This window comes from Muntiacus reevesi, chromosome 4 (assembly GCF_963930625.1).
Source record: "Muntiacus reevesi chromosome 4, mMunRee1.1, whole genome shotgun sequence".
NCBI lineage: Eukaryota > Metazoa > Chordata > Mammalia > Artiodactyla > Cervidae > Muntiacus > Muntiacus reevesi.
Genome location: NC_089252.1, coordinates 137,434,151 through 137,578,329, shown reverse-complemented (window position 1 = coordinate 137,578,329; position 144,179 = coordinate 137,434,151). Strand labels below are relative to the sequence as shown.

Below are 144,179 nucleotides of genomic sequence, written 5' to 3'. Positions count from 1 at the left end.
TATACACAATAAATTTATGCACATACACTTTCTTGGAACAGAGTGAAACAATTTGGAGGAAACTAAGACTAAATGTGAGAAGATCAGTTTAGTTAGGATTTTAATACAAACTAGAGAAAACATGGTATCTTGAAGTATAAGGTCACTGATAATGGTGTTAAAAGGGAAGTGGGCAAATGTGATAGAATCAGGAGGTAAAACTGTCATGATCTGATAGTTAACTGAACAGATGGGAATGAGAACAAGGAGGGGATAAGGTTTCTGGTGTATGTAATTGAATAGATGGCAGAACATTTTCTAAGGAGTACATATTTAGAAGAGAAGATTGAGAGTTTGCTTTTAGACGTGGTTAGTTTGTAATTTCAACTTACATGTCATGTAAGTTGCTGAATGAGGACTATAAGAGGCCTGAATAGATATATAAACATATAGGTGAAAATTTTCTAAATTTTATTTATACTGCCAATAATTTTGGAAGAATTCTGCATTTAGATATCCTCCTTTGAGGTAAGACCGAGTCAGGCACAGAGGATGTATTAGGAGAATACACATATAAGCATTGATAAATGAAGTTATGAGGAATAGAATGAGCTTTCTACCAGTAATTCTTTCATTGTTAATATTTTTAATTATACACACAAGATTACTAGAATGACTAAAATTTGTGAAAAACCTGCTGCTCGCCTTCTTGATGTATACATTGCTATTATTTTAAAAAAAAACCAAGAAGAATAACTAGAAGAGGAACTCAAGTCATTTTTAAAATTATGGGATCACAGTAAATGTTCAGGGGCTTACCTGGTGGTTCAGTGGTAAAGAATCCACCTACCAATGCAGGAGACGAGGATTTGATCCCTGGGTTGGAAAGATCTCCCAGAGAAGGAAATGGCAATTCACTTCAGTATTCCTGCTTGGAAAATCTCGTGGACAGAGAAGCCTGGCGGGCTACAGTTCACAGGGTCTCCAAAGAGTCAGACATGGCTGAGTGACTAAACAACGATAAATGCTCAATCCCTCACTTCGGCCCTAACTAAAACACAGAACAAAGCAAACCAATGTTATTATGACCTCTCCATGTAAATATCATGAATTATCTCATCGGCAAAAAGAGAAAGGAAAAAGGCAGTATCCAATGACAGTGAGCAACGTATTTGCAAACAATAATGTCAAAAAAAAAAAAGGTGACTTTTGGTAGCAATGATTTTATAACAGAATTGTTTATTTGATTTCCCTTAAAAAAAAAAAAAAAAAGCCTAGACAGAACAACTGACACGGTGGATGACATCTTTGAAAAAACTGGTGTCAAAGAATATAATGCATTCCCCCAAACTGTTTAATGTAAATGTGTGTGTGTGTAGACATTGATATATAGGTAGACAGACAGACAGAAGACAGATGAATATATGTAGATACTTAAAATGTTCTAAGAATCATATGTTGCCAAGGAGAAGTATAAAGTTTATTGATTAAAGTTAGAATTGTACATAATATATAAGGAATGAATTTTTTAATAAACTTAACCACAATATGTAGGTAAAGAATGTAAACTTTCAAACTAATACAGAGAAAAATAGAATGACAAAAGAGTATTTATTAAGGCCAAAAGAAGGCAAGGACAAAAGTTGGGAAAAAAAAAGGGGGGGCAAGTAGACAGCATCTAATAAAATAGTATATTTGAAGCCATGTATATTGGTAATGACATGGTACACTGGTTAGGAACTTGTGCTTTGGAGGGAAAAGATTGAGTTTCAAATTCTGCCTGTGCTGTTTAGTAACTCTTTGATCTTTGGAAAATGTCTTAACATTTCTAAGCATTGGATGCTCATCTGCAAAATAAGGAACAATATCAACTATCTTCCACTCTTGCTCTGAGGATAAGAGAGAGAACAGATGTGTAGTTCTTGTCACTTGACACATAAAAAGTACCCAATAACTGATAGGTAAAAAGTTTATTACTGGCAAGGACTCCAGTACATAAAATTGCACACATTTTCTTCAAACCAGACCATTTTATAAACAAAGAACTGAGAAAAATGATTGAACTGATTCAAGTTATAAGTTCTAAGTTTCAGTGCATTGGGAGGGTGAAAAATCAAATCGAGTTGAGAGTTAAGAAATGGAGCCAGTGAACCATGAGGGTGAAGTATGACAGTGAAAGAGATGAAATCAGGAGAGGACACAAATTGGAAGAAAAAAAAAAGACTGAAGTACAAGTTTGAGGGGAATTACAGAATATAAGATCTGGTAGAAAACCTAGTGCTCTGAGCTTGGGAGACTACATCTTAGAATAACCCAAGCCCCAGGGCTAAGAAATGAGGTTCTGGGTGTGGCTATGGGAAAGAACTGCTAAAATAAAGAGGAAATGTATGTCACAGAGGTCAAAGAGGCCAAGAAACTATGAATTTATAGGAATCTCAGAGGCAAGGGCTTCTAGTCTATTTTAGCATCCTGGAATCACAGAAGAGTCAAAGCAAAATGACAAAAATTCCAAGCAACATAAGTAGTTTGAATAATTTTGTTCGGTGTCATGGACCTACCAAATCGCAGGCATGGGATTTAAACCCAGGCAGTCTTGATTAATAACTCTTGTTTTTACTTATTTATTTTATTAGAGTATAATTGCTTTACAATGTTGCGTGAGTTTCTGCTATACAACGAAGTGAATCAGCTCTATGTACATATGCATCGCCTCCCTCTTAGATCTCCCATGCCTTTCCCCATCCCACCCCTCTAGGTCATCACAGAGCATCGAGTGACATAGCAGGTTCCCACTAGCTGCCTCGTGGCTCAGTGGTGACGAATCTGCCTGCCAAGCAGGAGACTCGGGTTTGATGGCTGGGTCAGGAAGCTCCCCTGGAGAAGCAAATGACAATCCACTCCAGTATTCTTGCCTGGGAGAACCCATGAACAGAGGGGCATGGAACACTATACAGTTTATGGGGTTGCAAAAGAGTAGCCACTAAACAATGACAAGTGTATATACGTCAATCAGAATTTCCCAATTTGTCCCACCTTCCCCTTCCGGCTCTGTGTCCAAATGTCCATTCTCTACATCTGTGTCTTTACTCGTGCCCTGAAATAGGTTCATCTGTACCACTTTTCTAGAGCTCTTGATTTTGATCATTATGTTATCTTACCTCTCATGATGAAACATACAATTATGGTTGGAAAAAATTAACAAAGTTACTCTAAGATATTATACATATATATATATATATATATACACTTACAGTAATTGATTATTAAAATACCAGTTTAAAAGTTTGTGTTCTATGGAATGATGTTTTGCATAATATCTGAAGTGTTGCATATATTGAAGGCAACTCAAAACAACAAAATGTCATGTTCACTAAAAAACTGTAGGAGATTTTTGTTCTTTATATATCTGAGACAGAACTCAGGAATACTTTGCTCAGTGTATTTCTGTACAGGAAAAGAAGGAAAATGATATAGTGTGAGCATATTGTATAATTCAAAAGTGTTAAGTAAATACGACATATGATTTGTAAAATCACAGGTCTATTATCTTCAATTTTGAATTTATTGTTCTACCTTTGGGAAAATATCACTTTGTTTGTGATATTCAGCTGAGTAAACAGAATTCAAGCATAAAAAAGAGGCTCATTGTCAGTTCTTAAAGATTTCTTAAGAAAACTTAAGATTGTCCTGGAAAAAAGATCAGAAGAGTACAATGACTTGCAGAAATGCCTTTTGCAAAACTCATAGGAAAAGCTATCTATAGTGTATGTAATGATGCCAGGACTTGTTTCCAACAGGGCAAGAGCCCTACCATATATTCCATTTGCTGGCCTTCAATCTGCCATGAATGTGCCGTAACAAAGCTGTTGGTTAGTGGGAATATAGACTAACAACACTATCCAAGTTGAGAAGTAAAAACATTGCCTTCAGAGGTATGGAAAGATAGGTGGAGCAAACATATTTTCTGTACAAGATTAGCAAATTTAGATAAAAGGCATAGTCTTCATATAGTTTGGAGGAAAGAGACAGAAAGTGATTTGGGTGACTCGGTAGTCACTGATGTTAAAATCAAGGATGGTGAGATACAGTGGTAAGAGCATTAAGAATGTAGAGTCAGATACAAATGAATTTGAATCCTAGATCTGCTAAAGGAACCTGAGCAAGTTACTCAAACTCTTTGATCATCAGCTCTTTAATTCAAGTGTTTGGATGCTCAGTCATGTCCGGCTCTTTCAGACCCCATGGACTGTAACCTGCCAGGCTCCTTCAGGCTCCTCTGTCTATGGGATTCTTCTGGCAAGAATACTGGAGTGGGGTGCCATTTCCTCCTCCAAGGGATCTTCCAGACCCAGGGATGGAACCCGAATCTCTTACATCTGCATTGGAAGGTGGATTCTTTACCACTGGTGCCATCTGGGAAGCCTTTAATTAAAGTAGGCAGAGAATAAAAGGTACCTTACGGGATAGTCCTCCGAGGATAAGAAATCCTTTATTTAAGATGTCTACACTACAGGTCCTCAACAATATTTTTTAATTGAAGTATAACTGGTTTACAATATTACACTAGCTTCAGATGTACAGTACAATGATTCAGTCAAAAAACAGTGATATCCTGACCCCCCGTATATATATGTGTATGTACATATATATACATACACATATGAAGTGAAGTGAAGTCACTCAGTCATGTCTGATTCTTTGTGACCCCGTGGACTGTAGCCCACCAGGCTCCTCCATCCATGGGATTCTCCAGGCACGAATACTGGAGTGGGTTGCCATTTCCTTCTCCGGGGGATCTTCCTGACCCAGGGATGGAACCCAGGTCTCCAGCATTGCAGGCAGGCGCTTTAACCTCTGAGCCACCAGGGAAGCCCGCATACATATATACATATATGTTTTTATTCAGATTCTCTTCCTTTATAGTTTATTACAAAATATTGAGTATAGTTCCCTGTGCTATGCAATATGTCCTTGTTGGTTATTCAATGAAAATTATTATCATTAGTATTACTGATATTTTAATATTATTTGAAGTTCTTGAGCAAAAATATGCTAAGAAGTTTTAGACTAATATATCAGGAAGAAAATGTGATAAAGCAAATATACCAAATTGAGGCTCCAAAATACTAATTATAATATTGCAGCTATCAAAATCTTAGATGCAAAGTTCTTTATTGTAATGAAGAAATAATGTTAATTATTACCTTCTCTTTCTTGGCAGGATGAAAGATTAAACTTTCCCATCTCCTTGAAAGAAAGAAGAGAAGCCATGTGATAAGTCTGGCCACTGGGCAATGAGTGGAAGTGACAGGTATCACTTCCAGGTCAAAGGATTTCATACTGAGGTGCAACCCTCCTTCCGATCCCGTTATTGTGAGGGGAAGAAATGTATGCATGCTCCAGGTTCCCATGTTAGTAGATGATCTCTACCATTCGGTCAGCTCTCTCTGTAGCTGTCTGGTGGATTCTGTGGGACTGATATGCTCTGCTAACTGCTACAGAACAGACAGCATTGAGGAAAAGTATCTTTGGGGGAGGGTATTAAGACATTGAAACTTGTGATATTTGTTTTTATAGCATTACAGCCTATCCTTAATAATTCATTCATATTCTGTATATCTTTTCAGTGATGTAAACTGTTACATTTTGAAAACAGTGCTATATAATCAATATAATATTTTCAGTTTAAATTTTATTTCTAACTAAGTGATACATAACCTTGGTAAAATAAATAGCTAAGAAAAGTTTTCAATAAATAAAACCCAATGATTTCCTGACTCACCCTTTCAACCCCGTCCAATTCTCTAGAAATGACATTTTAAATATTTAGTGGCTTAATTTTTTGTAGTTTTATTTACACTGCTGGTAACATGCTTTTATCTCTCTTGATTTAGGGTGTTTAAGCATTCTCTATTGACTCTGATATAGAAGACCATTTAGCATGCTCATACCTGCTTACTCCCTTATTTCTGTATTTTGATAGCTATCTTATTATCTGCATTTCTCAATCTGGGTAATAAATGTGAATAAAACCCTATAGTTCTGTTTCTAGCTTCAACAACTCCAGAAAATTATTTCAACTTTATGTGAAAAGAAAATCCTTCCCTCTGTCTACTATCATAAAAACAGTTTAGAGTATAGTGATTTACAAGTATCTTTTTTTCCAAGGTCAGGATAAGAGATGCTTCTCCTTTTCCATATCTGTCTTCAGCAAGTATTGAAACATAATTTTGTCCTCTCTAACACACCAATTGACACACATACAATTTCTTTCCACTATCATCCAAAGAGATATTGAAATCTGCCACCCAGTTTGACCTCCTCCTCAATTCTCTTTGCTGTGATAGATTTAGTCCGTATGAAAGTTCTGTGCAATGATTTCAGTGGGATTCTGGGAAAACTTGAAACAAATATGCTTAGACAGCATCTTCTTGGTCCATTGCTATGCTACTAAAGATTTAACCTCATGTGGCTGTTTGAAATCTTCTACCTGGAGTGCGTTCAGGAGTCTTGCGTGCGCATGTGTGTTACGTCACTTCAGGCGTGTCTGACTCCTTGAGACACAATGGACTGTAGCCCACCAGGCTCCTCTGTCCATGGAATTCTCCAGGGAAGAATACTGGAGTGGGTTGCCATGCTGTCCTCCAGGCAATCTTCCTGATTCAGAGCTCGGACCTGCGTCTCCTACACTGCAGGTGAATTCCTTGCCACTGAGCCACTGTTGAGGCTCCATATGAGTCTTGGGATGAAATAAATGAAGCAGGAATGAGAAGTTTTAGGGAAAGTGGCAGGATATGGGGGTAGTTATAGGTAAAGGTGTATGAAGTTGGGTGTCATAAAGGAGCCACAGGAAAAAGGGAAAGGAATTATGCCTGGTACCTGGGTCACATGACCACGGTGACTGAATCTGAATGATCTTTGACCTTTAGTTTATGGAACTTGAAACAACTTGATTATCATTCTTTTTAAATTTGTAGTTAAATGTACTTTTCTTTCAAAACATTAAAATCTTTATATTTCTCTAATTGGGAGTTACATTCGTTTCTTAGGACTGCCAAAGTGAAATACCACATCCTAGGCAGCTTAGATAACAAAAATTTCTTTTTTCACAGTTGTGAAGGCTGAAGTTCAAAAGCACGGTGTTGGCAGGTTTGGTTTCTTCCAAAGCCTCTGTCCTTGGCTTGCAGGTAGCCACTTTGTCCCTGTGTCTGCACCATGTCCTTCCTCTGTGCACTCGGAACCCTAGGTCACTCAGGGTGTTTGAATCCACTCATCATTAAAGTATACCATTCAGATTAGACAAGAATCTACCCTAAAAAACGGGTTTCCCATGTGGCCTTAGTGGTAAAGAATTCACCTTCCAATGCAGGAGACACAGGAGATGCAGGTTCAATCCGTGGGTTGGGAAGAACCCCTATAGTAGGAAATGGAAACTCACTCCAGTATTTTTGCCTGGAGAATTCCACGGACACAGGATCCTGGGGGGCTACAGTTCATGGGGTCACAAGGAGTCGGACATGACGCAGCAACTGAGCAATTTAAAACATTTTTATTTTTAAAATACCCTAAAAGCTCACCTTTTAAAAGACATTATCTCCAAATACAATCCTAGTGAGGTACTAGGGATTATGGCTTTAACATACAAATTTTGGGGGACACAATTCAGTCTATAAAGCAGTCATCAGAAAATGTAATGTTTTCTTAGGTGTTTAAGTGTTTTATTGAATGACTAATAAAGGTACATAAAAATAGATTATGTGAGTGTTTTCCACACATTTTATCCTACTAACCGTTACCATTCATTAATATATACAGGTATATCTGCTAGGTGCTTCTAGTACTTAAAGGAAAATCTGACAGAATTAGCCTCTATTGCTATAAAAATCTTTGCACACAAGAGAGCCCAGAAAAAGGAAAATACATTGATCACTACTAAATTCAACCTTCAGTTATCAGTCCTGCAAAATATATCAAATTTTAAATACAGAATGCATAATTTCTGATAGAAATACAACTAATTAGTGAAGTGGTCTCTGAAACTAATAATAGTTCATTGCCTAATAATATGAAAATTGATACTACTAGAATCTAAGCAAATAGACTTTACAAAGAGTGAATGTTAATATAAATTATTAACAATATTAAATGGCCAAGATGGGTCAATAATTCCTAAGTTATCTAACAGAATCTTTTGGTCCTAAGTAATAATTCCAAATATTCCAATATTTCTCCAAATATTTGGTGAAAGATCTCAACAGAATAAAATGAGAATTGCTAAATCAAAGCTTCTGTGTTTATATAACAGAAAACAGCTGTGGTTGAGGGCAATGAATTAATATTCTGTTCTCTCTCTGAATTGGAGTTATGAATTTGAACACGTTCATAAGAAAATAAGCTCACGCCCATTTGAAATGATCTTTACAGATGCCATATTAATATATACTGATCCACTTTGCAATTAAATACCACGTAATTAGTTCAGAGATTTCATGCCAAAAGTATGCTGTAATTCTTCTAAATTTAAATTGTGCACAGTTGTAAATGAGAATCAATATTCCAAAATGATAGTTCATTTAACATTTTCACACACACATAGATTCATACAGAACAGAATGAAACCAGTGCAAATCTGGAAATAATTATATCATCTCTTTATTGGCAAATCCAAAGGAAAAGTTCACAAAAAAAAACTAGTCTTACATTTAATTTCTCATATTTCATGAACACAAGAAGAAATGGCTGATGGCAAAAAAAATGATTTCTATATATTTTTGTTGCAATCAAAAGATAGCTTATTCTATGAACATATTGCAAAAATGTCCAAATGTCCTTTCTTTATCTACTTTACTAAATGATAACTATTTTAATTCCAGATGGTACATATTGCACAATATCATTCATCAAAAGTTGTGTGATTCCAAGCACATAAAACTCTTATGCAAAAAGTAACTGTTCTAAAGTTCCTTTGTTGTTTCTCTTTCTTTATCCTCTTGCTTCTTTTACAAGAGACAACAGTATCTTTGAAAAGCAGCAAAGATTGAGACACCACAAATTATTCTTTTCCAAGTAAAGAGTTAGTTTTTACAAATGATTCTTTTTAAAAGCATTTCTTGAGCTACCTACTTTTGTCTAGAGAAGTCTGAAGGGCTATGCAGTATAGTAGCTAAAAAAAAAAAAAAGAAAAAGATAACACCCTTTACATAGCAAAGAAACTAATCAGTCCAATCTGAATGGAAGATAATGTGTCAAAAATATCATGCTATGTTTTTCTTTAGATTTTATTTTAATTAGAAAGTAGAATTAAAAGTCCTACCAGAGTCCTGCTTCCTGATAGAATTTGTTTCTTATAATCAGTTAGCCTGTTGTTTAAGAGAATATAATCTAGTCCCTGACGTTTCAGCTCAGATGAAGAAGAAAGATACACATAAAAAAACCCCAAATGGCTGCTGTTTTGAACCACCAAAAGTAAATTGCTAAATATATATTGATAATGTTATGAATACACAGTATCAAATACAAACTGAGTTAATAAAGAGAAGTTGCAACTTGCACAAACAAATTAACAACATTTATAGTAACTCAAAAAGCAAAGATACTATTTCTCAATCTGGAAAGCAAAAGAAAGAGATGGAAAGACCAACTAAAGCAAAAGAAGTTCAGCCCACTTCTATTGTGGCTGACTCCAACCACAGGGAACATGCTGTCACATCCTGCAATTGATGCAAGTAAATAGCAGATTATATTTGTCAGATTATACTGTCACACCACTGACTTCTTGTATTATTTCATGCAACTACAACATATCTAGACTTTAATTTTCTTATTTGTTAGTGAGATTAATAATAGGTGCTACAACAAAATGGTTGGTCATTTATGTCAACACTGGCTGCCGATTCCCATTTGCTGTTTACCACTTCTCTACAGAGACTGGAAAGGCTGAACATTTAGTTTCTAATTCTCCCTTTGTCTTCACTTCAATTATCCTCAAAGCAGATTCTGAGACAAAGATCTGGATGTGAAAGAAAATAATTTAGAGGGACGTGTAATAGAAAAGCCAATAAAGGGTGCATGAATAAGCAATCACCATGGAGACAATGAGTGATCAGACACGCTGGGGACTCTGAGAAACTGTGGAGGAGTCCTCCCAGAATTATCCAGTGAAGGGTGAGAAAGCTGGGGATTCTTGTATAACTACTCAAATTTTTACCAATTCAACTTTCCATCTCTTTAAAATAGACAATTCAACATGACTGCACCATGAGTAACTGGACATGTAGGCACAGTTTTAAAAAGTCGTCTTAAAATTATGTGCTTGTGCACTGCAAATTTGTCTTGTAGGAGAAAGAGTACAGAATTTGATCAGAAGACCTGGATTTTATCTCCTTCTGACTTTGCCACTAGCTGATAATAAAATGGAGTGGCCTCTCTGTCTGGGCCTTAGAATCTTGTTGAGAAATAATAAGCTTGGATTGCTGATGAAACTAATTATTTTTCCAGTTTAAGTATCAAGAATAAAATGCACTTTATGATTTTTACAATAACTTTACTCTTTTCTTTATCAGGCCCTAAAAATTTCCATTGCCACACTTACCGTTTTTTCACTAAATAGAAAGTAGAATGCATTTGCACATTCAGAAAGCCCTCTGTAATGTGAATAAACTAATGTGTCTAAAACAAAATCTCTTTGCAGGAGGAGCCAAATTATCTGTTAAAGTGACTGGACATAGCTCACACAAATTTTTATAATAGTCCATGTAGTACAAGCAATTTTACTTGAAGAGTTGAAAAAAAATTAGTTTGTAATTCTGAATTTTAAAGAGAAAGATACCATGTGTAAGTAATAAAGCTAGAATCCCAAACAAACTAAATCCTCAAAAAACCCTTATGATTAAAATTTTTTCCTAAACTGCCATACTATTGATGCCAGATGTTCATCATGAAAACAGAAGACAGAGAACTTATACAGGGAGAAAGTTCTATTTTAAACAGTAGGACATTAACTTGTGGAAGTAGTGAGTCAGGGCAAGTCTGATTATCCAATAAGACTCTGTAAAATATTAAAATATATTTCCCTGAACCATAGTCTGTATACTCAAAATCTTTTTTATAGGACAAAATACCTAATTTTTTGAATAAATGTCTTAGACTTGTAAAGATTACTGGCTATGTGATAAATGCACAAAATGTTATAACTTGAGAGATTTGGGAGACACTTTCTTCTTTTTTTTAATTTTTTTTTTTTTGTATTTTATTTTTCTACAATGGGTTTAGTCTCATTTATGGTCACTAGCTATGTCTTCAAATCCTGCCTTTCTCTTATCATCCAAACCCACATTTCACAGCTTTTGTAACATCTTTACCTGATGGCTACTTTAGCACCACAAACTTAATATGCCCAGACTTCTTTTCCCTAAAAGTTCTTTCCTCGTCCTTGTGCTGATTTCCCTTTCCTTAAACAATGCATCTTTTCATCCAAGCATTGTTTCATTTATTTATTATCTCTTCATTCAACAAACAAGAGGTATATTGGTAGGAGCTAAGGCAAACACAAAGAACAATAAAACCCACTGCCTGCTGCTCAAGGGTCCAGCAGGGCAATATTACACAAAATGATTATAATCAAATGAAGTAATGCAAGAGTTGCTTTAATGGAGCCCTGAACACTTCTTTACTCAGCGATTGTTAAGAAGTTGCCTCAGAGAGAGTCACTTGACTTGAATCTTGAATGTTGAGTTATATTTTCTGAGGTACAAAGACAGGCAGTGGCACAGCATAATCCAAGCCAAAAAAAAAAAAAAAGGGAAATGAAAAAAAAACAAAGTGTAGCGTGTCTAAAATTTAGATTCATATTTCAGAGTACAGTTTCATTTATCTCTCATCCTTTGTACTGTTATCATCTAATGTAATAACATATATATACATAAAACATCTGCATATTTCATGGTTCCCATAAAAGCATTTATTCATTTATTCAGCTCTACTGGATACAAATACTCTTAGGTTTCAATTATTGACAGTGTCAATATTTTATTTTTTTAACTTTTTTTCCCAAGAATAAACTTTATGGTAGACATTCTTTCAGTATTTTAAAGATGTCACTTCACTGTCATCTACCCTCCATAATCCCCCATAATTTCTTCTCATTGTCTACTAATTTTTTATTGTATAGGGAATATTGTGAATGACACATTGTAGAAACAAGAAATACTCTGTTATCTTGTTCTAAAAATTATTTATTATTATTCTAGTAGGCAATTAAATTGATTTGCTCCAAAGTCAAGGTTTTGGCTCCCCTGAAGGGGAGTCAATGAAACCACTCATTTATCTGTCTTCTGGTTGTTCTTTTCAGTAAGAAATCTGAACTCTCCTCAGAACATGCAGCGTTCAGTGGTTAGCAAAGAATTTGGATCAAGTTTATATACAGATTTGGTATTCTCTCTTCTGTTAATCACTCCTTTATTGGATCTTTGTCCTTACTCTCCTCAACCCAGTCAAAGTTTGGCTAGTACACTAACTTGAGAGGGCCCTCAAGAGAAAAGTTAGTGGAGTTTCCTTCTTTCATGGGTCAACTCTTTCTAGTTTTTATCTACTTTGTTCACTATTTCTTCAAATATTAATATCTTACTCAGCTTTTATACTTTTACCTGAATTAGGGTTAGTCATATGGGGATACGAATTTACAGGGAGGTTTTCAATAATAGTTTAATTTTAAACATAGCTATTAGACACATCTGGAGAAGGAAATGGCAACCCACTCCAGTTTTCTTGCCTGGAGAATCCTAGGGATGGGGGAGCCTGGTGGGCTGCCGTCTATGGGGTCGCACAGAGTCGGACACGACTGAAGTGACTCAGCAGCTTAGCATTAGACATCAGATTTTTTTTTCTTTTTTTTGCCTTCTCTCTTTTGGTCGCCTTTAACAATTTGTCTTTTCTAAGTAACCCTTCATTTCATATAGTTTTGTGAAATTTACTGGCAGAGATCCTGAGTCTTTTAGTTATACTGTTGAGTGATATTCCATAGAGTCTGGTGCCTACTTTGCCTCTGGATTTTGAGCTGTTGATTATATAATATTACCTAATAACAACATAAATTTAATTCACATTTTTTTTATCTGAGAGCATCTTGACTGAAGAGTAAGAATATAGTAAACACTGATATGAAATTGCCAAGATCCAGAAACTTTATTTTAAAACTTAACTTTATTTATACATTGCCATCATATAAAATCTTACAGATGAAAATTAACTTTTCCGCATTTCAATTTCCAATGTTTTCATAACTGTTATCAATCTATGGTAGGTAAAAAAGGAGTGTGAAAGTTTCTACTATTTCATTAAAAAGTTTAAACTTATTCAGCCCTTTGTGAATATAAGTAAAACAGAATTTTTTAAGTTATCACCAAATAATGGGGGGCTTACTGTAAGGATACAAGTTAATATAAGGAAATATGATGCTCAGGTATGCAACTTGACTTGAGGTATAATGGAAATCATTATATCACAAAGGCTGGAACTGGATTCTAAGCAGCTCTAGGTAATTCAGCAGTGACTAGCCTTTAAGGAATTTTTAAAAACATCTGCTCTTCATTCTTTTCCCCCTACCAATCATTTTCTTTTAGCTTTTGCTTCCTCAAAACTTTGATTTATTTTGTTATGATTCCTTTTCTATGCCTTACAGGTGACTTCTATCTCTGTTTCTTTTAAACTACAGATTTCTTGGCCTTTGCATATATTTTCTCCCTATTAGTTGGGATACTTTCAGTTGCAATTAATAAAAATGCAAAGCAGAGAAGGCAAGGGTGGGATGTTCTGAGAGAATAGCATTGAAACAAGTATACTATCAAGGGTGAAACAGATCACCAGCCCAGGTTGGATGCATGAGACAAGTGCTCAGGGCTGGTACACTGGGAAGACCCAGAGGGATGGGATGGAGAGGGAGGTGGGAGGGGGGATCGGGATGGGGAATACATGTAAATCCATGATTGATTCATGTCAATGTATGGCAAAAATCACTACAATATTGTAAAGTAATTAGCCTCCAACTAATAAAAATAAATGAAAAAAAATAAATTAATTAATTTAAAAAGTGAGATAACACACAAAAAAATAAAATAAAAATGCAAAGCAAATTGCCATAATGTAAAATGATTTATTACATATAAGGAAAGCCTTACCACTGCATTCAGGAATGACTGATGCAGAGATTAAAATAACATTTCTCTCTCTCAATCTTTCTCTCTCAAGATAGGTAGATAGGTAGGTAGGTTGATAGATAGAGATAAGACAAGATTGCTCCATGGGATGGCCACATTGACATTAGCCGTCCTAGAGTAAGTTACATCATATCTTCTTAGTGACCTGGATGAAAAACAGTGTATATCCCAACAGCTTTAACATAATACCTACTAGGCATACTCTGATAGACTCTAATTAATATAACATATTCAGTGCCCATCTCTAAATCAATATTTATTTCATACCCATGGCAGTAGAAGCAAGGAGAATGTCAGCTCCTCCTGGACCATACCCAGTAAGTTTCTAACAGTAAAATTATTATAGCCCTAGAAGAAATGTGGAAAGAATTACTGGACATAAGCACAAAGAAGGCTAGCACACTCCATAGTTCCTAGTTCAGATTTCTGACAACAATTGCGCTGCCATTCAGGGCATTTTTCCATGCCCGACTCTCATAGTCTGGTATGGGTACACTTCTTGGAGGCAGCATTCAGTCACTGCCTATTCAAAGGTGCTCTTCAGTAATATCACACTGCACAAAACCAGATGTACAGAGCAAAGCTGCGATAAAAGCTCAGAGTGGAATTGTTTTTCCCTTAAAAATGTTTGTGGGCTTGGAAGATATCACAATAGTCATTTAGCTCTTATTTTAGACGAAGAAAGTCAGTTGGTTACATTACTTTTAAAAACATCAAATTTCATTATTATTCTCTTTTAATTTACATCTAAAAAGTCCAACAAAGAAGTCTATAAATCTATGCTTTAACTCTTACTGAATGAAAATATTATCATTTTGACATTATTGACATTTTTGTAAATATATTGTCATGTGCCATATTTGATTAAGTTTAACATTTAGGTAGACTAGAGAGGCAAGAAAAGAGTTATAATAATCAGCAAATTGTCTCTTATAAAGGAAGTATTTGAACCTTGGATTGACTGTGATTCATTTTATAAAGTTAAACCAGTTCCAAGGGTTATAAATCTTTATTGAAGCCAAAGATAATGTCTATGCAGAAATGAACATTTAGACATGGAAAGTGGTAAAACAAATTTCATCCAGAATGATGTCTATAGTATTATTTATACTAAATCTTACCATGTGCTTAAATTCAAAATGTTCTTATAACTTAATATTTTACTGTTCAAAGCAAACTGTGTCTAGAAAAAATGCACAGAAAAATTAAATAAGGAGAAAAAGCACCATATAAAAGTGTCTGGTTTTAATATAAAATAGGATATCAGCTGGGTTGAAGTATGTTTCATATCTTTAAATATTTTCAGTAAAATAATTGAGGTATATGCAATTTGAATACCAAATGAATAAAAAGTAATATTTCATTCAGAAAACAAAACACAAAAGAAAATCAATGTTCCTTTCATTTTTATGTCTAGGAAAGGGCTTAACTTTGAAATGCAAATTTCAAATTTAGAATTCAATAATTCTAAAGCTTTCTCAGTGAAATTAACAGGAAATTCTCTTTCCTCAACAAAAAATTCCTCACAGGAAGAGATATGATTGTACTTATCTACTCACTTATCATAAACACTTGTATAAACAGAATTTTTCCACAACATTGAAAAAAATCCACCCCACTTCCCCATCCAACTCCACATGTCTGAAATATTCCACAATCCTTACCGTCTTTGAGAAATAGCACAGAAGAGTCTGTCACTACAAACTTTCCTCACAGTATTTAATTTTGCTGTATTCAGTACAAGTCTTTTATAGCAACAACGCTAGTGCCAAATTCATCATGTGGTTTCTTGGGTATAATATTTGCAAAGTACTCAACTAGGCTTCCACAAATGAGAATATAAAGAGATTCCAAGATAGACCATGTTCCTCCAAGTCCACAGGTAGGCCAGTGACCACTGCGGAATTGGAGTTCTCCCATGTAATATTTGTGGTAAATTGGTTTTCAGTTAATCCTTGATCTGCTATTACATGTCATTTTTATGACACTCTTCCTCTAATTGTCCAATTTAAGACATATGAGATCTTGCAACCAGAGTCATGAATGTCTATACATATAAATATGTGTTGTTGTTTATTTGCTCAGTCATGTCTGACTCTTTGTGACCCCATGGACTGTGGCCCACCAAGCTCCTCTGTCCATGGGATTTCCCAGGCAAGACTACTAGAGTGGGTTGCTATTTCCTTCTCCAGGGAATCTTCCCAACCCAGGGATCAAATCCATGTCTCCTGCAAGTCTCCTGCATTGCAGATGGATTCTTTACTACTGAGTCACTATTTATATTGATTCATTTTCATACTTGGGAATATATACATATTTTAAAATTTGAAATACATTTAAATTCAAAATTTTGTAAATCTAAAGAAAATTAATAAAAATAAAACACTGCATGTCTATATAATTGTGTAGTGTTTAAAGCTTACCTTATACCAACTTCCTTTAGCTATTTTTAGAGTCGAATTTCATGAAAATTTTGTCCTCATACTCTCTCTTTCCCCTTTCTCGTTACTTCTAGATTCTCTAATTCGTCTCCGAACCCAACTAGTATCATTAAAGCAGTTTTTTTTTTTTTTAATCAGTGTCACCCGGGCCACCCTTGTTGCTAAATTCAGTCATTAACCTAATCCTTGTGGTATGGTTAGTTACCCACCTAATATCCATTCTTTAGATGAACAGACTCCAACTAACCTGTTGGTCTCAGGTGGAGCACAGCCATGGCAGTTACAGCAGTCTATTGTCTTAGGCAACCTCAGATCCATAAGAATAAACAACTGATGCTTTAAGTTGCCAAATTCTTAGGTAATTTTCTTTTTTTATTTTTTAATTAAAAACCAATGCTTTTCAAAGAAACGTATTACAAAAATGACTTTACTAAAGAAGTGAATTTGTTCTAAATGAAAAAAATATTCCCTCCATGAAAGATCAAATACACATTTTCTAGAGAAATTATATTGCATTAATGATTTAACAGTGCACAAACAAGGACTACAGATTTTCTTTCAATTAGTACTGAAACCTTAGTATAAAAACTAGTGGTAAGTGGGTGGGGGAACATTTTATATGCTGAACTCCAATATTTCAAGTCTGTGTCCTGTCCTGTGGGCATAATTTATAAAAATCCTAACTGTGCAGTGATTTAGGTTTTGGTAACTTCAGTGATGTGTTGAAGGCAATGAGTCTTGATTTGAAGAATCTGTTGCATCCAAAGGCCAGAATAGGACTCAGCTCTGATGATTATATACATAAAATAATGGGCAATTCCTTAATGCATCCAAATCTTAGTTTTCAATTCTGAAGTGACATCTGTATCTTTGAACTCTCCTGCAATATGAGTTAAATCAGAAACAGGTGACTGCAAAGGCCAGAAGTGTTTGAAGAGTTGTATCTATGGGCAATAATTCATCTCTTTTAAAACAATTATTTACTTATCTATTTATTTATCTATTTTGGGTTTCCAAGGTAGCACAGTGGTAAAGAATGGGCCTGCCAATGCTGAAGACACAAGAGATGTGGGTTTGATCCCTGAGTCAGGAAGATCCACTGGAGAAGGAAATGGCAACCCACTCCAGTATTCTTGCCTGGATAATCCCATGGACAGAGGAGCCTGGTGGGCTGCATTCCATGGGGTCGCAAAGAGCCTGGTACAACTGAGTACACACACATTTATCTATTTATTTATTTTTATGATGCAAACAGATTTGTTTGTAGGTTACAGATACAAAGGCATGTAGTCTTCAGGCAAATGGAGAAGATGAAGTCTTTTGAGTAGTTAACTGACTCTGGAACCTACTGCAATGGGAAGACTTACTGTGCTGCCTTTAGAAATTAAGTCTTTTCCCCTAAGACCATAGTGAGCTTTTCCTGAAGGATGGACCAATATCATATTCCAGGCTGCTGAGAAAGTTTTTATGCTCTAGGGTGGTGTATGTGAGAAGTTTATTAGCTTTTACCGATCCAAAAATATTGAGGTTAGCAACTGGCAGGCAGCTCACAATGACGTGAAGTGCCTCTCACCTCTCTTTGGGCTGACCTGAAATGTAAGCTGTGTGATTACATCCTTTTCCATCTTCTTTTCCTCAAAACAGAGCCAATTCCAAGGAAACTCCCCAGGTGCTCCAGGTACCCTGTTGCCATTTTTTTTTGCAAACAAGAAAATGTTGTTTTTGAATTTCAAGACCCTACCACCTACTTAAGAATAAGCAGTGTTTGCGGTTTTTTCATGGAGTTCTGCAACCACAAAGATCCTCTCTCTATTACCCTGTTGGTCTTCACTTTTTGGACTATCCTCTCTCTTAATTAGCAATTCAAGATTGCTCGTTGTATACATCTAGATTATATTCATTTATTTTAATTTAGTTTCTAATGGACTTCCTGTTTCTACCTCTTATCCTCCTTGTTGCCTCTGGATGATTGCTAAGAAAAAGAGGGGAATGTTGATTTTACTTGTGTGCGTGCTAAGTTGCTTTGGTCATGTTTGACTCTTTGCAACCCTACGGACAGTAGCCTGCCAGGCTCCTCTGTCCATGGGATTCTGCAGGCAAGAATACTGGAGTGGCTTGCCACGCCCTTCTCCAGAGGATCTTCCTGACCCAGGGATCGAACCCATGCCTCCTACATCTGTGTGGCAGGCAGGTTCTTTACCACTAGTGCCACCTGATTATACTTGGCCATATTCAAATAAAAATTCCACCTTCCTGGGAACTTTCCTCATTTGACATGTTTTATTTTCTTTATAACACATATCACTATTGACTGTCTAGATTGTTTCTGCATTTGTAGTGCATAGAACAGCTCCTGACGTTATAATTCACAAATATTTATTGAAGCAATAGGAGTCCAGGATATATACATATTTTATTAAAAGTCGTATTTTCACCCACATAAAACTAATTTTTTCCCAAAGCATGATATACTTCCAAGTGGTTTATAGACACATATATTGGCAGTTTACATAGGCAGCTTTAAAATTTATTTTTAATGTGATACACACACACAACATTAACAAAAACACAACTTCACAGAAATCATGATATAGTATGAGGCTAAACTTTTAAAGAAATCAAGTTGCATTTGATGTGAAAAAACATTAAGTTTTTCTAATTAAAACAATGGGTTTATAGGGATATGATAAAACTCATTTAAGGGTCTGGGAATATGGAAGCTTGGAAAATACTGTATTGATTCATACACTTAAGCATGACATTACTGGGCCGCACTAGTCCCGGATTAGGAATCAGGTGATGCTTTCTTAATCCTTCCAGCTGCAATGACTTCAATCTCCTACCTCCCCAGATGGTGTTTTTCCATGGCTTCTGTCTCTAAAGATCCCTGATGAGCCCCTGTCCTGCTATCTTTTGTCTACTGGCCAAGCCAGGAGAATGGGAATTCACATGGGCTCTTAACACAGCTCCATCTTCTTGACTTTAAAAGAACAACAGCAGGTTTTGTGTTTGCTTGTTTTCCCTTTTATCAAAATATTTTTTAAACTGGAGGATAATTGCTTTACAGTGTTGTGTTTTCTGGTGTACAACAATGTAAATCAGCTGTAAGCATACGTACATTCCCCTTCCTCCTGAGTCTCCATCTCACTCCCCATCCCACCCCTCTAGGTCATCACAGAGCACTGAGTCGAGTTCTCTGTGCTATATGGCTGCTTCCCACTAGCTACCAACTTTTTAATTGGGTTTATTTTATTTTATTTTTTTAGGAAGTGGCTGGCTTGAGAAAGCTGGGCAGACATGACTTGGATTTTTAGTTTGCTTCTAATTTGTTTCATGCTTTTCCCTTCCAGCACAGATTCTTTCTTCTAATTAAACCTGTTCTCAGATATGTCTGCTGAGAAAGTGCACGTGAGGCTTCTCTCATACTTTCTTCTATACTTCCCTGCAAAGGATACATTATTTATCTGAATACCTTTTATCCTCTAGTAAGATTGCCGGGAGAAATATCAACAACCTCAGATATGCAGATGATACCACCCTTATGGCAGAAAATAAAGAGCCTCTTGATGAAAGTGAAAGAGGAGAGTGAAAAAGTTGGCTTAAAGCTCAACATTTAGAAAACTAAGATCATGGCATTCGGTCCCATCACTTCATGGCAAATAGATGGGGAAACTGGAAACAGTCGCTGACTTGATATTTTTGGGCTCCAAAATCACTGCAGATGGTGATTGCAGCCATGAAATTAAAAGATGCTTACTCCTTGGAAGGAAAGTTATGACCAACCTAGACAGCATATTAAAAAACAGAGACATTACTTTGTCAACAAAGGTCCATCTAGTCAAGGCTACGGTTTTTCCAGTAGTCATGTATGGATATGAGAGTTGGACTATAAAGAAAGCTGAGCACTGAAGAACTGATGCTTTTGAACTGTGGTGTTGGAGAAGACTCTTGAGAGTCCCTTGGACTGCAAGGAGATCAAACCAGTCAATCTCAAGGGAAATCAACCCTGAATATTCACTGGAGAGATGATGCTGAAGCTGAAGCTTCAGTATTTTGGTCACCTAATGTGAACAGCCGACTCATCAGAAAAGTGCCTGACGCTGGGAAAGATTGAGGGCAGAAGAGGGCATCAGAGATTGAGATGGCTGGAGGGCATCACCGAGGCAATGGACATGAACTTGGGTAAACTCTGGGAGATGGCAAGGGATAGGGAGGATTGGCATGCTGCAGTTCACAGGGTGGCAAAGAGTCAGACACAGCTGGGCTACTGAACAGCAATAACATTTGTCATTGGGCTTCCCAAGTGGCATTGGAGGTAAAGAACCCACCTGCCAATGCAAGAGAAATAAGAGATATGGGTTTGATCCCTGGGTTAGGAAAGATCCCCTGGAGGAAGGCATGGCAACCAACTCCATTATTCTTGCCTGAAGAATCTCATGGACAGAAGAGCCTGACAGGCTACAGTCCATAAGATTGCAAACAGTGAGAAAAGACTGACGTGATTTAGCACGTACATATGTATTTGTCATCATCTCAAGATAATGGAGTGAGATTACCCAAAAGGTTTACCAAAGACCTGTGCTTGAAGTTGTCAGTACAAAGATCGGTTAAGAAGGACATTGTGTATGTTTCTATGTGCGCTCAGTTGCATCCAACTCTTTGTGATCCCATGGACTGTAACCAGACAGGTTTTTCTGTCCATGGAATTTTCCAGGCAAGAATACTGGAGAGGGTTGCCATTTCCTTCCCCAGGGGATCTTCCAATCCAGGGATTGAATGTGGGTCTCTGATTTCTCCTGCACTGGCAGGCAGATTCTTTAGCACTGTGCCACCCGGGAAGCCTGATTAAGGTTAAACTTGCACTTAATTTCTTACTTCTTGATGTTCCTTGTATGTCGAGTGCCCTTAGAAAATCTACAAGGAAGGAAAATAGTGGTAAAGGAGAGTGCCAGCATTCCTCAGCTATCTAACTAAATAATTCAGGGAGCAGCATTAATTATAATAAAACTCACTGAAAGTTAGAGAATAATAACAATAACTATCAATGTATACAAAAATTACTATTATCAGATGCTTCCTGTGCATTGGAAATGGTTCTAAATACTTTTACAGGCGATATATTATTTTAATATACCACCTTCATGTTAATCCTATGAGGGTATTGTTTTTCCTGTTTTACAGAAGGATAATCTGAGGTAAATATAGACTAAATGAGTTTGTCAAGGTTACATAGCAAACACTGACCTCAGGAGCCATCTGACTCCAGAGTCAAAGTTCTTCACCTTGTTTTAGGAATAAAATGCTCTAAAATCTTTAAATAAATAGCAGAAATAACACGGTGTGATAGCTAATTTTACATGTCAACTTGACTAGGCTAATGGACCCATCATTTGGTCAAACCCTAGTCTAGATGTTGCTGTGAAAGTATTTTATATTCATAGATGTGATGAAGATCTACAGTTAGTTGACTTTAAGTTAGAGATCGCCCTTGATGATATGGATGGGGCTTACCCAGTTTAAGGACTATAGAGAAAAAAACTAAGGTTTTGAAGGGAAGAAGAAATTCATCCTCAAGACAGTAATATACAAAACCTGCCTCAGTATTCAACTCGTGTTCTACCCTATGCATTCAGATTCAAGGCTACCTCAACTATTGCCTGAATTCCCAGCTTGCTGGCCTGCCCTTAGAATTTTGGGCTTGCCAACCCCCACAATTGTTTCAGCTAATACCTTAAAATGAACCTCTATAGAATACACACACACACACACACACAAATATATATATAAAAGAATTATATATATAATATAAACATATATATTATGTTATATAAAAATAAATTTATATATAAATATAATATATAAAAATATATGTATATATATATATAAATTATTTTGGTTCTGTTTCTCTGGACAATCCTGACTGATGTAAGGGGCATTCATTCACACTTACTCTAATACATATCATGTGCATCACTGACACTTAAGGAAAGATGTTGGTTAAAAACCCGCTTTCTTAAATTAGACTGCTGTAACAGAACTCATAAATGGCACCATCTATGGTACATGCTGACTCATGCTGGCCATTAAAAATCAAAGGAATTTTTTCATGCATACTTTCAGAAATCTTATGCGCTGCTTTGAAACTATACATGCCTTTAAGATTTCAGGGAACTTCAAGGATATCACCTTAGATTTCAAAGGATGAATAAACCTGTCCTGGCCCATTCCCACTGCCCCCAGGCTTCAAAACACTTGCTCCCAAATTCTTTTTGATTGTTGTAGATTTAGTTGCCTTCAATGAAACCTCATTGAATACCCAATGAGAGTTATGTACATAATGTACATTTTAGATCCTAGAACACCTTTAATTCCTTGTCATTTGAGAGCTTTTTGAGGTTCTATGAGGGGTCTTCGCAATGACTTTTTGGGTTTAAAAAGATCCACTCTTACTTTTTCTTGTTCAAGTTCTGAACTAATTAGAGTTGACCATAAAATACAAGACACTCAGTTAATTTAAATTTCAGGTAAATAATAAATAATTTCTTCAGTATAAATACGTCTCAAATATTGCACGAGACATAATTACACCTATAAAATATTTCACTCCCTTGAAATTCAAATTTCACTGTGTTTGCTGCATTTTTATATCTTAGATCTGACAACACTTATGAGTAGTTGAGATATATAATTACAAAATACCTAAACAGGAGAGTAAAACACAATATTTTCTATTGATATTATAACTGGAAATATTGGCAAAATAATTAATAATTGCTTTCACTTTAATTTTTATAAGAAAATTTATAAGACATATAACTGACTGGCATATCTGAACTGACAAAAAAAAGGCATCTTGAATGAAAGAAGGGTTCTTATGAAATGCTGAAGAGAAGGAAAGTTAGGAAAACCCAACAACATTTACTCACTGAATAGCTAGGATGGTGTGTCACTTAACCAAGGATCAGTAAATGGCATCAGCTCAAAGACTGACACAAGACATACTGAGTAATCACCAGTACCCAGTACTGTTTACAGAATAGACACTTTGATGATACAAGGACACAGTGATTCAGGTGGTCTTAATTTGGACCAAGGTATTTCTGTCTAATTTGTATTAGCATTGTGGTAGTGGTTTAGTTGCTAAGTTGTATCTGACCCTTGCGACCCAATGGACTGTAACCTTCCAGGCTCCTCTGCCCACGGAATTCTCCAGGCATGAATATGGGAGTGGGGTGCCATTTCCTTCTCCAAGGGATCTTCCCAACCCAGGGATCAAACCAGGATCACCTTCATTGCAGGCAGGTTCTTTACTCACTAAGCTACAAGGGAAGTTCTATGCTAACCTGACTCAGTAAAACTGAATGGCCTGAAGGGTAACACAATACAAATTTTGAAGTTATATTTTATTTACTCAGCAAACATTGATTCAAGCCCTCCTCTGTTCCAGAGACAAGAGCTGGACAGTGGGTATCCAAAGGAGGGAAAATAAAGCACAATGTTTGCTCCCATGGAATTTCAGTTCTGTGGAGGTTAAATTTGATAATACATGTGCAAAATATCTGATATGAAATATGGTAAAATAAAGCAGGATGCTATGGAAAATAAGAAGAAGAAGAAAAAAAAAAAAAAAGAAGAAGAAGATTTTAGTTTGGATGGGTCAGAAAGGCTTCTCCCAGACATAAATTGGTGGTAGGAGGAAAACGCAAATGAGACAAAGGGAACAAAGAGGTGAAGTGCCTGAAATGAGAATGAACTTGGTGTTTTGGAGGCACAGAAGACTCCTGTGGCTGAATTTTTGATGAGTGAGGAACATGGCTGCATAATATCAAGTTGGAAAGGCACTAAGTCATATCAGAAAACATATTTCAGCTATGTTAGTGTTTTTCTATTTAATCCTAAGCATAATAGTCATTGCTTCATTGTAAATATCAACCAAATTATCAGAGGGTTATTTTAGTAATTACAGTGTAAAACGATGCACTGTAGACAATCTAAAGAAACTCAAACCAATGCATTAAGTAGAAATATAAATTTTATAGTCCTTCAAATGGAAAATTTCCTTATTTGTCATAAACAGACTGTTTATATTTCCTCTTGTAAAGAGAAGCATTTCTGATTCTTTGAGATGTTTACTTGGTGTTTTAAGTCATAAAAAAAAAAGATGAAATAAAATTTAAGTTTCGTGCCATTCTATGTAATATACTATATAAAAGTGAAAGTGAAAGTCACTCAGTCTTCCGACTTTCTGCAACCCCATGGACTACAGAGTCCACAGAATTCTCCAGGCCAGAATACTGAAGTGGGTAGCCTTTCCCTTCTCCAGGGGATCTTCCCAACACAGGGATCAAACCCAGGTCTCCGGCATTGAGGGCTGATTCTTTACCAGCTGAGCCACAAGGGAAGCCCAAGAATACTGGAGTGGGTAGCCTATCCATTTTCCAGTGGATGTTCCCAACCCAGGAATCGAACCAGGGTCTCCTGCATTGCAGGTGGATTCTTTACCAACTGAGCTATCAGGGAAGCCCTAATATACTATACAGTTGCTTTTAAAATTTTTTATCAATTATTGATAAACCTTCTGAAAACCCATTCTAGCTCTTTCTTTGGTATATTTTCCTTTTTTTATTATCTAACTTTATTTTGTTTAATGACTTTGGCAACTAAATAATAAAATATAAAGCCTAAAAATGATTATAACTGGGGAACCTACGGAACAAGGTGGGGGGAGGGGGTGGAAATCTTAGTAGCGACTAACAAAAGCTCATTGAGTGCTATCTGAAGTGGCAAACACCAGAGTCAAATTAATGTCTGAAACACAGAAAGAGTGAAAGTTGGATGATATTTTGGAATTAGAATCAACCTTGGAGCAAAAGCCTATTCACTTACACCAACTGTGAAGGCCAAGAAGAAAAACATATCATCTTGTAAACAAGTACATGAATTAACTTATTCAATCCAGAACAAGTGATTTAACCAAGTTAGACAACATAAAGTAACTTCAGCCAAGAAAGACTAGATATTAATTGTAACAGAGCCAAAAACATCAGAGTTAGAAAACTTAGGAGTAAAGTGTTAAGACTGTTGGCGTTTATATGCCTGTGTAGACCTTAAAAGTTAGACGTCAGAAAATAATCTCTAGGAAGAACATCATAAATGGACTGTGTGATACAGTTTCCTGTTCTGATAAAAGCCTCTTTTGATTTCAAATGTTTTCCTTCAGCAAATATTTGCTAAAGGAGACAAAATTTCTGGAATTGGTATATAATGTACACAGTGTGTGGGTTTTCCCTCAAGATTAATGTAGGAACCTATCTGTAATTAAAGTAGTAACTATGGAAGAGGTAGTACCCATAATCATATTAACCTCATTTTAAAATGCAGTTGATCTTTGAGTGAGTGATAGTCGCTCAGTTGTGTCTGACTCTGCGACCCCATGGACCCACCAGGCTCCTCTGTCCGTCCATGGAATTCTCCAGGCAAGAATGCTGGAGTGGGTTGCCATTTCCTTCTCCAAGTTGATCTTTAATCCAGTATAATACTGAATATTTAGTCTAAGTTCTTTCTACATCAGGCGATTTCTGTAAAGTCATATACCCCCAAAACAGTGCCTGATAAGTAACAGGCACATAGAAAATAAGGCAAATTAGGGAGTAAAATAATATATTAATCTTTTTATTGGTGTGAAATGAAGAGATTGGATATATAATTTTTTAGAACAGTTTTGGATTTACAAAAACATTGAACAGATGGTGCAGAGATTTTCGTGTAACACCCTCCCATCCCCCGTGCACATTTCCTATTTTATTAATATCTTGTATTAGCATGGTACATTTGTTATGATAAATGAAGCAATATTAATACATTACTATTAACTATAGCCCATCATTTATATTAAAGTCTACCACTAGTGATGCATGGTACTATAGATTTTGGTTAATGCATAATGTCATGTAGGGCTTTCCTGTTGGCTCAGATAGTAAAGAATCTGCCTGCAATGCAGGAGACCCAGGTTTAATCCCTGGGTCAGGAAGGTCGCCTGGAGAAGGGAATGGCAACTCCAGTATTCCTGCCTGGAAAATTCTGTGGACAGAGGAGTCTGGTGGACTACAGTCCACGGGGTCGCAAAAAGTCAGACATGATTGAGTGACTTAACACAAACACATAATGTCATATATTTACCATCACAATATCATACAGATGAGTTTACTTGCCCTAATAATTCCCCCAGCCTCACCTCTTAACCCCTACTCACTCCCTCTATACCCCTGGCAACCACAGATCTTTTTACTGTCTCCGCCGTTTTCCCTTTTGCAGACTGTCATATGGTTGGAATCATACAATACGTAGACCAAGAGTCCCCAATCTCTGGGATCAAATGCCTGACAATCTGAGGTAGAGCTGATGTAAAAACAGAAATAACATGCACAATAAAAGTAATGCACTTGAATCATCTCAAAACCATCCCCTCAGCTGGTCCATGAAAAAATCATCTTCCATGAAACCAGTCCCTGATGCCAAAAATAGTTGGGGACCACTGATGTAGACTTTTAAGATTGTCTTCTTTCATTTAACAACATGTATTCAAATTTTTACAAGTTATTTTATCATTTGATAGCTCATTTAAATAATTATTTTAATAATGCTCCACTGTATGGATATAGCACTGTATATTCATTCACCTTTGAAGGATATCTCGATTCCTCCCAGTTTTGGGTGATTATAGATAAAACTGCTATAAACAGGGCATTCCCAACTCCTTCCTTCCATCCTTTACAATATTGTTGCCATTTATTTTATTTGTCCATATGTATTAATCATCTAAAATATTATTGCTATGATTATTTAAACAAACTATTATCTATTAAGTTAAGAATAAGATAAAGTATTTTATTTCATCTTTATTTATCCCTTCCCTTATGCTCTTCAATTCTTTATTTAGGTCCAAGTTGCTGACCTATATCATTCTTCTCTTTAGACTTCTTTTAATATTTCTTGCAAGGCAGATCTACTGGCAACAGATTTCCTCAGTATGTGTTTGTCTAAGAGTATTTCTCTTTCACTTGTGAAAGATAGGTTGCATGTGTGTGTGCTAAGTTGCTTCAGTCATGTCTGACTTGTTGTGACACTGTGGACTGTAGCCCACCAGGCTCCTCTGTCTGTGGGATTCTCCAAGCAAGAATACTGGAGTGGGTTGCTATGCCCTCCTCCAGGGAGTCTTCCCAACTCAGGGATCAAACTCATGTCTCTTATGTCTCCTGCACTGGCAGGCAGGTTAACACTAGCATCACCTGGGAAACCTGAAAGATGGTTAAACAAATACATAACTCAAGAATTTAGGGGTTTATTTATTTTTTTTGTGCCTCAACACTTTGAATATTTCATTCCATTCTCTTCTTGCTTGCATCCAATGTAATTCTTATTCTTACTCCTCTAAAGATGGTTTCCTCTACTGTTTAATAATTTTTCTAGATTTCCTCTTTGTCTTTGGTTTTCTGGTATTTAACTATAATATGCTTAGGTATAGATTTTTTTTGGTATTTATATTCTGATTGTTTTCTGGTATTTAACTATAATATGCTTAGGTATAGATTTTTTTTGGTATTTATATTCTGATTGTTCTCTAAAGTTTTCTGAATCTGTGGTTTGGTGTCTGTAAATAATTTTAGAAAATTCTATTATTAGTATTTCAAATATTTCTGCTGCTCCTTCCTGTCATTTTTGTCCTTCTCGTGTTTTTTAGTATACATATTTTACACCTTTTAAAACTCTCCCACAGGCCTTGGTTATTCTGTTTTTTTGATTTTTTTTTTTTACTCTTTGCATTTCACTTTTGGCAGTTTCTATTGGCATATCTTGAGAGTCGCTGATTCTTTCCTTTGCCATGTTTAGTCTACTTATGAGACCATCAAAAGAATTCTTAGTGTCTATTATAGTATCCATGACCTCTATACTTTCCTTTTGGGAATTCCCTGGTAGTTCAGTGCTTTAACTCCTGAGGCCCTGAGTTTGATCCCTAAGTCATGCAATGTGGTGGGAAAAAAAAAGATTGTTTTAGACTCTTTCTTGGGAGTTTCTGAACCTCCATTTATATTACCCATCTGCTCTTGAAAGTTGTGTATGTTTTCCAATGGAGTCTTTAAAATACTAAACATAACAGTTTTAAGTTCTCTGATAATATCAAAATTCATGTCATATCTGAGTTGTGTTGTTTTGTCTCTTTGTCTTAAAACTTGTTTTATTTTGTCTCTTCAGATTGTTCCTTTTTATCTTTTAGAATACCTTGTAATTTTTTGCTGAAAGCTGGACTTGTATTGAGTAATAGTCATTGAGGTAATTAAGCTTTTAGTGTGACATTTTATGTTAATCTGGGTAGGAGGTGGTTGTGTATAGTGTTTGCCATAACTGTAATTGCCAGAAGCTTAGATTTTCTCTAATTTCCTTGTCAGACTTTTTTCTTTCTGTTGCTTTTGGGTTTCCCTAGGGACTCCTTCTTAAATAGAATCTGTGATTCTCATTTACAATCTGTGACTCCTTATGATCTGTTTTAATATTAAGCCCTGCTGAGGTAGATGTAAGATGTTGGGAAGGGTAAGAATTCTATATTCTTATAATAAATCTCAGATTTTTAATAGACCTTAGTCCCTGAAATGTGGTTTTCAAAACATTCCTTAGCCCCTATCTTCTCATTGTTTATGACAGACAAATCTAGCAGGGTCTGGAGTTGTCCGATTGTTCTTTGCTCAAGTAAGACAGGGTAGAGAAGCTCCCCATGGAGGACACTGTTAAGCTTTCTTTGGGCATACTTTTAAATATTTACTAAAATCTGTAGAAGAGTGGCAGAGTTAAGAAAATATACAGAAAATATTGAGATAATAAAAAACTGATTAGAGCAAAAACTGATGGTGATGGAACAAAGCAAAATTAATCTCAGTATAACATAATTATTATTCCAGAAAATGATTACAAGGAATTAAACAGAAACAAAAATTCAAAAGTACATTAGAAGAGATTTGTCCCGAAATTAAGAATACTAATTAACCTGCAAGTAAAAAATGAACCTTCTTCTTTTGTAAAGATTGACAAAACTGTAAAGGTCAAGTCATCTTTTGTGATGTTACCAAGATTCAAAGTCTAGAAAACATATTGAGTGTCCAAAGAGGAAAAGTAAGTAACCTAAACAGTGGAAAATAACTAGGTTGGCTTCAGACTTTCCACTGCAACTTTTAGTGCCAGAAGACAATGAAGCAATGTCTCAATAGTCTAAGAAAAATGTGACCTAAGAATATTCTACTAATTTGTCCTTAAAGTAAAATGTTCACAGATATTAAAAAAAAAAAAAAAAGCAAGTACTCAGGGAACATAGCACATGAGAAAGAAGTGAATATACTTTAAAAAGAGTTCTATCAAAATTGTACATTCAAAACTGAAGCAGATGTGAACAAAAAAGAATGAGTCATTCATATTAAATACGATTGTGCATATATCTAAAATCAAACACAAGACATATAATTGTATAATGTGACAAATAAATGGTCTGGACCCATATTCTTATATTATAGTTTCAATTCTGACAAATTTTAGGTCTATAACCTTGGGCAAATTAATAATTACAAACTATTTCATGAGGTCATTTTGAAGAATTGAAGATTAAATGTGCTATAATCTGCAAATAACAGTGCAGGAGACATTAGACTATGTTGGCTAAAGTAAGCAAACATGTATTCAGACAATAAGAAAAATTGCCAATCTCTGATAAGTAAAATATAACAAAATTGGAAAGTGAAAAGAAGTGCAAGTATAAATGAGTACATAAAAATTAGAAATATTTTTTTAAAAATTTAACTCAATAATTTCATAATTTTTAATATTTAAATGAATAATTTTGAATTTTAGGGATAAAATGTCTACTAAACTTTTACCAATTCCTTATATAAATAATATATCATATTATTATATCTTATAATATTATCTATACTTATCTTTTTCATCCTTTTTTATCGCTAAATATGCAGAGATAATAACATTTTGTGTGGTAAGCATGTGGATGATTATTGGGTCTTTTTCTCAAAATTTATAGTCCTTGAATTTTCATAATGATGAGTATGTATAATTTCTACCAAAATAATAAGCTTTTTAAAAAATGCAACATAAAAAAGACAAGTAAAATGTAATAATTCAGAGTCTAAATTATGATAAAATAATCATTAACAGTATCTAAAATTGCTATTTTAAATTTGACTGATTTGGCATTACTAAGTAATGCCAACATGACATGGAAAATAGAATATATACATATGCTATTCATGAAGCAGAGATTTAATGATACTACCATAACATTTTGGTTTTCAATTATTTATATATATTTTACATCCAATTCATTAGAAGACAGATAAGAATCAGAAACTGAGCAAAAGAAACAGCCAAAATAGTTTTTAGAAAGTCCATGCACAAAAGTTCAAAGACTTTGTGATGCATGACAAATTCACTCTTCTATCAGTAGTTTTTGATGAGAACTACCATTCACTCCCTTTTAAGTCTGTTACAAGCTCAAGGAGAAAGCATTTGGCCAAAGGTCTAAGTCAACAAATATTTACTGAATGCCTAATATGTGTAACAGGCAGAAGTACAGCAATAAACAAAATTGATAAGCGATGTTTTGTAGAGATAACATTCTGGTGGAGAAAATAAATAAACTAATAATTTATACATTTATGTCATATAGTTATGAGTGTTATGAAGAAGTTCATTCACTTTTAGATGGAGTTCTCAGGGAAGGAGTAACCGAGGAGGTAACATTAAGCAGAGCCTCAAATGAGGTAAGGATTCAACCAAATAGACACTATATTCTCCCAAGCCCATTGTTATCTTTTTGCTTGTTTGTTTTTTGAGTGGTGAGCCTATGATTTGATCAGAATCAACAGTACAGAAGAAAATATTTTCTTGGGTTATGAACACAAAGAATTCTCATCTTCTTTGATTTTAACATAAAATGATATAGGATATGGAGCAGATGTAGCTACCACCTCTATGTGGAAGATCACTAATTATGATATCAACAAAAAGAAAGCTCTCTGGAAAAAGAGAAACTTGTAAGTTGGGTCAAGTTACAAGTAACTTTTCAGTTGATTGGATTAATGAACTACCTGTTTCCTAAGTCAGTCTGATTTTTATACTTCTATCCAGGAATCCTAAGTGGTATGGACGCTCTCTTAGATTCTCATCAAAAGCCTGTACTATATATCTTTGTATGTGACACAAGAAAGTCATAATAAACAAATGTAAAACCTTGTCCCCTGAGGCCAATGGGCAACAGCTTGGAAAGTGTCACTGGACAGATTAGCAGTTGCTAGAACAGAAAATGTAGTTGAAAAAAAACAAAAAAAAAAACCCAGAAGAGAATGAATTTGGTATGTTAACCAAGAACCAGTTACTATAAGTGGAAGTAATCCAACTAGCCCAAGCAAATCATTATAATTTTATTAAGTGATTATAGATTACTTTGAATTACTATGCATTTGATTCATACAATCATTAATTGACTGGTTCACATAAGAAACACTGGGCACAAATTCTGGGCCAAGAACTATTTTCGACATTAAGGATACAACTGTGAATAAGACTAGTAAAGTTCATGCATCGTGAAGCTAGTATTCAGTTAAGAGCGATGTATATAAGAAAAGAAAAAATATAATAGCAGGTTGTAACGGGTGCCATGAAGATCAACCCTTGGAGGAAACAATGATTGGGGGTGACTTGAGAACAGAGAGGTCATGCATACGGCTGCAGGAGAGAGACTGAGGGAGCGGTGCTTGATCTCGGCATGGAGAAGTAGGTAGGCTCCAGCTGATGGGGACCTTTCTGGGACATGGGTCAGGAGTTTAGATTTTGTTCAAAGGGAAATATAAAGCAACTGAACACTTCCAGTGAAAAGGATGTGGAGTTTTATGTATTTATATTTTAAATGACTCTTGCTGGTGTTTGGAGAATAAATGATAGAAGCACAAAACAGGAAGCAAGGAGACACAGTAGGATGTTTTTTCTGGTAGTTCAGGTGAGAGAAGATAGTGGAATGAAATACATTTTAAATAGAACTGATCTCTTTGATGGATTGGATGGGACACAGTAAAGAATTGGAATCTACAATAATTGTAAAGCTTTGAGTGGAGCCAACTAGAGAGATGTGATTATCATTTAATAAAGTGTAGAGTAAAGGAACAGAGTTTAGGGTGGGTCCTAAGGCCATTATTTTGGGTATATTATGATTAAACACCCAAGTGAAGAAGTCAAGTTCTAAGTAGTCAATGGCATAAAAGAAAAGAATTGGCAGCCCAGACAGCTATGCAGATTGGAGAGGCAGCAGTGGGAGATTTAAACATAGGCAGTGGTTCAAAGTTGTGGTTCAAAACTTGGGCTTTGCTGCCAGATGGCTTCAGCTTTGATTCCGGCTCTGCCTCTTACTAGCTGAAGTCATTTAATCTTCCTGGACCTTAGTTACTTCTCCAGTAAGTGAGGATAATAAACAATGCCAGGCCCATAGTGAGCATTCAAAATGGTAGTTATTCTTATAATTTTGATTTTGCTCTTAATTTTAGAGTGGAAACAGATGAGGTCACCCAAAAACTAAAAGCTCAGGTACTCCAACATTTATAGGCCGGTTAGAGAAAGAGAAAGCTGAGAAAGGAATTGAGGAGGCATGGCCAATGAGATAAGGAAACTAAGGTGGGCTTCTAGGACAGCAATTAGCACAAAGCCAGAGAATTATCCATACAGAACCCCAAACTGTAGAATGAAGAGTGGATGAGAAAAGAGCAAGAGTAAACAGTAAATGCATGCCATTAGTTTGAGAGCTTTTTTTCTGTAAAGGGGACAAAGGAATGGAATAGCAGTAGAATGAAAATGTGGAATCTAAGAGCCATTACTTTTAATGATGAGACATACCATCTGAAGTCATAATTGTAGAGTTTGTAGGATGACTCAAGTCTGTAGATATATATTTTTGGACCGTGGAGTGTTTTAAAATAATTTGACTTTGAATTTTACTTTAGAAGTGGCATATGCTCTGATAGTTACTGCCGGTCCCATGGTATTTTGTACCGTCACTCAGTATAGAATATCTGCTTGACTATGCACAGGCTGTGTGTGTTTCTACAAACAATAATAGAGAGGGGAGCTAGTGGAGCAAGAGGCAATAATTAAAGAAGCATAGACCTTGAGAAGAGAAACAGGGAATTAGATCTTCTTTGGGGAATTTACTTCTTCCACTGTCACAGGAGGCAAAACAACGATACCCATAAGTGCAGGTGGGTTTTCTAATTAGTTAATTGAACATTTCTCTGATGACTTTCACCATCACTCTGCTGATGTTCGTGAGGAGAAACAGAATATAGGATGTGTTTCAGGACAAAGGAAATATAATGTCGTCATCTTAGAGTACTGGGAAGGGAATCAACATCAGAAAAAAGGTAGATCTGCTGGCTAGTGATGAAGCTTATTTTTAAGAATTTAAAGTGACACCAATTGCTGTAGGTGATTTTCATTAGTAATACACAGCTGCTCAGATGCAAGAGAGAAGAGGGTTGGGAGTTGTGTTTAACCAAAATTTAAGTTTTCATAAATGAGTATGATGAAAGAAAAAGAAGAAAGAGAGCAGAAAGTGCTTGAAAGGGAGTGATTATGATAATGGCCCATCGTATCTAAAAGCTAAGGAGGAATTTGAAGATAGGTAATTGAATAAATAGTGAAAAAGAGACTGAGTCTGTGGAATGAAGTTCTGAGGCAAAGGGAAAAATAACAATACCCCGGTAATAGGATTATGTAATGCCTGGTGGTGACAAACTGGGGTTATGACAGTAGTAGTGGGTAACTTCCCGTGAGAAGATAAGGCAGCTCCAAGGCCTCCGTGGTTCATGGATTATGCCCATAGAAGCACGTCGTTGGATATGATGACAGAGTTTCAGTAGAGAGTATGAGGGAGCCAGGAGTCAGTCATAGACAAGGACAGGCTTGGCCACGAGGTCCAGTAGTTGATGACAGGAAGAGGTTGCAGATAATTAAACCAAATGTCATGACTTTCAGAATGGATGAAGTTGTTTTTTTAAGAGTAAAGAGAAGAAGAAAAAAAAGAGTAAAGAGAAGAAATCATTTGCAAAAGAAAATATAGAGCAGGGCGCATCTCTCCATCTTTGAGTCCTGTGAGTAAAGAAGAAGCACAGCTTTTACTTTATGGACTACAGTGGAAAATGGTTCTCAGGAGACAGCCAGATTTTTAAGATTAAGAAAAACACAGGGGAATTTTTCAAAAGAAACTGAGGACAAAGGAGAATTTTTGGATCGGAGATGAGTGTGGTGATGCTAGAAGACTTACAAGAGCTGTGAGTGTCTGATGATGACTAGGTATTTGAGGCAAGAAGGGGATTCTTCAGAGCTAATCATGCAAGCAATGGTTTTATTCCTTATAATCAGTGGAGTGGGACATCTATACCCTCCTGCTGAGTCTTCCTGATGTGGTCTTTGGGAGCTGATAACAAGGGCAGAGAGTAGTGGGCAGCCCTCAGAGTGACTGCTCACCACTGCTACAGAACAGAGAAGGGAATCATTAGCACAAGACCATTCTGTTTGAAAAATTAATTCTGTCTCAGCAAGAAGAACAGTATTTAATTAACTGTGTAGAGAGCTATAGCCAAAAGGATTTGTATTGATAAAATGTTTTGGGACTTAAAAGGGATAAAGCCATAGGCCTCAGTTACTAGATAATACAAGTAGTCATAATAACTGATATCCTGAGCATATCTGATAACCAAGTTCAGGCCCTATTAAGAAAATTATCATGAAACTAGAAGATATTTACCAGAGATATGAAAGGCTGGAACTGGTAATTAATCCTCCCTCATTGTTCAGTGGAGATTAGATCCTCAGAAGGCTGTTACAAAGTTGAGCTCCCACAGTTCAAAACAGTTTTGAAATATTGGAGAGGGTCCAGATAAGAATAAGAGAAAGTACTTTAAGAATTGTCCCTTAAAAAAAAATGTTGGAGTATAGTTGATTTACAAAGTTGTATTAGTTTCAGGTATACAGAAAAATGGCTCAGTTATACATATACATATATTCACCCTTTTTTAGATTATTTTTCCATATAGGCTATCGCAGAGTGTAGATTTCCCCGTGCCTTAACAGTAGATTCTATTAGTTATCTATTTTATTTATAGTAGTGTGTATATGGCAATCCCAATCTCCCAATTTATCCCTCCCCCCATTACCCCCAATAACCATAAGCTTGTTTTCTACATCCATGACTCTACTTCTGTTTTATAAATAAGTTCACATGTACCCTTTTTTAAGATTCCATATATAAGCGATATCATATGATACTTGTCTTTCTGTGTCTGACTTCACTCAGTATGACAATTTCCATTTTTATAAGGAAAGAGAACTTGGAAGAAGACTCACAAATGATCATTTTTGCTTTCAATTCTATATTAAGACTAGTAATTGTCAATATAGTATTAAATCTATATCTAACACAAATAATTTGGCTATGAAATCATCATGAAAAAATTGCATTCGTGGACAGTGTTCTGGGGCCTATGAAAGACATCACTGAAACATCAATAACTTAAAACAGCAGTTCCCAACCTTTTCGGCATCAAGGAGTGGTTTTTGTGGAAGACACTTTTTCTGTGGGAAGAGTAGGGGACAGTTCAGGCAGTGATGCTAGTGATGGGGAGCAGGTGAAGCTTTGCTGGCTTGCCTGCTGCTCACCTCCTGCTGTGTGAGTTTCTAACAGGTGTGGCCCTGGGGTTGGGGATGCCTGGTTTAAAGGACAGAAATGCCTCTTTCCGGAAATGCTCTGAAAGTAGCCTCTAGATGACGTGGTGAGCACGTCTGGGTGACCTGGCGTGCACGGCTGTCAGGAGGAAATCACTGCCTCCAAGATGGCCTCACTACTGTTCCAGAGGTCTTTGTAGATTTCATACTTTACATTTTATCACTGCTTCCATTAGCAACAAAGCTGATCCTGAGAAAAATAATTCACACTGAGAACAAATTATTTGTAACCAGGTACAGATGATGGGGATGATGACTGAGAGTGCCCTGAAGAGATGGGCAAAGCAGTTTGAAGGACGAAATACCGGCATGAACCAGAAAGGGGAATGAGTGTTCTGAAGACAATCTCCTCCGTCGGTTTGTCCAGGACCGAACCTGCTCTCAAAATCCAGGGAAGCTGTTCACCTCTGGTCATGAAGGAAAGATTCCTGGTGTACAGGTGAGAGCCAGATGCCTAGATTTACAGAAGACATACCAGAATACCAGAGGCACGTTTTAGTTTTCTCTAGAACTTTTGCAGTGTGAGAGAAAGTGAAGAAGAGAAATTTAATACAAATATATTTTCTCTATATACCTGTAGTAAAACCCAGCTGCACAAAACACATCAGCTACCAAAAGCCTAAAATAAATCTTGTATTCTGGGGCAAAAAAGTTTTTAATGTAATTTGATTTTTTGAGCTCAGATAGATAAAAGAGAAGAAAAGGAGCCTTCTTTTCAAAACACTCAGATCATCTTTATGCTTTATTTCTGGGCATAATTTTTTTTAAAAGATAATCATGCAAGAGGTTGTTGTTTGCTCTCAAAGCATTCCAAGCAATCAAAATAATTTGTTTTCTTTTGTTTCTTTTCCTTACCCAACATTATATAGGTAAGGTTTTTGAAACCTTTACTAAATTTCAGTTAATGTCAATGAAAATTGAAAAAAAAGCAATTCAAGATATGCAAGGTTTGGTAAAATTCTTTCTTCTTAGAACATTTCTGAAATATCCATTTATAGTATCACTGTGTACATTAATGTCTTCCCTTAACTGGTGAATGTGTTGTAGAAGAGATATGTTAAAACAAACTTTTTCTATTTAAAATTTTTAAGGTGACACATTTGCAATCAGAATTCCTTTAACATAATTTCAGGAGCTTTATGTACTATGTGATTTGGCTTCTGCTGCTTAATTTGAGTGATTATAAAATAATTTGGGTTTTTTAAAGACTAAGAAGCATTTCCCAAGGTGAGCTTTTGCAAACAGAAAACTGAGTGTTATAAATTCCACCTCCCACAGACCAGAATTCACAACCATTGGTCAGGGGCAAATACCACTGGGACGGTATCCTCAGTCCCTGCGTGCCATTTCAACAAGTCGGAGCCAAAGGTAAGTTTTTACACTTGCCTTCTTCTTGGGTTATAGACTTTTTTTCCTACTATAACAACCTTTGAAAAAAATAATTCACCTTGCTTTAATATTTTGGTGAACTTCAATGGATTGAGTTTAGTTTGCTCCTTTTATATTTATATTATTCTTGGAAAATCCAAAATTCTGAATTAGCTTAGGAATTCATAGCATACAGTGAAACAGTTTATCTTAATAGCCATGACAGATGCCAATAAAATTATAGTTGTTTCCAATATATTCCTTAAATCAGGTGCGCGATACAGAACACGTTCTTTGCTAGTATTAACAGGCACTATTGGTTGTTATTGATTGAAATATCATGCAAAAGAAGAAAATTACAAAAATTAGGTGTTTAAAATGTACTGGTGATCATATTAGAATTGTGCAATTAGAATGCCTTTTTAAGCAATATATTTTAAAGCTTTATATAGGTATATGCTATTAAAATATCATTAGATGGCATAAAGTAGATAATAAGTTCAAAGTTTCAACAAGCCACTACATTAAATACTAGTGTAAGTATTTGAAGGAAGAGATATGCTTTTTATCTACACATGGATATGTGTTCTTCATATTTCTAAGGTTCACAGACTGCCTTATTGGTGATAGCTTTAGGGGATACATCAAATGCAAGTAACTTCTAATATGCAGATCTTTATAATTGAATATAGAGTATGAAGTGAGAAAAAATAAGCAAGTGCATAATTTTTTTGAACAATGAAACTTGCCAGAAATGTACAAAGAAAATATATACTTCTTAGATTAGTGGTGTCCATTGTTACTGATTCCCACCTGAATATGGAGATTGGTTGTTGAGAGATTTGCAAATCACACTGTTTTATTAAGCAGGACTTTGTTGGTGATTGCATAATACAGTTTCAAATCTGAGACTGTGCAAAACCTTCTGCAAAGGCAAGTAGAATAGAAGCTTAGTTTATCCTGTGTGAATAAAATTTATTTGAAAACAGCATAGGAGGGGATAAAAAGGAGCTCCTTGTACTACTTCTTATTCTCAGAGGAATTTCATATGCTTCTGCCTAAACCTGCTTCATAAAGACTTTCTTTCAAGTAACTGAAGGTCAGTTGGTCTGCTAGTGCATTCAAGTTTAAAGGTAATATTTACCATGAATTCCTTTTTATATGTCTGCGTAGGTACAAACACCACATGTACTGTTCACAAATAAATCAAAGAAGTGTATCTGAAATATGAAACCTTTAAAATTAGACATGCTTGATAAAAAGCTTTCCAAATACTTTGTTCCTCAATAAATGATCATGAAGTAACACTTTTGATAGGCTTAATTTAAACATTTAAAATTATACTGAGATTTTTTTCTAAACTACAATGTATTCAAAGGAGTATACACAGAATTAAAATAATTAAAATTATAAGATATTGACTGATTTCCCCCAAAGCGTGATGTTATCATGGAAAATAAGGATTATATTAATTAAAGAATTGCAAAAGATTGTGTGTGTGCAAATGCTCCTCTAAGGAAATCTTGCTAAATGGTGACTTTTAAACATGTATTCCCATTGATTCTGAATCTAAACTTTAAATAGCCATTAAGAATTGAAATAAAACACCAAGGACTAAAGGAAAAATGTTTTCTTATCTCCTCCATTTAGTTAAGAACAAATTTCAAAAATATTGCATGAAATATTAATTTTATGTATGTACATATTAAATTATGTATGTATTAATGACACCCAGAGGCAACCAAGAAGTAAAAGGGAATAAAAAAAGCCTTCATTATTTTGTCTGGAAAAAGACTTGGGCTTAAATGTACAAGAAACAGTCTTAGTTGTATTACTAGCCAACTCTGTCTTGGTTTCCTCTTAAAATGGTATGAGAGTTATAGTAATCATCATCATCATCATCAGCTCTGCATCCCAGAGCTGATGAAATAACTTCATGCTTAGTAAGTGGGGAAACTTAGATAATGTGAAGGCTTTTGTGAATAAAGTGAAAGTCGCTCAGTCGTGTACAACTGTTTGTGATCCCATGGACCGTATAGTCCATGCATTCTCCAGGCCAGGATACTGGAGTGGGTAACTGTTCCCTTCTCCAGGAGATCTTCCCAATCCAGGGATTGAACCTAAGTCTCCCGCATTGCAGGTGGATTCTTTACCATCTAAGCCACCTAAGTTTATCACAGTCTTTCTGTATCTCTTTTTTTCCACATTTCTTTATAAAATAAAATCAATTTATTGTAATTACAATATCTACTGCAAAAATGTGGGTAGGTTTGTGATTTAATTAGAAGACCTGGCATCAGTAGTCCTCAGAATCCACACAGTTACACATGTTATGTGATAAATTATCCATTGAAAGAAAACTACCAGCTTGAGTTTCTCAGTATTGATGGTGATCTATCATTCCTATTTAGTGCAAGCTATTCATAAGTTATTAGCAATTAAATATTCATGTGTTTCAATGTTTTATGATTAGGAGAGTTTGAGAAATGAAAGCATTAGCAAGACTCATTGTGGGACTTGTCATCTTGGGCGCTGCTGTGACCGCCCCAACTCTAGAATCCATTAACTACAACTCAGAAAACTACGATGCCACCTTAGAAGACCTGGATCATCTGTACAGCTACGAGAACATTCCAGTGGGGCGAGCTGAGGTAACCGATTCCTCCAACTCCTGAGACTTTTAAAAGCATTATATGAGGGATTATTGGGGTTTTTTCCCTTCAAATAGATTTTTGTTTACTTAGAAGTAGAGATGGTTCTGGCTTCCCAGGTGACTCAGTGGGAAAGAACTGCCTGCCAATGCAGGAGATGCAGGAGACACGGGTTTGGTCCCCAGTTCTGGAACATCCCCTGGAGGAGGAAATGGCAACCCACTCCAGTATTCTTGCCTGGAAAATCCCACAGACAGAGGAGCCTGGTGGGCTGCAGTTCATGGGGTCACAAAGAGTTGGACAGGACTGAGCAACTGAGAACATACCCTGAAATGTTCCAAATTAATAATTTCGTATTAACATTTTCTCCAGAACATGTTCAATGTGATGGAGGTTAACACTGGAAGACTCTTTTCTTTTTTATACTTCATTTTCTTTATATCTCCTCATAAAGTTGAAAAATAAGAGTTTCTATCAAGTTAGAACAGAGAAAGAGGCAATCAGTGAGAAAAAGGTGAATTCAAATAGTACACCTATAATGATAAAGAAGTTTGGGAAGTCTGAAGTGAAGAAAAAAGATGTGAGAGATTAAAATGTAATAGAATAAAACTAAAAGAATGCAAAAAAGGGACAATGGGTTGAAACTTTACTGTTTTCCAAGTGGAAATATGCTTCCCTAAATGACTGATTACTCTCAGCAGTAATGTAGGCATTGGCAAGGTTACAGACCATTACCTAAATCTAATATGACATGTTCCTAATTAAATGGTAGGCTTTTTATATAACTAAAGGATACAGACTAATTTTTTCTGAATCAGAAAACAAGCAGACCTTGAAATGTTGGAGTATAACGAACATACAACATTGACAAAAACTAATTAAGTGCAAATAAGCCAAAAGGGAAATTACATCACCTCTACAGAATCAGAACATATTTGGGGCAGTCATTCAAGTGCAAATCTCCTTAGAATAACTTTTGATAACTAGGGACATGAAATATTTAAACAAAACCATGTATTTAAATTGTATGAGACTTAGATACATCCTTTTTAAGATAGCAAATGTTCTCATCTTTCTATTGCTTTATTAAATACAGTTAGATTTTCACTGTACAATATTTTTATATCTTCTCCCCCACCCTATTCTTTTACTGTCTTTCTCTCATTTGCCCTCTGTCTATCTTTTTTTTAAGTGAAATTTCAGTCTTGACAGCAGGAGATTTTTCTTCTGAACATTTGGTTATGACTGTTTTTAAATCTTTATTAATATTCACTGTTGATTCATTTCACTGTGTGCTTTCTATTATATGAAGGGGGCTTTCTGTAGAGAATTTATAGTTGTTAATATCTGTCTTGCAATAAATGTGATGTCTATATCTCTATTGCATCAATGGAGAGCATTACAAGAAAGTTTTCAGCACTTAACTCATCTGCCCTGCTCCTTTTTACATCTTGCATAAATTTTTTGAAAATCCACAGTGTATATTTGCAGTTATCTACTAAAATAAAGATTTTAAACTTATTTGTCATTCTTCCAAAAAATATTTCATAGGATTGGTGAGTACCATAAGTGAATTCTCTATTTTAAGTGGAGCTGAGGAATTTGGCTTCAAGGGACTATTTATTCACTTCAGAAGAACAGAGGCACAATAGAGAAAACACCTTTTGAGACTAAGCATCCCTTGTGGTTCAAATGATAAAAAAATCTGCCTGCAATGCAGGAGACCTGGGTTCGATCTCTGGGTTGAGAAGATCCCCTGGAGAAGGAAATGGTCACCCACTTCAGTATTCTTGCTTGGAGAAGTCCATGGACAGAGAAACCTGGTGGGCTACAGTCCATGAGGTGGCAGGAGTAACACTTTCACATTTTTTAATACCCTGGGCAAACTGTGAAGGAAGTGAACTTCATCTGAAGACTGCTTTTAAATTATTCCTCGCTGTCAAAAGATTTTTTTGTTGTTGTTGCCCAAGAGGCCCTATACATTCTCATGAAAGTCTAAAGTTCTTCCTGCCATCAAGAAAATTAAGCTAATCAATATATCCATATAGAGATGATTTAGTAGACAACCTTTCCTCATGTTTGCTTATTCTAGAATAAGAACCTCTCCATAAGGTACTGAATGGGTGACATTATATCCTTACATACTCTAGCTCTTATTTCAGGCAAACATTTCTAATTTTCATAATGGCCTACCCAAGCTCAGAAACCTAAACACCAGAGGGTTCCAGAGAGTCATGGACAACACCGCGTAGTTGCTTAAAATACACAAATCATCACTGATAAAATAATCCTTTACAGCGAAGTCATCATCAGAAAACTGGCTTTAGGTAGGTGATAGACATAGGTATAGATAGAAATATAGATATAAATGTGCTATCAGTTCAGTTCAGTTGCTCAGTCGTATCTGACTCTTTGCAACCCCATGGACTGTAGCATGCCAGGCTTCCCTGTCCATCATCAACTCCCAGAGCTTACTCAAACTCACGTCCACCGCCTTGGTGGTGCCATCCAATCATCTCATCCTTTGTCGTCCCCTTCTCCTCCCACCTTCAATCTTTCCCAGCATCAGGGTCTTTTCCAATGAGTCAGTTCTTCGCATTGGGTAGCCAAAGTATTGGAGTTTCAGCTTCAGCATCAGTCCGTCCAATGAATATTCAGGACTGATTTCTTTTAGGATGGACTGGTTGCAGTCCATCTCCTTGCAGTCCAAGAGACTCTCAAGAGTCTTCTCCAACACCACAGTTCAAAAGCATCAGTTCTTAAGTGCTCAGCTTTCTTTATAGTCCAACTCTCCCATCCATACATAACTACTGGAAAAACCATAGCTCTCATTAGACAGATCTTTGTTGGCAACATAATGTCTCTGCTTTTCAATATGCTGTCTAGGTTGGTCATACCTTTTCTTCCAAAGAGCAAGCATCTTTTAATTTCATGGCTGCAGTCACCATCTGCAGTGATTTTAGAGCCCCCCAAAATAAAGTCTGTCACTGCTTCTATTGTTTCCCCACCTATTTGCCATGAAGCAATGGGACTGGATGCCATGATCTTAGTTTTCTTAATGTTGAGTTTTCAGCCAACTTTTTCACTCTCCTCTTACACTTTCATCAAGAGGCTCTTTAGTTCTTCTTTGCTTTCTGCCATAAGGTTGGCAATCTTGATTCAAGCTTGTGCTTCTTCCAGCCTGGCATTTCGCATGATGTACTCTGCATATTAGTTAAATAAGCAGGGTGACAATATATAGCCTTGATGTACTCCTTTCCCTATTTGGAACCAGTCTGTTCTTCCATGTTCAGTTCTAACTGTTGCTTTTTGACCTGCATACAGATTTCTCAAGAGGCAGGTCAGGTGGTTTGGTATTCCCATCTCTTTCAGAATTTTCAGACACCACACAGTCAAAGGCTTTGGCGTAGTCAATAAAGGAGAAGTAGATGTTTTTCTGGAACTCTCTTGCTTTTTCAATGATCCAGCAGATGTTGACAATTTGATCTCTGGTTCCTCTGCCTTTTCTAAATCCAACTTGAACACATGGAACTTCATGGTTCATGTACTGTTGAAGCCTGGCTTGGAGAATTTTGAGCATTACTTTGCTAGCATGTGAGATGAGTGCAATTGTGTGATAGTTTGAGCATTCTTTGGCATTGCCTTTCTTTTGGATTGGAATGAAAACTGACCTTTTCCAGTCCCGTGGTCACTGCTGAGTTTTCCAAATTTGCTGGCATATTGAGTGCAGCACTTTCACAGCATCATCTTTCAGGATTTGAAATAGCTCAACTGGAATTCCACTAGCTTTGTTCATAGATATACTTCCTAAGGCCCACTTGACTTCACATTCCAGGATGTCTGGCTCTAGGTGAGTGATCATACCATAGTGGTTATCTGGGTCATGAAGATCTTTTTTGCATACTTCTTCTGTGTATTCTTTCCACCTCTTCTTTATATCTTCTGCTTCTGTTATGAAAGTATAACACACTTGAAAACATAAATGATATATAATTTTAAAAAGATATTTATGCTTAAAAAAAAAAGATATTTATGAAATAGGTCCAGTAGCAAAAATCAATCAACCAATCTACTCATCTACCACCTAAGGAAAAAATAAAAAAACAACCAAATCAATATGATAAAGTAAGGTGACAAGAGGAACAAAATTCAGAAGAACTTTAGCTCAGATATTCACAAATTATTACTATAAATTTCCTTATAAACAATTACCATATAATTCCCTATGGGAAAATATGAAATACAGCCAACAGTTGCAGTCATGTGAATGGATTCTAGAATCTGATTAACATGGCATGAATTTCCTGGATGCAGTCTTGGAAGTTTAGATTCTGGAAGGTCAAATAAACTTATATATCTTATCTTTATAAATTAAAGGCAGTGTTTCCACATGTTCTTAATCTTATGGGATACTTTTTGAGTGAACACTGATAACACGCCCATACAGGGTCTCGTTGATAAAAAAGTTCAGAGTAAATGATGCACATTGAGAATAAGGGGATCAGATTCTTCAGTTGTTGTTTTTTTTTTTTTTTTTTGTACTTGATGCCAAGAGTGTGGTTCTGCATAATTTAGCCTAGAATTTGTTTCATCTGTACAAAAGACAACTTGATATTCTAAAATTGTAAAATGACAGGATAACTGCTTTTAAATGCCAATTTTCTTTCTTATAAAATCTAAGACTTGTCAACTTATGCCAATATAGTTGACCCTTTGGTCTAAACTTGATATGATTAATACTTAAGGCCTTTGACATATGTGCTAGGCAAAATTCTAAGATGTGCCCTAAGTGGCCCATTCCTGGAGGCATCCATGCTCTTTACAATTCTTAACATCATGAATATATTGGGATAGCACTCCTGTAATAGGTTATGTCCTATGGCATACTTGAAATTTAAAAAGGGAGATTATCTTAGTCAACCTGACCTAAACTCAGGAGCCCTTTAACATCAGTGTCTTGAGGTTAGGGATAAAATTGGAGTCATGAGAGAAATTCAATGCAAGGGAAATGATCTGTTTCTGGCTTTAAAGTTAGATGGGTATAGGGAGCAGGAATGCAGGAAGTCTCTAAATGCTGAGGAGAAGTTGATAGCCAGCTAGTATACGGGGGTAGAGGAAACCCACTTCTAAATAAACAAGAAACTTCAAGATCCACATGAGGTTACAGCCCTGGTCATCACCTCTATTTCGGCCTTGTGAGACCTTAAGCAGAGAACCAGGTCAGGCCATTCTTGAACTTCTGATCCACAGAAACTATGAACTTAAAAATGAGTATAGTTTCAAACTGCTGTGTATGTGTGCTAAGTTGCTTCAGCTGTGCCCGACTCTTTGCAACCCCATGGACTATAGCCCGCCAGGCTCCTCTGTCCACGGGGATTCTCCAGGCAAGAACACTGGAGTGGGTTGCCATCTCCTCCTCCAGGGGATCTTCCTGACCCAGATAGCAATTTTCAATGCAGCAACAGAAAACTAATATAATATGCAGTGATTTAAACTGCTTTTCTGAAAGCCACATTTGAATTACTGTAAGGCTGCAAGGCTTGCATTTATGAATCCAGTGATTTATTTAGTCAGTGAGCCAAACCACCCTTGGTTCCCAGGGTTAGAATCTCAATAGAGCTTTATTAATTTCTACTGGTAGTAGTATATTCATTACCTCCTCAGTGGTTGGAAAGTATTTCTTCCAATGGTTTTAAAAATTATATGCAGTTAATATTTCAGACTGATGACTTACGTGATTTCTGAAGATTTAGAAAATGTGGGATCCACTGGACATACGTTATAAAAAGATTTTAGACCCAGCAATTCCATCATCTGGGCTTTCCTGGTGGCTCAGCAGTAAGAATCTGCCTGCCAATGCAGGAGATGCAAGTTCTATCCCTGGGTTGGGAAGATCCCCTGGAGAAGGAAAGGGCAACCCACTCCAGTATTTTTGCCTGTGATGCCCCATGGACAGAGAAGCCTGGTAGGTTACAGTTCATGGGGTCACAAATGAGTCAGACATGACTTAGTAAATAAACAACAACAACAAATTCCATCACAATGTTTTAAATTATCCTGTGGATAAATCTGCTGATATAAAGTTGCTGCAGTTTTTACCTCTAGCTTTCATTTTACTGTAATGATATGAGTAGGAACTGGTTATAAGCCATTAAACTGAAATGTAGATGTTTTCCTTCTTGATGGATAATAGCTTAATTACGAGCACTTATTACATGTCAGTACTGTTCTAGGAATATCACATGTATTATCTCATTTATTTCTCCCAACCAAAGAATGAAGTCCATTATTATTCCCATCGAATAGATAAGAATGTTGAGACAAAGAGCAGTTAAGTAGCTTGACTAAGATTACAGTTATTCATAATATATAATCATAGTGATGTTCTCTTACTAGAATATAATTTCTAACAAACTAATAAAGATTATATTGTCCTCCCTTCATTTTCTACCATTTTCTAATCGTCCTTTTAACTTGCACCAGTTTTGGTTGAACTTAATGCCGGGTACATTCTATACTGCACTCTTAGAAAGAAAAACATTCTTCTATGGGTGAATATGGTGAACTAGAAGTGAACTTTATAGACAACTGAAAGTTACCTAATTTTTTAAGAAAAAATGGTTTAAGACTACTTAATAATTGTGAATAGGTATATGTATCTAAGTTATAAGGAATAACCTGAGTGTGTAGGGTCCAAGGAAACATTTCACTAATTTTCTTAAAAGGTTCATGAAAAATCTAAATAGTTCAAAATTCTGTTTTCTTTGAATGGCTTAAGTTGAGATTGTGCTTTTGACTGAGCAGGTATTTGGTATTCCCATTTTCATGATGTAGTTTTTGCATTATTGATTGTCTGTTTCTCTTAGGTCTAAAAAATCATTGGTCTTGCCCATGAGTAAATGATTTTGCTTAGAAACATACTCAGTGACTGTATTCATATTTATTGAGGTTCTGCTGAAAGGTATGAACTTCCATTCCTCCAGGAAATTTTCTTGGCTCCATCCAGGTAATTTGACTTCTCCACACCTCTATCACATTATTTAGTCTTGCATAATTACGTCTATTTAATTGAGCCTGCACTGTTCCCATATCGTCAATAAATACCAGAGATGTTATACCATGTGGTCCCATGAAGCACTTGACCGTATTTGTCATAGGAGGGTGTCAGGGACATTTAGGACAATATCACACGATGCTCTTTCATGAGGACATGAAGGAAAATTTTCTCTCAGGCCTCAGTGTCAGAACAGGCTGCAATTTTTAAGAAATTTGTTTATGTTCTAGGCCATCCATCTTGTAACTGTGTTTGTCATTTTTTTTTCAGAAAACTAGATCTTAATATTTGCCTCATTCTTCCCTGGCTTTGTATTATTCTCCACACCTCTATCTTCCCGTCATCCTAATCTCCTCATGGAGGTTATTTTCTGAAATATTACCATGTGTGCTTTAAAAATTGCCTTATATATGTACTGGAATGAGAGCATGCATTCATAAGGAAATAGCATTAATAACTAGCCAAAAACATCATTAATAATTGGTTAAGAGTAAGTTTCTTGAATGAGGAATGCTTTTCTTGCTGTTACTCTCCACTGATCTTAAAATTAAGGCCTTTTTTTTTAAAATTTCACAGAAAGAACAGGTGGTTAGATTGTTTTAAATTATCCTTAAAACAAAAACTTCCATTGAAATAAATATATTCAGCTTCAAAAATAGCATTTATCAATAAACTTTGCCAAGGAAATGAAAATTAAATTTAGTGAAGCTATAGGAATGGGAGAGAACTCAGTGAAGGCAGTTGTATCAATTAAGAGTGGAGCAGTGATTTTTCTCCTGTCATAACAGGATGTTATGCAAAAAAAATTTTAGAACATATGTTGATGGCCTGTAACACCTGAAACTGCTGAAGTAGAATCAAACTAATATGGGACTGCTTACAGAATCAATGTCTACTTTAGATAATGACATATAAAAAGGATCTTAAAATTAGGTTATACAAGTATAATGAATTGGTGTAAAACTTCATTAATACTAGAGGGTAGTTTGTCTCAAAACTCATCTCTATATATTCTGAACAAAAAACAATTAAATTAGAAATATTTCTACTATTTATTTCTTTTGGTGAAAGAGGCATGCAATACTTTATATCGTATCTGGAATTATGTCTCACTTTGGCCAATTTATACAATATGTTTTAAAGTTTCAAACATATGGTTGGCATATAAAATACCTCTTATTGGAAGAAGTAACTTGTTAAAGTGTCACTTGGCCTGAAGTAAATATTCTTTTCAGGCTATGGCAAAAATTAAAAGCTAATCTTTCTCTTTACCCTCCCTTTTCATCAAAGATGCTCTGAGGATGAGAGGAAAGAATTTTGCTGATGATCCTTTAATATGGTTGTCTGATTGAGTTTCCATATGCTTCTTTCCAAAGCAGCATTAAACCATTTGATTTTTATTTTAAGCTATTTGAAAACCTTAAAAAAGTGAAGCAACAAAAATGTACAATCATGCAGGCTCATCAGGAGAAAAAGATCACTGATATTATTTGCCAGTGATTTGTTTGTGTTTGTATCTGTACTATACATTACTTATGAGACCACAAATATAAGTTAATTATCAAAACTGGCCCTTGAAATAAGACTTATTTTCAGAGCAACAGAGGATCAGAGTTCTTATTCAACTAGTAAGTTTCAGAGTAAAATTTAAACCAGATTCTTCTGATGCCAAAGTAGAGAGACCCAGGAACTAAAACCTCCATTATTTTTCAATTCCTTCTTGTTTACCTTTGCTTCTTTTAGCTGTGTCCCATATTGAGGCTTACTTTCTCTGAAATTAAGTTATTTGAGTATTAGGAACCAGAAAAAAGTTTTCTAGTGATTGCAATTAATACACTATCTAAGTATCTCTCTTAGCTGTCAAAGTATTTAAGGAAGAGACAGAAAAGATGATCCTTCTGAACTGGAAGCAGCTTTGTCCAAAACATGGCGATTGAGTAAACTTTGCCAAACACATTTCTTCCTCGTACATTTTCAAGAGAAAGTAGAAAATAAGATACAGTTTTCATTGCCAGTGTTCATGGTCACATTCTTTTAGATAATTAGTGTAAATCACTTAAATCAATTTGAGCACCAGACTTATGCTTAGCGCAGAATTTCATCGCACTCAGCATACCTACATGCCAGCATGTGGAACCCACAGAATACTCTTAGTAACTCAGACTGAATGAATGGCCCAGGGCCTATTTGAAAACAAAATTTTGATATAATGATGACAACAAAGAACACTTTCAAGACTGAGTATTGACTGGTGGGGTAACTTGGGAGAAAGATAAATTTAAAATTCTGTTTTGTTTTACAAAAATCTTACTTGGTGCTGAATAAAAATCCAAATAGTATTCAGGATTTTGAAGACTTTAACAAAACAGGGAGATGGGCCTATAATTTAAATATTATGTGCTGGAGGAATGGCGTTCACTGGTTAGGCATAGACTGGCAGAGTGGAGACTCTAAGCAAATAAACAAGTAGGATATTTGCTTCTCAATCTGGGTTTGCCTGGACACTTAAATCATTCCACGCACACTACAAAGAATGGGGATAGAAACCACCAGCTTTGGGGGTTGCTCATGTGTACACCTGATTCATCCTTGAGAGGCAGTTTTTCACAGAGTTGAGTGACATGGGCTATGGAGTCAGACTCCTCACGTGTGAGTCTCAAGTCTGTCACACCAACTGTGTGGCCTTGGACTGTCATAAAAACCCACTGAGTTTCAGCTTCCTAGTCCTAAGATACCTTGGGAGAAGACTCTTGAGAGTCCCTTGGACTACAAGGAGATCAAGCCAGTCAGTCCTAAAGGAAATCAATCCTTAATATTCACTGGAAGGACTGATGCTGAAGCTGAAGCGTCAATATTTTGGCCACCTGATGTGAAGAGCTGACTCACTGGAAAAAACCCTGATGGGAAAGATTATCTTCAGAACATGTGATTTAGTTCAAAATTGTTTTTAAGGGAATTTTTGAAAGAGTTAACTTTTGAAGGTAGCAGCTTTAAAAATGCAAAGAGCCAACTCACTGGAAAAGACCCTGATGCTGTCAAAGATTGAGGGCATGAGAAGAAGTGGGTGACAGAGGATGAGATGATTGGAGAGCAACATCGACTCAATGAACATGAGCTTGAGCAAACTGTGGGGGATTGTGAAGGACAGCGAAGCCTGGCATACTGCAGTCCGTGAGGTCACAAAGACTTGGACATGACTTAAGTGACTGAATAACAATGATTTAACTTAGAACCTGGAATATAGTCAACATTCAATGAATGTTATCTTTATCATGGAATCAGTTATTAGTCAACAGCCACAGAGGGTTATGCACTGGTGATCAGAGAAGGCTTCATGGAAGGGAGAGGATCTGTGCTATAATGAAGACTAACTCTACTGGCATTGGTTCCCTTTGGATCCACTTACCAATCTTTTGCTGAAAGTGAGGATTAGAAGCAGGTAAATCAGACCAACTCCCTCCCTGTCCCTCAGTAGCTCTCAGGCTAGCCATCTTATAAACACACAGCTTCAACACAATAAAGGAAGTGAAAAAATTAGTATAAACAAGATCTGTAGTTTGGAGACATAAGGTGTCTATGAGTTCAGCCACAAAATATACAAATGTGCTGAGAAATTATGTCTCCAAATCTGTCATGAGTCACAGACCTGATAGAAAATCTTAGATATAAATTATTTTACTCATGTGTTTATCTACTATTGTTTTTGAATAGTATGTAAGTCTAGTTACATGCATAAATGCTATAATGAATACAGAAATAGATATATAAATATAATTATAGATAGAATCAGATTAACATAAGCTATATACAATAGGTTTCCCTGGTGGCTCATATGTTAAAGAATACACCTGCAATGTGGAAGACCTGGGTTTGATCCCTGGGTTGGGAATATTCTCTGGAAGAGGGCATGGCAACCCAATCCAGTATTCTTGCCTGGAGAATCCCCATGGAGAGAGGAGCCTGGCAGGCTACAGTTCATGGGGTCATAAAGAGTCGGACACAACTGAGTGACTAAGGACAGCACGAGCTATATACAATAATATTATCTCATAAAATAGTTTACAAAATATATATATATAAAGTATATTGTATTACATTCCCCACAGCACATCTTATATTATATATTATTAATTATGTGTTATATTATGATATAAAATATAAATTAAGACAGTGAGACAAAGAAAAGAGTTGTTAACATTATATGAAGCCAGGGGTTGAGTACATATTTGAAAATGCATACTATTCTATATATGACACCTAGAGATACATATAATATAGAAATTTTCTGGGCAATACTGTTAGGTTTTAAGGAACCTTATATATGTTCCTGCTATGGCCTACCTAAATTTAGGATCAACTGAGAGACAGAAATGAGACTAAGACCAATAGAGTTCAAAATATCCCCTTTGTTACTGATAAAGGCTAAGTTGCAATATATGACTTAGGTGTGAAGCAACTGTGGGGTTTTTAGTATAAAACTTCAGATATAGGCCAGGTCATCAGTCACAGGCAAGGCTAGCCAACCACAGGCCTCAGAATACAGTAAACCTTATTGCCTGCAAGAAGGGGCAAAACCGAACTCATGCTCCTGGCAAACAGGCAACTTCTTCTAAAAAAGAAGACAGCCACTCATGCTGAGCTCCTTTTCCTACCCACTAATCACCCTGGTCATTCTTCTCCCCTTAGGAGGAGTGGATGGACCTACTCCCCAACACAATGGCCTCACAAGTCATTAGGCTTGGGCCCTGAGTTCAATATCGACCTCCACATCAAGACAGGAAGTCAGCCCACTTCTTAGGACAGTGGCTCCTACATTCCTGAGTCCTGCCCTTGAGGACTGCATGAGACCAACCAGCACTCTTAGATATCCTCTGTAGATTTTGATCACACAAAACCCTCAAGTAGGTCCAAGAACATCAGTGAGTTTATCTCATCAAAGATTGAAATTTCACTCTCAGTTCTATGTTCTAACCTCAATTATATCAAGGCCCAATATTTAATATCAGAGCTTCTGCAATGAAGTGAAATGCTGAATAATTACACCAATAAGACAGAAACATAGAGGATACAGATTTGCATATAGCTCCCCTACCTCGATAAAGTTTTTGAGGAAAAGTTAAAAAGTACACATTAATGTCCCTTGCATATTAAAGCATGTTGTTTAGTCACTAAGATATATCTGACTGTTTTGCAACCCCAAGGACTGTGGCCTGCCAGGATCCTCTATCCGTGGAATTTTCCAGGCAAGAATACTGAAGTGGGTTGCCATTTCTTTCTGGATCTTCCTGACCCAGAGATGGAACTTGCATCTCCCGCATTGGAGGCAGATTCTTTACTACTGAGCCACCTGGGAAGTCCATATTCAAGTATGAGTGAAAGTCACTCAGTCATGTCTGACTCTTTGCAACCCATGGACTATACAGTCCATGGAATTCTCCAGGCCAGAATACTGGAGTGGGTAGCCTTTTCCTTCTCCAGGTGATCTTTCCAACACAAGGATCAAACCCAGGTCTCCCGCATTGCAGGCAGACTCTTTACCAGGTAAGCCACAAGGGAAGCCCATAATAAAGTAGAAACTTGTTTAAATCCAAAGAGATTATAGTACAAAGTCAGAATTACTTGCCTCATGATTTAAAAGATCAAAGAATATGGACTCCAAAACTCCCCTTTTTCACAACCTGAGTGGACTCTACCAGGTACAGATGTACTTCTTCAAAGGCACATAAATTGCTATTTGTTCATTACCAGGTCTCCCATAACCCTGATATTTAAAGAGAATGAAGTACTGATTGCACATACAATATTAGCACAATATTGACCCCAACCTCCATCAAATTTTAAGAAACATGTTAATCCTGAGACCCTAAACAGCTATTCTAGGCAAAAGTGTATTCCTCATGCCTGTACATACTATTGGCAGAGACCAAGAAGAGAGTTGATGGTATCTGAGAATTCAGAAGATGGAAGAACTTTTGGTTTAACCTCATCCAGATATTGGTCAACTTATGTTCATTGTCCCTAGTCTGCAGAATTTGAGGTCAAGTACAATTTGGAGAAATCTCCAACTTCCACTAGAAGTTAAATTATGGCACTGTTTTACCTTTCTTAGAGCAGCTGTTCTCCAAGTGTAATTCTTGAGCTGGCAGCACCAACATTACCTGAAAGCTGGTCAGGTATGCAAACTTTCAGGTTCCACTCCAGATCTAACAAATCAGAAAGCTATCCTCCAGGTCATTCTGATGTACCTATGAGCTACACTGAACTAGAAAACATCCCCAAACATCATGTCTCCTCTCTCAGAGTATCACTGGAGATATTACTGTTTCCTGGCCCAGTTTTAAACATCCAGTTTTTTAGCACTGGTGATTGATGGCTTCCCTGGTGGCTCAGTTGGTAAAGAATCTGCCTGCACTGCAGAAGACTGCCTGCAATATAGGAGACCTGGGTTTGATCCCTGAACCAGGAAGTTCCCCCTGGAGAAGGAAATGGCAACCCACTCTAGTATTCTTGCCTGGGAAATCCCGCGGACACAGGAGTCTGGTAGGTTACAGTCTATAACACTGCAAAGAGTTGGACATGACTGAGCAACTAAACCACCACCCCCACCAATCATCAGATCCATCTGAAGCTTATCTTTCTGCACATTCAAAGCTTCTGAACTCCATTTTCCTGCTAAATCCTGGTTTTCTGGTTCCTGGTGTTGCATTGATTATGTTTTCTTTCAAGTGATAGATGGTTGTAACAAAGGATTTTCAGCCAGGGGTTTCTCCAGTCTGGAAGCTCTGTGTCCCAGGGGCTTTTACCCTTGCTTCAGGCTGTGAAATTCAAGAAATCCACCTCCCAGAGAGTTTCCACTTCTTCCCCACAGTTGTTTTTGTTTTGTTTCAAGCTGGAGAATCAGCCTCAGCAGATTCCTAAACTGAAACTGCCAGTTGATGTTTCTGATGACTGTGGCCCTTGGAAGGCCCATAAAAAACAATCCCTCAGCTGTGGGCTTCCGTAAAGCGTCTGCCTGCAATGCGGGAGACCTGGGTTCGATCCCTGGGTTGGGAAGATCCCCTGGAGAAGGCAATGGCAACCCACTCCAGTATTCTTGCCTGGAAAATTCCATGGATGGAGGAGCCTGGTAGGCTACAGTCCATGGGATCGCAAAAAGTCAGATACGACTGAGCAACTTCACTCACTCACTCGACATTTCAGAGTTCCAGGACTTAATTGGCACTTGTGTCTCCTACGTTCTAGTCTGTGGAATTAACGTTGACCTTGGCAATATATTTGAGTCACCTCTAGAGTTTCAAAGTGAAAGTCGCTCAGTCGTGTTCGACTCTTTGCGACCCCATGGACTGCGGCCCACCTGGCTGCTCTGTTCATGGAATTCCCCAGGCAAGAATACTGAAGTGGGTTGCCATTCCCTTCTCCATGGGATCTTCCCAACCTAAGGAGGCAGATTCTTTACCATCTGAGCCATCAAAGAACATTTTAATGCTTGGACCACACTCTAGATTATTAAAATCCGAATATCTAGGGGTAGGACTCAGATTGGGTGTGACGTCCCTCAGCTATTCTTTTAGTATTCGTCAGTTACTATTGTTTTTAAACCAGCTTAATATGTTTTTTAGTTTGGTCCTTTTACTTCTTTAGTACTGCGTGCCTTCTAGTAACGAGAGCCTTCTTTCTTCTCTCTGCTCCAGACTTGTTTTTCTGACAAAAGTGAAAGTGTTAGTTGCTCAGTCATATCTGATTCTTTGCAACCTTATGGACCATAACCCACCAGGTTCCTCTGTGGAATTTTTCAAGCAAGAATACTGGAGTGGGTTGCCATTCCCTTCTCCAGGGGATCTTCCTGACCCAGTGTTTGAACCCGGGTCTCCTGCATTGTAGGTGAATTCCTTACCATCTGAGCCACTGTTTTCTGACAAAGTTCTCCAGATATTGTTTTGTGGCATCTTCTACAGAGACATTAAAAAAATCAGTAAATGATAAATCTGAAAAAAGTAACATTGTTCAAAAGAATTTTGGAAATCTTCACATTTCTGAGTTGGATAATCCCATACTAGACATGTTCTTCCACTACATTCTAACCCAGGATTGGACCTGACCTCCTATTGTCCTGCACAGCCTTTTAAAAAAATGCCTGTGTGTTTGCATACCATAACAGTGCAAGCCTCCCTGTTCCTAGCAAACTCAAGACCAAGTTTACCATAACTTTCTCTAGGAATGTTAGAATGAGAAATTTGTGGAATTAGGGAAGACCCAGTGAAAATAGGGCATTAAAAAAAAAAAAGGCTAGGCAGGACAATAGGAGGTCAAGCAATGTTGTCATTTATCAGGCTGTACATTTATTGGCTTATGATGTCAATGTACTCGAAATAAGATGCAGAGAGGTGGGCCCCAAAAGATAATCAGTGACATCATGTCAATATCTTTGCTAACTTTCAGTATGGGCTTTAAAAAGGAAAAGTATATGTGTAAATATATAAAACACTCCATTTCTTAAAGCATATAAGGAGAAGAACAAATGAAATGTATCTAGAAGGTATTGAGGATGAATCAAATCTTTTTTCAATGTGTTCTCTCTGGAATTATGATATTGAAACTCTGATCAAAGACATAAATATGAAAGAAATCAAATTCAGAACATTTAAAAGTCCTTTACCATAACTATATTGAATCTATAACATATATATAGAAAGGAGATTAAAACAGATCCATACATTTTGATACTGAGATTAATAAGGAAGATCATAGAGCCAAATATTACCAGAGTCAATTAACTGCTACTCAGCAGCCTTCTGTTGACAGGATGACTTCTATCAGGCTAATGACTGCAAAAACTTATGAAAGTCAACAAATTCAAGGATTTCAAACCCTTGAAAAACAGCCTTCTGTTACTTTACATTATTATAGAGTTGATATACACAGGGTCCTCTGTTCTGCTTCTGTTTCTACAAAGTTGTAACTGTAATTAAGCCTCCAAGTGAAGCTACAGAGACTACAGAGAACATACTGGTGGCAATAACAGGGTTCAGGGTAGCATACTAGGTTAGAATCGTCTTTTGAATTTGTTTAAAGTCATTTTGCCTCTGAGAGATTAAGTCAGATTTCTAAATTTGCAAAATTTTGCAAGGCTTTACCACCAATCCTGTACAATAGAAAAAAGTATAATATAATAACTATTTTGAAGACAATTGAATCTTAGCTGCTTCTCCCTAGAACATCCTCTGAAATGCAAGTTTTCCTGTTTAAAATGTCTATAATTACCCCTGATAATACATAAATCATCATCATGGATGAATAGCAGTTGTATTTAGAGGCTCTCTGCATATTAAAAAGCACAGCTTGTTATCCTCTGTGCCTCAAGAAAGTCTGTGTTAGAAGGAACAATTTGCTTTGTGTTAGAATGGGAAAGATTGAAACTTAAAAAAATACTAAATTACTCCATCATAAAATAAAGAGCCAGTGTTTGAAAGGTTCCAAATATCTTGGTTTTCAGTCCAACTTCTTTGTTTTCAATTACTGTGATTGACTCTCTCCCCCTACTCCCATCCTCATGAGATTACTGATTTCAGCCGGCACTAAATTGTCCTTCTGGCAACCCTACTTGGGGAACAAGGGCAGTAAGGGGAAAGGGAACATGAACTGACTTTGCTATTAGATAATGTTTCTACAGCCTTTGCCAAAGTCCCCTACCAATATCATTTGGAGACATTCAATTAGAACTAGATGATACATTTTGTGAGAACTAAGATATTAGAAACCTATTAAGTTTCTGGAGCCTAAGGGGGTGATGGTGAATAGAGTCCTGAATAAACTGGGATAAAACTGAAGTAAAAAAAAAAGTCTTTCTGGCAAGTAAAAATGAAATATTGCCATTTTCTGACAACAAGAAAAGGAAATGAGAAAACAAACATGCGAACAAAGAAAAAAACACTGAGGTCCCAGAAGAGACACCAGCTAGAGAGGATATGATTAAATGCTACCTTCAAATCATCAGCTTTTGTTTCTTTTGCATTACAACTTTCACTTAAACATGGCATTGAACACAAATCTATGAAGAATAACTGTACATTAGGATAGATTTTTTTTTTTTTAAAAAAGCATTTACAGGTTTTTGTCAATACATACATAATATCTTAGCAAGTTAACATCAAATATGACTGTATGCTATATTGGTTAAAAAAAGCCATTGACTAGTCTTGATTTTGACTTTCAGGCATCTATTCATTATATAGATTTATTAATTTCAAGTTAAGCTAATAAAAAACTGAGATTTAAAAATAGATAAATTGAAATAATGGTGAACTGAGTAAAATTTGGTGATATATTTCAGTAAGTACTACATAAGTGACCTAGATCAAAGAACAGTAGTCTGTCAAAGAGAAATAAGAGAGGATAGAGAGACAAAAAATATGTGCATATTTATATTTTTCTAATGTCAATGAAATGTGCTAGGCAAATAAATTCCAAAAATATTAAAAATTATTTCATTAATTTAATTAGGAAAGGGATAAGAAAACAAAAATTGAAAAGGTCTATTTTAGGGCAAGTTACATTAGCAGCTGTAACAAATAATTCAAAATCTCAATGGCTTAATGCAATAAGGAATTTATATCTTGCTGACATGGCTACCTAATGCAGGTCAAGGGGTTTACTGCCTTCCAAGTAGTTATTCTGGGATTCAAACATCTTTCATGTTAGAACGTCATCATCTTCACCTTTGGACTTCAAAGTCACAGTGGATCTTGTGTTGACAGATTAAGGGAAGAGACAGAACCTGGAGAAAGAATGCTTGCTCTTCCCTGATTTGAACCAGACATTGCACACGACCTTCTCCCCCTATCAGTTGGCCAGAACTAGCCACATGACCCAATCTAAAGTCTAAGAAAGTGGAAAATTGATTTCAGCTGAATGCCCAAGAGGAAAATGAATATATGAAACTATCTTAGCTTAACCAGACTAGAGCTTCATTCTACATAAAAGCTTATTTACAAAATTGAGAGAAAATTATAATCAATGCTGCTTGAATTTTACATTCTACCTACATCAGTGTTATGTGATATTTTTTATACTTGTCAATTTCAGGAGAAAGACTGATTGGCTGCCAAGTTCTCTCATAGGGCAGCATGGCCTTGGGAGGGTGTTCAGCCTTCAGCCTTCATGTGTAGCAACAGACTAATGTAATCAGTCATGGTCAGATATGATGGTAGGTTGATAAATGACACTAAGAAAAAAATCACAAGAGGCTTAAAATACGTACAAGAAGGTCTATTTATGAATTTATAATGTGAGGTCATTTCCACCGATGACAATGCTCACTTCTTCTATCCAGAGCTCCTCTTTCTCAGAATGAAGATTTGTAAGAAGTTAGATTATTCAGCATAAATATTTTTGGCTGAGTACAGAATCAGTAAGTATCAAGGAAGTTGTGTAGTTTTATGACAATCATAATCAGATTTAAATCCTGGGCTTACTACATAGGAGCTGTGTGACCTCAGACAGCTCTCTCAGCCCTCCCTCCTTCCATTCTCAGTTTACAAATCTGTTAATGTGCACAATCATTGCACCTTCCACAGAGGGCTGTTTTGAGAATTACACGCAAATCAATGGAAAGAGTATAACAGTTGTTCATATACAATGAGTACTCAATCCATGCCCAGTATTTTCAGCTAGCCCATAGTGAGATGCAATGAATCTTCTCTTCTCCATTTTAGGGATGATATCTTTAGGTTCAATGAATTTAATGTTTCCCTCTTCCAAACAATGATGTCTACAACAACAAGCTATCATATATTTCCCCAAGCTCGATTTTTCTAGACTACCCTCTTCTTCAGTTTACTTGCAGGATACCTGGGTTTGATCCCTGGGTCGGGAAGATCCCCTGGAGAAGGAAATGGCTACCCACTCCAGTATTCTTGCGTGGAAAATTCCATGGATGGAGGAGCCTGGTAGGCTACAGTCCATGGGGTTGCAACGAGTCAGACATGACTAAGCGGCTTCATTTTCCTTTCTTTGACTATATCATCATCACTAATGAGTCAAGAATCATGAGTCAAGAAACTGCTCCCAAGGGTTTGAGACAAACAGTCTCTTCTCATTGATCAGATCTGCATCATAAGAACAATCTAAAGTAATTTCAGTTTCTTGGGCTGGGAATCTCATTGTGACTCTATCCTAGACTCTATTTTATATACTAAAATCTGCATTTTTTTCCAATAGGGTCAATTATATTTTCATTCTTGGATCAATGTTTAGAAAATATTAATGACAGGGAAAATGGACAGTTGACCAAAGCTTAAGTGTAATGCTTGGCACAAGCATTCAGTCTAGTTGATTAGATAATGATAAACACTGCCAAACCTTCCATCATTTATAAATGCATTCACTCTTTTAGTGATCCTTTCACTCATTCATAAAGATAGGAATCAAACCCAAGTAGCAATTTCCATCTCATATGTATTACATTTTCTTTCCATTCTTTCCATCTCACAGGTATAACATTTTCATTGAGTTTTTCACTGGAAACAGTGCAGATTAAGCGCAGAGATGAAAAATATTAAAATATCAAAAAACAAAATATACTAGTTTTTATTAATTCAAATAATGCTTCAGAGCAGTAAAATGGTTTCTGACTACTCTGAACAGGTGTGAGTAGCATGCTCAACAACAGGTCTCTACTGAAAGAATCAGTGACAAATAAGGCAATTAGAAGAGATGTGGCTGCTGTTTCCGAACATACTAATTATTCAAATTTTTACTCTGAAATTAAGACAAATAAATTTAGGTTTAATGGTAGTAATTCAGTTGCATAGATCACTTAGATATGCTTTTTGCTAGGGGGCAAATTGATTTGATTAAAATGATTTTTTTTAATTTTGGGTATTTTTTCATTTAATATTAAGCTTCTTATTATTGGAGTATAGCTGATTACAGTGTTGTCTTAGTTTCAGGGGTATAGCAGAGGGAGTCGGTTATATTATAGCCACTCTTTTTAGATCATTTCCCCATATAGCTCATTACAGAGTACTAAGCAGAGTTCCCTGTGCTATACAATAGATCCTTATTAGTTGTATATTTTCATATATAGTAGTGTATATATGTCAATCCCAATCTCCCAATTTATCGCCCCTTCTTTATGTTACTGTCACTTAAAATGGTGCTGGGTGCTTTTAGAGAAAGTTTCTTCTGTGGGCAACTCTGCAGACTATTTTTTTAAAATAAATTTTATTGGAGTATAATTTCTTTACCATACTGTTAGTCTCTGCTATCCAACTAAATGAATCAGCTATATGTAAATACATATCCCTTCCTTCTTGAACCTCCCTCCTACCCACCCTCATTCCACCCATCCAGGTCCTCACAGAGCACTGAGCTAAGTTCCCTGCCTGCTAACTATTTGAGTGAAGGTCTCAAACCTTTCACAGTTTTATTAATAACAATATAAATACAGCCAGTAAAAGTCTGAGTACACATAATCTGGTAAAAAAAAAAAAAATGTAACTGACTTTCTTTCTGCTTAGAGTCCTTATTTCTCCAGGAGCAGAAACTTTATCTAAGCCACCTCAGGGTCATTTCAGCCCTATTTTCTCAGAGATTGCACTGAGGTGCAGGGTTACCTCCATGGAATCAGGGCTGTGCTGCGTGTGGAGGCCAAGGGATGGTGGCGGACACTTCTTGGTACTATTATCTCTTCAGTGTGACATTTGCAGAAACCTCACTGTGACTTCCCAAGTGGCTCAGTGGTAAAGAATCTGCCTGACAATGCAGAAGATGCAAGAGACATTGGTTCGATCCCTGGGTCAGGAAGATCCCCTGGAGGAGGAAATGGCAACCCACTCCAGGATTCTTGCCTGGAAAATTTCATGGATATAGGAGCCTGGCAGGCAACAGCTCACTGGGCCTCCAAGAGTCAGACATGACTGAGCACCTAAGTTCAGCACTCTACCCAGCCTGTGGGCTATGCATCTGTGATCTCTGATAGAAGTATACCTCTTTCATGGATGTGGAAGGTACTTCTAAACACCATGGCATCAACTATCTACAGTTCCAAGGCCAGTAAACAAGAAAATAGAATGAGACAACCAATTAACTCAAAGATATACCCTACTGGTACAGGGTCAAGAAGATAGGCACAAGAAGTAATGACATGTGGGAATGATCTTGTACTGTGTCTTTAAATTTAGGGAAATATAATGATCAGATCAAAAGTCAACTCAGTAGGGAGCAAGTCTGAGTAAAATAAGGAGGTGAAATGAAAAAGAGGGGAGAAAAACTCCAAAAGAATATATATATATCAGAGGTTCAGTTATGTGTGCATTTGAGAAAGGGGGCAGGGGTATTTTCTGGCCATTTATGTTTAGGTTTCTGCAGCATTAAGCATGAAAGTCTGTTACTCAGAGAGCCAGGTGGTTACGTTTCCCTGGCCCCATTTTCCTGCATGCATTGCCTCAACCACTTCATATCACGGTATGAAAATTGTTAAAGAGGAAAAGAAGACAGAACCCTAAATCACTTCTATCTAATGGTGAGAATAAATGCATCTGCAGTGCAAAAGTCTCTCCGGGCACAGTACTTTGAGGTTATAGTTCTGTAACTTTGCGGAACTGAAAATGCATTCCTTTTCCTCAGTCTTAAAAGCTGCTCAACATTCACATTTTATTAGCAAGGAAACATGAACAAAACAGTTTTTGATAAACACAAAAGCTGTTTTGCCTCATTATATTGAATGACAACTGAGATCTTACAGCTTCACGTCAAATCAGTGGAAAAACAATTATCTGTAAAAAAAAAGTATGCACAAACATTTTTCTACAAAGCTAAAGATTCAAGGCAACGTGTCTGGAATGTGTTTCTCCCTTTAGGCTGCCTCCATTCCATGAAACATCTGTCTCAATTTCCGTTCTTCCCAGAACCTCCTTTTGGTCTCTCTGCAAATCCATTCCTTCTGAAACTGCCTCCTTCTGACCCTGCAGATGGAAACCGTATGTTTCTCAGTTTAAGGAAGTGTGCCCAATCTTCTCAAGCAGAGATTTCTGGACACGTTTTATAATATCATGTATGGCTTCCTAATACACCCAATATACTGTAATTTGCTTTAGGTTTGCTTTCATGCTTTAAATGCAGTAAAGTAAGCTTTAATACCTTCATTGATTTTTCTTACCAAAATGTCTAAAACTAAGCATGGTGCTGTGAATTAGATATATTTTGGACAAGCAAATTTTTTTTTATTATAATCAATAAGCACTTGTTGGTCACCTACTATGCTACAGCCTTGGGGTGCAAAGATAGAAGACCTAACTCAAAGTGTACCATAGAGTAGTCTTGGATTGGCAGAAAGCCGATGGAATCAATACCATACAATGCAGGAAGGGCTGAAATGGAGAAACTATAGATGCACAGAAGGAGACAAAATCCAAAAAAATAAATTGACCAAAAAATAATAGTTTAGTTTCTTTTAAAGGGGTAATTTTCATTTGTGAAGCAATGTATTCAAGTGTATAAAAGTGACATTAAATCATAAATCTATCATAAAATTTTAAAATAATCTGAAACAACTATCTAAAATACTCAGAAAGTATCTAGTCTAATTATGTATTTATTTTACATATTTCATATTTCAAACATGAAAGAAATAGCTTGCATATCATGTTGACATTAAATAAGTTAGAAAGTAATTTGTGTGTGTATGTGTTTAATGAAAACAAATAAAGGATGAAAAAAATCAAGGTGATAAAGGAAAACTTGGGAAATTCTAGGGTGCCATGAAAAAACTAGTCCTCTAAGGATTCTTCCTACATAAGCCTGTGAGCGGGTATAGTCACTCAGTTATATTTCACTGTTTGCAACCCCATGGACTATAGCCCACCAGGATCCTCTGTCCACAGCATTTTCCAGGCATGAATACTGGAGTGGGTTGCCATGCCCTCCTCCAGGGGATCTTCCCCACCCAGGGAGGGAACTCATGTCTCCTGAGTCTCCTGCTTGGCGGGTGGATTCCTTACCTCTGAGCCAGTTCCTACATGTGGACAACCAATTTGTCTTGAGCAAATTTCTCACCCAAAGTTTCAAGGTCAGCAGGAAGTTAGGGTAGGGAGGTAGGCATTTACTAAGGGATACAAAGAAACAGGGGCTTCCCTGGTGTCTCAGTAGGAAAGAATCCGCCTGCCAATGCAGGAGGCCCTGATTCAATCTCTGGGTCAGGAAGATATCTTGAAGAAGGAAATGGCAAGACACTCCAGGTTTTCACCTGGAAAATCCAATGGACAAACTAGCTTGGTGGGCTACAGTCCATGGGGTTGCAAAAGAGTGACATGACTTAGCAACTAAATAACAAAAACAGAAACAGACAGCTGAGATAAGCAAAGAAAGTTGAGAGCAAGGGGTTCTTCCAAGCCAAACAGTGTTCTTAGAATCAAAATCTCACTACATAAAACATGCAAGAAGAGGAAATCAAGAATAATCTAAAAGAGAAGCCATCTTTGACTAGGTTTTCAAATTTTATAAAAGTGCCTTGTATTGTCAAAGCTCTCAAGAAGGTCAATTTTAATATCCCAATATTATTGGTAATATTGGTTATTCAAATAATAGTGAAAGTATATGAGAAATGGCATTCCATGATCAAATCATGTAGTTTTTATACCTTTGCATATTTTAGTCTAGCATAAAGGATACTTTTCACTAAAAATGCAACTGAAGGAAGTGTAAGTCCCTGTAAAGGAACAGAATATTTGAATCTAGAAAATCAAAGGCTAAAAGGACTTGAAAATACACATCAGTTTCTTATTGGGAGTAGAATTGGGGCTGCAGGAGGAAGGGGAATTTCAGATTTTACTCTCGGAATCTTTCACAATAAGGCATTCTTGCAACACTATGTATTTAGAAAACAATAAACAAGGTTATTTTTAAACCTATGAAATAAACACACGCGGGTGTTTTAAAGATCAATAAGACCAAAATTAAAAGGCACTGGAAACTATTACTAAGATTTGAGAAGCAAAATTAATTAAAAACAAAACAGGAACCGCATGTGCCTTCCCAGGCCAGCAGGCGTCACAGTGTTCAACTTCAGGACACCAGCGACCTCTTGTGGCAAAGATGGATACATTTTTAAATTTGTGTCTGCCACAAAAGGTGATTGAGAAGGTTGCCTGATGAAATTCTGCTTCTTGTTTAGAGTGAAATAGCGACAGTGATGCCTTCCGGGAACAGAGAGCTCCTCACCCCGCCCCCACAACCAGAGGAGCCTGAAGAGGAAGAGGAAGAGGAATCTACCCCCAGGCTGATCGATGGTTCTTCCCCACAAGAGCCTGAATTCACCGGGGTTCTGGGTCCACAGACCAATGAAGGTCAGGTCCATCACAGTTGGATTGTAATGACATTCACTTGTCCATTTCTCAAAACTGCCAAGTTCCAACTCTGCAGGGACCCACATGACCCAAGGAGAAAGCTTTGCTAGAGGCTAGGTGTGAAGCAGGAGATACACGTGTATTTTGTGTTAAAATATAAAGCAGTTTTAATAACGCAGCTTTGCCATGATGGAAATGATCAAATAACCAAAGATCTGGGGTGAAAATATTTGTCTGATATCATTACTCAAAAAGCTTTGTGGTGGAATGTATTTATAGACCAAAGGATAACACTATTAGCAAGATCAGAATCCATGGCTGAGATCAGGTCCCAGCATTTCAAGGAGATATGTGATGATGGTGAGGATGATGGTGACAGTAGTAATAATGTTTTCCATTGATTGAGCACACAGTTTCTGGGGGCCATAATGCTCAGCATGTCACATTATCTCATGTGACTACTACAACCTCCCTGTGAAGGTATTAGTATTCATTTTTTTTACATTCTTAAGAAACTAGCTCAGAAAGAGATCACAGAGCATCAGTTTCACACATTGAGTTTCAAGCAAGCTTGTTCTGATTCTTGAGTGTGTTCTTAATGGGAACCAGGCTGCCTTTCCACTCAGTCCTAGGAGCAGAGAAAGGAAACGGGAAGACAGGGTTCCATAATATTGGACTCCACTTTGTAGGACCTGAAAGTTATGTAAACCAGGGCCTTTTGGGTCATAAAAGGAATTCCTGGTGCTAAATGTGAGTCTACGGTTTGTCTACATTTCATGTAAGAATTTGTCATTGTCAACCTTGGGAGGTATTCAAGTGGACTCACACTAGAATACTTTTACTTACATGGAGAATGTGTGTGCTCTGATGAGGCGGGTGCAGAAAAAATGAACAGTTTCCATTGCGAAGGTCTATTTAGCATCAAATGTCTCTGTACTGTAAGTTCTGGATATACAAAACATCTTTAAATGACTACTATTTTCACAGATATTTCTGTCTAGTACAGAGAGACAGACATGTAAACCAACTTAGAGACAGTAAGTGTTACAGGTAATACAAGAAAAAGTTTGTACAGAACACGCTGAGAGAACAAAATAGAGCAAAGAGCATTCAGATCCCCACTTTCAGATTTGCTGGATGTACTGTCTTGAGCAAAGCATTCAATATTTTTTTGCCTTTGCTTCCTCATCTAGAAAATGGGATAATAAGTAATAGATGTTACCTCATAGAGTTGTTGCAAGGATTACCTGAATAAATTTAGTGCCTGGCCCACAATAAACATCATCAGTGTTAGTGATTCTCATTACTATTGATAGAAGAGAATTTTTTTTATTTAATCTCAACAAATTGTTCAGTGTACGATACATTAACTGCAGGCACTGTGTTGTAAGCAGATGTCTAGAACATAATTCAAATACACACCTGAAACCATTTCCCCCTCCCCCCCGTCCCTGGTAATCACCAATGTACTCCCTAATTCTATGAGTTTCTCACTGTTCACTAAGAAGTCCTATGAAAAGTTGTCTTTTGTGAAATGCTGCCAATATGCCAGTCCCTAAAGTGTTTTATATTGTGTCTTTGAAAAGACACAATAGTACTAAGTACATGCTAGTTATTATTATTTTCACTTTATAAATAGGCAAACTAAAATTCCAAATACCATAAAAGTGGTCCAAGATCATGGAGGTGGTACGTAACGGTGCCGGAATGAAGACAGAAACCACTAAATCCTGTCTTTAATGAATACATCATAGTCTTTCCACATAGTCAATTTTCTGTGGAGGTGATAAAACATGCTAAAAACAGAACCAGGGAGATACACACACAATGAGAAGGAAATGTGCATACCCAGCAGAAAGTCCTCAAAACAGGGAAATGAAATATCTCTATAACATTACTTACTTTTAAGTAATTTCAGAGCTTTCAAAAGTTGACTGATTTGGAATTACCTGATGTGCCAAGACTAAGAGGAGCAGAATGCCCAATCTTTTGAAAAGCTCTAGGAAAATTTATGGCTCAATAATGTAAATTGTGAAACAATGTAAGAAAAATTATGACTTAAAAAATTCGTTTCTTAAAGGAGTCTAAGTAATGAAATTAAAAATTTAGTTCACATTTTACTTTGCACAGACGTAAATTCTACACTTTAAAACTTAAACGTAAATTGTAAATTGATTTAAGTCAAATAGTTTGGAAATATTTAAAACATTAAAAACCAAAACATTATTTGTTACTATAAATATCAATTTCTAGAAATAATATTCAGAAGCTACATTGAGTAGGCTTGAGTTATAAGTGAAAAAAAGCTAGAATTAAAAACAATTGTTGTGACTATACATAATTATTCTAAGCAATTATTGCTAAATTAGCATGGCCATGAACATATAGAAGAATGAAATGCTTTTCTTCTTGAAACTTTGTGATAAAGAGAAAATATTTATTTATAATAATTGGAGAAAATAGCAAGTATTAAATATTTTATAGCTCTCCCTTAAAATTTTTTCCCAAACTTCCATTCCTAAAATAGCTTTCATTCCTGAAGTTGTTATAAGTGATTTTTTCTATTTAATGACATTGTTTTCTTGGGAATCCTAACTCTATAATTAAAATCACTAAAATGCGCCTGCAATGCAGGACACTTGGGTTCAATCCCTGGGTCAGATTTGAGTTGCAAAGAGTCAGACACCATTTAACAACTAAACAACAGCAAGAATAAGACCTTAGTAGGTGCATTACTAATTCTTGATCTCAAACCACAAATGGATCCTTCAACAAGGGCAACCAAATGTCCTGATTTGCCTGGGAGCGAGGGATCCCAAGACATGAGGCTTCCAGTGCTAAAACCAGCAAAATCTCAGCTAAATGAGGATCACCAAGCAATCACAAGAAAGTCTTCCATCACTTCTTTCTTCTGTCTCTCATGGCTATTTTACTTTCTCCATTCATCTCACATCTCACAACCATTCTCTCCTTCCCCCAAAACTCCTCAAACTAGTCAGAGAGCTTAGCTTCCTCCTACACAAAGAAAATACAATCTTCAGGTCAACGGCTTTTTGGTCTTTCTATTTTCAGACACATAATTTACCTACATCAATATCCACGCTCTACATATTTTACATACATTTCCATCTACATCCAGCAAATTTGGAAAACTCAGCAGTGACCACAGGACTGGAAAAGGTCAGTTTTCATTCCACTCCCAAAGAAAGGCAATGCCAAAGAATGCTCAAACTACCACACAATTGCACTCATCTCACACGTTAGCAAAGTAATGTTCAAAATTCTCCAAGCCAGGCTTCAACAGTACATGAACCATGAACTTCCAGATGTTCAAGCTGGTTTTAGAAAAGGCAGAGGAACAAGAGATCAAATTGCCAACATCCATTGGATCATTGAAAAAGAAGAGAGTTCCAGAAAAACATCTACTTCTACTTTATTGACTATACCAAAAGGTTTAACTGTGTGGACACCACAAACTAGGGAAAATTCCTAGAGAGATGGGAATACCAGACCACCTGACCTGCCTCTTGAGAAACCTGTATGCAGGTCAGGAAGCAACAGTTAGAACTGGACATGGAAAAACAGACTGGTTCCAAATTGGGAAAGGAGTACGTTAAGGCTGTATACTGTCACCCTTATATGCAGAACACATCCTGCTAAATGTTGGGCTGGATGAAGCACAAGATATAATCGAGATTGCTGGGAGAAATATCAATAACATCAGATATGCAGATGACACCACCCTTATGGCAGAAAGTGAAGAAAGAGAAAGAGCCTCTTGATGAAAGTGAAAGAAGTGTGTGAAAAAGCTGGCTTGAAACTCAGCATTCAAATAACTAAGATCATGGCATCCAGTCCCATCAGTTCATGGCAAATAGATGGGGAAACAATGGAAACAGTGGCCAACTTTATTTTCTTGGACTCCAAAATCACTGCGTTTGGTGACTGCAGCTATGAAATTAAAAGACGTTAGCTCCTTGGGAGAAAAGTTATGACAAACCTAGATAGCATATTAAAAAGGAGAGACATTACTTAGCTGACAAAGGTCTGTATAGTCAAAGCTACGGTTTTTCCAGTAGTCATGTAAGAATGTGAGAGCCGGACCATAAAGAAAGCTGAGCACCGAAGAATTGATGCTTTTGAACTGTGGTGTTGGAGAAGACTCTTGAGAGTCCTTGGACTGCAAGGAGATCCAACCAGTCCATCCTAAAGGAAATCAGTCCTGAATATTCATTGGAAGGACTGATGCTGAAGTTGAAGTTCCAATACTTTGGCCACCTCATGGGAAGAACTGACTCATGGAAAAGACCCTGATTCTGGGAAAGGTTGAAGGTAGGAGAAGAAGGGGACAACAGAGGATGAGATGGTTGGATATCATCACCAACTTGATGGATATGAGTTTGAGCAAGCTCCAGGAATTGGTGATGGACAGGGAAGCCAGTTGCAAAGAGTCGGACAAGACTGAGCAACTGAACTGCCTGACAGACATCCTCGCCTCTTCCCCTTCCTCCTGTTACAACAGAGGCACTGTCTGTGCTCCCTCGTGTGGGATGTAAATGCTTCCCACTGTGTTGTTGGTTCCATTTCCTGCTGCCCTTTTTACTTTCAATCTCTCTCCCTTTGGATACTTTTCTTCAAATCTCTCCCACTTTAGTCCATTTCCTCATCATACACACTACAAATATGTCTTATAGTTATCACTCTCTCTCTTTCCTTTTTGTTTACAGTCAAACATCTCAGAAACATTGTCTGCATGTTCTGTAACTGTTTCCTCACTTCCTACATCCTCCTTCAGGGACTGTGATCTGGCTTCCAGCCTTATCACTCCACAGCGCTTACCGAAGTCTCCTATAACCTCCATAGTAACTACTCCAAGAGACATTTTTCAGTCCTTAACTGACATCTCAGCAGATTTAGATTATTTTCTATTCCCTGTTCCTTCAGACTCTCTCTCCACTTGGCCTCCATAATACTGACCATCTACTATCCTTCTTTTCTTCTGACCATTGCTTCTCTATCTCCCTTAGAAGCTCTCTGTCCTCTATAAGACCAATAAAAACAATAAGCAGAGAGTGAAGGAGGGGGCTGTGTGTGTGTGTGTGAGTGACAGAGAGAGAGAGAATAGATAAATAAATGGAGATGTAATATAACTTGAATTTTTTAGGGGGGATCTGTTGCCTTTTCTAGCACATTATCAAAGCCAAGCAAGCACCATGTTTTATCTTGATAACTCATTGCCCCTATGTCCATCCCACTCTGCACCCCCACCCCCCATCAATCAGTCTTCCAGCTCACCTTCAAGCAGGGTGATATTGTAACATGCAAATCTGGTCATGTAATACTCCTGCCCATCCTTAGGACAGGAGACAAAACCTGTAACACAGCCCATAAGGCCTGTGTGTTATGCATCCTACATATTCCAATGCTTCTGTGCTGTAGCTACAGGGACCACCTTTCAGTTCCCCCAGAGTGAAGGGACCTGGCACATGCTGCGTCCTCTGCCTGCAGACTCTTTCAGCTCACCTCAACAGTCAGGTCCTGCTCTTCCTGCAGATTTCAACTCAGTTATCACCTCCTCAAAGAACCATGACTCTCAGACTGGATCAAATTCTCCTATTGTATGCCTCTATGATATTCCATGACATTTACCACAATCATCATTTTATTTGTGTGATTAACATCCATCTTACATAGCAGATCATGAAACAGAACTGTGTCTCTGTGCTTACCACTGTTTCACCAGCTAGCACAGTGCAATTTACATAGACAAGATTCAATAAATGCATATTGAGTGAATTAATAATGATAATTGCCCTACCTTTTCCCTTGATTTTGTTTCAGTGGCGTGTTTAAATACTGAATGAAAGATCTAATAAAAATATTATATGTGATGTTTTAAATTTATAAGATATGCAATCTTAATATTTACTTCTGAAAATAGAATTTTCAATAAATATAAAAGCAACAATCATGCTATATTCAGTAAATAATTTAAAATAAAATTTTAAAATATTACAAAGAATATATTCATTATTGGGGCAGCCTGAGTTGTTATATTTGACTGTTATATTATACTTATAAATAAGTATTCTATTTATAGAAAACTACATAAGATGATATTAAATATTCCAGAATACTCTATATGAGACTGTAATCTTGCTTAGTAAACATTTGTAATCCCATTATTTGTTAGAAATTGCCTGTCACTTACATATATTATTTGCCTCTCTTTTAGACTTTCCAACCTGCCTTCTGTGTACTTGTATAAGTACCACCGTATACTGTGATGACCATGAACTTGATGCCATTCCTCCGCTGCCCAAGAACACAGCTTATTTCTATTCCCGTTTTAACAGAATTAAAAAAATCAACAAAAATGATTTTGCAAGCCTAAGTATGAATGCTGGCACTAATATCCTTCCCTTTTGTTTCTTAAATGTTTGCATTATAAAATGTTGGCACTGAAAATGAAACATAAATATCAAAATATGTCTCATAAATCAATTTTTACTTATTTGTATGCTTGAAGGTTTGTTTTAATTACAATAAGAAAGAATGATGAATCATTAAACGTCATTATGAAACTATATGAATTTCCCAAGTGGCATTAGTGGTAAAGAACCTGCCTGCCAATGCAGTAGACATAAAAAACATGGGTTCGATCCCTGCATAGGGGAGGTCCCCTCAAGGAAGCCATGGCAACCCACTCCAGTATTCTTGCCTGGAGAATCCCAATGAAGTCCCCAGTCCATGAGGTCACAAAGAGTCAGACATGATTGAAGTGATGTGACTTAGGCACATGAAACTATATAGTTGTTGATATTCTCAAAGTAGTCTCAAGTAAACAAAAATCACAAATAATTATACTTTATAGGCTAAAACTCATTATCACATTATCACAATAAGAGCAGAAAGTCATGACCATCCTATTTAATAGGATCTGGCTTGTTCAAATAGACTTCCATTGAAGCACAATTAAAAAAAAAATAAAGCACAATTGTTTTATAATTGATGAATGCAAATCTAAATTCTGACCTTATGATTGTTGCCAACTTTGAAGAACGTTGGTATTTGTCTTCATTAAGTGTTTTAATCATTTGAAAATTTCTTTCTAATGCCTGTGTATTTTCATGCTAATGCATCTATTACTGTTAGAAAATATAATAATCTGCCAGCACAGAGAAAAAAAATATTTTAAATAGTAAGATCCAGACAAAATTTATGAGGAATATAGGAAAAAGATCAATGATTTTAAATATAATGGAATATAACGTGTCAATTTCTTTGCTAAGGCTACACTTTGGAGTGCATAAATATGAATAGTATTTGGAGGAAATCCAGGTGGTTCAGTAGTAAGGAACCCGCCTGCCAGTGCAGGAGACATAGGGGCAGGGGTTCAATCCCTGGGTCAGGAAGATCCCCTGGAGGAGGGCATGGCAGCCCACTCCAGTATTCCTGCCTGGAGACTCCCATGGACAGAGGAGCCTAGAGGGCTACAGTTCACGGGGTTGCAAAGAGTCGGACATGACTGAGCAGCAGCTGCAGTCTCTTAAGTTTTTATAAAGTTGTTAGAAATAATTGTTTCATTAACTATTGCTAATTCATGTTTATATTTGTTTATATGTGGGAAATTTTACATTTATATTTTTATGTGAGTGAAACATATTCAACTACTTCACTCGTTTGTTTTTTTTTTTCCAGATGATCTAAGAAGGATTGATCTGACATCAAACTTAATATCTGAGATTGATGAAGATGCATTCAGAAAGCTGCCTCAACTCCGAGAGCTTGTCCTGCGTGACAACAAAATTAGGCAGCTCCCAGAATTGCCAACCACTTTGAGATTTATTGACATCAGCAACAATAGACTTGGAAGGAAAGGAATAAAGCAAGAAGCATTTAAAGTGAGTTTTAAGTTTGAATATGAAATACTTTAATCTTCCCGTTCCCTTTGCCATCAGTGTCTAGCCTTTTTATTTCCACAAAGGGATTCAATTTGATGAGACTTTTAATGCCTAAAGTAAACTTTAGAACACTATGTGTCATGCCTTTGGGAAATACTGGTACATTCTGAAGCTGCTCAAGAACTAAGAGGAGAAAGCAAAGCTGGAATAAGAAGTGGGTGGAGCACCAGTCTGTTAAGTTGCACTTACAAATGCTATCAGCCAAATGATTCATATTTACCAAGGCTCCACTCAAGGACGGTACTTTGTGTGGTTGGAAGGACAGTTACTTGTACAGTACAGAGTGTGGGTGATGCCTTAAGGGTAAAAACCTTCTAAATTATCTGCAAGGGGGATGGATTCAGTAAGTCTTATGAATTTTGTTTTCTAAGTGAAGGAAATAAGTTTGAGGTTAGAATGGCTTTGCTTGGCATGACCGCAGAGAGTCTGACAACAGTAACCAGTTTGGCTTTCTTACCCAGTCTTAACTCCCTTCGAGCTGCTTCTCTAAATATCTGTTGAACAAATAAATTTAAGTTACTGTTTGAAAGGACATCTCACAACTTCCATGGAGGCTACAAGGGGTTGTGTGGATTCATTCACTAGCCCTGGGCAATGGTAGAAAGCCTGTATCTCCACTAGTACTCCTGCAACACCACTGTGGCAGGCAAGGGAGTTAGGGCACCTCATCAGAGCCTGGCAAAGATCAAATCTAGTCCCCTCACTCAGAGCCTATTGGCATGGGTGACAGTGAGTCACAGTTGTCCTGTGACATTTGGTCAAAGTAGACCTGGTCGTATCTAAACGTATATTCTGTCTTGCTAGGGTGCCCTCTTGCTACTTGCACTGGAGACGGTAGGATTTTCTCGGGGAGAATTTCTCATTTCCCCATTCCTGTAACATGAAGGAACTTCTTGTTATTTCCCACCATAATCCTCAAAATTTTATTGCAGAATCTCTATGTGGGAAATCAATGCCTTGCTTAAACTGAGAAAGTTAGAGTGGACAAAGTAGGTTCTTCCAGAGACTAAGAAAGATGTTTCATTTACATCGAGAGATATTTGCTTGATATCAATTCTTGTGGAACTCATTTGAATTGTCCAGGAAAGAGAAAACTAATTTGCCTCGACTTTAGAAAGCATGGCAACCCACTCCAGTACTCTTGCCTGGGAAATCCCATTGACGGAGGAGCCTGGTAGGCTACAGTCCATGGGGTCGCAAAGAGTTGGACACAACTGAGCGACTACACTAACTTAGAAAACAAGACCTGAACAGGCATGTGTTATTTTACAAATAGTTTCATAAACAGGGGATGAACCGTATGACTGTGGCACCACTAATTTCTATTAAGGCCCTACACTTGGAATGTTTACAGGATATGTACGATCTCCATCATCTCTACCTCACGGATAACAACTTGGACCACATCCCGCTACCACTCCCAGAAAATCTGCGGGCCCTTCACCTCCAGGTAGGCTAATACTAGTAAGTTATGCCCAACACATCCATGGAAAACGGATGCAGACGGGAGAAGCCACGATGCAAAAGCTGTATGATGGCATGTTAATACACTGTGATAGCTTTTTTTTTTCCTCTCATTTATTCTCTCTCTCACTCTGAGTACAAGCTGTCTGCACATTCATGACTCATCTATACTGATTTATTTCTGATAACTAACTTTAGTCTTTATTTTCATTCTTTGCCTCCTCATAATGCAACTTTTTGGCACACAAATCTTCTTTTTTAAAAAATAAGAGCTTCATCTGCTGAAGAAATGTGTGAAGATTAGAAATAGAAGAGAATAAGAGAGAAAGAAAAATTTAATTTGATTTCTAGCTTTCAGAGGGAAAAAAAAATGTCAGTTTTAGCTCCTGATTTTAGGTTCCATGAACTGAGTTAAAGTCAATCCTAGGACATTCCTATTTGCTGAGAGATGATGGACTTTCATTTCTCTGGATTAAGAAAATGCAGTTTTTTCTAAACCAACATATTTGAAAGCTTGCGTTATTTTAAATTCCTTTAAGCTACATTTTATCTTTGAAGTAATGAGTGAAAACACATTTTCAAAATGTTACGATCTAATATTTTCTAAATACTGGGTTGGCCAATAAGTTTGTCCATGTTTTTTTCTGTAAGATGTTATGGAAAAACCCGAACAAACTTTGGCCAACCAAATATATTCCATTGAAGTATATTACAATATAATCAATTAAAAAACACTTTTGGTTGTTGAAACAAAGAAAGATAAATTACTTCTTATTTCAGATGTAACTTTTGGTATACAGTTGTAATCAACTTTCTGTAATAATTTCATCTGTTCTGTGGAATAAATCTGTAGAGAACATAACCATTATGTGCTCAAAGACACAATATCATAGTGCAATATTACAGTCTTTTAGGATGAAAAGTATAAACCATCTCAAGAAGTGATTCTGCTATGTGAGAGCAAGTCTGATTCTTTCTTCTTTACTCTGTGGATTCTGTAGTTATTTACTTCTGTGTCTTTTCTTCCATCCCTATTTACATCTTTCCATACTTCTTTCTGGTGTCTTTGTGTGTGTATCTGTCTATGACTCTTAGACATCTAGCTCTTGAGAGTTTTTCTGACTATTTAACTTCCTTAATGTGATGCCCTTTCTAGCCCTTATCTGGTTTCTGGATGGCTCTCTATTGGTTTTCTCTTTTTCTGGGGGTGAATGTCTATGTCAATGAGAATTTCTTGCCTGGTTTAGGATTAGAAAGAGAATTTTCAAGGGAACCATAAAAGGAACTGGAAATTTTTTTCCAATTCTGAATTAAATTTCATTACTACTGTCTGCTGATATTGAGTCTACAGAGTAACCAGGTCTCTGATGCTATATTTAAACATAATGTGCTTGCATATGCAATCTAAGATTTTTTTTAAGTGATTGGCTTTATATTCCCTATTCTAAGGTTTAAAAAAGTATCAAGTGAATATTTAAAAATATTTCTCTGTCATAATCACCTTACCAACATCCAGTATAAAGCTGTTTTTAATTTACATTGTCTTCATTTTATATTTATTTTTAATGCTCTTATAAAAATCTCTTTTTGTGATTCATTTGAAAAATATTTTCCAACATACTATAAGAATGACAGATCTGGCAAAAGCAGATTCCCTGGGCTGAAATTCTACTTGACACTATTTAATGATTGAACAAATATCTAAACCTCCCTGCATCTCAGTTTTAGTTTATAAAGTGGGTGCTGCATTCACTGATACATGATAATGACTTAAAGATAAAGCATGATAATTATTAACTGAGTATCTATTACCTATCAAAGAAAATAGAATAGTGCATAGGCACTAAATCTATATTATTTCTCATGGACACTTTGTAAAATAGTCAATCCATCAGAAAGACTTAAGGGTTATAAATACATATGTACCTAACGACAAAGCCTCAAAATTTATAAGGACTTCACTATTAGAATTGAAGGGAGAAAAACACAATTCAACAATAATAGATTCCTCAATATTCCACTTTCAATAATGGATAGAACAATGAGGCACAAGATATACTGAGAAACAGAAGACTTGAGCAACACTAACAGCCCTAACAAGCCCTAACAGTCACGTTCAAATCTTTCAACCCAACAGCCATTTTGACATTTTTTTTCTCATTCTTGAACTTTCCCTGCATATTACTCAGAATTTGAACTTGACATTCTCTCTGTCTGGGACATTCTTACCTCAGCAGTCTCCCATGCCCCTGCCTCCTTGTCATTCCATTCTCAGCTCCACTGCTGTCTCTTAAGGTAAGTTTTCACAAACACTTTCCTTTCTTCTTAGTTCAGATTATTTTTGGAAATAATTTGTTTTCTTTAAATTTGCTTTTTCATCTCAGTATCTTATACTCCCATTACTGAAGTAAGCTCCATAAAGGCAAGCACATGTTTCTCATGTTTATTGGCTTATCCTCACTGCTTAGAAAGTGTTGACATATATAACAATTGCATAATGTGCATTTCTGGATGAGAGAAGGAATGAAAGAGTAAAAGCAGGGGTGGAGCAAAATGGACTATATTATTAATCAATACGAGGAACAGGTGATAACTCATCTAGTAATTTATCTTAATCTTTTTTAGAATAACAACATTCTGGAGATGCATGAAGATACCTTCTGCAATGTTAAAAATTTGACTTATATTCGTAAGGCATTAGAGGATATTCGACTGGATGGAAACCCTATCAATCTCAGCAAAACTCCTCAAGCTTACATGTGCCTACCTCGTTTGCCTATTGGGAGTCTTGTCTGATTTCAGATAATGGTTAGCATTATGATGCCTCCTATAACAAAATGATTCTTCCTGCTCTCTTCAAAAAGAAACCTCAGCATGATACTTTCAAAATATGTTCTGGAAGATGATATAAGTACATAAAATACAGCTAAAAGTTTTAATATATGATAGCAATGTAACCAGATGAATCAGAAATAAACCAAAAATGTACAAAAATAGGAGACTAAGAGAAAATATTTCATAGATATTCTTATAAATCACATGTAATTTTCAAGTTTTAGGAATTCATATCCTATATAATTTTAAAGTAATCATAATAAAAATTAAAAATTAACAGTGTAGGTATATTGCCAAGATTTAAATGTTTTAATTAAACCTTTCCTTTTTTTTTTTTACTAAAGCATGTTTTTATTTTCAAATTAATTAAAGAAAATTAAGAAAAGAATAAAAATAATTGAAAATTATGAGGGCCTTGTGGAAAATATTCATTATAATCACAACAAGCAAATAATCGTAATACACATAGCTTCAGTATTTTAACAATAATATTTTATCATCCTAAAGACCTGCCAACTGATTTTAGACCTTTCCTAATTATTAGTTATTATTAGTTAACTGGTGGGCTGCAAGGAGATCCAACCAGTCCATCCTGAAGGAGATCAGTGCTGGGTGTCCATTGGAAGGACTGAAGCTGAAGCTGAAACTCCAATACTTTGGTCACCTCATGTGAAGAGTTGACTCATTGGAAAAGACCCTGATGCTTGGAGGGATTGGGGGCAGGAGGAGAAGGGGACGACAGAGGATGAGATGGCTGGATGGCATCACCAACTCGATGGGCATGAGTCTGAGTAAACTTCAGGAGTTTGTGATGGACAGGGAGGCCTGGCGTGCTGTGATTCATGGGGTCGCAAAGAGTCGGACACGACTGAGCGGCTGAACTGAACTGAACTGATTTGTAACATACACAAAATCTGACAGGTTAACTGTCACACAGCTCTACTGATTTTGAAAACATATATCAGCCTACTACAAGAATGTATATTGTTACAATAGGAACCAATTCTTGAACACAAAAGATGTACTAGGCATCTAAGGTTTTCTGCATGTATTAATTCACAACATCCTAGGAGCTGAAGATAGCAATGACTATTCCAACCACATATAAGAGAGAAAGCTTAAACAACTTGCCACTGGTTAAGGGCTGACCCCAAAGGCCTATTCTACTTCACCTCACTGTCCTGTCTCATATACCATGAATGCATCTTTTCCCTGTATTGGAATACAAGAAAATGGTGTACAGACTGGACAGGGAAGTTGTTATGAGCTGAATGCTTACCCCCAAAATTTTATATTGAAGTCCTAAATAACCCCCTCCCCATTGTTATGGTGTTTGGAAATGGGGCCTTTAGGAGTTTAATAAGGGTTAGATGAGGTCATGAGGTAGGGCATTCATGATGAGATTAGTGACCTTATAAGAAGAGGAAGAAAAGGAGATTGTGTGTGTGTGTGTGTGTGTGTACCTATACTAAAGAAAAGTCATAAAGAAATCAAAGATGACAGAAATAGATGGAGAAATATACCATGTTCCTGGATAGGAAGAATCAATATAGTGAAAATGAGTATACTACCCAAAGCAATCTATAGATTCAATGCAATCCCTATCAAGCTACGAACAGTATTTTTCAGAGAACCAAAACAAATAATTGCACAATTTGTATGGAGATACAAAAAAACCTGAAATAGCCAAAGTAATCTTGAGAAAGAAGAATGGAACTGAAGGAATCAACCTGCCTGACTTCAGACTATACTACAAAGCTACAGTCATCAAGACAGTATGGTACTGGCACAAAGACAGAAATATAGATCAATGGAACAAAATAGAAAGCCCAGAGATAAATGCACACACCTGTGGACACCTTATCTTTGACAAAGGAGGCAAGAATATACAATGGAGAAAAGACAATCTCTTTAACAAGTGGTGCTGGGAAAACTGGTCAACCACTTGTAAAAGAATGAAAACTAGAACACTTTCTAACACCATACACAAACATAAACTCAATATGGATTAAAGATCTAAATGTAAGACCAGAAACTATAAAACTCTTGGAGGAAAACATAGGCAAAACACTCTCTGACATAAATCACAGCAGGATCCTTTATGACCCACCTCCCAGAGTAATGGAAATAAAAGCAAAAATAAACAAACGGGACTTAATTAAATTTAAAAGTATTTGCACAATGAAGGAAACTATAAGCAAGGTGAGAAGTCAGCCTTCAGAATGGGAGAAAATAATAGCAAATGAAGCAACTGACAAAGAATTAATCTCAAAGATATACAAGCAACTCCTGCAGCTCAATTCCAGAAAAATAAATGACCCAATCAAAAAATGGGCCAAAGAACTAAACAGACATTTCTCCAAAGAAGACATACAGATGGCTAACAAATACATGAAAAGATGCCCAACGTAACTCATTATCAGAGAAATGCGAATCAAAACCACAATGAGGTACCGTCTCACGCTGGTCAGAATGGTTGCTATCCAAAAGTCTACAAATAATAAATGCTGGAGAGGGTGCAGAGAAAAAGGAACCCTCTTACACTGTTGGTGGGAATGCAAACTAGTACAGTCACTATGGAGAACAGTGTGGAGATTCCTTTAAAAACTGGAAATAGAACTGCCATATGACCCAGCAATCCCACTTCTGGGCATACACACTGAGGAAATCAGAATTGAAAGAGACATGTGCACCCCAATGTTCATCACAGCACTGATTATGATAGCCAGGACATGGAAGCAACCTAGATGCCCATCAGCAGACGGATGGATAAGAAAGATGTGGTACATATACACCATGGAATATTACTCAGCCATTAAAAAGAATGCATTTGAATCAGTTCTAATGAGGCGGATGAAACTGGAGCCTATTATAGAGAGTGAAGAAAGTCAGAAAGAAAAACACCAATACAGTATACTAACACACGTATATGGAATTTAGAAAGATGGTAACGATGACCCTATATGTGAGACAGCAAAAGAGACACAGATGTAAAGAACAGTTTTTTTGGACTCTGTGGAAGAAGGCAAGGGTAGGATGATTTGAGAGCGAAGTATTGAAACGGGTATATTATCATAGGTGAAGTGAATCGCTGGTCCACGTTCGATGCATGAGACAGGGTGCTCAGGGCTGGTGTACTGGGATGACCCTGGGGGATGGGACGGGGAGGGAGGTGGGAAGGGGGTTCTGGATGGGGAACACATGTGCACCCGTGGCTGATTCATGTCAATGTTTGGCAAAAACCACTACAATATTGTAAAGTATTTAGCCTCCAATTAAATAAATTAGTTAAAAAAAAAAAAAAGAAAAGAAAAGCCAGGTGATGATATAATGAGAAGTCGTCCATCTGCAATCCAGGAAGTAAGTTCTCAATAGAAATCAAATCAGCTGAGACCTTGATCTTGGATATCCTATCCTCAGTCTATGGTATGATATTATGGTAGCCCAAACAGACTAACATAGGTGCCAAGCTCAGAGTTATCTTTTTGCATGACACAGTGACTTCCAAATGGCCAAAGGCCTTTGAGTCACATTTGAGTAAACAATTCTGGGTTCTAGAGTAGGCTTCCAGATACCCAACCTCCAGAAATTCAGCAGAAAGATGGACTGAGACACTTTGGACCAGGAGGGTAAAGAAAGACTCCCAGCAGGCAAGGCTGACTTACTCATTTTCAGAACTTTGCATATGCTTTTCAATAAAAAGAAAACACACAATTATAATAATAACAGTAAACAGGCAATAAAGAATCCAGCCTGGAATATATTAGTGTTTATAGCAACATGATATAAAATATAACTTTTATTTTTTAATGGAGGAAAGGGTCCATAAATTCATAATGCCCTGCCCACACAAACTACTAATGATCTCAGATCTCCCCACAAATGACATAGAAAACCCCTCTGTTCTCACAGTCTTCTCAACACACCATGACTACAAAATCATGAGAGGGGGGTGTAGGAAGTTGTAGTCAAAGGAAAGAAAGAGGGAGGAGGGATAGAGTGAGAGAGAGAAAGAAATAATGAAAAGAGAAGGAAAAAATGAAAAGAAAGAAAAAGGAAGACAGGAAGGAAGGAAGAAAGAAAGAAAAGAAAATACTGGGATAAAAAGAGTATCATTATGCAAAAGCTATGGGGTCAGCTGACATTCTCATGTGCATTATGACTGCCTACTCACAAGGCTCCTTTACAGATGTAATTCATCATCAACTCTATAAGGACAAAGTAAGTACTATAACCCTGAAAATATAGTATGTAATAATAGCATTCCTTTTAAATGTATCCCATTTAAATGACCACTTTAAACACATCACATTCTTAACTGAAAGCTCTGATTCTAAAATTGATCCCTGATTAAACACAATCTTTTTCCTTATAGCAACAGTTTTTCTTCATGAATATGCTATACACATTTCTTTTTCTCTAAATATTACAGGTTCTTTTCCAAGGAGGAGGCCATTGCATTTTATTGTCCCATATTATAGTGTACTTTAAAACTATTTATAAGCAAACATCTCCATATTGAAATTCCTAAGTAATTCTCACCAAATACACATATTTCTCAGATAATAGGACTACAATATATTTTGCTAATCCTCTGAAAACCTTGAGTTGTTGTAGGATTAGTAATATTTTCAAAAGGCAATAGCAAATAATACCTACACAGACTACTATTATGAGTGTAAAATTCACATCCTTACTTCTCTTTAAATCTGTAGCAACACTGTCTTTGTAGTTATTTTATTACAAACTTTCCCTTCACAATTTACTTAAATAATATGAGAATCATAAATGGAAAATATCACAGTGGCATTCCCTGATGTACAAGGTGCCTCATTAACTTTCAAACACCACAACTTTTCCAAATTGCAGAGAGAAAGCAATGAGTAATTTTGAATCCTTTTCTCACTTTCAAAAAGTCAGAAAGGCTTAATACCTTGCATTTAGTCTCTGTAACCACTAGATGGCGACTACATTTTAAACTACATGAATATCTTCAGGGTGGAGAAAGGCAAGTTTTTGAGAGTGCATAAAAGGAGTTATGTTTACATTACTTTTTGTATATCATAGCAACACATTGATTACAAAGATAAATCTGAAATATGCTTTGCATTTCATTTCTCTGACCAAATGTATCAGGTATACCCCACTTTTCTCTGAAGAGTTTTATTTACAAGTTTAATTAGCTGAGCTGAGTTTTCCAAACTCCAGTCAAAAAAATGCTGAAATCTAATAAATATACCCAATTCTACCACTCCAGGAAAAAAAAGATAATTAATATTGGCAACCTGGAGTAACTTGATATATGTGATAAAATATTTTTTATAAAGTGTCTAGCTTCAGTTTCTTTGGTATAAGAACTTTTACTGACTGAATCTTGAGTTACTACTGCCATCAAGTGTTAGAATTCATTCTTTTCAAGTCACCCAAATGCACAACCAAGACTGCAGTGTTTTCAACTTAACAAAATAATGCTCTGAATAACATAAAACATAGCAAAATCAATGCTGTTACATGGCACTCATTAGAATTTCAAAATGCAGCAGTATCATTAAAATCTCCCAGGTTGCAACTAGTTGCTATAAAGGACATATTTGACTGCCTTTACTTGAAATGTGTGCAAGCAGACTAAAGTGATCCCCAATGGTTTCCTGCCTGCCTGTTGGTATACGTGCCTTTGGCATCCAACCTCTCTTCTTGAGCGCTGGTAGGACCTGGGCTTTGCTTCCAGCCAAGGGGATATGACAAAGCTCAGGGATGTCACAAAAGCCAAGCCCCATGATTATGACACACACATGTATGTGTCTCTGAGTGTTCACCGTGCTAGGAAGCACAAAGGAGAGGCTCCTGGCCAGTGTGAGGGAGTGAGTGGCCACTTTGAGGAAGCCCGTGATGGGGATCTGCAGGCTGCCTCTAGGACCACCGTTGTCCTCACCAACCTGCCGTTAGCCTCCAGACCTGAAGACTTCCTCCAGCCAACATGCAAGCTAAAGTTTAGGGCCTTCAGTTAAACAGCCACAAGGAAATAAATTCTGCCAATGACATGAATGATCTTGGGAACAGATTTTCCCAAATTGCGCTCCAGGATGAGAGCACAAACAGCCAAATGCTTATATCATAGCCCCAGGGAGATCCTGAGCAGAAAACACAGTGAAGTTGTTCCTGAATCCCAACACTTGGAAATGCTGAGAAAACAAATGTATGTACACATTGTTTTAAGTATGGATGACTAAGTTTGTTGGAATTTTTAATGTAGCAATCTAGATGGATACAATATATAAAAATATGGTGTGTTGGATTTTAATGTTGAATCAAAGTATTTCCTTTTGCAATATTTGAAGAATACGGGTCAATTTTAAAAGTCTTTATAATTTCTTAATTGCATTTCTGATGGTGATGCTTAACAAGCTCTGGTGCTAATTCTCTTGGGTAATTTACCAGTACATGAAAAAGCAGTATTATAATGTAAATCTACTGAAAAAAACAAAACTCATAAATGGTAATTTGCTGCTTCTCTTAAGAAAAGGAAGACAATTCTGCATTAATGTTATTAAGTAGGGAGGACAGATATGAAAGATATATATCTCACCATGGAAAAAATGTATAAAGCCAGTATTACTTATATAAAGTTCACATCAACTGATCAAAAAAATGCCCTTAATTATCCTTGAGGTAATCTTTTTTTAAAGAAAGAAACGGATGGGAATTCCACTAATCAATATGCTCAATTTCTAAAGATCTCAATTAAAACTCAATATCATATACCATATATGTTCTTAGAAAAATAAATCTGGAATAGCACAGTTCCAAGTTCAGCATATCAGGGGGTGAGTCACCACCAAGTGTGTGAGAGTCTGTCCAAAAATGGACACTGGGGGCTTAAAATGTCAGCATTCTGCCCTTGGACTCAAGCAGACGTGTCTCCTCAGCAAACCACAGAGCAAATGAACTTGAATGATGTCTGTGGAGTCGGTAAGTCCCACGTCAAAGGGTGGAGTGCTGATCCAAGAACCCCTGTACTATTCTCAATTTTCAACCAGGAAGGTATCAATGACCTTTGCAAGCATCAGGGCTTCCCCACATTCTGCTTCTCTGTCATTTAATGGAAGCTTGTATGGACTCAGTTCCCAGGGGGCAGTGTTCCATTTTGCACAATTCCACCGAGCACAGGAAGGCAATAAAGGAATATACTTGATAGTTTTCTGTAGGGTCAAAGCTGGTGGCACTTTCCTGCTGTTTTTCAAAAGTGGGACAAGAAAAAGGACACAAGGATGGGGACATCTAGTCTATTTTTGCTTCAGGCATAAGGTTAGTTATCTTTACATGTACTGTATCAATTTCTTGACAAGTCCTAAAACATGTAAGTATGACAATGATGCTAGTTCCCAGTTACTAAGTGCTCACAGAGTACCTCTGCTAAGTGCTTTAATTGATACTTAATCCTTAACATAATTCTATGCAACAGGCACTATAACTATACTCATGGTATGGGTAAGGAACTGGAGGCTTCCAGAAGTGAATAATTGCTGAGTTGAAGTTGAAGCACCTCTACTTTTTACTGTTGTTGTTTGGTTGCTAAGTCATACCCGACTCTGCGACCCCATGGACTGTAGCCTGCCAGGCTCCTCTGTCCATGTGATTTCCCAGGCAAGAGTACTGGAGAATGGGTTGCTATTTTCTCCTCCAGGAGATCTTCCCAATATAGGGATCCAGCCTCAGTCTCCTGCACTGGCAAACAGATTCTTTACCACTGAGCTCCCAGGGAAGCCATTATTATTTTTTTTTTTATTAGCCCTTCTTTTTTAGAGCAATTTTATATTCACAGCAAAATGAGAAGAAGGTACAGAGATATATACTCTCTTCCCCATTATAAACATCCTCCACCAGAGTGGTTCATTTATTAATAACGAACCTACAGTGACACATCATTATCAACAAAAGTCCATAGTTTACAGTAGGGGAGAGTAGGGCTCCTCTTGATGGTTACACCTTCTACAGATTTGGATAAACCTAGACTTCCCAGCGGAGAAGGCAATGGCACCCCACTCCAGTACTCTTGCCTGGAAAATCCCATGAATGGAGGAGTCTGGTAGGCTGTGGTCCTTGGGGTCACTAAGAGTTGGACACGACTGAGCGACTTCACTTTCACTTTTCACTTTCATGCATTGGAGAAGGAAATGGCAACCCTCTCCAGTGTTCTTGCCTGGAGAATCCCAGGGACGGGGGAGCCTGGTGGGCTGCAGTCTATGGGGTCGCACAGAGTAAGACACGACTGAAGTGACTTAGCAGCAGACTTCCCAGATGGCGCTAGTGGTAAAGAGTCCACCTGCCAACACAGAGGACGCAGAAGACACAGGTCCTATCCCTCCGTTAGGAAGATACTCTGGAGGAGGGCATAGCAACCTATTCCAATATTCTTGCCTGGAGAACTCTACGGACAGAGTAGACTGGCAGGGTATGGTCCACAGGGTGGTGGAGAGTCTGACAGGACTTAAGGGAATCATTCAGGGTAGGCTCTTGTCTATTTACACCAAAGCCCATACTCTTAACTGTAATATTACAGAGGCTCCCAAGGCACCATGCTGCCTGGTTAACAAAAAGACAAAAAGAAAAACAATTGGCACAGTACAAACAAACCCATGGGATACATCCTGGTAATGTTTAATCAAAGCACATGTACATGATATACTACAATTAGGACGGTGCTTGACCATACAGATTCCCTGTTCTCTTCATCACAGGACTGTTTAAGGTGTTTGGGCACTGCAGTAACCTCACTAAGAATGTGGGCTCTGAGGTCAAATACGTTTAAACACTAGCCCTTAAATTCAGTGACCTCACAAGCTCGGGTAAATTAACGTCTAAGCTTCCTAACCTACGAAATGTGGTAACAATACCTACCTCACAGAGTAGGTGTGAGGCTTGTGAGCCATGAGCCCACCTGCAGAGTAAGCACACGCAATGAACGTCTGCCATCTGGTTTTATGCATGATGAAACAGCTCCGGAAGTTAGCGCAGGGGCCACAATGTAAGGCATGGTGCCCTGTCTCCGACTCTAGGGGCTTTCTCTTTATCCCTTCCGTCACCCCAAAGGCGTAGGATATTATTTCTCAACAGACAAGTTTCTCCCCAACCCGCCTCTGGGTTTGGCTGAGGGTCCATCTCTCTAACCCAGCACCTCAAGATGGTCCGAGGGTGCAAAGAAACGGCCTCAGGCGGTTCCTGACGCGGGCTGCACAAACCCAGCCTCCGCCCTCCCTCCCGCAAGACCTACGTCACAAGCCCCCTGCGAATGTTCACTGGGCACCTGGTTCCGGCCGGAACCCCACCTCCACGCCCAGGGAGAACGACCTCAACCCCAATTGGCTGTCTCCCGGGGCAACCAAGGATGCGGTGGGCACGCGAGGCCCCCGGCCGGTATTTAAAGGCTGCCGCGGCCCACGCCACCCCAGTCCAGCCCGGACGGCGATGGTGAAGCACCTGGGTTGAGAGGGAGCAGCAAGGTAACGGCACGACCCCTGCCTCCCCCCGGCCCCAGCCCGCGCATCCAGTGAGGCTGGTGTGCGTGGGACCCGGGAGCGGGTCTCACCGCGTGTTGCCCACCAACACCTTCCTCACCCATCATCCTTACCCAGCCCCAGTCCCACCCAACCCGCCTGGGCAAGACAACTCGGGTGCGAAGGATCAGAGCTTACGTGGAGAGCGACTGAGCGAGCAGAGAGGCGGGGATCCTTCTGGAGACAAAGGCGTGATCCCAGCGGCGGGCACGTGGTGCTGGACAGAGAGAGAAACGAGGCCCTTGAGACCGTCAGATCTGTTCAAACGCGACGACAGCTTCTAGGGCGCTACCGTGTCGACCTCTTGGAGCACCCTGAATCATGACCCAGACCCTCGATACAAAAGAGGATCCTCTTAACTTGGGCGGCGGCTGGGCATCCTCTGCCCCGTTAGGCACCTGGTCATCCGGCCCCCGAAGGCGCAGGGGCGCTCCCGTTTACAGGCGGCGGCCTCGCTACGGTCCCAAGGCCGAGCACAAGCCCCCGAGGAACCAGCCGAAGCAGCAGTACGGTCCAGGCCCTTGGTTCCAGCCACCCCGGTGTCCCTACTGGGCCGTGTATTCTAACTGGGGGCGCTGGGGAGGGCCCTGGCGCCCACCTCCGGCGGGATTCCGGAAGCCCCCGGGCCGGGTGCAAGTGATCCGGATGTATGGCCTGCATCCGCTCTGCCTTTGCTGCTGCTCCTGCTGCCACGGGCCCTGGAACCCTGGCTGGGTGAGGCCCCCAGGCAGGAAGAAGCGCTGGGGTCGCCGGGGCCGCGGCCTGCGCCGTCACTCTCGCCGCTCCGCCCAGAGGAGCCCTCCGGTGGATCTGAGCATGCTGCTGCGGCCGGTCAACCTGTACGGGTGGCGCGCCCCCGGTATGCGGGCGCCGCGCAACACCACGCAGTTCATCATGAACCAGATCTACGAGGACATGCGGCAGCAGGAGAAGCTAGAGCGCCAGCAGGCGGCGCTGCGGGCGCAGCAGGCCCAGGCGTGGGGGACAGCCTCCCGGGAGGGCGCCTTCGGAAACGACGCGCCCCCTAGCGGTAGCCAGGAAGACGGGGCGCCGCAAGATACTCCGTACAGCTTTGGGCAGAATCCCTCTCTCGTCTTCAGTCCTGACCCAGACGAGGAAAAGCAGTCGGGCACCTCACAGCTGGTGGAGGAAGAGGAAGGGGAGGCAGAGGAGGAGGAGGAGGAGTGGTGTGACGAGGAGGAGTGTGATGGCCAGGAGTTGGAGAGGCAGGAGGAGGATGAAGAGGCAGAGGCCAAAGATGAGGAGGAGGGCGAAGAGGCTGATTATATGGAGGAGGGCGAAGAGGCTGATTATATGGAGGAGGAGGAGGAGGAGGATTTAGCGGAGGAGATAGCAGAGGAAGAAGAGGGGCTGGCGGAGGGTGAGCAGATGGAGGAAGAGAATCGTTTGCCTCTGGAAATGCCTTTATCATTCCTAATGGGGGCTGAAGAAGAGAGAGAGAACTTTATGAACTGTACGTATTTAAGCCCCCAAGAGAGAATTCCCCAAGTGCCACAGGAAACACTCTTCATGGTACAGGACATTAACTGTTAAGACATCAGGAAAGGGATTGAGGAATGCGATGGAACTGATTGGAGGCTAAAATGAATTAGCCACTTGTCAAAAACTAATGAAAAAGTGAGTTCCATTAATAAACTTATCTATGTAAACCCCATCTTTGGCCATTATAAAACGTTTAAAAATTGGTGTGTTTGTGTATGACTGTGGGTGTGGGGAGGGAGAGCTTTCAAATATAATTTAACTGGAAATGATTAAAGGCCAAATATTTTACTACTACAGTTTGAATATTTTCATTTGGTGTTTACTCCTCTAGATGTTTGAGTTTTTTTTGTTTTTTTTTTTAAATAATTCTCTCAATGCTGAAAATGTTTCCTTTTATAACAACTTCATAGGTCATCTCTACCTAATGAACTTGGAATGAACAGTTATTTTGACTGTTAGATGCCTAAGAAGCATGTACCATGTTTATTAAATGTTGGTCAGTACCTTTAACATGATAGCTGAAACCATTTTAAAATACCTATTTTAATTTTTTTTCCGTATAGATTTTCCACCTTCAGAGTTCCTTTTTGAGGGCTGTATTTTGGTAACCCCGTTTGCAGTCTCTTATGGCATCGCTCATTTATATTCCTTGTCCCACAGTGCTATGGATCTTCCTCAGAAGAACATGAAGTTGCTTCTGTGGAAATGGTTATCTGCCATGGCCTCCGCAATCCATAAATCCATGAATGGAGAGGATTCCCCATGGTCAGAAGTCAACTTGCACACCTAGTTAAAATCTAAGGTAACTGCAAACAATGGAACATAGATTTTGAAGCCTTGTTCCTGGATATATTCCTTGTCATAAGATCACAGGAATAATAAAAATAGTTTTTGCAGAATGAAATTTTTAAAGATGATTGGCCTTTTGGGGGTGGAATATCTTTTTTTTTTTTTAATTTTCTTTCCCAGTTGTCTTCCTTATAAAGGAGAGTAAAACATGTTTAAGTGCAAGCTTGTGTGAACTAGTTTCTGATGTCTAAACAATTGCCTATGGAGAATTCAGCATTCAGAATAACAGTTTTTATTCAGATATTTTTAGGAATAATACAGTTCTTGGATCCTTGACTCTCATAACTTAATAAAAGTTCCAGTCATAGCATATTTCCAAAATTCCCCTAAATGAGGGATTTGGGTCCAGCTTCTCAAAAATCACATCTTTTGACAAACTATACTACTAAGTATAGTCTGAACCACCATTCAGTATTTAATGAAGAGAAGACTGTAGGGTGATCTCTTACCTGGATGCTGATTTTAGTGCAGCTTTTGGGGGTGATAAGCTTAAGCTGTTAAAAAAGATAATAAAATAATTAAAGTGTTGAATGAAACTGCTGTGCTTCTCAATTCTTATTTTTGAATATCAGACATCTTATTCAGTGGTCAACAGGATGAATGTAAGAAGAAAAACTAACACAAAGATTGTAGGATTATTTTTTAATGACACTAAACAGTCCAAACTATAGCAGTGACTAACCAAACATTATGCTCTTAAGAAATCATTATTTTCTACAAGATGCAATTTTATGGTGACCTATAAAACTGACCACCCATATGCCTTTCTAATGCACAGGGGGAAACCAAGAATCCTGCTGCTGATACTGATCGATAAATCCTTACAAGTCACAGTCTAAAAATACTTTCTCCAAGATACTCAAGTAATCACTAAGTTCTCATTAAATAAACACTTTCATTTAGGACTGAATTTCTTCACAATCATATCTGGGCAGTTCTCAAATTATTATTAGAAAATATTCCACTTTTACATGACAAAATTTAGCACATGTTAATTGCCTCCACATACACAAGACATTATCCACTAGTCTCTGGAAGGGATGCAAATGATATGAGTAATGCCTCAACAGTTCAGTTTGGGAACCATTATTTACCAAATAATTATGGAACTACCAGGAGCCAGGGACCACAGTGATTAGGATACGATGGTGAATAAGCAGAATCCCCTCTTGTAGTTTAGTCCAAAGGACAGACACTAAATGAAGTTAGACAAACTGGCCACTGCCAGAATTCTAAAGGAAGTGCACCACTATGAAAGTATGTATCACAAGGGGGCCCAGGAGAGAAGCTGGGACTCTTCGCTGTGGGGAGAGGGTGACTTGAGGCTAAAGGTAGAGAGCTGGGAGGAGCTTGGTGATCGGAGGAACAGAGTACAGAAGCACCGGCGTGTCCTGAAGGAGCAGCCAGTGAGAAGTGAGAGAGAAGCCATATTATCCACTCATTTCTGCACTATCCAGATCTTCTGAATAGTCCAGCAAAAAAAAAAAAGTAATAATAATAATAATGAAAGGAGAATTGAAGTCATTGGTGAGTCTCTACCTGAGCTTTTTTTTTTTTTAAGCAAGATATTGTGATGACCCCTTTACTAACCTTGAAGGCTGATATGAAATGATTAAATCATGCCACAGGGTGGGAGGTTTGCACATCCCAGAACACCTATTACACTTTTCAGAGACCTACCCAACCACTCCCATGTAATGAAGGGGTCCTGGGCATTGCTGCTCAGCATGACTGGATCACCATGGAGACGCTCCACACCACTTGATGATTCAAGAGTACCAGTGACACATATGGCTCAGAATAAACCCCATCTTTAGTTGTAGAGGTAAGTATGCTTGATGAAAATTCACGATTTAAAAAAAAATTCTTAAAATCATTCAAACTTGAAAGGACACAATACTAAAGAGCTGCCACTTAGCTGTGTCTTTCAAGAACGGGGTAATATTTGCTTTGTCAAATGTCAGAAAAATAACATTATAAATCATAAGTCTATTCAGAAGGCCTAGGCTTGATAAAAATTTTTGCTGTCTATTCTCAGGTGTTTTTACACAAGAGATTCTGGTATTTTCCTTTCCAGTGACTGACAGCATTTCTTAATTTATCTTCATTACTTTGTCTCCATAGTAACTTAATGGAATTTTTTCCTGTGGAAATATTAGTCCTCTAAGGATGGTAAATACACTTGGCATTTGGAGATCAACTCTGAATTCTCTGAGAATGGTTTCATAACATTTTGTAACATTTGCATATGAAGACAAGAGTTATTCCAACATCTTTAGTTTCATTAAAATAAACATGAGAGGTGAAATAACTCAACTATACCAAACCCACAGAGTCTGGGAAGAAAATGATACCAGTATCACTCTATAGGTGTTCTTGGGTCAAGAATAGGATAAGAAAACACAGCTTCTTCAGTTTAATTTTTTATTTTAGCAGAATAATAAAATGATATATGCAGCTAAATTACAGCTATACAGGTTCAAATTAACAATCATAATTGAAAATTACTGTTAATATAAATTGGGCTTCCCTTATTTAGTCGGCTAATAATGCTTCTGAATCAATTTGGCCTTGATTATCTGTATATTTAAAGCAAAATCAGCATACGGCTGTGTCTTAACTGTTTTAATACTAGCAGTTTTCTGCATTTATTTAACTTTTAGCCAGTTAATGGAACATAACCTGACCTCAAGGTCAGCTGATGAAAGAGAAGAGTTTGGGCAACTGAGTTTTCACTGCTACCTAAGACTGGTGATAGGTAGCCTTAGATCTCTGCTTCCTAAGAAATAGCTGTCATACCTTATTACTGCTCACACCTATTTGTTTTTGCTATTCACTCAGCCATGTGACCCCATGGACTGCAGCACACCAGGCTTCCCTGTTCATCATCATATCCCTGAATTTGCTCAAACTCATGTCCACTGAGTCAATAATGCCATCCAACCATCGCCTCCTCTGTCTCCCCTTCTCCTCTTGCCCTTCATCCTTCCCAGAACCAGGGTCTTTTCCAATGAGTCAGCTCTTTGCATCAGGTGGCCAAAGTATTGGAGCTTCAGCATCAGTCCTTCCAATGAATATTCAGGGTTGATTTCCTTTAGGATTGACTGCTTTGATCTCCTTGCTGTCCAAGGGACTCTCAAGAGTCTTCCCCAGCACCACAATTCAAAAGCAAAGTTTCTTCGGCTCTTAGCCTTCTTTAAGGTCCAGCTCTCATATCCATACATGATTACTGGAAAAACCATATGCTTTTATTCAGCAAAATGATATCACATCCACACATGACTACTGGAAAAACCATAGCTTTAACTATATGGACCTTTTTTGGCAAAGTGATATCTCGGCTTTTCAATATGCTGTCTAGGTTTGTCATAGCTTCTTTTTCCAAAGAGCAAGCGTCTTTTAATTTCATGGCTGCAGTCACTGTCCACGTGATTTTGGAGCCCAAGAAAATAAAGTCGACCACTGTTTACATTGTTTCCCCATCTATTTGCCATGAACTGATGGGACTGGATGCCATGATCTTTGTTTTTTGAATGTTGAGTTTCAAGCCAGCTTTTTCATTCTCCTCTTTCACTTCTTGATGAAATGTTTCTGCCTTCTTCACTTTCTGTTAGGGTGGTATCATCTGCGTATCTGAGATTATCGATATTTCTCCCTACATTCTTGATAGCAACTTATGATTCATCCAGCCCAGCATTTTGCATGATGTACTCTGCATATAAGTTAAAGAAGCAGAGTGACAATATACAGCCTTGACATATTCCTTCCCCAATTTTGAACACACCTGTTGTGAAGACCAAATAACCTAATATTTAAGAAGAATTTCATTACAGAATATAAATCACTATTAATTATTGTACACAAATCATCTCAGTTTCTGAACATTGGGTCTAAATGAACAAGGCTCAGGATATCTCATTGTAGTTTTGTTGGATTGAGATATCTAGATAGTTGATACCAACTGAGCTAAACATGAACCAGCTGGTCCTAGAAATTCAATTTTGGCTTCCAGTTATAAGGAATGTGCAAATGCAGTGGTCTGGCACTTTGGTATTGAAACTGGTCCATGGACCAGCATTATGGGAATCACCTAAGAGCTTTTTAGAAATGTTGCCCAGGCTTCCCCCATACCTACTGAGTTGGAATCTGCTTTGTAGAAAGGCATCTAAGCACACTCATGTGAGACCTGGAAGATCTGTGGTTTAGGGGTTTGTGCATTGCAGAGCCCTCTTGGGAATTTAATAATTAAGACTGTGGTTTGTGGGTTCAATACTTCTGTTTTGTCCCACTTGTGCGACCTGAGTCATGTTCCTGAAATTCTGGCTTCTCATTTCCCTCATCTACAGTATCCACCTTCTGGGATTAAATGAGATTATGATGATTAAATGGGTCAATGCTTACCACATTCTCAGAACAGTGATACTCAATATCTGCCAGTGACAATATGCATTTAGCAAATGCACAGATGAGACCACTGACATATTATGTGGTATCTAAAAATCATTTGTTAATAATTAGGGCAAGTATAAATGTAATATCTAATAAGACAATTAGAAAAAATGATTCATTACTTGTCTTGTTTTCTCTTGGATAACCGTAGTCAGATATGTTACTCTGAGCTGCGTATTTCATTGTGAAGGACTGTAAGAACCAATTGAATCTCTGGAGCTGGACTCATTCCCCAAGTATACTTTCTGCCCTCTGCCTCTTCCCCTTACTGGTCATGATACTTCCTTTCCGACTTTAATATTCTAATAGGTAGTGCTAAGAATTACCCACTCAAGTCAAGATCATTCCTTTCCATACAAGCAATGCATCTTTTCAAAATCAAAATGCATGCATCATAATGCCTAAAGAGGAAGGTTCTGTCTTATGCTAAACCTGAATACAATGAAAATTCCAGCAAATATGAAATACCTTATATAAGCCCCTTACATAGAACACTTAAGGTAGTCAGAACAGAGATCTAAGAATTCAAAAATCATTTACGCATATGCAAGATTTTAACACATTATTATATATAACCACACTATGAACTAATACTTTATTTTCCTTTTACAGATGAAGGGCCTTCAATTCAAATAAGTAAATTATTTCGAGAAGTCCTCTATTCTGAGTTCAAAGTTGTGGGTCCAGTATGTTATTGGAACACATCTTCCTGTTGTTTTATTTAAAATAAGTTTGCTAGGAATAAAAATTCCTATAATAAGCTTAATCTGAGTTCCGAAAAGGGTAGGAAAAAATGCAGTCTCTTCAATGTGGGTTTGGTAACAATGGAACCTAAGGAACCTAATTATAATTCTTAGTAGTAGTTTAATAACTTCTATAATTCATGTGATGACAATCTAACAAATTGTTGGTTAATATTGTGTATGTATACCAATATAATATAACATACCAATATAATATATAATTATATAATATAATTACCAACATAATATTCTATATGTATACCAGTATAATATACCAATATCACAGTAATCCAATATCACCCAATTCTATGCCCCAACCACTAATGCCAAAGAAGCTGAAGTTGAACAGTTCTATGAAGACCTACAAGACCTTCTAAATTAACACCCAAAAAAGATGTCCTTTTCATCATAGGGGACTGGAATGCAAAAGTAGGAAGTCAAGAGCTACCTGAAGTAACAGGCAAGTTTGGCCTTGGAGTATGAAATGAAGCAGGGCAAAGGCTAACAGAGTTTTGCTGAGAGAACGCACTGGTCATAGCAAACACTCTCTTCCAAGAACACAAGAGAAGACTCCACATGGGCATCACCAGATGGTAAACACCAAAATCAGATTGATTATATTCTTTGCAGCCGAAGATGGAGAAGCTCTATACAGTCAGCAAAAACCAGACCAGGAGCTGACTGTGGCTCAGATCACGAACTCCTTGTTGCCAAACTCAGACTTAAATTGAAGAAAGTAGGGAAAACCACTAGACTATTCAGGTATGACCTGAATTAAATCCCTTACATTTATACAGTGGAAGTGATAAATAGATTCAGGGTTTAGATCTGATAGAGTGCCTAAAGAATTATGGATGGAGGTTCTTGACATTGTACAGGAGACAGGGAGCAAGACCATCCCCAAGAAAAAGAAATGCAAAAAAGCAAAATGGTTGTCTGAGGAGGGCTTACAAATAACTGAGAAAAGAAGAGAAACAAAAGGCAAAGGGGAAAAGGAAAGATATACCCATTTGAATGCAGAGTTCCAAAGACTAACAAGGAGAGATAAGAAAGTCTTCCTCAGTGATCAGTGCAAAGAATAGAGGAAAACAATAGAATGGGAAAGACTAGAGATCTTTTCAAGAAAGTTAGAGATACCAAGGGAATATTTAATGCAAAGATGGGCACAATAAAGGACAGAAATGGTATGGACCTAACAGAAGTAGAAGATATTAAGAAGAAGTGGCAAGAATACACAGAACTATACAAAAAAGATCTTCACAACCCAGATAAACAAGATGGTGTGATCACTTACCTAGAGTCAGATATACTGGAATGTGAAGTCAAGTGGGCTTTAGGAAGCATCACTACGAACAAAGCTAAAGGAGGCAATGGAATTCCAGTTGAGCTATTTCAAGTCCTAAAAGATGATGCTGTGCAAGTGCTGCACTCAATATGCCAGCAAATTTGGAAAACTCAGTAGTGGTCACATGATTGGAAAAGGTCAGCTTTCATTCCAATCCCAAAGAAAGGCAATGCCAAAGAATGCTCAAACTACCCCAGGATTGCACTCATCTCACATGCTAGCAAAGTAATGCTCAAAATTCTCCAAGCCAGGCTTCAACAATACATGAACCAAGAACTTCCAGATGTTCAATTTGGATTTAGAAAAGACAGAGGAATCAGCGATCAAATTGCCAACATCCACTGGATCATTGAAAAAGCAAGAGAGTTCCAGAAAAACATCTACTCCTACTTTATTGACTATGCCACAGCCTTTGTGTGGACCACAATAAACTGTGGAAAATTCTGAAAGAGATGGGAATACCAGACCACCTGACCTGCCTCTTGAGAAACCTGTATGCAGGTTAGGAAGCAACAGTTAGAACTGGACATTGAACAACAGACTTGTTCCAAATCGGGGAAGGAGTATGTCAAGGCTATATATTGTCAACCTGCTTATTTAACTTACATGCAGAGTACATTATGGAAATACCGGGCTGGATGAAGCACAAGCTGGAATCAAGATTGCCGGGAGAAATAGCAATAACATCAGATATGCATATGACACCCTTATGGCAGAAAGTGAAGAAGAACTAAAGCACCTCTTGATGAAAGTGAAAGAGAAGAATGAAAAAACTGGCTTAAAACTGAACATTCAAAAAACTAAGATCATGGCATCCAGACCTATCAGTTCATGGCAAACAGATGGGGAAACAATGGAAACAGTGACAGACTTTATATTCTTGGGCTCCAAAATCATTGCAGATGGTGACTACAGCCATGAAATTAAAAGACACTTGCTCCTTGGAAGAAAAGCTGTGATCAACCTAGACAGCATATTAAAAAACAGACATTAATTTGCTGACAAATTTCCATCTAGTCAAAGCTACAGTTTTTCCACTAGTTATGTATGGATGTGAGGGTTGGACCATAAAGAAAGCTGAGCACCAAACAATTGATGCTTTTGAACTGTGGTGCTGGAGAAGACTTTTGAGAGTCCCTTAAACTGTAAGGAGATCAAACCAATCAATGCTAAATCAACCCTGAATATTCACTGGAAGGACTAATGCTTAAACTGTTACATCAATACTTTGGCCACCTGATGGGAAGAACTGACTTATTGGAAAAGACCCTGTTGCTAGGAAAGATTGAAGGCGGAAGGAGAAAGGGATGACAGAGGATGAGATGGTTGGATGACATCTCCAACTTGATGGACATGAGTTTGAGCAAGCTCTGGAAGTTGGTGATGGACAGGAAAGCCTGGCGTGCTGCAGTCCATGGAGTCGCAGAGTCAGACATGACTGAGTAACTGAACTGAAACTAAAACCAATATAAACACTTTTGGTTGGAATAAACACCGGAGTGGAATAAATTAACCTAAGATATTGTTGTGATGCTGTTTATCTATAAAAATACTCACAAACATTTGTGGGTAATTTTACAGATATATAAGGTATCTGGTTAATATTCATAATATTAGCACTTTATTGAAGATTCTATTTTGTGCTATACCTAAGGATAAACTATTAATAATAACATCTTCTGATATTTTCATAAGGCATTTGAACTTTTTATAATGGTTGATATTTCTGTTATCATGAAATATTTGAGTATTCTCTCCTATGAATATGTTTAGGGTTTTAGCATGTTACTTTTAGTTCTAGTAATTTAAGACTGTTAACTGATGTTAATGTATCAGTTCTCACAGAAACCCCTGGTAGATTAGATAATCCATCTAACATTTATCATTAAATAGCATTCCCATGGACAAAATCAGAATGCTGCTATATATAACTGTATTTTTGTAATTTCCTATTGATTGTAGCAGTCCCTTGAGTTGAGAGATTATAATATAAAATAACAAGATAAGATCAAGTATAAATGTCTGTAGATTTCCCCTTGCTCCCAGAAGATTTTCCAAAGTCAATGTTGATTTTTATTTTTTCCATAAAAAAAGAAATGCTGTTTTCCTTTTTCTTAAAAATAAGTTTTATGAATTCCACACTATTTCCTGCAGTTAACTCATGACCTCAAATTATATACTTTAGTAGAAATATTTAAATACAAACAAAGTTAATAAAAGTGACTTTTCTTTCTGTTATTTACTTTCTATTTTGTCTTCTTATGCAGACGGTGTGCTCAACAACTATTAATATTTAGGTGCCACCTAGTGGCAAAATAGAATATGTATACAAAAACGCTACTGGTGGTGTTCCTCTTGTGTTTACAGATGCATTTTTGTGGGACACATAGTACATTGATACATATAAAAAGAGTATTGTAATGTGTTACCATGAAAAATCATATTAATTGACATCCACTGCACTAATTAACATTAGCAATCTACATTCACAGTATAGGTTTTGCTTTTAATACTGACAACAGAGAAGAAAATTAACAAATTTGAGATTTATATGCCTAAATTTTTAAATCAAGACTGCTAAAGTAAACATGCCTAATACTTTAATCCGGGTAAATAAAAATAAGAATATATATCCATTGGCCTACTTTCAAATGCAAGACTTGTGATAGTCAGTTACCTCCTAGGACTTGAGCATCATTTAATTTATTAATGACCACAGCCACTAATTACTGAGCAATTTGTTAAGGAAAGAGACAAACCTGTTTATTTGTCGATCTAGCGACCAGAGGATAATTCATACTTGTATTACAGCCCTATTTCCAGCTCTTTCCAAATGCTTAACCACTTCTATTGGAAGCATAAATCAGTGCTAAGGACTGGGTCTTCCTTAGCAGACAGCTTGCACATTTACCACTTTCTTAGCAATGCATTCATCGATTGTCCCAGAGTAGGTCCTCCTGCTTCGTACATCCTTCACACTCACTCCATTAATAATTCCATTATCCTTTTAAAATTACAGTTGTCTGTGACTCTCTTCTGTCTAGAAAATCCTATAGGGGAAGGAGTAGATTTTCTACTTCCAGTACAGTCTTGCCTATAAGAAGCCCTTCCTAAACATTTTTAATATTATGAAAAACAGGTAAAATTAAATGCATGAAATGAACTATGATTATTAGGTGGTTCTAACAGGGAAGCATAGTGACTTATTCATGATGTGTGTACTAAAACTACTTTCAGTAGGATAACATAAAGAACAGAGAGGAAGGACAGAGCTGTCACAGTAGCAGGTACCCAACTCCATCTCTTGTGGCCTGAACTCTCTTATAGAGCAGCCCGGTTCTTGGGACAGACAGATCTTCATAGGAACTGAATACAAAACCCTTTAATGTGACAAGGAAGCTATTGGCTCCCACTTGCTGGGTCACAGAATCAGAAGGATGAACCAATCACCTTCATAATATCCCCAGCAGTGGTTTTTAAGTGTACCTTATTATAAACTTAAAATGTTGTTTTCTACAATTCAAAGTACTTGATTTAGAAATTCAGGTACTAACACTTATTTTATTCCATGTTTAAGCTAGCATTTGCTAAGCTGTTACCCTGAACCAGGGCCTAGACTAAGCTCATGAGTGTAGTTCTGAAAGTGTTAGTCGCACAGTGGTGTCTGACTCTTTGGGACCCCATGGACTGTAGCCCACCAGGCTCTTCTGTCCCTGGAATTCTCCAGGTATACCCTTCTCCACAGGATCGTCCTGACCCAGGGATCGAACCCAGATCTCCTGCACTGCAGACAGGTTCTTTATCATCTCAGCCACTAGGGAACTTTACCAACGAGAAAGTTGATGCTAAGAGCTGTTGAGCAAACTACCCCAAGTCACATGCCTAATAGGTGACAGACATGGGAAGTCACTCAATCTGTTTCCTTATCTCATTAACTCTGCTTTGTGAAATGGATGGGAGGATGGTGAAATTTTAAATTCAGTTCAGATTATTTTGGGATATAATTCTGAGTCAATATTCAAAGTCAAACTTTTGCAGTTATACTGCATATTATCATACTGTCCTGGAAAAATGCTGAGTCTCAGTAATTTATGTCCAAAGCTTCTGTGATAAATTATTTATGAGACGAGAAATTTCAAAGAGAGAAAAGAATCAGAGTGCAAAACTACTAGAATATTTACATCATTAGAGAGGTTTTCTGGCCCCTTTCCCCTTTCTTCTAAGGTCAAAGTATAAAGCTCACTCTGATTGCAGAATTCTTAATTTTCTGAATTAGGAATTGGCTGTCACTAATGGAAGTGGGTGGAAATGAAAAATTGCTAACTACTGGCAGGAGAAGAGCTGGAGGGTGCCACCCGGCAATGACAGTTAGGGGGAAAAGTTAAATACAGTATAAAAAGTAAAAGCAGCAGCCAGTATCGGGAGGTCGGTTGAAAGCATCTGGGTCTAATGAAGAATCCAAGTATAAAAGCTGAGAAAGGTTTGCTATGAGGAAAGTATCAGGAATTAGAGTAAGAACAGAAATAGGAAATGTGGATGAAATGTTAAAAGAAGCACTTAGCTAGGAACAAAGCCATGCAAGGTATTACAACTCGTATATCCTTATGAAGATTCTTGAAAGTCCCATAGTCATCAATGAGATTAAACTAGTCAATCCTAAAGGAAATCAACACTGAATATTCATTGGCAGGACTGATGCTGAAGCTCCAATACTTTGGGCACCCGATGTGAAGAACTGGCTCATTGGAAAAGACCCTGATGCTGGGAAACATTGAGGGCAGGAGGAAAAGGGGGTGACAGAGGATGAGATGGTTGGATCAAACACCGACTCAGTGGACATGAGTTTGAGCAAACTCAGGGAGATAGTGAGGACAGGGAAGCCTGGTGTGCTGCAATTCATAGGGTCACAAAGAGTCAGACATGACATAGTGACTTAACAACAACAACAACAATGTCCCTATGATTACCAACAGACCTAGCCATAAGCATGGGCAAAAGACAGTGTTTACATCTTGGTGTACTTTTTTTTTTTTTTTTTTTTTTAATATTATTTTATTAGTTGGAGGCCAATCACTTTACAACATTTCAGTGGGTTTTGTCATACATTGACATGAATCAGCCATATAGTTACATGTATTCCCCATCTCGATCCCCCCTCCCACCTCCCTCCCCACCCGACTCCTCAGGGTCCTCCCAGTGCACCAGGCCCGAGCACCTGACTCATGTATCCCACCTGGGCTGGTGGTCCGTTTCACCATAGATAATATACATGCTGTTCTTTCAAAACATCCCACCCTCACGTTCTCCCCCAGAGTTCAAAAGTCTGTTCTGTACTTCTGTGTCTCTTTTTCTGTTTTGCATATAGGGTTATCGCCACCATCTATCTAAATTCCGTATATATGTGTTAGTATACTGTAATGTTCTTTATCTTTCTGACTTACTTCACTCTGTATAATGGGCTCCAGTTTCATCCATCTCATTAGAACTGATTCAAATGAATTCTTTTTAACGGCTGAGTAATATTCCATGGTGTATATGTACCACAGCTTCCTTATCCATTCATCTGCTGATGGGCATCTAGGTTGCTTCCATGTCCTGGCTATTATAAACAGTGCTGCGATGAACATTGGGGTGCACGTGTCTCTTTCAGATCTGGATTCCTCAGTGTGTATGCCCAGAAGTGGTATTGCTGGGTCATATGGCAGTTCTATTTCCAGTTTTTTAAGAAATCTCCACACTGTTTTCCATAGTGGCTGTACTAGTTTGCATTCCCACCAACAGTGTAAGAGGGTTCCCTTTTCTCCACACCCTCTCCAGCACTTGGTGTACTTTTAAACCCTGCTTTCTTCAAGATAGTTTCTACTAGTCAATGGCATGTTCATGTTCTTGTCAGCTTAAACATCTCACCTTAAGCCTCGCCATTCCTTTAGCTTAAGACAAATTTTATCCTTATAGGTGAACTATTAGATTCTGTATATGTCAGGAGAGAGTTGACAATTAATAATGCTGGATGAACATATAATATTAGCATGGATTTGTTTATTCAGTTTGGCAAAGTTGTTGCTTTGAGGGAAAGAGAGAAAACCCATGTGGAGAAGAAAAGAATAAGATTTGACGGGTATTCAAATGTAGTGATGCACTGTTGATAGAGGGTAAGAGGAAAAAGATGATCAGTCTAGACTGTGTATACAAGACAGAGCTATAGGATTTTGATAAAATCATGAAAGTCAAGTACGTTTTAGAATGTAGAGTTTTTCAGCATTTAGGGTGTTCATTATTATTATCCATTTTTACATTAAAAACTATAGGACACTATAAAGTTTAGACTCATAACACACTTGCTTAGAAAACAGAAGTTAATCAGTATTAGATGCATTTAATATATCTTGGGAGTGGTGGTGGTGGTGGTGGTTTAGTTGCTAAGTTGTATCTGACTCTTCCAAGCCCATGGACCATAGCCCGCCAGGCTCTTCTCTCCCTGGGATTTCCTAGGCAAGAATACTGAAGTGAGTTGCCATTTTCTTCTCCAGGGGATCTTCCCAACCCAGAGCTCAAACCTGTGTCTCCTACATTGTAGGCAGATTCTTCACTAACTGAGCCACCAGGGAAGTTATCTTAGGGGTGTTACATGTGAACCATCAAGTAATTTAAATAATTTTACTAGGCAGTGATCAAGTATCAAGTTTAGTTATCCAGGTAGATAAATTTATAATCCACCTTAATACATTTGAGAATCTTTTCTATTACCAAAGATACTACTCATTCCTAAGGTTATATTTGTGTATGTATAATAATATGATTATATATGTATATCATTATAAGATTATACATGTTTATATATACACACACTTTTGTATGATAAAATAGTTCTCTTTGGTGGCCATTATCTTTTGATTACCTATAAAGATGCTTAGTCTAGTGATAACCTAAAAAGAGATGATAATTTATATTTGCCTTTGCCTTACAAACATTAATTATACCTTCTACAGCAGATTAACTTCTTAACTATGTTTTTCTCTTTTTTGTGGGAAAGTGGTACATTAAATAAACACACACAAAGCAACAGCAGGTTGAATTTTGGAGGCCATCCGTTCACTCACTCACCCATTATGCTTTGTATCCCTCCTAAATGTCAGGCCTTATGTACATTCTGTCATATAGAGACATCGGAGGGTCATATTCAAGATATTTAATCACTGGTACAGTGGGTACCAGTCAATCAGAATGGACATTGACTCAAAACTCCTGGTAATGACTACAAAAAACAGTCTCTGCCTCCAAGGAACTTACCTTTTAATGGGAAGACTGAGGAGTTAACAGGCACTCACCAACAGTAAGACGACTGATCTAATGAGGGTAAACAGGACAATAAAACTTCTTCAAATAATCCATAAAACTACTTTCTCCCTACTTATACTTTTACCTATTCCATAATCTTGATGCATTAAAAAATCACAATCCTGAGGCATCTAATTAACAAAAAAAATTATCTCAAGAACATATGATTTAATTCAAAATTACTTTCAAGAGAATTTTTGAGATAAATAACTTTTGAAGGTAGCAGCTTTAAAAATGCAAAGAGCTGACCCATTGGAAAAGACCCTGATGCTAGAAAAGATTGAGGGCAGGAGGAGAAGGGGGTGACAGAGGATGAGATGGTTGGATGGCATCACTGACTTGATGGACCTGAGTTCGAGCAAACTTCAGGAGATAGTAAAAGACAGGAGAGCCTGGTGTGCTGCAGCTCACGGGGTCACAAAGATTCAGACACAACTGAGTGACTGAACAACAAGCTTAAAAAAAAAAGCCAAATATGATATAAATTACTCAAAGCTGCTAAATCATCCTAGAACTACCTTAAAGATTTTTTGCTTTAAGTCCCCTTATTTGCAAAATAATATACAAAGAGTATGACCTGGATCATATTTCATGTTGAGTATGCTTTCAGAAAACACAGTGATTCAAAAACACCAGAAATTGAAACAAAGAAAAATAGCCTATTTTCACTTGAATCAACTAACTAAACTATCTCTCACTCCACTTGTTCTGATTTGAGACATAGGCAGAAATGCTCAGAAGCAAATAAGTTTAAAGACGAAACATTTTTGTTAATTTCTAAGGCTAAATTGAGATAGAAATCTTTGACCTCTTTGGCTCAAACTTTTGAGTCCTAATTAAAATTTCTGAATTTTTTAAGTTGATGAATTTGCCCCAGATGTAATTTTCCCCCCTGTACTCAAGTTTCAGAATACCTATTTTCTAAAAATATTTCTAGATATGGAAAAAAAAAAATTAGAAGTCACGCCCGAATGCATATGTAAAAACTGTATGCAGTCCTACTGTTACTTCGGAATAGACATAAAATCAGACACAAAAATTCTACAGCTACCAGTTAGTATGGGTTTCATAGATGATCCACCTCATTTACTGCAATATGAGACCATTTTATGTATGCATGTATGTATGTGAAAGTTCCGCTCTGTCGTGTCCGACTCTGCGACCCCATACAAGTCCCTGTAATTCTCCAGGTCAGAATACTGGTGTGGGTAGCCTTTCCCTTCTCCAGGGTATCCTCCTAACCCAGGGATCAAACTCAGGTCACCCGCATTGCAGGCAGATTCTTTACTAACTGAGCCACAAGGGAAGCCCGGGCACATTTTACCTGTGTTTATTCTTAAATATGTCATCAATTATGCAGCCTGTGTGGTGGACTGCAGATGTTGCTTTGACTCATAATTTCCCCTAGGTGGCGATCTTTTCAAAGAAGCTTTGACTGCACCTCCCCCGAAACGAATTAAACTGGTTATCAGCACCCAATATTTATACCCTAAACTTGTTTGCTATTTTCATCTCCACTGGGAGAGAAAACAAAAAATACAATTGGGGCACACAGAATGATTTTGAATTTTGTCTCCAAAATCTCAATAAATTGAGGAGATGGATGTTATCTACTTTAAAATTTAAATGCATTTTTGAGAAAAGATGCTTCACAAACATTAGGTTGAATTAAGCTGGAGTTTTAATTAATTGAATGGTGACTGAAGCATGTTACTCTCATTTTAGTTTCCAAGCTATCTAAAGCTCCTTTTCTAAAATCCTGACATTATTATTTAATGAAATGCTTCATTGATCTATTTAGATTGATAATTGCTTTTTTTCCTTTCCTTCACACTGTTCACAATTGATCTTTTGTGGGTATACCACAGGTAAATGAGAGAAGGTGGGTAAGTAGGGCTAAGCCCACTTGCATTTTAGACTCTTCTATACTGTATTGAGAAAAAGAGACAGAGATAATAACATAGAAAAAGAGAGACTAGTTAGATGTAAGAAGATGATATGGAGTGGGAAATATACTAAAATCCACAAGATAAGGCCTTTTCCTCTTCCTACATTCTTTTTCCCCTAATATATATTTTCTAGGACAGTCACCCTTTCAGACATGACATTCATGTGTGTGTGTGTGTGTTTGTGTGTGTGTATAAACTTAGCCGTCCTCTGCTTTGGAACTTATCTTTTGTTTTTGCTTGGTTTGTGTTTAAATTTATCACCGCTCCATCTTCAGGTTTAACCTTCAATAGACACAGAGCTGGCAATGATGAAGCCTGACTCTCTCCTAGGTGCTGTCACAGAGTAATTTGAAATATTCTATAATATTTCAAAAGAAAAAATGAAGGATACAGAATTAAAGTATCAATGAATGTTTATATAGCTATTTGCAAGGCAATTTCACATTTATTAAATATTTTGATGTTTAAACAATTCTGGGCAGTCAGAAACCAGGAATTATCAATATCCCCATTTTACAGATAAATTTCAAAAAATAAAGGTTTATAATCGGGGTAAAAAATGGCAACTGAAAAGCCATCAGTCAAAGCCTGTTCCTTTTCGTTTCTAAACTGAATGGTTTAGGTTGTATCCAGCTCTTTACAATGAGACTCAAATTTTGTCCCCACTGCCTCTACCTGCCCACATATACTGTGATTCACTGTTGTATGAGAGAGGCGCTGCTTCCAGTTTGAAGAGAAGTTTCTCTAAACAAATGACCCCTGGGAAAAGATTTATTGAGCCAGCTTGTAAGAACCTCTCCACTTTCTGTTTGATACACTGAGTGGAAGCAGTCAGCAATAAAATTGAGTATTGGCGTTCAGTCCACTTACACGAAACTTACCCAGATCCAAATGGACAAACGGAAACTTGTCCATTTGGATCTGTGATGGGGTGATTTCCATGTCTTTCTGCTCAAAATACAACACCCATCATCCCCTATTATCTCAATTTATAATCCATCCTCCATCCTTTCCCATTGCCTCATCGATGCCCCTTTAGTCCCTCTTCTCACTATTGCCCTCCTCCTAGTGTCCTTCCTGTTACCTTGGAAACCTCTAGTCAGGACCCCAGGTGCAAATTGTAGGACTCAGTGCAAATGACAATACAGGTCTCCTTGGGCAAAAACAGTGGGGGGAAGCTTTCTTTCTTTCCTTTTGTGGTCTCCTTCTAAATCCATTCTGGTGGCTTTTCTTATTATCATTCAGTGTTGAGCTCCCTGAGGCAAGGGCCAAGAGCCCAAGTCCTGCTCCACAACTCTGAGTGTGGGGCTTGTATTCCTGATCCCCATCCCTCCCCAAGCCTTTATCTAGGCCCCCCTGGGAGCTGGCGGCATCCTCAGAGAGTAGGGTGGGGCAGGGGAAGCTGGTGGCCAAGGTCTTGCCCAGGGAGGTACGACAACGGGTGAGCTGAGGTTCTAAATCCCCTGCGTATTCTTCATCATCCCACTGATCACATTTCACTTGCAAAACACAAATTCAGAGATAATATTGATAAGAATTTCAAGGCGCTATCCACAGAAGGCAGAGTGCCCTTGCAGAGCGAGACCCTGTTTATGGGCCCTAGGAGGATACAGAAAGCCGGGGGGGGGGGGGGGGGGGCGCTAAGGTGAGCAGCTTTCCAAATATTTCCTGCCTTTTCGCAGACAGAGCCTTCTGTCCCCTGAAATTGGTGTTCCCCTAAGGAACTTCGTTTTTTAAAAGTTGCCTTAGCATACACTGCTTACTCTCACATGCTCCTGGCAATGGGGGTGGGTGGGGGTACTTACTGGAGGCATAACTCCCAGCTCCATAACTGCCCTTGCTCTTCCAACTTAATATAAATGAGATGCCCTGAAGGAAGCCCCTTTAGGCTTCCTCTTTATCCATCAGCCTTTTGAATGCTGTTCACCTTCTGTTGATCTGACTGCCTCTAGAGCACAATCATCCTCTCAACCTCAAACTCCGCCTTCCTCCTAGGTAGGTTAGAAATCATACACTAATCCCTATTTCACAGGCTTTGGCCTCAACCCCAGTGGCCTTCAACTCTATCTAGTCACTTAATTTGTCATACTCAGTTTTGCCATAATTGAGAGCCACCAGACCAAGGAAATCTTAAACTTTAACCTCCTTATATTGGCAACTATCTTCTCTTACTCTGCTCTCTAATCCCTTACATGCTCATAAAGAGTGAGAGAAATGGATTTTTGGATGCAGTAGAAATAAGGTTTTGATTTTGTCTTGAGAGTTTTAAGTTGTCCCATATCAAATTATTCTGTGTCATATATTTCACAACTTTTGTAGTTGATATCAGGTACTTTTGATAATGTTATCACATTTCCAACTATTACACACACACACACACACACACACACACACACACTTTTAATCCAGAAAATTAAGAAAAGGGACATACTTTCTTCTCCATTCTCCATCCTGCCAAATCTCCCTGAAGGCTCACTACACATTTAGTTTAAGTTCTTTGAGACTCTTAAACCCTCCAACACTCATTTTTCTTTCACTCTGCCAAATCCTTTCTGGCTTCATGTTGATCAGTATGTCTAAATTTCATGATCTATTACTTGAACTGCTTTCTTGAAAATATCTTCAAATTCTTTCCTTTTCCATTGAACCAGCCCAGAAAATTGTTTGAACCCTAGGTCAATAAAGACCCAAAATAGTATAAAATATTACATGCTTTATATGTTTCATCTTGGTTTTATCTTATTTAATCTTCACAATGATTGAAGGAGGTGAATCATTCAGTTAAATTATATTGAATAATTCAGGGATTCCCTGGTGGCTTAGATGGTAAAGAATCTGTCTGCAATGCATGAGACCCAGGTTCCACCCCTGCGTTGGGAAAATCCCCTGGAGAAGGGAATGGCTAATCACTCCAGTATTCTTTCATGGAGAATTCCATGGACAGAAGAGATACTGATAATTAGATTAATTATTATAATTACCCACAATTTAGAGATAAAGAAACTGAGGATCAGTGAGGCTCAAAAACTTATTCATGTTATCTCTTAAGTTAGAATTTTTGGTTCTCAAACCATTATATGAAAATATCATCCAGAGTTCTTGTTACTTAAGAGTTTCTGGGTCTTGCCATGAAAATTCTCATTTGGGAAAGTTTGCAGGTAGTGTGGGTATTCTGCATGATTTTACAAGCTCCCCCAATGACTCTGGCTGTGATCCTCACCTTGCTCTTCCATAACTCTCTTTTCTGTAGGTGTTTGGATATTTTTGATAAATGGGAGACTTGTTCAGAGGGAGATGGCAGCTTGGGTAACTCTCATTTTTCCGTTTGAACCATGGCAGTCCTTTTACTATTGCCCTCTTGAGGGTAGCATGAGACCAGAAGGTTATGGGTCCAAAACCAAACTGATTTTGAAAGATAAACCATACAATGCATAACATATACTGCCAGCTTTCATTACCAGTCAATCATATGAAAAATAATTTTATTTAAATTGTTGACTCAACTTGAAACTGCAGCATTATTTATTAGCAAGTCTAATGCTTTTGCTCTTTTTAAAAAAAAAAAAACTGATTTTTGTCTATTGTGACTTAAAAAAACATCAACAGTATCCATAAACTGTTGCAGTACTTCTTGTTCTGACCATGAGAAAGTAATAATGTGGAGATATGCACTGACTTCTCTTTATAATTATCCAACTAGTGATTAGAGGAACATTATAAATATTATTATAATGAACTGTTATATAAACATTCTACAAAGAAACATGTTGTGATAATAAAATACATCAGTAGCAAAAACATCCAGCATTTTGTTTTTGCTTAATAACCCATTGTTTTATTTTCTTGTTAATAGTATATGTATAATAAATTATATTGCCTTTGAAAGTCTGGGATTCTATGTGCAATAAAGGCAGTTTCACTCTTCTGCAATCCCTACACTTGCAAGTCAACCTGATTTAACTGGATTCACTTTATTCAAGTCTAGTGGATCTGAAGAATCCCTGAAATGTTATATTCCATTCCTTTTTCCCCTTATGTCACTAGTTGCTTTATTAGATGTAGACAGCTGGAAGAGCATATGTTTCTTTAAAAGAAACCTTTAAAATGAAAATTTGGAGAGCGTATTTTTAAAAGCCTCCAAAAGTAGGGTGAATTTTGCTTCTTATGAGACTCATGAGATGTCTGGAAGGATTCAAACATTAACATGTAAGAAGCCACACTCTACACTTGAAGGTAAGCTGTAACAAAAGTTAAGTCCAGAGATATTTCAACTTTTGCTGCAGTTTCATATAAATCATTTAGATTAATGGCCTTATATGTCTTCATTTATAAATTAAATTTAACAATGTTTGCTTTATTTTTTTTTTTAAGGATCAAATGAAGTGACGAAAAGATGATAAAGATGAGAGACAAGGAGGAGAAAAGAAATAGTGTTTATTAGGCATCCATTGTATTCCAGGCAATATGCCAAGCACATCACATATAGTTTTTTCATTTAATTCTCACAATCTGCTCAGTAGAGTAGACATATTGGCCCATATTTTAAGGAAAGAATACTAAGGTTCTAAGAAATTAAATAGTAGCCTTGATTAGCAAATTCTTTTAGTTCCACCTTCCAAATGAATCAAGAATACAACCACGTCTCACTACCTTCACTCTGACCACTGTGGTCGAAGCTATCACCAGTTCTCTTCAGGGCAACTGAAATAGTTTAACTCTTATCCTATTTTTGTCTTTGTCTTTCTACAGTCTGTTCTTAACACATAAGGGAGCCTTTTAAAATTTGTCAAATCATTCACACCTCTGCTCAAAACCCTCAAATAACTTCCAAACTCATTCAGAGTAAATGCCAAAATCCTTAATGAGTCACAGAGCTCCCGCATTATCTGGGCTCCAATATCCTATTATTTCTTTGGCTTTGATCTCTTACTATTCTGTTCTTGGCCAGCTATGATTTGGCCACACTGGCCAGCTGAACACCCTCCTTCGCCTTGCAATTCTTCAAACATTGCGGTCATACTTCTGCTTGGGGGTTTTGCACAAGACTGTTTTCTCCCAACATAAATTCTCTTTCCCTAGCTGTCCTCATGTCCCTCCTCATCTCTTTCCAACCTTTGCTCAAATGTCTCAAAAGTTTAGTGAAGCTTTACCTAAACTGCCTTACACCCAACCTCCTGCTTGGACTCCCTCTCTCTTGCTTTACCTTTCTTTGTTACAACATACCATCTGCCATAGGAAAAACGTATTACTTTGACAGTTTCTCCCATTTATCCAGTAAATAAGCATCATGAGGGTAGGTAGGCTTAAGTATCTTCAAAGCATTATGTCCCAATCCTAATCCATGCTGTTGTTGCTGTTCAGGGGCTAAGTCATGTCTGACTCATGTGACTCCATCGACTGTGGCCCAACCAGGCTCCTCTGTCCTTGGAATTTTCCAGACAAGAATACTGGAGTGGGTTGCCATTTTCTTCTCCAGGGGATCTTCCCAACCGAAGGAGCGAACCTGGGCCTCCTGCATTGCAGGAGGATTTTTTACCACAGAGCCACCAGTGAAGCCCAATCCTCATCCATAAAAGGGATTATAATAGTACTTTTCTCAGAGGACTTTTGCTAGGATTAAATGATACAAAGCATGTAAACCCCACCCTGGTGCCTGGAACATTTAAGTTCTTAGTAAAATAGTTCTTCCTGTTAACTACTTATGCAAGAGATGTGTTAACTTTCTAAATCAAGAGTCTTTCTTTCTATAATTTGGTTCAAGTCTAATACCAGGTGAGAATAAGAAGAAGGAAGTAAATGGAGACATTTTTGCCCACCTTCCCAAGGAAAATATGTGTGAGAGTGAAAGTGAGAAATACGAAAAAAGTCTTGATGGACACAGGTTGAATAGGTTAAATAAAACTATGGTCACAGATTTCTAGATCAGAAAACTAATGTAGTATCCCAGCAAGTATTATCCTTCTGTTAGAGTGGTTAAAGGGACAATGAGTTCATCTCTCTGTCCCTAGGCTGAACTTAGTTAGATCATTCCAAGCAGTTTGTCATCTAAAGGACTCTAATAGATATATGTGAAGGAATATTTCAAGATCTTTTGCTGAAGTTCATTGCAGTGTTTAATCACTGTATCATCAGATTCTCCTTCAAGTACCTTTTCATCTATTTCTAGAATTTTAATCTATTTCATCCAGTTTTGGCTAGTATCCTAACGCAGGACCTCTGGCCTCAGTCCTGTGAGCTTGAGCTTGAGTACTTTAATTAATCAACGAGCTATTTCCTGAGCCTTGTGCCAAGTATGGGGCTGGGCTTAATAACAAGTTCTAATTCATGATCCTCTTTGCTCTACTCTGACCTCCTTGGAGTCCCCAGAGGCCCTTTCATCTTTTCTAATGGTCTCATTTTCATTTTTGTTGATCCTCTTTGAATGAGCTCCAATTTCTCTACAACTCTCATAAATACTTCAGGAAAGCCTTGATTATTGCCAAATATGGGAGAAAAATTACAATTCATGATAAGTTTGTCATATTTCTATTCATATATACTCCAGCATAATGTTAGCTTTTTAAATAACAGCTTTATGCTGCTGAATCATCAATTTGTGTTCTATGATGAGCATTAAGCCACCCCCTCCTCCCACAGTACTTGAGCACACTATCTTTCTTAAATCAATTTTGTTTTTGTTTTTATTCCTCGCTGTTCTAGCTTTCATTCAAACTGATGAAATTCGGTCCTGCTTTTTAAAGTTGTTTTTCTACATATTCAAGTTATATTCTCATCTTTTTAAATATTAGCAGTTCTTCCTACACCCTTCCTAGTTCAGTTTCATTCAATGCAATATTTGGCACCTATTAGGTGCCAGGCATTGTATTAGATACTAAGGGTACAAAATGGGTAAACGTGAGCCTTATTAAGAAGTTCTCAATACAGAGGTGACAGAAAACTTATTAAATTCCACATCCAAGGTAGAGGGATACATACATTCAGAAAAAGATCACTTGGTAGGCTTCCTGGTGGACATTCAGAAAAAGATCACTTGGTAGGCTTCCTGGTGGAGATAATGCTAACTTGAGCTCTTAGGACTAAATGGGAATTAAGTCATGCAATAAGAGTATGGCATTCTAGGCAGAGGAAACTGTATAATTAAAAGTTTAGAGGCTTATAGCAGTGAATATACATGGCAACTATAAACAGCTTCTTACCACCAGTAAAAAATGCAAGCTGAGAAACTGTGAGAAACTTACTAAACATTGTTTTAACTTCAGTAAGGAAGTAAGTAAAGATTATATGAGCTTTGGCTGCCTGGTGGTTGAATTATCCTTAATACTATTGAACCTCATAATTTGCAGATTCCACATTTGTGAATTTGTCCGTGTGCTAAAATTTTATCTAAAACCCCCACATCAACAGCTAGGTGCTTTTACCTAGACAAGTGCAGAGTGATGAGGAGTTTAAGCCACCCACCCTGCACATTCCCAGCTGAGGTCAAACAAGGTGACTCCTCCATCTTCTTCTTGCAACTCTCACACTGTAAACAAGCATCCTTTTTGAGGTCTATTTAGTGCCATGTGTTTTTCCATTGAGCTTTGTGTTGGTGGTTTTGCTACTTAAAATGACAGACTTTTGGACGCTGTGGGAGAAGGCGAGGGTGGGATGATTTGAGAGAATAGCATTGAAACATGTATATTACCATATATGAAATAGATCGCCAGTCCAGGTACAGTGCATGAGCATCCTGCTCAGGGCTGGTGCACTGGGATGACCCAGTGGGATGGGATGGGGCGGGAGGTGGGAGGGAGGGTCGGGATGGGGAACACATGTGCACCCATGACTGATTCATGTCAATGTATGGCAAAAACCACTACAATATTGTAAAGTAATTAGCCTCCAGTTAAAATAAACAAATTAATTTGAAAAAATGGCCCCAAAGCATAAGGCTGAAGTGCTAGCTAGAGCTCCTAAAGTGAAAGAAAGCTGCTATGTGCTGTGTGGAGAAGATATGCATGTTAGATAAGCTTCACAATTAATAAGGCTTAGCTAACAAGAAGTAGTTCCCTCTCTCAACAAAATCATGGCAGTGCCTAAATGCCTGCGTTCCATCCATGAGAAGAGTAGCTGTAGCTGTCCCATTTCATTATTTAAATGCATTGACACTGTTGCCAAGACTTGCTTAACTTTGACCATCACCAACAGTGAAATCCTGGAGTAAAACCTGTACTGGATCTGTGCTGACCACATTCAGTTCTACCAAAATGGGCTCACCTTGAGTTTGCAGACATTCAATGGTTCTTTCTTGATAATGAATCTACTGTTGGTGATGTTGATAATGAAAAACAGAAAGGTAACTGAGCAAATCTCACATTCACCGAAAATGTAACAGATGTACCCAGGCTAGGAAAATACATGATTTGAGGGTATGCTCAGTACAATTAAATAAAACTGCTTCTGCATGTGTGACTCTAAACTAGCCTCAGTTATGGACAGCATCACCTCTCATCATGAGAAGTCTATGATCTACTGCATTTTTGAGAAGAATTATAGTGGATATTATAAAGAGAAGGGATTAAAATGCTATGGAGTTTTAATGGTGTTTGATACCATATTTGATAATAGGGAGAAGGATCTCAGACAAAACTTCATAAGAGAGATGATATTCTTGCGTAAACACATCCAAAGTCAGAAAAACACAAGGCATGTTAAGAAAATATCTAACATGCTTTGAGTATACAGACTTTGTGAAGGTAAGAAAGAAGAAATGTGACTGAAAACCAGGCTGTTCTCTTAAATGCAATTAGAGGTTTTTGAGCAGAGGCATAATATGAGGGGGCTTCCCTGGTGGGACAGTAAAGAATCAGCCTGCAGTGCAGGAGACCAGGGTTTGATCCCTGGGCCAAGAAGATCTCCTGGGGAAGGGAATAGCAATCCACTCCAGTATTCCGGCCAGGAGGTCCATGAGGTCACAGAGAGCTGGATGCAATGGAGCAACTAACCCATAATATGAGGAGGGGTCATCATGCAGCAGAGCGCTGGAGAAGGCACATAGAGCAGGTCAGGGGATCAGGGTAGAGTTCCTGAGAGATTTTGAGGCTTATGAAAGGGTGGTGGCAGCAGAAATGGAAAAGCAGAAGTGTGAAGAGTTGTAGAGGTTTCACACACAGGAAGCTAAGAGTGAACAGCCTGAGTTAATAAAGGAACATGTGAGCTATTCATGGTCATAGGAAATTCAGGTGAAGCAACTAGCTGAATTCCTTTTCCCCATGATATACGCCAAAAGACATTTAAGTGGAAACGTAAGAGTGGGAAGTTGGTAAATTGAGCATGGATCATGAAAGAACTTGGAATGTGGTTGATTATTTAGAAGACATCTGCTTAAAAAAGCAATCTTAAGTCCTATAAAGTAAAAATCCTTGTGCTACATAAAATGAAAGTAAGCAGTGTATGTTACAAGTGTAGAAACACATATATAAAATGCATAGCATATATATGTTGTTATATGTGTGTTCAGATGTGCTCTTTTATTGAATCTTCAGTGTAATTCTGTGGGTCAGTTGTTACAGAATGAAAAGGAGAGGGAAAACTTTTTCATTTTGAAAATATCCAGAAAAAAAAAAAAAATTTTTTTTAAATGCTCCTCTCTCCTCCTCCCTGTGGGAAAGAATGAAAAAAGATGAAAAAGATGAAATTGAGCCCCGAGGGTGGTGGAAATGGCTGGCAAATGTCAAAGACCTTGACTCGCTTTTGTCTTACTCCAGGTACCTATTATTTTTATCTGGATTGTAAGGAAAGAATTCTTCCTGGGTTTTCCGCCTTTCAATTCACTGCGTTCCCTTCATCTGCCAGACTGACCTTTAAAATTTCAACTATGTTGCCCTTCAGCTTTCCCTGTGGCTCAGATGGTAAAGAATCTGCCTGCAAAGCAGGAGACCTGGGTTTGATCCCTGGGTGGAGAAGATCCCCTGGAGGAGGGAATGGCTACCCACTCCAGTATTTTTGCCTGGAGATTCCATGGACAGAAGAGCCTGGCAGGCTACAGTCGATGGGGTCACAAAGAGTCAGACACGACTGAGCCACTGACACTTTAAATGCCTCCGGTGGCCCCGCCCTTCTGATTACAACATTAAAGTCCCCTCCAGTCTCATTCTTACCTTGGCTCCAAACTCACTTTGGGACACTCAGCATTTCCCAGACCCAGACCTGTACCTTTAGATCTATGACATTTTTCTAGTGTTGCTATTTCTGCCCACAAACCTATTTCCTTCCAAACACTCCTAGCAAAATCTTACTTAGCTGACAAGTTCCAGATCAAATAAAATAGCCTGAGACCATTTTCTGATTTCCATACCCCAAGCAAATGCTAAATCCTGAGTTGCCCAAGGAGCCAGACCAGGCTGATGTTGGGTTAACAACTTCAGCTAAATCTTATGAAAACTTGTCAGGACTGTTTCATTTGGGGTTACTTTACTGCATAAAATTTAGCAAACAGAAAGGGGATAACTCTAGGTTTCATTTGTTGGTTTATTTTTAGTGAACATATTAGGGTGCTAACGTATTAGGGCGCTTGCAGATTTGAAGTTGTATCTATGTTAATACCATCAGAACAGATCTAATTGAAACTGGCACTAGGTGTACATGAAATCAAAGTGCAACCAGTTTTCTTTACTTTTGTACAACACAGACCTGCTCAGACATGAGAAGTGTCATGATAAATGGCAACTTCAGCAAATGTTTGCTGCAAACCAGGATCTGCTTTAATATCTGTCTCTTGTGGAAAAGATTATATGGACTTTCAATCAGATCCTCTTGATTATATACACACAATCAGATTATAAACATGCACAGGTTATATTTGAGCTTCCATTACAACTATAAGAGTATGATTTTATAAAATAATAAAAACATTTAGTTTGGTTCCTTTGGAACATGACTCAATATGCACCTTCAGAAGCACAAATTGAATTTCTAAATATTGCTATTATCACACTTAATAGGTGTGATCCTAAAACCAGAGAGCTAACTACCTATGAATTCAATTCTCAGAACGGATAACAGAGTACTGCATTAATGAAGACACAGCAGAGACAAGAGAAATTTTCAGGGTTTCAAGCCATTAAAATTACATTTCACTTTTGTCCTTTGTAAAATGCATCTGAGCTCCAGCGTATACCATCTCACATTAGACTAAACACTACTTCCCAGGATCTACTATAAAGCAAGAGTTTTGTGTGCTAGTTAAACTGCAAAGCAAGTGAAAAAGTGAAAATGTTAGTCGCTCAGTTGTGTCCGATTCTGTGACCCAATGGACTGTAGCCTGAGCCCACCAGGCTCCTCTGTGCCTGGAATTCTCCAGGCAAAAATACTGGAGTGGGCTGCCATTCTCTTCTGCAGGGGATCTTCCTGACCCAGGGATCGAACCTGAACCTGGGTCTCCTGTTTTGTATGCAGATTCTTTACTATCTGAGCCACCAGGGAAGCCCCAAATTGTAAAGCAAATATGTACTTTAAGAAGTTAATCTACGGAAGGTACTTTGCATGGTGCACTTGCCAAGAATTTTGTTGTTATGAAACTGGGAAATATTTTTTAAAAACTAATGACTTGTAGAATAAATTTTGCAAACAACAAGTCAATAAAATATTAGTGAACACTGAAGAAATTTTGATAAGCATTAGGAAAAGGTTACAACCTCAAAGCTTATTAGAAATTCTATTTCATCTCTTGTTCTTACCAATAATCAAACCCTCCCACCCACTACTCTATGTAAAAGTGTTTCCGGTCAACCTTATGATAACAATTGCTTTTGTCTCATAATTTGTGTGTTCTCCTCAGTTCTTTGTGCTTCCCAGGTGGTTCTGGGTTAGAGAATCCACCTGCCAATGTAGGAGATGCAGGTTCCACCCCTAGGTCGGGAAGATCCCCTGGAGGAGAAAATGGCATGGACAAAGAAACTTGGCGGGCTACAGTCCATAGGATCAGAAAGAGTCAAACACAACTGAACACACACATAGCCAGTTCTTTTGTCATTTCTGGTAGGAAGATAAGCTACTTTAATTATAATCTTACTTCTTACTTAAATAACCTATTCTGTAGTGATTCATCTCATTTCACTCTCTTTCTCTTATTCATGTCTTGTTAATTCCCCAGTGAATTCTCCATACTTGCTAAATTCTCCATACATCTGCTAAAGTGTAACTGGAAGTCCTCATTCTCATGATTCCTTCAACATTTATAATTGACATTTAGACTTATTTTATAGAGTTGAGACTATTTCTCACAAACAGTCAACCCTAGGGCTTGGGATGCTACTGCCTGAAACTGGAGAACAATTACACCAGAAGAATCTAACACATGATCAGAGTGTATACAAAAGGAGTCATGACTGACATGCACTTCATGAAGGCAAAGAGCTTGAGAACGTTCCACTTGGACAAAAAGAGTATATAATATTCTAAGTCACAAGTATAAGGAAGGAAGTTTAGGAGGGTAAAAGAGATCCTCATTGAGGGACTTGGTGAGAATCTGAAGAGCCATATTGTAGGATCTAATATACAGGCTGGGAACATGGGTTAGGGACCAAGGCAAAGAACTCTTAGGACTCAGCTCCAAAGGAAGGGGGGGCATTGTTAAGCACGGCCTGAGCAGTAGGCGTAAAGCCCAGGAACAAGAATGATCTGGATGCCAAGTAATATCTTTCAAGGTCAAACCTAGAGCTAAACCAGTCCCAGAAAGCAGGAGGTGAACTGGATCCACTAAGAGTAGAAATAGTCCAATGGTGGGAGGGAATAGGATTGCAGATAGGAGTGCAGAAGTGAAGAAAATGAAGCCAAACAGCATCTTGGCATAGGTTCTTCCCTCCCCATTCCCTCGTGTCTTTGCATCAACATATATTTATATCTTTCCAAAACTTTTCCATTCAGATTCACAGGAGAAATTTCTCCAAGAATAACTATTTAACTTTTGTCTTCTTTTTTTCCCAGAATGGGCATTTGATCTTGAAGAGTCCTTGGAGGATTTCTTGAAAGATTTAAGTTTTCTGTTCTTTAGAGCTGTGTCTTATGCCATCACAGACTTGTGATTTTAGTTATCCATGCATGGTTAAGGGCCATATTATGAAGAGGAAGCCAACAAAGAACTGCTCATGATATTGACATTTTATTGACCTAGGATGAGTGGACAATGGTCTCAATTTAGATTCATTGAATGGCTCTTATCCTGTAAATGGCTGTGGTTTTATATGAGTTTCTCTTTTTGTTTTATTTTTAATACTTCACAGCATCCATTTGGATTAGAATATGGGAATCACTCTGCAAAACTTGAGAGGCTTATCAAAATGTTAATTAATAACAAAGAAGCAAGTCAAAATTATAGGATGTTCCTGTGTCTCTAGCAACTGAAGGCCTCCACAACCCAGAATATTCTATTAATATTAATTCTATTAATAAAAATAAAAGTAACTGTTCCACCTGGATTGTAAACCAATCTCACCCTACTTCCTTCTAGAACCTTGCTATTATAGTGCTCTTTCTAGCAGTCTTGTAAGGGTTCCTGACCTTTATTTTTATTTTTCTCCATTCTCTGCCTTCTAAAAATTAAATAAGAATATTTTTTTGCTTGACTATACTTTCATTTTACCTTTCTCCTTTCTCTATCCTGACAGCTTTTATGTCAAGTACCTGCCATTTTGAGAACAATCAAGAAGAAATCATGCTAAATCTTTTGAACCTCTCTCTTTAATGTGAAAAAATTGGGCTAATGAACGTTGGTCTTTCTTTGACCATGCTGCATGTGAGATCATAGGGCTACTCTCTACTTGTGGCATACAAGCTTCTCATTGAGGGGACTCCTGGTGTGGAGCATAGGCTCTGGGGCATATGGGCTTCCGTGGGTGCAGCTCCCAGGCTCTGGAGAACAGGCATAGTAGTCGTGGTACCATTTAATGGCTTAGTTGCCCCATGTGGGGTCTTCCTAAATCAGGGGTGTCTTCCGCATCGGCAGGCAGATTCTTTACCACTGAGCCACCAGAGAAACCCTAATGATTCTTAAATGTTTTCTTGTAGCAGAGTATTATGATTCTAAAAATACAAGTTTTTAAAGAGCTAGAATTTTAGATAGTTTTTAGAACTAAATCTATAAAAAAGATAGCTTGGCTTAGCTCCCTTTTTTACAAAGAAGAAAGTATTGTTTAGGATATAGTATATGCTTGAATAATACAGGTTTTCATCATTGATTTACACTTTTCCAATTCATAACATCAATGTATACTAGGCGAAGGACTAAATAGCAACATGCAGCTCTTATTTTTAAGAAAATGAAGTGCAGGTCTTTAAGTCTGTATGGCAGAATACCGCTACATCAATATTATTCTCTTTTTCAAGGTATCCAGGATTCAATACATTCAGCAACTGTTGCACTAAAAAGTTCCAGTTTGAGAAATGTGGGTATCTTTTGCATTTATTAATTATGATAGAGGCTGATATAAGATATTTTGACCTATTTATTCACTTTATGGTAGAAGAGTGACCAAAGTTGTCATAAAAATATCCAAGATATACGTACCACTTACTATGTGTTAGACACTATCCTAAGCATTTTGTATATATTAACTCATAGGGTCCTCACAACCTCACAAGATACCTGTTTTTGAGATAAATTAAGGTTCAAAGAGGTCAACTTATTTGCTCAAGGAATGTGGAAAATGTGTAATTCAAAGGCAGCAGTGTGTTCCAAGATCATTGCTTCTATGTCTGCATTCTTCTGTCTCTTCTTAGGATCCTCTATTTCTATTGCCCACCTTTGCTTGTCTGTTCTTAGCTTGATTAACATGCTGTGTCCCTTACTCCAAGATGGCCACTGGCAATCCAGATGGAAAGAGAGAAACTCTATTTCCAGGTGAGGAATTACATCAGTCTAGCTCAATCACTGTAGCCAAGGAAATTGTGGTACTGTGATTGGCTGTGTTTCAGTCATGCAACAGCCCTTGAACTGATTGAAATTGGTTCTACAAAAGCCACTTCAAGACAGATATTACGATATCCCTATACATTTGAATCTAGCAATAACTGAAGTAGAGTGTGGATTGAGGTAAAAGAGAATGAGGGACTCCTAGGAATAAACTCACATCAACTCACTGGGATTTTTCTTTTCTCTGGTGAATATAATTCAATTGCAAATTTTACCCAGGATACCATACTATTTTTGTTGCATTCTTTAAAAAAAATTGTACAGAAGTCCCTTTTAACATTCTTCTTAGGGTCTAGAGGTCTCTGTTGATGTTACAGTTCATGAAACCAGCTTTTGAACAATTAATTAAGTTCCAGGCATTGATTTCAGAGCTGAAGGCATATTGTGGGAGAAGTATCCCATGCGAAAGGTCAGAGGTTACTTGGGCTTGACTTTATACCAGATATACACTTGGGTGTAAGTGGTTCAAAGCCTGAAAATGCTGAAAATGGAAGACTGCTGCATAGATGGTCTCCTTCAGGGGAAGCTATGCAAGCAAGCCTCTAATGAAGACTTTACCCCCCTCCCCACAGATCCTGTCATTAGATAATTTTTTATTCCCTGATTAGTGCTTTCTGGGCCTCATCTTTGCTTATGCTAGCTCTCCAAGCTTGGTGCTCCTGGCATTCAGGCTATCCTCTGTGGCCATCCTTTCTTCTCAAACTTCTTTGGCATCTTTAACCTATACTCCTCTCTTACAGATCTATACAAAAACTCTCTTCTCTCCCTTTTACTCACAACGGTTCCTTTTGGACAGTAAGATGGATCCAGTTTATCCATTCAAAACTGCACCCTAATTATTATTAGCAATGGAATTGCCTCTTCCACTCCCTCTAGAGGGCAGTGAAAGCTCGATCTTTGGAGAGTCTCGGGGCTTCCGGGTGGCCCTCATCTGATGGCTTATTCTAGGAGTTCCAAAAAAGGTGAGGAGGGAATTCAGGAATTGGGAACAGATTCAATATAAACTCTGCCTCTGGTAGAGAAATACTTTATTCCTAAGATCTAGCCAATGGGCATTTCTACTTTCCATGCCCTGCGTGTGAACACAGGAAGCCAAGGATATCCCAAATGTGCAACCAGAGGGTTCTGGGCCTCCTGTGTGAAAGCCTCAGCCAGTGTGCTACGTAGATCCTGGCTGGAGCAGCTTTCTTGACCACACTCACTTCTAAACAAACCTACCTCGGTGACAGTACTGGCTGCCTGAGTTGTCACGTGTGTAACGAATGGTCCCTTGACTATAGACTGGTCAGGCAACAATAATCTCTTGGCCTGACTTGAAATGATGACTCGGGTCTGTCCAATTCTTGCATCAAACTCAAATTTGAAATGATAAATACATGAACTATTTTCCAGTGAGCAGTGTGAGTTTAACATGCAAAGTTATGATCAATAAATTGATACACGAACTAAAGTTATGAGGGAGTGTAAAGTAATGATAAAACTGATGTGGTGCAAAGAAGCAGGATCAACCTCAGGGAGGAGAAAATAGGTGACCTCTGTAATGAACTTTTTATATGAATAGCTTTCTGCTTATAGTATATGCATATCTTTACATAAAAGGGTGTATACTCTCAACCAGTTTTGATTTTAAAAGTTCAGCTTCTTTTTGATATATTTTAAATAGTCACTGATCCTTTTGGAGTCATCTCCTACCAGGTTCCTCTTATTCCTAACAGTATTCTTAGTCTCAACAGTTTCCTCATCCCCCTCAAAGGCCTCCCCTCAATAGTTAGAGACTTCTGAACCTGCTGTCTTACTATTGGTAATAGAAACACTTTCCCAGCACTCTGCTGATGGCCCCTGTCAAATGGGCTCTTGGTAGAAGTCTGAAAGACTCTTCATCACAGAGGTAGAGTATTTGGTTGACCTTTCCCAAGATGATCCCCTAAACTGGTAATTCCCCAGTTGGGGATCTCTTAGTTTCTTTTCCTCTTTGCTTCTGGCTCCTGACATGGACTTCCCTTTAAGACTGTTTTGCTCTGAGGAGCTTGTAAACAGTCTAACCCTATCTTCTCAGGTCTTTCATGAGCTAGCCTAAAATTACAGCCTGACATTTCACCTCACTGCTTTCCATAGACTCTGCATCCAAGCTCATGCAAGGTATTAACGAAATTCAGTTTTTTGGAGTTGTATGGTTGAAGTTGTCATTTATTTACTGGCTGTCAGCTGTAGGTTGACCCTAGCTGCCAAAGTCACTCTCTGTTCTTGCATGTTCTTATAGGAGCCTTGTAAATGGGCTCCTACCTCTCAGAGCCAGCACTGAATACTTAATCCCATGTAGACTCTTCTGGACATTCCCTTTTCTTGCAGCTTCTTTCCTTCTTCTTCAGGAGTATCTATCTCACTGACTCCACTTGAGAATGCTCTTTGCTTGAAAAAATTCTTGTCATTAGATTGAGTCCACTCAGATAATCCAAGACAACCTCCCAATTTTAAGGTCAAGGTCTATAACTTTAATTGCAATCACAAAGTCCCCTTTGCAGTTTAACATAACATTTGCAGGCTCCAGGAATTAGGGTTTGGACATCTTTAGGGGTTCATTATACCTTTCACATTTGTCTGATTCCTATATATGAACCAGTTTTCAGACCCAGTCTTATTGATCTTTCCCCGCAGGAAACATCTTGCAATAGTTTGACAAATGGACACAGTAATGATTTTCCCCATTTATTCCTAGAGGTAACTATGATCACTTCCTCTGGTAACTGCACTGGTGAGAGGGTGATGCTTGTACATTTGGAGGACTATTGAACTTATTAATCATGGCCCTCCTGTTTGAGTCTGGACATATGGGACCAGGTAATAAACGGAGTTCTGGCCAAGATCAAGCCCACACGGGATCCACTGAGTTTATAGACACAGATGGTGGTTATTTTATCACTGTCTGAATGTATAATTGGAACAGGCATACTTGGTAATTGAGATAACTCTCACATCAAGTCCTGCTCCTGTGAGGTAAGAGCTCTCATAATAGGGAAGCCAAGAAGAACCCTCTGAAATTCTCCCTCTCCAAGATAGTAAAAAGGTAATATATCTCCAGCAGATGGTGGCTTCAGAGCTCATCAAACATTTGATAAGCCAGAACAGGTTCCCTGTGTCATTAAATCAGACCAGAATAAAGTATTTTACACTAAAGGCGAAGCAGGAGTAGGCTTACGACTATGGGAACCACTAGCTATAGTACAGACCAGACCACTCAGAAGCTGCCACTTGACGGAGCCCTGGCAAACCAATGAAGGGGACAGCTGAAGCTCCAGCTCCTCTCGGTGTAGAGCCCGTGGGGTGGCCTGATAGTCATGCCTGTGTGCCAAGTGTCTGACTCTTTCCGACCCCAAGACTGTAGCCTGCCAGGCTCCTCTGTCCATGGGATTCTCCAGGCAAGAATACTGCAGTGGGTAGACATTCCCTTCTTCAGGGGATCTTCCTGACCCAGGGATTGAACCTGTGGCTCCTGCTTTGCAGGCAGATTCTTTACTGCTGAGCCACCGGGGCAACCAATATTCATCCCGCACCCTAAGTCTATCTTAGTGTCTGCCTCTCAGACAAATCAACCTGCTACATGTATACTAGCTACTCCACCAATGTTGGCTGAGAGGCACATAACTAAAGGGTCTTCATAAGCTGATGCTCATATACTCTGCCGTAGACATTGTGCTCAAACCCTCAATATGCGTTCCTTCCAGATCAGTTTAAACAATGAGGGGTAGTCTACTCAGCTGGCTAGAGCCAGTCGTTTCACTGGCTTCACAATGTACACTCAGTCCAACCACTTCTAATCTTCACTGCTAGCATCCTTCGCTAAGGCACAAAGTTCTTTTCACCCAGACCCCTGTTCTAGTCTCCTATGTCTAATTCTGCACTTGCCGCCCTATAGTAGATTCTCTGTAGGCAGAGTGATCCTTTTCAAAATGTAAATCAGATCACACCACTCTTTTCTTCAAAATCATTTGATGCCTGCCTATCACCCTTAGGGGCTTCCCTGGTGGCTCAGATGGTAAAGCATCTGTCTGCGATGCAGGAGATCCAGGTTCAATCACTGGGTTGGGAAGATCCCCTGGAGAAGGAAATGGCAACCCACTCCAGTACTCTTGCCTGGAGAACTCCGTGGATGGAGGAGCCTGGTAGCTACAGTCCATGGGTTCTCAAAGAGTTGGACATGACTGGGCAACTTCACTTTCTTTTTCTTTATCCCCCTTAGAAAAAAATCCAGCCTGCGTCCCAAGGCCTAGAACACATCATGATCTTCCCCCCATTGCTCACTTTCTGACCTCAGCTCCTTACATATTCTAGGTTTCTTATTCTCTTCTAGCCACTTTGCCTTCTGTGGTGTTTCTTGGCTCAAGACTCTGGACTTGCTATTCTCTCTGTACAGAAACAGCTTTTCTCAGATAGTCACATGGCTCCCTCCTTCATTTCACTCAGGTTTCTTCTTAAAGTCATTTCCTCAGAGACTTTCTCTGCCCACATGACCCAAGATTCCTTCCCTGTGATATATCTATTCTTTGTCTCTTGCACTACTATAATTTTGTTCACAGAATTTATAATCTGAGATTGTATGCTTTGTTAATTTGTATCATTTTGATTTCTCTAACAAGAATATAAACTCCATGGAGGCAAGAATTCCTTTGTTTTAATTTCTAGAGTATTTAAAAATGCCTAGGACAGTGCTTATTGATATTTGATGGGCTCACTACATATTTGTAAATTGAAGAAGCTTCTCAGAAATGGGCATGTGGTCCAATTCTGGTCCATGATGTATGAGGGAAAGTGTGTAAAGTGTCCTCCGATATAGGTTCATTATTTTTAAGCTAGACCCACACTAAGAGACAAGAATCTCTCTTCTTCCTCTAGATGTGTTTATGAAGAAAATGTGAAGCCTGGAACTGAAGGGGTCATTTTGGAATCAACCTGAGGACGAAACCTATGCAATGATTGAAGGGCATGGAGAGATGGAAAGAACCCAGGTCCTTGATTTCACTGAACTACCAACTCATCTCATTCTGAGGCATCCGTACAAGGGGTTTGCAGTTGTGAAAGGGAGTAAATGTCTAACTGACTATGCCAGTGCTCATGAGGATATAATTTCATTCATGGTTTTGGTCCTTTCAGCCAAGAACAATCTGGCTGAGGCATGTACATTTTCTAGCTCTTCTCACTACACAGTTCCATACACCTGATTTTCTAAATACATCAAAACTCCAGATGTCCAGCTAACTGTTCATCTGTGGTTTTGCTTAATCTTTGCTTCTACACACATAAAATTTTACTCATTTCTTCCTCCTTTGTGGACCAACTCAGAAGTTTCCTTCTCTGGCCTGTCTTCCCAACAATTCACTGCTATATTATAATCGCTTTTTTTCTGCTGTGACCCCATCGCTTATAGCTTATCTTTTTCCTATTTGTCCTTTAGTTGCTAAGTCGTGTCCCACTCTTTTGTGATCTCTTGGACTATAGCCCTCTAGGCTCCTCTGTCCAAAGAATTTCGCAGGCAAGAATACTGGGGTGGGTTGCCGTTTGCTTCTCCAGTGGATCTTCCTGACTCAGGAATTGAATCTGCATCTCCAGCTTTGGCAGGCAGATTCTTTACACTGTGCCACCAGGGAGACCCATTCTTTTCCTGGTTCCTACTAATTCAGGTTTCATGTTACAGTGATTTCCCCCATTCTCATCTTTATTCATTCATGCAATCCTTTATTCATTCATTCACCAGTATTCACTGAATATTTATTGCCAGGCTTTGCACACATATCAGTAAACAAAACATAAAAATTTCTGCTACAGTAGAGTTTATATTCTTGTTGATGCGGTGGGGGTGTCCATTCAGTATACTAATTAATTAAAAAGTATATCAGGGAATAAGTAGTACAAAGAAAAATATTGCAACAGAAGGATGAGTAAGGAATACCAGGGTATGTGTGAGAAGATAGCAGTTTTATAAAGGGGTGGTTCAGGGAGGCAGTTCTCCTCATATAGAAGATGACACAAACGCAGAGACTTGAATAACATGAAACAGCAAGCCATCCATCTGGGGCAGAGTGCTTCAGATATAGGCAATAGGCCTTAGGGCAGGAACACCCTCAGGAGTTTGAGGAACAGCCAAAAACCTTGATGCCCAGGGCAGAATGAGTAGATGAGAGAAGAAAGAACACATTTGCAACACCTTCCCCCATCCCAAGGACCAGCACAGTCATTCAACCACTGAACCTTTGATAAGTGATTGTTTAAAGGCTTTGCCTTTTTTATCAAGTAGTTGTTCCTATTGGCTGAATTTATGATTACATAATCATTCAAGTATCAAAATAGTCCTAATTAATTTTTTTAGTAGAATATATTATGACCCAGATTTGTTTTCTACTATCCAGGTAACTTTCCTAAGATAATTTCTAGTCCCAACATTCAGACTCACATTTCAGTCTTAATTTCTCCCACTTCAAGATTAACTCCAGATTTCAGATTTACTGACCTGCATCAAGCAGATATCACACTCATGTCTAAAGGTAAAACAAGCCACAGTGGCAAGATGGACTATCTAAAGAGTATTCCACTTGTTGACTCTTTGATCTGTTCTCTCTCTCTCTCTCTTTTCTTTTTTGGTGTGGGCTATTTTTAAAGTCTTTATTGAACTTGTTACAATACTGCATCTGTGTTATGCTTTGGACTTTTGGCCACAAGGCATGTGGCATCTTAACTCCCAGACCTGGGCTTGAACTCACACCCCCTGTGTTGGAAGGTGAATTCCCAACCACTGGACCACCAGGGAAGTCCCCTGACGTGGCTTTTAAGAGACAGTTTTAAAGCTCTCATTCCTGGGTGCGATGGAGTGTGTGAAGGCAGATTAATCCAGGGAGTGGGTCAGCCAGCTCCACCAGACCTTCGCTTGGTCCTGGGTCTGCCCCACTCCCAGACCTCAGCGAGGACATGTCTCACTTCCAGAAGCAATCAGGGGCCAGGCTAACGGTGCAGGCAGAGCCAGGGGCAGGTGCCAACGCTCCCTGGATAGCACCAGGGGATGCTGAGTGGCAGAGGGGCCCCTGGGGCTACAGCGGGGAATCCCAGCTGGGAGGGCACTGCCGTTTCAGAGACAGCGGAGAGAAAGCTTCACCAGGGACAAAGTCGGTGAGCACCACCCTCGCCAGACCACAGCGGGCTCCGTGAGCTCTTCTCCCGCCTGTGTGATACACTGCCGCTCCTGTTAAAGACTGCATCTTGGCTCCGCCGCTCCAGGCCCGTGGGAGCCCAGTCATCAGGCGTGCCCCTGATGGAAGGCCATCTCAGCTTCTTTTGGGTCACCACGCCACAGTCATCACCCCTGCCACTCTGTTCCAGTAGCGTCACTTCAGACATCTGGTAACAACTGCGTTCTCTTCACTTCGGTCTTAAGGAGCACTGTGTCATTCCCATGTCCTACTGGGAGGACTGGGGCAGAGCTGCCCATCAAGACACTTTTCCAGGACTCTCCCACTCCATTCAAGATAATCCAGGCCTTGGTGATTAAGTCTGCATCATAAGTCTAGTCATCTGTGCTCTCAGGAGAGTTTTGGACGACCCTTTCCTATAGGTCAGGGTCGTCTCCGAATAAATACCATTGTGCCACAGAGCCTTTGAATCTCATGGTGTGCCATGGTGCCCTATGCACACACACACACTTTTGTCAAGTATTCATTGCATCTTTCTTCAAGTAAAATAGCTGCCTAATTGCTTTACATCCTCATCACTAAGATATCAGTAAAGAATTCTTCTCAAAACCAAGGTTTTGCTGTCACCAAGGTATGTTGAGGAGTCAACCACCTTAAATCATTGTTTCTCAGGTTAAATCCATGTGTGTGCTTTATTTTCTCTTTAAAATTTTCTCATTATTATATATATATATTTTAAAATTATATATTTGTTTATTTAATTATATATTTTAATTAGAAGCTTTTAAAAGCAGTTTTATAGAAAGCATCTTCAGATTACTGGTAACTGGTAAGCTTGTCAAGAGGAAAACAGAAAAATGTAAGAAGTTGTATAAATGATTGTATTTATAAAAAGTTCTATGCATTATTTTGGGGTTTATGCATCATAATCTAATTTAAAATTGTTGGTTATAGGAAATTAATCTCTGATGTACTACTTGTGGTTGCCAGGACCCAGATATAGGAGTAATCAACACATTTTCATGCTAAAGTCACTCTATCTGCACAAAGATACTGGTTTTATCATCAGATACATTCTGCTTGTCAGAAGTTGTGGCAGGAGAATTTATTACAATGAGACAGAAATTCTGTAGTTTATTTTCATTAACATTTTAGCAAAACTTTCTAGATAAAGATGATTGGTAGACAAATCTGCATATTGATATTGATATAGATGATATGCACAGATAATGTATACACATATATACGTATATTTTCTATCAAAATTTATGGAGTACTTAGTAGATGTAGTACTAACATACTTAGTACTATGTAAGATGCTGTTCTAAGTATGGGGAACATGGTGATGAACAAGACAAAGGTGATTCTCTCATGGAGTGTCTATTCTACTCAGGAAGACAATAAATATACAAACAAATTTAACATAGTGGCAAAAGAATGATGAATGGAAAAGATGTTACTGTATCTCATGCCATCAAAGCATTATATTGAGTTAACATTTGAATTCAGACTTAAATGTTGACAAGCATTCAGTCATGTGGGTGGTTCTAAGAAGGATGATTCCCAAAAAAGGAAGATGCACAATACAGACCACAGTTACAGATATCACTGTGTTGAGGAACTTTCAATTATCAAATGCTTTCAAGTTCTTTAAGCAAATATATAGAATCAAATTTAACTTTATTAATACCTTCCAAGAAAACTGTATCCTCAAGTTATGATTATCAAATTCTCAGTAAGCTCAATTGCTGTCATTTTCCACTGTGGGTGTGTAGCAGGCACTGTTTGGGTGATCCAACTCCTACCTCCCATGGCCTTCTTCCTGGAGGTGACCGTTTGACACAGCTCTGGCCAATAAAATGTCAAAGGGAGCAAAATTAAACGGGGTTTCCTAGGAGCTTTTCGCTTTTCTGATGAAATAGCTTTTACTCATTTGTTCTGCACTCTTTTAGACAGATAACTAAAGCCTCTAGTTCTTTGAGATGAGGAGCACAGGGAAAAGCCAAGAGAACCATGGAGATTCTGGATTGCTGAGCTGTGGAACCTTCAAGAGTTGTCAGCCTTCAGATTCCATATTAAGTGTAAGCAAACAAATCTTTATACAAAGTGTTACTATTTGAATATTTTGTCACTAACAGCTGAAATATTGCTAGCTGATATAAACATATGTATTCTTCGGGCCACTTCGTTTTGCTTCTATTCATTTCTCCTTGGTTATACCCTCACTCCCATCAAACAATTTTTTTTTTTTCTCAGTGACAGGGAACTAAAACTTAGGGGGAAATATTTAACTCTATGCTTTTCATGCAGACTCAGAGTTCATGATTAATACTGTTTCTTTATGAATAACTTTAACATTGTATTTGTTAAAATGTTTCCTTCGTGTCTGTAAAATGTTTCCTTCGTGTCTGTAAAATGTTTCCTTCATGTCTATTATTTCTATAAGGGCCAGAAAATAAGAGTTATGCTTATTTTAGATATATCTCCATAACTGTAGTATTGATTAGCTCTTAGAACTGAAATATACAACTTTATCACCTTTCAAAATTTTATAGATTATAAAATTCCAGCTGGGAAACAAACTTTTGTAGAATTCATCAAATAACACTTTAGTTTGTGTTTCTCATCTTTCTTGCAATGAATCTGCTTTCACACAAATTGTTGTTCAAGAAGGATGTCTGGAAAGGGAACAGGGAGGTGAGTCATTTTTCCTCTCTCTACACAGAATAAGTAAGTCACTGAAATAAGTATCTTGGTTTGGTTCAAAGCATCAACTTTCTTAGATTTCTCTTATGTTTAAATTTGAAAATAAAGCCAAAAAATCAGTTATATTAACAAACTTCTTCATTTCATCAGGTACATTATTTTAAAATAATTCAAAAAAAATCTCGTTTTTAAAATATTTCTTATATATGGAGATAATTGTTAATAAAGGTCACCAAATGTTTTGAAAATATTTCTGTATTCTCTATTTGTTGTATAAAGTAAGAGGAGACCCAGTGGTAAGAGAGCAATGCTTTGGTATTCAAAAATCTGAAGATTAGCCTCTTTCTGCTTTTGTTGTTGTTGCTACTTAACCTTAGACAAATGGTTTCACCCTCTGTTTAACTTGTTTTAAACATGGTCATTTGATTTGTCTTCTACCTGATGCACTTATTCAATGATTTATTTATTTTGAACCTAGAAAAATGTCACGTCAGCCTCTATAGAAGAAAATTATGCTGCTGGTAAGTCGCTTCAGTCGTGTCCAACTCTGTGCGACCCCATAGACAACAGCCCACCAGGCTCCCCCGTCCCTGGGGTTCTCCAGGCAAGAACACTGGAGTGGGTTGCCGCTTCCTTCTCCAATGCATGCATGCATGCTAAGCTGCTTCAGTCATGTCTGACTCTCTGCAACGCTATGGACAGCAGCCCAGCAGGCTCCTCCATCCACAGGGTTCCCTAGGCAAGAATACTGCAGTGGGTTGTCATTTCCTTCTTTATATATATATATATATATATAGTATAGTTACTTATTTTACAATTTAGCTGAGTGGATATATAAAGTCTTGTGAGGCAGTATGTACTGTTTCATGACTGCTACTTACCAAAATAACTGTAGGAAATTATAAAGATCTTCTTCAGTCAAGTAACTGAAAAAGATTTCACAGAGCGGATACATTTTGAGTTCTGACCTTAATGTTTTTGGATTCATTAAGAGCGTGGATTCTAGAGTAAGATTAAGTCTGTTAAACTTTAGTTGATCTGGAATGTATGCCTAGTTATCTATAGATACAATAAGGCCTATTTTATAGACTGATGAAAGATTTTAAAATTTTAATATATAGAAAGTCTTGAAATTGTGTCTTTCAGATTTTGAGAGCTTTAAAATGCTCCCTATCATTTCAGTAGGTGGAAAGGTACGGTGAGCATCAGGGGAAACCGCAGAAGCAGACTTCTTTAAGAAGGCTTGGTTTAATGAATTGAGTCAGCTTTCTAGGACTGCCATAGATACAAGATACAAGCTGGGTATCTTAAGATACAAGATTTAAGATACAAGCTGGGTATCTTAAAACAAGTGACGTGCATTCTCTCCTGGTTCTAGAGGCCATGAGTCTGAAATCAAGGTGTCAGCAGAGCAACTTTCCCTGGGAAGGACCGAGGAGAGAATCCTTCCTTGCTTCTTCCAGCCTCTGATGACTCCTGGTGTTTCTTGGCTTAGATCACTTCAGTCTCTCCCTCCATCTTCATATGACCTTCTCCTCTGTGTCTTCTCTTGTGAGGAAGGATGCATGTCACTGAATTGGGGGCCAACCCTAATCTAGGATGACCTCATCTCAAGATCCTTGACTTAACTGTATCTGCAAAGACTTTTTTTTCCAAATAAGATTTCATGTACAGGTTTCAGGTAGACATTCTTTTAGGGGATCATCATTGTAGCTAATAAAACTATTTATAGAAATTGAAAGTACATAAAGGAAACTATATGTGCTTTTCTTTATAATAGAAAAATAAGTGGCTTTCAATTCCTGGGCACAAGATTAATAATTTATTTCATACATGTGGGTAAAACATTGAAAATTTAAATCACAAGATGAGACCTATGATTTAGAAATACCAATCTGGTGGCAGATCCCAGAACTGGCTGAATAGGGAAGATACTTGAGAAAAAATAAAATGGCAAACAAGAAACAAACCAGAAAAGCTCAAACTAGTTAGAAGTTATGTGTGAAAGCTCCAAGTGAAGTTAAGACTTGGTCAGAGATCATAATGCTGAAAATCAGAAAAATATTTTAAGGCAAAAGTTCAAAGAACTGGGTGAAAGATTGGTTCTCAGATATGGGACAAGTTAAGGGCTCCTCTCTGATTTTAAGCATTAGTTACATAGAAAATGCTAGTAGCATTTTCAAAAATAGAATTAAGTCTGTCAAGGGAGCTATTATGATGAGACGATAATTAATTTTTTTGTGGGACGTATTGAATTTGTATAGGGAATTCAAGACTATATCCTAAAAAAAAAAAAGAACTGGAGATATAGATTTGAGAGACATTTTTATAATTGTGGTACATGAAAAAAATGAGATTAGATAATGTTCCTGAGAGTTTATAGCCAAAGGCTTTGAGAGAGACTGTTCAGAGATTATCTTTAAATGCCATATATGGTAATGTTGTTATTTGGGAACCTGGCTAACAAAAGACAGAAACTATAATTTAACTTTAATTTAATCCTGCTGCCAAAACTGATCCATGTAAGATAAAAATATATATATAACAACTTGCCTCCCTTTCTACCTTTATTAGGCAAATTACTTAAATTCAATTGGCTTTGTTTCTGAGCTGTAATTACTTCAGTGACTGTGGTATCTGGTCATCTCAACATAAGCAGCCTATCAACATTTTGGGTCATTTCAATCCATCATCTTGATAAAGGTCAAGCTTGACCTTCCTCCCTCCCCTAAAATTGTTTTTCTCTTCTCTTGGCCAACATCCTTGCTTTCTGTTTCTTTGGAGATCAAAACATATTGATTTGCCATCCTAATATGACAAGTGATATCAACTTTAGAGCCCCTCTCAGTATTAATAGCCTGGGTATGCACTTTTCCAAAAGAGTAATACTTCTTTTAATAAAGAAAATCTACTCTCCTGTCTACTACATTGTTGTCAAGAGTTGTATCATCAGAGACAGAAAAAAAAAGTCATCTATAGAACAGAAAGACACAATTAACAATTTACAAATAAAAGACAAATTACTAACTAAAACAATGTCAATAGGTCGGTGAAAGAGGGAAAGGAAAATGGGTGGAAGTTTAGCAAAAAGACGTAGAGAAGCAGAGAAATCTTCATGGGACATACTTTTTCAGGAGTTGTGCAGTCAGGAAGGACCCTCTTCAAGTTAGTGTTTCTCAAAGTGTAATTCTTGTTGCCAGCACTACCAAAATGAACTTAAGGGCTTGATAAAAAGGCAGTTATCTGGATTCTAACTTTAGGAATTTTTTCCCTTAGAGATTTCTATTTGCTCGGCAACTATAGAAATACGACTCTAAAGCCCTTTGGAAGAAGCCAGTGAATAAAGAACCCCAGCTAACAGATAGCCAGCAGTGGCCCAAAGCCAGGCAGTTAGAGCAGTTGCTGCCTCTCCTGCCCTCATGTCATTCTCCTCTGAAAAGCCAGTCAGTCTTGTAGGAAGCAGGGACCCCTCACTCCTGCCCTCTCAGTCTGCAGTCCCCCCCTAAAAAGGTTAAGTGAGGTCCATATAGTCAAAGCAATGGTTTTTCCAGAAGTCATGTATGGATGTGAGAGTTGGACCATAAAGATGGCTGAGCACCGAAGATCTGATACTTTAGAACTGTGGTGTTAGAGAAAACTCTTGAGAGTCCCTTGGACAGCAAGGAGATCAAAGCAGTCAATCCTAAAGGAAATCAACCCTGAATATTCATTGGAAGGACTGATGCTGAACCTCCAATACTTTCTCCACCTGATGTGAAGAGCTGACTCATGGGAGAAGACTCATGTTGGGAAAGTTGAGAGGGGCTGACAGAAGATGAGGTAGTTGGATGGCATCACTGACTCAATAGACATGAGATTGAGCAAATTTCAGGAGATAGTGAAGGATAGGGAAGCCTGGTGTGGCATGCTGCAATCCTTGGGGTCACAGAGTTGGACATGATTGAGTGAACAACAACCTTCAAAGCCAATCAGCTTATCCTAACAGGGCTTTCCAATCCTCCATAGCTCATCTATAGTCTGAAGTTTGTTTTCAGTAAATTGGAATTTTTGAACTTTTTCAGATCATGAGATAGGACCTATTTAAAATAAATATGTCTTGTTTAAGGCAACCAACTGTTGTGAAGTCATTTTAGTCAAAGTATGAAGCAGATTGTGTGAAATAAAAAGATATGGGCTTGTGCTTTAATGACAGCAGGAGCCATAAAGAAACCTGGAAGGCAATAGATACTAACATGATATAGAGGGGAGAAAATGGACAAAAGGATGAGACATGGATTCAATTCTGGAATAATCTTGTGATGTAGAAAAGATGTTGATTCTTTTGGACCCTCAGTTTCCCAACCTATGAAATGGAGATGGTTATCACCAGCGAAAGGTTGCCGCACAGATTAAATGTGACAGTATTGTCCTGGTGTACTCTAGGTGCTCAATGAAAAAATTTTCTTTTTTCTTTCCTGGATTTGAGGAATGTTTTATCCTCAAGAGAGGACAAATGGTTCATAAAGTAGAGAAGAATAAGATGGAGTCATACCTTAAAGCCTTCACATTTTGCTCAAGAAATGCCATGCAACAGCAATGTGGGAAATGGTAAGTGGAGATGATATGAAGGACACTTTAAATAGAACCTACTCCCAGGCATTAGCATTATGACCTGGTTCTTATGTGTTACCCAGAAGGAAATATTGGATAGCCAATTTTAGGACAAAGGTCCTGACTCAGGCATTTTTAAAGGCTACTCTTAACCTTTTCTTTTTTTTTTAAACTCCTGTCCCACTTCCCTTTCGATTCTTTGACTCGCATGCTTCTAATCTAGAATATCAGCTAAATGACTTTTCCTATACCCAAATCCACTGAATGCTTTGTCCCTTTCCTTCGGTTTTAATAACTACTCAGCTTTAGTCCACAGTCCCCTCCATAAGTAGGGGAGGTATATTGGTATTAAATAAAGTACGAATCAAATGTCCTTCAATTCTATCAACAAACAGAATCTTGGCAATGAATAAGTTGGTTTTTCTTAGATTTTTAAAGCCTAAGATATATTTCTCACATGCTTAATGATTTATTTTTAACAAGGCTGGTTTTATGCAGAGAAAATCTGGATCCAGAGGTGTCTTTGTAAACGTACTGAGCTGCCAGCTTTTCTCCTTGGCCTTAGTCAAATGTAGGTGAAATAAAATGTTTTAACCAGTGGAAGTCATTAAATCAAATAGAAGTTTTAAAAGCATTTAGTTGTTTGTGAATACAATATATAAAAATGTCCAAAATATATTTAAGGATGGCTTCTCATGCTGTTCTTGTATGTGGTTAGGCCGTAATTTTAAAAGTATTTAATGGTCAATTACTGGACAATTTAGCTATGAAAGAAAAAGTACAGTGGTAAGAAAGTTTGTACTAAGGAATGCTGATCTACTTCTGGAAGTCGCACAAACCTTCTCAAGGAATTGTTGATTGAATGGAAAAATGAAGTGTGAGTTAACTCACATACAGAATTGGGAACATTCTGTAGAGAGAAAGTAGCATGTACATGGCCCAGATATGCGAAAGGGCATCAGTCAGTCAATTCAGTTGCTCAGTCATGTCTGACTCTTTGCAACCCCAAGGACTGCAGCATGTCAATCTTCCCTGCCCATCACCAACTCTTGGACTTGCTCAAACTCATGTCCATTGAGTTGGTGATGCCATTCAACCATCTCATCCTCTATCATCCCCTTCTCCTCCTGCCTTCAATCTTTCCCAGCATCAGGGGTTTTTCCAAGGAGTCAGTTTTTGCATCAGGTGGCCAAAGCATTGGAGTTTCAGCTTCGGCATCAGTTCTTCCAATGAATCTTCAGGACTGATTTCCTTTAGGATTGACTGGTTGGATCTCCTTGCAGTCCAAAGGGACTCTCAAGAGTTTTCTCCAACACCACAGTTCAAAAGCATCAATTCTTTGGTGCTCAATTTTCTTTATAGTCCAACTCTCACATTCATACATGACTATTGGAAAAACCATAGCTTTGACTAGATGGACCTCTGATGGCAAAGTAATGTCTCTGTGCTTTAATATGTGGTCTAGGTTGGTCATAACTTTTCTTCCAAGGAGCAAGTGTCTTTTAATTTCATGGCTACAGTCACCATCTGCAGTGATTTTGGAGTCCAAAAAAATAGTCTGTCACTGTTTCCATTGTTTCCCCATCTATCTGCCATGAAGTGATGGGACTGGGTGCCATGATCTTAGCTTTCTGAATGTGGAGTTTTAAGCCAACATTTTTACTCTCCACTTTCACTTTCATCAAGAGGCTCTTTAGTTCTTCTTTGCTTTCTGCCATAGGATGGTGTCATGTGCATATATGAGATTATTGATATTTCTCCCAGCAATCTTGATTCCAGCCTGTGTTTCATACAGTCCAGCATTTCACATAATGTACTCTGCATATAAGTTAAAAAAGCAGGGTTACAGTATACAGCCTTGATGTATTCCTTCCCCATGGTACACACCAAATGAAAGAAATTGGACAGAAGAGTAATAACAGTATCAACACTGAAAAGATAGGCAACAAGAAACAGCATATGCAACCTTGCAAATCATATCGTAGATCTTGGTTTTCCTCTTAAGAGCGAGAAAAGTTTACTGAAAAGTTCTGAGCAAGAAATTGACATCATCTGACTTGTATTTTAAAAAATACTACTCTAGGCTACTGTGATTAGAAAGGCAGAAGTTATGAGGGACACCAGGGATGGAATCCTTGCAGGATCCATGGGTAAGAAGTTGACATCAAGAGCAGAGGTAAAGGCTGTCCTATGAGCACTTGCAGGGGTAGTGATAAGAATACTGCCTCAGATGCAGAGAAGCAAGTGCCTTTTAGAAGCATCTGTAGTATAATATAGGTGTGTGCTCAGTCACTCAGTCGTGTCTGACTCTGCAACCACATGGACTGTAGCCAGTCATGCTCCTCTGTTCATGAAATTTTCCAGGCAAGAATACCAAAGTGGGTTGCCATTTCCTACTCCAGGGGATCTTCTTGACCCAAGGGTTGAACCCACATCCCTTGTGCCTCCTGCATTAGCAGGCAGATTCTTTACCATTGCATCACCTGGGAAGCTCCCATAATATAGTGACTCAACCATTAATTACTTTGGAAGAGTGAGAGAAAAGTACAGATTTCAATAACACTCAAATTTTCTCTTCTAGCTTGCTCATCTGGTGGATGGATGGATAAGGCTTTGCCTATGGTATACACACAAGAAAATACAGAGATAAGTGCTAGATCGGTAGACAGGTTTTACATTCTGTGTAGTGTTACTACAAACATGCGAACAGAAAAGAACATAGTATGACTTATTTGTGCAGACTTTGGTCACCCTAGGATCAGGAATCTTTCTTTCTGGTCATGGAAAGCTGATATTTCTTTCAACCATCCTAGAAGATATAAAAATTATAGCATTGTCAAATCACTTGTTGCTGTCCATTGTGGTTCTTACCAAAAACATATGTATATGAGTAGCTGTGCTTTTTACCAATTCATTTTGACCAAATACATTCAAAGCTCAAAGCAGCAGTTGTGTCAATGAGGCAGTGTAAGAAAATAATTAGCATAGGGATTTTAGGACACATATTAGTGACACACAAATCTTTGTTTAGATGTTATGATCTTGAATAATTTATATACTTTTTGTATGATACTTTTCTATAAAGATTTTTTTTTTAATGTGAACAAATTTATTTCATAGAGTTGAGAGAAGTAACTGAGTTAATACATGTAAAGGACTCAGGAGAACGCCTTATGTTAGAACTACTGATCCCTACTTATATATTCAGTGTTATGGTGACTGTATTAAGACTCTTGTACATGTCACTAGATTTTGGAAAAGTCTGAATCAAAGATTTTCTTACAATGCATTCCAGCTAAACTGACTGTGGCTCAGACCATGAACTCCTTATTGCTAAATTAGACTTAAATTGAAGAAAGTAGGGGAAGCCACTAGACCACTCAGGTATGACCTAAATCAAATCCCTTACAATTATACAGTAGAAGTGAGAAGTAGATTCAAAGAATTAGATCTGATAGACAGAGTGCCTGAAGAACTATGGACAAAGGATCATGACATTGTTCAAGAGGCAGGGATCAAGACCATCCCCAAGAAAAAGAAATGCAAAAAGGCAAAATGGTTGTCTGAGGAGGCCATACAAATAGCTGAGAAAAGTAGAGAAGCTAAAAGCAAAGAAGAAAAGGAAAGATATTCCCATTTGAATGCAGAGTTCCAAAGAGTAGCAAAGAGAGATAAGAAAGCCTTCCTCAGTGATCAGTGCAAAGAAATAGAGGAAAACAACAGAATGGGAAAGACAAGAGATCTCTTCAAGAAAGTTAGAGATACCAAGGGAAAATTTCATGCAAAGATGGTCTCAATAAAGGACAGAACTGGTATGGACCTAACAGAAGCAGAAGATATTAAGAAGAGGTGGCAAGAATACACAGAAGAACTGTACAAAAAAGATCTTCATGACCCAGATAATCACAATGATGTAATCACTTACCTAGAGTCAGATATACTGGAATGTGAAGTCAAGTGGGCCTTAGGAAGGATCACTACGAATAAAGCTAGTGGAGGTGATGGAATTCCAGTTGAGCTATTTCAAATCATAAAATGATCCCTTGGTATCTCTAATTTTCTTGAAGAGATCTCTCGTCTTTCCCATTCTATTGTTTTCCTCTATTTCTTTGCACTGATCACTGAGGAAGGCATTCTTATTTCTCCTTTCTATTCTTTGGAACTCTGCATTCAAATGGGCACTGCAGTCAATATGCCAGCAAATTTGGAAAACTCAGCAGTGGCCACAGGATTGGAAAAGGTCAGTTTTCATTCCAATCCCAAAGAAAGGCAATGCCAAAGAATGCTCAAACTACCACACAATTGCACTCATCTCACGTTAGCAAAGTAATACTCAAAATTCTCCAAGCCAAGCTTCAGCAATACATGAACCGTGAACTTCCAGATGTTCATGCTGGATTTAGAAAAGGCAGAGGAACCAAAGATCAAATTGCCAACATCTGCTGGATCATTGAAAAAGCAAGAGAGTTCCAGAAAAACATCTACTTCTGTTTTATTAACTATGCTAAAGCCTTTGACTGTGTGGATCACAACAAACTGTGAAAAATTCTTCAAGAGATGGGAATACCAGATGACCTGACCTGCCTACTGAGAAATCTGTATGCAGGTCAAGATGCAACAGTTAGAACTGGACATGGAACAACAGACTGGTTCCAAATAGGGAAGGGAGTACATCAAGGCTGTATATTGTAACTCTGCTTTTTTAACTTATATGCAGAGTAAGTTATGAGAAATGCTGGACTGATGAAGCACAAACTGGAATCAAGATTGCCGGGAGAAATGTCAATAATATCAGATATGCAGATGATACCAACCACCCTTATGGCAGAAAGCAAAAAAGAAATAAAGAGCCTCTTGATGAAAGTGAAAGAGAAGAGTGAAAAAATTGGCTTAAAACTCAACATTCAGAAAGCTAAGATCATGGTATCTGGAGGTCCCATCATTTCATGGCAAATAGATGGGGAACAATAAAAACAGTGACAGACTTTATTATTTTTGGGCTCCAAAATCACTGCAGATGGTGATTGCAGCCATGAAATTAAAAGACGTTTACTCCTTGGAAGAAAAGTTATGACCAACCTAGACAGCTTATTAAAAAGCAGAGACATTGCTTTGTCAACAAAGGTTGACATCTAGTCAAAGCTATGGTTTTCCCAGTAGTCATGAATGGATGTGAAAGTTGGACCATAAGGAAAGCTGAGTGCCAAAGAATTGATACTTTTTAACTGTGGTGTGGAGAAGACTCTTGAGAGTCCCTTGGACTGGAGGGAGATCCAACCAGTCCATCCTAAAGGAGATCAGTCCTGAATATTCATTGGAAGGATTGATGCTAAAGCTGAAACTCCAATACTTTGGCTACCTGATGGGACGAACTGACTCATTTGAAAAAACCCTGATGCTGGGAAAGATTGAAGGTGGGAGGAGAAAGGGTCAGTAGAGGATAGGTGGTTGGATGGCCTCACCGATGTGATGGACATAGACCTTTGAGTAAGCTCTGGGAGTTGGTGATGGACAGGGAGGCCTGGTGTGCTGCAGTCCATGAGGTCGCAAATATCTGGACACGACTGAGCCATTGAACTGCACTGAACTGAACCTAAGCAGAGGTGAAGGAGGATAAAGTTTCAGTGTGGAAATCATGACTTCCATTATTGGGGTGCTTTTTTCTAGCTGACTAGGAAGCATTAAAGTGAATATTTTGAGATATCTATGAGATATATTGTTTAGCTTTTGGAGGACATCTGGCATAGAGATAGAAATTACTGATCGTTAGCATATAGTGGGGAAAGGAACTATTGCTGTAGATGAAATCACCTATGGAGAGAGTATACAGTAATGTTTCACTTTGAATTTCCCAAGAAACTAACTCTGTGATGCTAACTAGCATGTGGGAAGTTTATAAGGGAGATTCTAATGTCAAAAAATATTAGAAAGAAAAAAAGAGGATTGGGCAGCTGGAGAAGTTGCACTATGATGAAATATAAAAGGCCTCATGGAAGCTGAAACCAAAACAGAATTTCAAATGTTCCAAACTTAAGGGAAGGTTTCAGGCCTTTATAGCCTTATGTTGACCAGTCATTGAATGAAGCCTCTTACAACAGATAAGGGCTCTCTGCCAGCTATTTCTCAAAAATGTGCCCTACCATGCTGGGTTTGCGAAGCAAACAGCATCTACCATAAGTGAAAGAAAAGATGTTAAGACCAACACCTGAAGAATTCCAACTCTAAAGTTCCAGGATGTGAAGATAAGCCAGGAAAATTGAATTAGAAGGAGAGGAGAGGTCAGAGAAGTAGAAAGATAAATGATACTTTGGGTAGGAGATAATAGGAAAGAGAGTACGCTATGAAGGACGGGATGTAACACAGTGTCAAATGTTGCTAAGCTTGGAATTAAAATCCATTGTAGAAAACAAACTAAACCCCCAGAAAGAAACCAGAAGAAAGTATTAAAGGTTAAGCGTAGAGATAACAAAAATGCAGAAGAGAAAACCTATTAAATTAAGTGTATTTCTTTGAAAAACAATCAATGGTGCTGACAAATTTTTAGCGATACTGATGAACAAAAAAACAGAGAAGACTCAAATAAGTTAAACCAAGAAGGAAAAGGAGCCATTACTACTGATCTTATGGAAATAAAAGGGCTTATAAACGAATACTGTGAACACTTGAGAAATTAGTTGATGCGGATGAAATGAGCAGTCTAGAAGGACACAAACTACCATAACTGACTCGAGAATACACAGAATGTCTAAAGGGAACAATAAAAAATAAATATGTTGAATTAGTAATTCAAAAATTTTCCCACAAAGAAAAGTTCAGGACCTGATAACAGTGAATTTTACCAAAAGTTTAAAGACAAATTAATATCAATCCTTCTCAAACTCTTTTAAAACATGGAAGAGAAGTTAGCTCATTCTATTAATCTGACACTAAAACCAGAAAATTATATCATGAGAAAAGAAAATTATAGATCAATATTCTTTATTAATGTAGATACAAATATCTGCAACAAAATACTAGCAAACTAAATCATTAACATATAACAATGTTTTTATACCATGACCAAGTGGGATTTTTCTGAGGAATATAAAGTTGATTCAACATTCTAAAATCAATTTATGTTATAATATTAATATAATAAAAGACAAAACTTCATGATTATTTCAAAAGATTCAAAAAGAGCATTTGATAAAATTGGTGGTAAAAACACTCAACAAATTAGGAACAAAAAGGATTTCCTTAGCCTGAGCTTTGTTAACCTGATGAAGAGCATTTATGAAAAATGTGGTGAGATCTTAATTCATTTTGAGCATGTTGGTGTGTTGGGCAGGGGGGAGGGGCATAACTGGTGTATTTAATTAAAATCATGCAGATTATAACTTGTTAAGTGAGGAGGTATAAATCACTTACACAGCATTAGCAGATAGCTCCCTCAGCTTCTGAGTTCCAATTCTGGGGAAGTAAAAACCCCTGGGTCATTTTGGTTGAAGGGGCAATTATACCCACACAAAGGAAGTAAAATTACCAGATTTCTTACTTATAGATTCTAGAAATGAGGATGGGGGATCCAATCAGCTAATGGAAGGGCAGTCTTCTATCCCAGGTCATGAGCAAGCAGGAGAGAGACAGCATGTTAGCAAGAACCTATTACTTTTAAGATTTGGGTAGAGGTCACTAACTTTTTGTGGACACAACTTTTAAGAGATTATTTTTAAAGGTGCCTCAGGAAAGCAAAAAGGAACTGGTGGCAGGAATCATAAGCTCAGGTCCTTATTTAAATGTCCAAATTCTGGGTGAAGTAGGGTTGTCATACTGTAAAATATCATACTGTAAAATGCCTAGGCAGCAACTCAAAACAGCTGTTTTCTCTTCACATGTCTTGGACATTCAAATGGAGATATTTATAGTTAGATTACTAGTTTGGAGTTCAGGAGAAACATGAGAGATGGAAGTGTACATTTCCCAGTCATTAGCATACAGATGATATTTAAAGTCAGGGGACTGGATGTAATGTAAATTGAACATTATAGAATTTACAGAAATGATATACTTGGCAGATGCCTTACTGGATATATTGTGATTTCCAAGATGGGCAAGGTTTGAAATATAAGTAGGTTGTGATTATAATAAAACTAAGAAAAAACACTGAATTATGTAGGAGGGCACATTTGAAGGATGATTGATGACTTTGATTTTAGCTAGTTGAATTTTACAAGATATAAAATAAATCTTGTAGCAATGTCTGAGTAGGCATTTGGAGTAGAGAGAGCAGAATTTAGAAGAGAGAAAAGGGGAAAATATAAAGATGTTGGTGCTCTCAATCAAGATTATATCTGACGTTAAGAGATGGATTATAATGTCATGATATCAGCAAGACAGACAATGGAGGGAATTTCAGATTCATAACTGATTGTGGCTGAATAATAACATTCAAAATGTATTTGTGTCCTAATCTCTGGGACCTGTGAATGTAATCTCATAAGGCAAAATGATTTTGTAGATATAATTAAGTTAAGCATTTCAAGATGGAGAAGTTATTCTGGCCTACATGTTGGACCACACTCATCCTCAAAAGAAAAGAAAGTAACCTAAATTATGGACTCCTTGAACAGCAATTTTTATATTTAGATTCCTATTAAATATTCTTATTTTTATTTAAATATATGTATGTGACAATTTATATCGATCAGTTGTCAATAGTGCCATGAATGTCTTGGGAAGAAATTAAAATTTGATATACATGAGCATTATAGAGATGATTCTGAAATGAACAGACACACAGGAAAAGAAAACAATAGGAAAACTACAAACAGAAGCTGATCACAGGAAAGTAGTTATCTATTTTTATCTTAAACAGAGATGTAATTGAAATGTATTTACTAATGACAAACTAAATCAATGGTCAGCAGATGTTATGTTTACTGGTTGTCTAATACATACTTGGCTTCCCAAGGTGGCTCCGTGATAAAGAAGCCACCGGCCAATTAAAAAGTTGTAAGTTCAGTCCCTAGGTCAGCAAGATTCCCTGGAGAAGGAAATGGCAATCCGGTCCAGTATTCCTGCCTGGGAAATTCCATTGACAGAGTAACCTGGCAGACTACGATCCTCAGGGTTGCAAAAGAGTCAGATATGATTTAGCAACTAAATAACAGCAAAAATACATACTTAAGCCTGATGCCTAGAGCTACACCAATGAACAAGACTACTTCTACCATGAAAAAATATCACACACTAGAGCTGTCTTCCTCCAAATGTCGTTATAGACCAGAGAAATCTGAATAGCTCTTACATAAGTATCTTTTTGAGCAGATCTCAGAAATCTGCTTTTTTCCCCTGGAAATAGACTTTGTCTTTTAACAATTGATTCAGGTGTACAGAAGAATAAGGAAAATAGTACAGAAAGTCCCCGTATACCCCTCACTTTTCCCCCATTATGAACATTTTACATTAGTATGGTGTGTTCTTACAACTAAAAAACCAGTGTTGAAGCACTGTTAACGTAAGTCCATACTTTATTTCGATTTTAGTTTTTTTTCTCACTTCCTACATCTGTTCCAGGATACTATTAATATTTAATAGTCACATCTCCTTAGACTCCTCTTGCTTGTGAATGTTCTTAAACTTTCTTTATTTTTGATGACCTTCACAACTTTGAGGCACACTGGTACAGTATTATGTAGAGTGTATCGACACTGATACTTTTGGAATTTATTTGATGTTGTTCCATAAGTAGATTAAGGTTAAGGCTTTTGGGGGGAAGAAAACAGAAGAGAGAAATTTTCACTTACATCACAGATCAAGGGTACATGCTATCAATATGCTTCATGATTGTTGGTATTAACCTTGATCACCTGGCTGAGGTAGTGTTTATCTGGTTTCTTCACTATTAAGTAATT

The 144,179-nt window shown here is 37.8% G+C and overlaps 2 protein-coding genes across 2 annotated transcripts; both read left to right on the top strand.

Annotated features, from left to right (window-relative positions):
- The first annotated feature begins 40,311 nt into the window (after positions 1-40,311).
- Positions 40,312-77,096, top strand: EPYC (epiphycan). The gene is made up of 6 exons (XM_065935487.1): positions 40,312-40,476; positions 64,701-64,872; positions 71,108-71,266; positions 72,574-72,776; positions 74,191-74,286; positions 76,926-77,096. The coding sequence occupies exons 1-6, from the start codon at positions 40,312-40,314 to the stop codon at positions 77,094-77,096; spliced, it is 966 nt and encodes a 321-aa protein (XP_065791559.1).
- Positions 77,097-87,010: 9,914 nt separating this feature from the next.
- On the top strand, positions 87,011-88,243 carry CCER1 (coiled-coil glutamate rich protein 1). The gene has a single exon (XM_065932874.1). It carries the CDS (start codon positions 87,011-87,013, stop codon positions 88,241-88,243), a length of 1,233 nt encoding a protein of 410 aa, XP_065788946.1.
- The last annotated feature ends 55,936 nt before the right edge of the window (positions 88,244-144,179 follow it).

Bases quoted from the DNA above. Each gene is read 5' to 3' on its own strand.
- CCER1 (XM_065932874.1), top strand. From the start codon at position 87,011: ATGACCCAGACCCTCGATACAAAAGAGGATCCTCTTAACTTGGGCGGC.
- EPYC (XM_065935487.1), top strand. From the start codon at position 40,312: ATGAAAGCATTAGCAAGACTCATTGTGGGACTTGTCATCTTGGGCGCT. The intron at 40,477-64,700 runs GTAACCGATTCC...CTTCTTGTTTAG, and splicing joins TTCCAGTGGGGCGAGCTGAG to AGTGAAATAGCGACAGTGAT. The intron at 71,267-72,573 runs GTATGAATGCTG...TTTTTTTTCCAG, and splicing joins AAATGATTTTGCAAGCCTAA to ATGATCTAAGAAGGATTGAT.